The 144179-nt window shown below is 43.4% G+C and overlaps 4 protein-coding genes and 1 long non-coding RNA gene across 18 annotated transcripts; 1 reads left to right on the forward strand and 4 right to left on the reverse strand.

Moving 5' to 3' along the window:
- Window positions 1-1972: 1972 nt before the first annotated feature.
- LOC124009169 (beta-1,3-galactosyltransferase 2-like) lies at window positions 1973-35152 on the forward strand. 8 transcript variants are annotated; one of them, XM_046320717.1, is made up of 4 exons: window positions 1973-2019; window positions 10320-10368; window positions 33317-33373; window positions 33477-35152. In XM_046320717.1, the coding sequence occupies exons 2-4, from the start codon at window positions 10324-10326 to the stop codon at window positions 34794-34796; spliced, it is 1422 nt and encodes a 473-aa protein (XP_046176673.1). In that variant the 5' UTR covers window positions 1973-2019; window positions 10320-10323; the 3' UTR covers window positions 34797-35152. The 8 variants fall into 8 exon arrangements, with proteins under 8 accessions (XP_046176673.1, XP_046176672.1, XP_046176679.1 ...); XM_046320716.1 differs by lacking the exon at window positions 1973-2019 and adding an exon at window positions 2114-2537; XM_046320723.1 differs by lacking the exons at window positions 1973-2019; window positions 10320-10368 and adding an exon at window positions 2120-2537.
- Window positions 2922-66169, reverse strand: LOC124009167 (parafibromin-like). 3 transcript variants are annotated; one of them, XM_046320715.1, is made up of 20 exons: window positions 66040-66167; window positions 65878-65908; window positions 65560-65584; window positions 65146-65321; window positions 64107-64212; window positions 63839-63908; window positions 63613-63675; window positions 62989-63041; window positions 62351-62439; window positions 61586-61799; window positions 60869-60967; window positions 60430-60508; window positions 49016-49080; window positions 23270-23327; window positions 10732-10767; window positions 10540-10627; window positions 6694-6855; window positions 4882-4982; window positions 4478-4619; window positions 2922-4017 (listed from the first exon to the last, which is right to left on the reverse strand). In XM_046320715.1, the coding sequence occupies exons 4-20, from the start codon at window positions 65274-65276 to the stop codon at window positions 3981-3983; spliced, it is 1593 nt and encodes a 530-aa protein (XP_046176671.1). In that variant the 5' UTR covers window positions 65277-65321; window positions 65560-65584; window positions 65878-65908; window positions 66040-66167; the 3' UTR covers window positions 2922-3980. The 3 variants fall into 3 exon arrangements, with proteins under 3 accessions (XP_046176671.1, XP_046176669.1, XP_046176670.1); XM_046320713.1 differs by lacking the exon at window positions 65560-65584 and having other exon boundaries at window positions 66040-66169; XM_046320714.1 differs by lacking the exons at window positions 65560-65584; window positions 66040-66167 and having other exon boundaries at window positions 65878-65997.
- Window positions 66170-71982: 5813 nt separating this feature from the next.
- On the reverse strand, window positions 71983-82166 carry LOC124010205. Of its 5 annotated transcripts, XR_006834386.1 has the most exons (7): window positions 80070-81788; window positions 79390-79604; window positions 79100-79246; window positions 78849-78998; window positions 78327-78429; window positions 77853-77994; window positions 71983-72558 (listed from the first exon to the last, which is right to left on the reverse strand). It is a non-coding gene; the product is annotated as an uncharacterized LOC124010205 (long non-coding RNA). The 5 variants fall into 5 exon arrangements; XR_006834382.1 differs by lacking the exons at window positions 79390-79604; window positions 80070-81788 and adding an exon at window positions 81803-82166; XR_006834384.1 differs by lacking the exons at window positions 79390-79604; window positions 80070-81788 and adding an exon at window positions 81803-82166 and having other exon boundaries at window positions 77834-77994.
- Window positions 82167-123241: 41075 nt separating this feature from the next.
- LOC124009813 (regulator of G-protein signaling 21-like) lies at window positions 123242-125582 on the reverse strand. The gene is made up of 5 exons (XM_046321995.1): window positions 125249-125582; window positions 124967-125026; window positions 124787-124848; window positions 124488-124654; window positions 123242-124331 (listed from the first exon to the last, which is right to left on the reverse strand). The coding sequence occupies exons 1-5, from the start codon at window positions 125329-125331 to the stop codon at window positions 124158-124160; spliced, it is 546 nt and encodes a 181-aa protein (XP_046177951.1). The 5' UTR covers window positions 125332-125582; the 3' UTR covers window positions 123242-124157.
- Window positions 125583-139134: 13552 nt separating this feature from the next.
- On the reverse strand, window positions 139135-141139 carry LOC124010174 (regulator of G-protein signaling 21-like). Its single transcript, XM_046322568.1, has 4 exons — window positions 141096-141139; window positions 140700-140863; window positions 140271-140437; window positions 139135-139922 (listed from the first exon to the last, which is right to left on the reverse strand). Exons 2-4 carry the CDS (start codon window positions 140806-140808, stop codon window positions 139746-139748), a joined length of 453 nt encoding a protein of 150 aa, XP_046178524.1. The 5' UTR covers window positions 140809-140863; window positions 141096-141139; the 3' UTR covers window positions 139135-139745.
- Window positions 141140-144179: the final 3040 nt, after the last annotated feature.

Below are 144179 nucleotides of genomic sequence, written 5' to 3' on the forward strand. Positions count from 1 at the left end.
CCAGGTTACATTTTTGGATGACCACCAGGACCTCAGTTGCAATTCCCTCTTGTGTTGTTTCTCCATTCATTTCAACAAAATCAAGCAGATTTGTTTCCATAGATGCGCTTCCATCATATATCTTACATATCTGACTACTATTGGCAGCAGCTTTAAATGTCCATGATTGGATGCATCAATGGACAGGGACACAAATTCAACCTGGTCTTGGTCCTGTGTTTGCAAAGTAGTTGCCCATGTTGCTAACAAGTTACTCATTATGGCGTCACATTTTGTCCTAGGACATGTAAACTTTGGCTCACAAAGCTTCCGTGTCAATTGTGCTGTGCAGTCCATAGATCTGTAACTATGATTGTGTCACATAGTGTGGTATGCAAAGAAACCCTCCTGCACAGCTAAACCATATTCTTCTTGGGAAGGCTCTACCTTCTTGAAGAATGTGGTGACAGAGGGCATTTCAACACGAGCAATCAGATCTGTTACCATATCTTTACCTTTCCTCCTCTGTCTCCTTCACTCTTCTTCCTCCTCTCCACTACTAATGTTATCCATGAACATTTCTAAATATATTTTCACACTACTTATTATAATGCCAAATAATTAAAATTGTAATCTACAAAAATATTCTCAGAAATAATTGTGCATATTCTCAGAATTAATTGTGCATTCATTTAATATAATCACATCACAAAATAGCCCGTCCACTGCATGTTTACATGTGAACGTTTTTTAACCTAGCTAACATAACAGTAGTTAGCTAACGTTAGCTAGCATAACCTATTTAAAACCTCATAGGGCAGATCTATCTATATAATAAATTGTGATATAACATCACTAGCTAGTATCTCAAACGATTGTAATTTACCTGGCTTGAAAAGACGTTTGTGGTGATGTTGTGGATTCACTTGACACTTGCTAGCTTCTGGACGAGTTTCCCACAGCAGTTTTCTCTAAAACTATCGCGAGCAAATAGTTAGAAGAGTGAATGAAGCTGCTATAGCGAGCAGGCCCCTCTGTTGGCCTAAACAAGCACAACGTGATTGAGACGTCAACCCGTAGGCTCTGCTGCCCGGTCTTTTTTCACTTTTCAGTCTGTTTTTAAAGCAGTTAAAAACGGGGACATTTCCGGGGACAGGCCACCAAAAACGGGGACGGTCCCTGGAAAACGGGGACGTCTGGTCACCCTAACCTACTGGCCTTTCTTGCTATTGCTGGTTGTAAATACAAATACCTGCATACATACTGGATTGATAAGGAATGCTGCTATAACCATTATTATTAGTAGTATAATGATTTAAACATTTTAACAAGTTGGGACAACCCTTCAGTTAACTACTGTACCTATCAACTATCCAGTAGTAGTAATTATGGTTCCTCAAAATACATTTGACATATTACAACGTAGGCTGTGTTACAGCACTACTTTTGGTGTCCCCCTCAGGAATTGCTCTTGAGAAAATGTCATGTAATTGTCCCCTCCAAAGTTGATATCAGATTTTCGCCCGTGAGCATATACCCACATTGGTGATAGAAAGATGAACTGAGGTCCAAACTCGTCAGTAGTGGGTAATGCACCTTAAAATTGTTTGCCAACCGCCAAATAAAGTCCAAGGGAGGAGAGATTACTATAACACGTTTTTACCCTTTTATCTGTGGATTAATTGTCATAGAGGACCTTGAGCATTTCAGTAAAACACCCCAATGTTTATATCCCAGGACAAATTAGCTAGCAACAGCAAGCTAGCTAGATAAATTGCCATAAATGTTTGCTTATCGACCTGTCCCTAAATTCATAGAATTGGTTCAGAGATCGTTTTGATATTTCATCCTGCGTGTCCAGATCGTGTTTGGCGTGGGGGATAAAATCAACATGCGCGCGTTGGCAGAAGCACCCGCGGTCTGGTCAGCATGTCAGTGTGTGGCAAAAGTTAGATATCTAAATCAATGTACAATTGAATTAAAATGACAAAACTCTAAATTAAGGGAGAAGGATAGGCTACAACGACCCCGAGCCAACAGGTAGGCTCCTTTTTAATTTTCCCGAATGGAGTTATTTGTAACTGTAGAATGAGAAAGCGAATGCACTGCAGCCTTAATGAACCCTAGCTAGCTAGCTTGGCTATCTTCGTAAAGGGGGTAGCTGCATCCTAATATGGCGACCGGGTGTGTCGAAATAAGTGGGTGTATGGAAAGCGAATCGGTCCGATTTGTTGGCATTCAAGACCGTTTTGCGTGGCAGATGGACGAGTCAATAACCCGGCGGTCAGTGCTCAATGTTCTAGTTGTGCCTGCCGACTCAGTTCTTCGTACTGTGTATAATTGATGGTCGTGTCGCCGGTGCGGTGGTAACTACGTGGCCATTTTCTCTCACATTACTTTATTTCAAGTAGGTTAGAAGCCTACACAATAAATAACTAATATTTATAACAATCTAGACTGTAATACATAGTCTACTACGGCAACAACCGGAACAGTGCCCTTTACTCCTGCTTGGAAAGTAACGGTAACGGCATGGAAAGTACCTACCCAGAGTGAAAGTAAGTACACGCATACAACGCATGAAGCAACAGTAGCCTAACAGTTACACCTATAATTAACTTTATCAAAAATACGAGAAAATGGTCCTTTTTATAACTGAAAGTGTACAATCATCCTCTGACTTAACGGAAGAAAAAAACAGCTCAATCAAAACCCGTATGCCTTTACAAGTAGTTTTCCTATCTATCTATCTATCTATCTATCTATCTATCTATCTATCTATCTATCTATCTATCTATCTATCTATCTATCTATCTATCTATCTATCTATCTATCTATCTAGATTTTTTTTTTCCTGCTCAGATCATGAGGGCAGGATAAACTTCCAAGTCCAAACAGAAACCCAACTCTGCATGGTAAAGAAAGACAAAGGAGATTTAAACTGCAACACAGACGATACACTTTCCGTCTACCAACTTTTATTAACCATTTGCATTGTGAACACATCAAATAAAGCAATGTCCATCATTCCTTTCATTTGCACAACACCAACTAAAAATCTTTACATCGTCATGTAGTGACCAAAGTAGTGCACAGTTGCAAAAAAAAAAGAAAAGCCGCAAATATTGGAATTTACTGTCGAACATTCAAACCCATCTATCACTGAATCATTAGCTTTGTTATGCATCAAGAATAAGATACCTAGCTTCTTTGATCTTCAAAGTCTGGCATATATCATCATATATACATTTGGATCGCATGGCACGTCACTCAGATGCTCCTTGGCTATAAGACTGCATACCTATGCGCTTTCAAACTAGGATTCTGTCCCAAATTGCACTCTATTCCCTTCATAGAGCACTGTAGTGCACTATTTAGGAAATAGGGTGCCATTTCAGAAGCACTTAGTAAAAAAGTAGAGACAAATGTTCCTATCGTAAGGAAGTAAAAACATCAGAAAATGAAACTGACAGAGGTCTCGTATCCCTTATTGCCAGCAGTGATCCAAAGGGCTTCTTATCCAGCTCATGTTTCACATGGAATTTACAAGATCCATTTCACAAAGGAAATAGTATGGGAAGTTGTTTTCCCCACCTCCATCTATCCATCCCCCTTTCGCTTTCTCTCACTCTTCAATCTGTCTCCACAGTAAAACGCTATACTGTTAGAAAATATAGTTTTGGTATATTGTTTTATATTGTACATAGGAACTTGAAAAACATGGGACGCTCCAACCTCCCCATCCCAATGTCCAGACATACTGTATCTGCTGCTTCTATCTATGGAAACCATGAAGACCAGGTAGAAAGTATTTTCCTGAATGACAATCTGAACACGTGGGTCTATTCTGGATCCCCAAAGTGCTGGTGGGGGGTGTTGTGGGCCCGTGTGTCTCCTTTCTCTTCTAGTGGTAGTCCTGGTGGGGAGGAGGGCTAGGTTTGGGGCGGGAGTTTATAAATGCCTTGACGGGACCTGTGGAGGAAGGAGGCCACGGTCTAGGCTCAGAACCTCAGGTGCGACTTGTGTTTCACCATGTATCTGTAGAGAGAAGCGGAACAGAAGATGGCATGTGGTCAGGAGGAGCTCATGCATTCTACTGTCATCCCATTCAAATATAAATCCCAAATATTTCTATAACCCCAGAGTATATGAAGTTTAAACTTTTACAAAGAATATTATTTAACCCAATGTACAAGAGTGCTAACATTTACATGGAAACATATCTTCCAGGGTTAGGGTCAATTCCATTTCAAATGAGAAAGTAAATCAAATTCCAACACCAGATTTTCCCAATTGAAGAGAATTGGAATTCAGTGCACTTCCATAATTAATTTTAAATAATACATTTTTCAGAAATATTTTAAGTAATTTCATTGAAAGGATAGACCAGTATAGAAAGAGGGAAGGGAGAAGGGTTTTCATAACAAGGTATAGGTGGGTTTGGTATCAACCCCATTGCGTCACGAACATACGTGCACAATGTGCTATCAAAACACACCTGTCGAGGGTCTCCCAGAACTTCAGGAACATGGGCCGGTCGAGATGGCGCTTGTGGTGGCTCAGCTCCAGCACGGTCACGTCCCACTTCTGCACATTGGGGTCCATCTTCTGCTCGTCATACTTCAGATGGAAGGCTCGGACTGCAGGGTGACCACAACCACACACAGTCAATTAGATAGGACCAATACTCATTGAGACATGGGTTGGACAGGTTAGCTCAAATACATTAACTTAAGTCCATCTAAAGGGATCACAGGTTAGTAGCCAAAGAACTGTATGGGTAGCACTTTACAGTTTGAAATAACTGGGTAACCATTTACTTGTAACAAGAAAGACATACATACCTTGTCGAAAGTAATGTGCTACCCCTGTATGTATAAGAGCAAGTGGGAAGAATCTCACTTTTAGCGAAAATGTCCACAGGAGAACCGTCAGGTAGCAGCCAAGGCCAGCCCTTGAACTGCCAGGCAGGGCCTTGCACGAACACTGCCACCACGCGATCCCTGCACAAACACAGTCAACATCAACCTTTAGTGTGAAAACAATTAATACAAAATGAGACCGTTTTGCATGTGTGGCACAAAAAATGGAAGTAAGTTTTGCACAATCTTCACATTGTAAGCCAGATGTAGAGAGGATGTATAGTCATTTGTGGCCATGGGTAAGTTGAGGGGCTGATTGCTCAAGTGGTGTAGCGGTATGTGGATTTGGGACAAGTACTTTCATTTACAGCCGACCATTACCACAATATTGTGAGGTACTGTCGATCCTGTAGTACTGTTGTGTCTACACACACATGTACAAGAAACATATTGCTCTTTAAGAGCATTCCACACCAGGATTGTGCAACATTTGCCCATTACTCATTTCAAAATTCGTCAAATTGGTTGTTGATCATTGCTAGACAAGCATTTTCAGGTCTTGCCATAGATTTTCAAGTAGATTCAAGTCAAAACTAACTTGGCCTCTCGAACATTCGCTGTCTTCTTGTTAAGCAACTCCAATGTATATTTGGCCTTGTGTTTTAGGTTATTGTCCTGCTGAAAGGTGAATTTATCTCCCAGTGTCTGGTGGAAAGGAGACCAGGTTTTTCTTTAGGATCTTACCTGTGCTTAGCTCCATTTCATTTATTTTTCATCCTGAAAAACTCATAACATACACATAACATGATGCAGCCACCACTATGCTTGAACATATGGAGAGTGGTGCTCAGTAGTATGTTTTATTGGGTTTCCCCAAACATAACACTTTGTATTCAGGACAAAAAGTTACTGATTTGCCACATTTTTTACAATATTACTTTAGTGCATTGTTGCAAACAGGATGCATGTTTTTTCAAATTCTGTACAGGTTTCCCTTTCACTGTCAATTAGGTTAGTATTGTGGAGTAACTACAAAGTTGTTTATCCATCCTCGGTTTTCTCCTATCCCAGCCATTTAACTCGTCACAGTTGGCTTCATGGTGAAATCCCTGAGCCGTGTCCTCTACGGCAACAGTTAGCAAGGCTCTGTATCTTTGTAGTGACTGGGTGTATAAACACGCCTTCCAAAGTATAATTAATAATGTTACAACGCTCAAAGAGATATTCAATGTCTGTTTTTTTAATCTACCAATAGGTGCCCTTCTTTGCGAGGCTTTGGAAAACCTCCCTGGTCTTTGTGGTTGAATCTGTGTTTTAAATTCACTGCTCCAATGAGGGACCTTGCAGATAATTGTATGTGTGGGGTACTGAGATGAGGTAGTCATTCAAAAACATGTTAAATACTATTGCACAGAGTCCATGCAATTAGTTAAGCACAATTTAAACTTGCCATAACAGAGGTTTAATACTTATTGACAAGACATTTCAGCTATTAATTCGTAAAACATAATACCCCATAATGACAAAGTGGAATTGAGTGTAGGCCAGTGGGGGAAAAAACCTCAATTTATTCAATTTTAGATTCCAGCTGTAAAAAAAATGTGGAAAAAGTCAAGGGGTGTGAATACTTTCTGAAAATACTATTTATGGAAGATCATGAATGTTCATAATGTGGTCATGTATGGTCCTGGAGACTCACCAGTTCTAAGTGAAGTGTATGTATTGAAGATCATAAATGGTTATGGAGTAGGGTCATGTACGGTCCTGGTGACACAGTGGCCGGTCAATGATACAGAGTGGAATGTATGTATCGAAGATGCCAAATGACCCATGTACGGTGGTGGTGACTCACCAGTCCTGCGGAGCTAGTTTTAGGGGCTGGTCGATGACCCTGTAGGGCACGGTGACGCTGAGCGTGGCCCCCCCGGGCTGGATCTGGTCCTTGCGTCTCTGGAGCAGCACCTCGTTGTCCCGCTGGATGCCCTGCTTCTTCTTCTCCTCCGGCGTCACGAACCTCACGGAGAGGGGAGGGAGAAGAGTAATGGCTAATGCATACGATACAAAACCTCCGTCAAGAAAGCATTATTGTTAGCAAGGCAATGTTTTTTTATATAAGTCCAACACGTGTGAAGCTTGTTTTTTAATGAAACGTTTATTGGTACATGTGGATAAATGTTGCAGTCTTGTGTGTGATAGGACACTTAAGATGAAGTTACTAATTAATGAAGTGTCCTAATTAATGAAGTGTTATTATTCGTTTCCAGCACAGCTATTTTAGCCCAGTCTGAATTGTTCCCACTCCTTCCCTCCATTTCCTTTCTAGCATGCTAGCATACAAAACAAGTCCTACAATCTTCTGCTACCCATCAAACTAACTATAGCCTACATACCAAAACAAATGACATCCCCGTAGTTTGTTGTTGCCCGTTTTAAAACTTGGTTACTGCGAGCATGCTAGCCTCTCCACACACACAATACAAGACCTACTGTACAGTATAGCCGAGTATATGTATAGATAATATAATAATATATGCCATTTAGCAGACGCTTTTATCCAAAGCGACTTACAGTCATGTGTGCATACATTCTACGTATGGGTGGTCCCGGGAATCGAACCCACTACCCTGGCGTTACAAGCACCATGCTCTACCAACTGAGCTACAGAAGGACAGATGACATACCACCACAAAAAAGTGCGCATCCCCCCGTTTTTCACGCTTTATTTGGTCTGTTTACAAATGCAAATCTACACAGAGTCGGGCAGTAGACTGGGTTGGTAGCCAAGAGTCATTCATTTGGCACTAAACCAGAAACTCCGTGAAACAGGGAGGAACTTCCTGGACTTGAGCCAATAATAAACGCTAAGTTTTAAAACACTTCCGGGAATCCCTCACAAAGCATACCAGACTAGGGTTTGGAAAGTCAATGGGAGAAGTGAAAAAGTCTAGTTTTTCCAAATCTAAAAAAGGCACAGTCTACCTAGAGATTTGTGTCATTGTCTTAAAGGCCCAGTGCAGTCAATGTGATTTGGAAAGTATTCAGACCCCTTCCCTTTTCCCAAAATTTGTTACGTTACAGCCTTATTCTAAAATTGATCAAATAAAAATCCTCAATCCACACACAATACCACAATTACAAAGCGAAAACAGGCTTTTTTTTGCAAATGTAAGAATAAAAATGTAAATAAGTATTCAGACCCTTAGCTATGAGACTCAGGTGCATCCTGTTTCCAATGATCATTCTTGATGTTTCTACAACTTGGAGTCCACCTGTGGTAAATTCAATTGATTGGACATGATTTGGAAAAGGCATGCACAGATCTGGGAAAGGGTGCTAACAAATGTCTGCAGCATTGAATGTCCAATAAAACATTCTTAAATGGAAGAAATATCCTAGAGCTGGCCACCCGGCCAAACTGGGTAATCGGGGGGAAAAGAGCCATGGTCACGGAGGTGACTAATAACCCAATGGTCACTGACAGCTCCAGAGTTCCTCTGTGGAGATGGGAGAACCTTCCAGAAGGACAACCATCTCTGCAGCACTTCACCAATCAGACCTTTATGGTAGACTGGCCAGATGGAAGCCATTACATAATATAAAAACAGATGGCAAACTCCAAGCGGGTAGTCAAAAGGCACCTAAAGGACTGACCACGAGAAACAAGATTCTTTGGTCTGATGAATCCAAGATCGAACTCTTTGGCCTGAATGCCAATCGTCACATCTGGAGGAAACCTGGCACCATCCCTATGGTGAAGTATGGTGGTGGCAGCATTGTGCTGTGTGGGTGTTTATCAGCAGCAGGGACTAGGAGACGAGTCAGGATTGAGAGAAAGATGAACGGAGCAAAGTACAAAGAGATCCTTGGTGAAAACCTGCTCAAGAGCGCTCAGGACCTCAGACTGGGGCGACGGTTCACCTTCCAACAGGACAACGACAAAGCACACAGTCGAGACAGAGCATGTGTGGCTTCGGGACAAGTCTCTGAATGTCCTTGAGTGGCCCAGCCAGAGCCCAGACTTGAACCCAATCGAACATCTCTGGAGAGATCTGAAAATAGCTGTGCAGCGACACTCCCCATCCAACATGACAGCTTGAGAGGATCTGCCGAGAAGAATGGGAGAAACTCCCCAAATACAGGTGTGCCAAGCTTGTTGGTCACACCCAAGACAATTTGAGGCTGTAATTGCTGTCAAAGGTGCTTCAACAAAGTACTGATTAAAGGTTCTGAATACTTATGTAAATGTTATGTTAAGTTTTATTTTTAATACATTAGCATACATTTCTAAAAACCTGTTTATGCTTTGTCATTATGGGGTATTTTGTGTAGATTGATAAAAACATACAATATAATCAATTTTAGAATAAGGCTAACAAAATGTGGAAAAAGTCCAGGGGTCTGAATACTTTTAGAACACACTGTATACACAGTAGCAGTCAAAACTTGACACCTACAAGGGTTTCTCTCTTCATTTGTATTATTTTCTACATTGTAGAACAATAGAGAAGACCTCAAAACTATGAAATGACACATATGGAATCATAAAAAAAAGTGTTAAACAAATCAAAATATATTATATGAGATTCAGCCGCCCTTTGCCTTGGATAGCTTTCAACACTCTTGGCATTCTCTAAAACCAGCTTCATGAGGTAGTCACCTAGAATGCATTAACAGGTGTTGCCTTGTTAAAAGTTCATTTGTGGAATTTCTTTCCTTCTTAATGCATTTGAGCCAATCAGTTATGTTGTGACAAGGTAGGGGTGGTATACTGAAGATGGCCCTATTTAGTAAAATTCCGTATTATGGCAAGAACAGCTCAAATAAGCAAAGAGAAACGACAGTCCATCATTACTTTAAGACATGGTCAGTCAATCCTGAAAATGTCAAGTTTCTTCAAGTGCAGTTGCAAAAACCAATCACTATATTAAAACTGGCTCTCATGAGGACCGCCACAGGAAAAGACCCAAAGTTATTCTCTGCAGCAGAGGTAATTTCATTAGTTACCAGACTCATAAATTGCAGCCCAAATAAATGCTTCACAAGATTCAAGTAACAGACATCAAAATTAACTGTTCAGAGGAGACTGTGTGAATCAGGCCTTCATGGTCAAATTGCTGTAAAGAAACGTCCACTAAAGACTAAAGGACATCAATAAGAAGTAGAGACTTGCTTGGGCAAAGAAACTCTACAATTGATTTTAGACCGGTGGAAATCTGTCCTTTTTGAGTCCAAATTTGAGATTCTTGGTTCCAACCGCTGTGCCTTTGTGAGACGCAGAGTAGGTGAACGGATGATCTCTGCATGTGTGGTTCCCACCGTGAAGCATGGAGGTGTGATGGTGCTTTGCTAGTGACACAGTCAGTGATTTATTTAGAATTCAAGGCACACTTAACCAGCATGGCTACCACAGCATTCTGCAGCGATACGCCATCCCATCTGGTTTGCGCTTAGTGGGACTATCATTTGTTTTTCCAACAGGACTATGACCCAACACACCTCCAGGCTGTGCAAAGGCTATTTGACCAAGGTGAGTGATGGAAAACCGCATCGATGACCTGGCCTCCACAATCACCTGCCCTCAACCCAATTAAGATGGTTTGGAATGAGTTGGAATGCAGAGTGAAGGAAAAGCAGCCAACAAATGCTCAGCAACTAAAGGAAATCCTGGCGCATGCACGTGCACACACAGTCTACTTACTTGAGGTCCTGCAGTAGGTCCTTTGCATTGAGCATGGTGATGAGGGATGTGGTGGCCGCTGGGATGATTACGATGGGAGTCCGAGAGCCTTTAATGAAACGAACACAATGTATATGTTTAGTTAATCTATTACCATTTAATCACCATTCATCAATAACACTTGCACATACACACTGTCGTAGCAGTACATACCCTTCTTTTGATTTGGTGGGGGTCTGGCTTGGGAAACTGGAGGAGAAAAATAAATAATAAGTGACAGCAAGAACCGATATCCTATTATGAGCCATGTGCTGCAAAAAGTATCACATTTGACAGATGAGACACACTGAACAGAGGAAATGACAGCTCTGGCTTGTGTCCTGAATTAAGTGAAACGGACAGGCATAAACCAGGTAAAGTTAATGCACTAATTTTCTGATCATTAAAAAAAAAAACCTTCCAAGGAGTTAGTTTACCTCAGACACGCACATCTGTAACGATGTCAGTTTGTCTGGTTCCAAGACCAGCTTTAGCCATTGGATCCAATGAGTAGTGGAGCAGCTACTCTTGGTATGTTTTGTATGTTTCACAGAAGCAAAGCGCCTGTCTTTATTGTAGTTAAAACACGGATATCCACAAAGCATCTCTGTCCCGAAATCAGGTCACCCCATCAATATAATCTTATTCATTAAAATCTAAAAGGCAAATCTGATCCTATATGAGCACTCCTACCCAGAGCTCATCTAACAGAGCAATGTGTTTGATATGAAGAGCCTTGCGAGCTACAGTAGTTGCAGGCCTAGTGAGACTTCCAAAAATAGATTTGCTGTTTTGTTTTTAACGCTCACATCTCTTTTCAACCGTTTTCCCACCAAGGACACAAAACAGAATTGATCCTACTTTGATTATTAAGAGCTTACTTGACACGAGAGATGAGACAGCGTGTTGCATTAATGCAAAAACAAAGAATAAGCAAAAGGGAAAGACATTGAAATTTGGGGTTCACAAATAAAAGAGAAGAAACACTCATTAAATAGACATAACACTCCAAAATCAAAATGTGTCAGATAGATGACCACTTGAGTTATGACTGAGTCCACAAACCAGGCCATTATTAAAGATGCAGCTATATCCCACAATTCAAAATGAATGGAATAATAGGCACCATGTAACTTCCAGATTTGCTGTGCTTATCTTTTCCATTTTTGGGGGGATTGGAGGCAGCTGGGTCACCCTTTTTTAGCCGTTTGCAGTCCTCTCATTGGCAGAATTAACATCTTTCAGTTGCGCGGTCTGATGGAGCTGGTCTGCCCGGCTCTCCCACACAGCTCCCAGGCAGTCACTTGTCAATCTTTTGAACTGATGCGAAGTCAGAACACTTGTCTTGTAACTAACCTAAAAACAATGTTTACGCTCTCCTTTTCACGTAGGCTATTTTTGTTTTGATCACATCAGAAGCTCTAGTTTCCCATATGCACGGTTTCATTCAACTGTGTTGCCGCTCTTGCACCTATTGTGGAAATTGATGTATACCCGAGAGAGACTAATTTCTTCAAACAATCACCTTTATTTAATATTAATTATTACAATAATGCAGTTGGTCGGCCACACACTAAAAGGTGTTTTGCCGAGAGCTTAACCTTTAATGAAAAAAAAAAATCTTATAGGGGACCCAAAAATGCGTAGTCATGGTTGCTTCCACCTCCACATGCAGATCGGGGGCACCATCCTGGGTTCATCCTGTGGTCACCTGCACCCGGTGCCATTTCCCAGATGCAAGAATGATTGGACACAATATGGGATTGTTCTACTCCGCCAGGCTCTGTCTGTCTATCTCGGGTCACACACATCACATCTACGGAATGCCAGCTGTAGGTAAATTGTCAACTCAAGCCCCAGAGGCCCAACTCAGTCCCAGACACAGATGAGTACTCATCATAGATATTCGATGCATAAACAGTTTTAAACAATCTTGCGGTTGCTTATTTCCTAAATGGGAGAGGAAAAAAAAGAACGCTATTTGATGAATATTAGGAGTACAGTAATACTTGACATGTTTTGGAAAGCTCAAATTACCCCCTTGATGGTTATGATGGGGAGAAAATCAGAGCTGTAAATGGTTTAACTTGTAGCCAAGGCTTTATAGCCAATATGGTTAATTATGGCTGACATTGGTTACAATCTGCCACAAAACCAATGTTGCCAGCCAAGGTATACCAGGAGATAATAGGCCTAGTTGGACAAGGCTATCTGAATGTGTACTATGAAAGTTAGAGGTAGCCTAAACATTCATTATTTAATAGAAGAAAAAAAAACTGACTAAAATGGCTGTGACTAAAACTAGACCAGTCCAGAGTTTGTCAACTGATAACTAAAACTAAAAGGATGAAATTACTCAAATGTGACTTAAGACTAAATGGTGTAAAGACTAAAACTAAACAAAAAAAGCTGCAAAAATTAACACTGCTTTATACCCTCCAGTGGCTCAGCGGTCTAAGGCACTGCATCTCAGTGCTATATGCGTCACTACAGACCCTGGTTTGATTCCAGGCTGTATCACAACCGGCTGTGATTGGGAGTCCCATAGGGTGGCGCACAATTGGCCCAGCGTCGTCCGGGTTAGGGTTTGGCTGGGGTAGGCCCATCATTGTAAATAAGAATTGGATCTTAACTGACTAGCCTTAAATTAAAAATACACTGCTCAAAAAAAAGGGGAACACTTAAACAACACAATGTAACTCCAAGTCAATCACACTTCTGTGAAATCAAACTGTCCACTTAGGAAGCAACACTGATTGACAATACATTTCACATGCTGTTGTGCAAATGGAATAGACAATAGGTGGAAAGTATAGGCAATTAGCAAGACACCCCCAATAAAGGAGTGGTTCTGCAGGTGATAACCACAGACCACTTCTCAGTTCCTATGCTTCCTGGCTGATGTTATGGTCACTTTTGAATGCTGGCGGTGCTTTCACTCTAGTGATAGCATGAGACGGAGTCTACAACCCACACAAGTGGCTCAGGTAGTGCAGCTCATCCAGGATGGCACATCAATATGAGATGTGGCAAGAAGGTTTGCTGTGTCTGTCAGCGTAGTGTCCAGAGCATGGAGGCGCTACCAGGAGACAGACCAGTACATCAGGAGACGTGGAGGAGGCCGTAGGAGGGCAACAACCCAGCAGCAGAACAGCTACCTCCGCCTTTGTGCAAGGAGGAGCAGGAGGAGCACTGCCAGAGCCCTGCAAAATTACCTCCAGCAGGCCACATGTGCATGTGTCTGCTCAGACGGTCAGAAACAGACTCCATGAAGGTGGTATGAGGGCCCGACGTCCACAGGTGGGGGTTGTGCTTACAGCCCAACACCATGTAGGACGTTTGGCATTTGCCAGAGAACACCAAGATTGGCAAATTCCGGTGCCCTGTGCTCTTCACAGATGAAAGCAGGTTCACACTGAGCACATGTGACAGACGTGACAGTCTGGAGGCGCCGTGGAGAACATTCTGCTGCCTGCAACATCCTCCAGCATGACCGGTTTGGCGGTGGGTCAGTCATGGTGTGGCATTTCTTTGGGGGGCCCGCACAGCCCTCCATGTGCTCGCCAGAGGTAGCCTAACTGCCATTAGGTACCGAGATGAGATCCTAAGACCCCTTGTGAGACCATATGCTGGTGTGGTTGGCCCTGGGTTCCTCCTAATGCAAGACAATGCTAGACCTCATGTGGCTAGAGTGTGTCAGCAGTTCCTGCAAGAGGAAGGCATTGATGCTATGGACTGGCCCGCCCGTTCCCCAGACTTGAATCCAATTGAGCACTTCTGGGACATCATGTCTCGCTCCATCCACCAACGCCATGTTGCACCACAGACTGTCCAGGAGTTGGCGGATGCTTTAGTCTAGTTCTGGGAGGAGATCCCTCAGGAGACCATCCGCCACCTCATCAGGAGCATGCCCAGGCGTTGTAGGGAGGTCATACAGGCACGTGGAGGCCACACACACTACTGAGCCTCATTTTGACTTGTTTTAAGGACATTACATCAAAGTTGGATCAACCTGTAGTGTGATTTTCCACTTTAATTTTGAGTGCGACTCCAAATCCAGACCTCCATGAGTTGATAAATTTGATAATTTGTGTGATTTTGTTGTCAGCACATTCAACTATGTAAAGAAAAAAGTATTTAATAAGAATATTTCATTCATTCAGATCTAGTATGTTTTATTTTAGTGTTCCCTTTTTTTTGAGCAGTGTACATTTAAAAAAAAAAAGTGTTCATTTCTCCAGGCCAGCATTTGTGATGTCTGCTTTTTTATCAAACCGAGCTCATCTATTAATCTACACAATCAGAGTAGTGGAAATGTGTAACATTCTGCCTGTCAGGCTATCTGTTACGAAATCCCTGCCGGAGACCCTTAGCACACCATCTCGCAGCTTTCTGTCAGGGATACAAACTCTGCAACTTTCTATTTGTATTGCTTTTAATCTTTTTAATGAATTTATCTTATTAACAATTTGTTCTAGCTAGCTATGTGTGTAGGTAGCTATCAAGTAATGCCTTTGTGTAGAGCTATTTAGTAATACCTGTATGTGCAGGTAGCATATCAATATTCAAAATGAGTCCTTCCTTTGTTAATAGCCTTGTTGCTCTACTTGTGCTATCAGTTACTGTATTGTGTACAGTGCATTCATTACCTCGGTTTCTTTTGTTTCAGAAACACTACCTTTCCATGTACATTTAATCCGTGTGTGTGTCAATAAAGTACCCATGCCTGTGTAACTGAGGTTGCCTTATTCACCTCTAACTGGGGGAGGTGCTAGTGGGTCACAGATCAGCCCAAACAGAGATTAGCTCTTTCATGATCGCTCACAACGTGGACGCACACTACATGCACAGGGCATTGTCATGCTGAAACAGGAAAGGTCCTTCCACAAACTGTTGCCACAAAGTTGGAAGCACAGAATTGTTTGGAATGCCATAGTATGCTGTAGCATTCAGATTCCCCTTCACTGGAACTATGGGGCCTAGCCCAAAGCATGAAAAACAGCCCCAGACCATTATTCCTTCTCCGCTAAACTTTACAGTTGGTAGTATGCATTGGGGCAGGTACCGTTCTCCCGGCATCTTCAAAACACAGATTTGTCCGTCGGACTGCCAGATGGTGAAGCGTGATTCATCACTCCAAAAGAACGCGTTTCCACTGCTCCAGGGTCCAATGGTGGTGAGCTTTACACTACTCCAGCCGACGCGTGGCATTGCGCATGGTGATCTTAGGCTTGTGTGTGGCTGCTTGGCCATAGCAACCCATTTCATGAAGCTTCTGACAAACAGTTCTTGTAATGAAGTTGCTTCCAGAGGCAGTTTGGAACTCGGCAGTGAGTGTTGTAACCGAGGACATAATTTTTGCGTACTGCGCGCTTTAGCACTCTCCGGTCCAGCTCTGAGCTTGTGTGGCCTACCACGTTGCGTCTGAGCAGTTATTGTGAAGTGGAAACATCTACAAGCAACAATAGAACTTAGTTGCCCAGGGCAGCGCTAGCAGGGCAGAAATTTGACGAACTGATTTGTGGAAAGGTGGCATCCTATGACGATTGCAGACTGTGTGCTCGATTTTAAACACTTGCCAGCAACGAATCCACAAATTTGAAGGGGTGTCCACATACTTTTGTATATTCAGTGCATGTCACACAAAAACACACACACACAGAGAATGTGACTTCTCTACACAGCCATAGAGATGCCGAATAACAGAAGGGGATAGCAAAACAGACATGCGATTCATTACGCTGCACAAAGACCGGGGAAGGGGTGACCTTCAGCTCTGGACCTCATGTTCTTCTCATTTCCACGATAACTGCCATGTGTGGGAACAATGACAGACGCTTGATGGCAGCTGCTAAACACTTGTCTGACCGCGTAGGATGCCGATCACAGGACGTTTATAACGTTGACGTTTGGCAGCTCTCCTTTCATGAACAATTCCATATACGCATCTAGATCCATAGCCTCCGATACATTTTAGTGTGATTTGATTTGTGGAACGAATTAATGCGATTTGGTTTATTACCATCTGCTGCTGATGGGAGGACTTCTCAAAGTAGAGTGTGTAGGCATTAGGGGTGGGGGCAATTTATACTTTTATTCCCCTCACTTATCTGAAAGTTGTCATTTTTGCAGATCAAATGTTGTTGAGCTACTACTGTCAATATTCGTCTTTAGAAATTAGCATGGCATTTAGCCAATGTATATATTTGAGCTTTGAATTTATTGCAGTCAAAACAGGGTGTGAGAGAATGCACCTCAAGGCTTAAAGAGATTCATAGACAGAACTCTGCAGGGGAGTGAAAGAGATAAGAAACAAGTCAGATTACTGCTGAGCCCTTAGAAAACATTGGAACTATATTTCGCTCCTGCAAGTTTGTATAACTGTATATGCATGGGCTTAGTCTTATGAGTAGGTGTTGATGTAGGCAGTTACATCACTATGGGCAAGCATAATAAAAGCAACTTGGACTTTTCCTATTTTGCAGAACTCGGGAGAGACATCAGTTGTATGTTTGATCTTTGACTTCTGTCTACAGCTGTATTGATTAAAACTGATATGATTTACAAGTGCACATTTTGACTATTCATTATTAAATAGAAGCCCAAGAAAAGAAGCCCAACAGTGGCTAGCTTCACAACACATAACCCGGTCCGGTCGAGCCTCACTAGTCAGATGAAGCTAGCTGGCAACTTATGTTAGCTTTGGGCAACAGGGTTAAGCAGCTGGCTAGCCATTTGTTTTCATGAACCGATGTTCAATTTCAATAGGCGAACAACAAGTGGCAACCTAGTTAATACTTAATCACAAGGATTCCTAAATCATTGCTAAGAATAATGAAAATGACTGCAGTTTCTACTGGTCATTGTTTTCAGGCTGGTTGTATTAGTGCTTGATTGGTACCAAGCTAAAGCTAGCTACTCCAGAAGTTGCAGTCAAACAAACAATGCTTTTATTACTAACACGGTATTGTAAACACATAATTCGTGACGAGTGTTTGCACAGCTTTGACAGTGCTACAGTATCAACTTTGACACGCAATGAGCCAAACGGCGTTCCATAGTATGCATGTCGTGAAGCTAATAGCAGTGACGCTATTACTGTGTAACTCCGGTAGGGCAACATCTGAAAAATAGAGCACTTGGTAGTGTGTACTTGTGCTCGACCAGTCGGCGAAAGCCAACGTCACACACACGACAGAGAACGGTTGATTGTAAGGGCAATGAATTCCATTCGCCTTTGAGTTGTCTTGCTAAAATGTTCTTACTCTTTCAAATGACTGCTTGATCTACACAGCCGACATTGTGGGCTTGGTTAGGAATGCTGTGTTGCATGTGAAGCGAAAAATCTTTCTTGCCATTATTACGTCATGTACCCACGTTATATAGGTATGCACGTTAGCTTTGACATCAGTTTTTAACATCGCCGTTAAACTAGATATCGGCCGATACCAATGTTGGCATTTTTTTTTAGCTAATATTAGCCGATTCCGACATGTTCACCGATATATCGTGCACCTCTAGTTTAGACCAGGAATCCCCAACTATTTGCACCCACAATTTTTTGGCATATACTTTTTTAAATTGTTGGACATAAGACTGAGAATCAAGAAATCAGCACCAAGTGATTAACATTTTGGATACCTTTTCCCAAATATTCCAACAGAATTTTTTTTGTCTATCAGCCACTGTTGCAAGTAGAAATGAAAAATCTACCAGCCACCCAGATTTTTTTCAACAAAAAAATCAAGCGCAACATGCCTGGTCCCAAATTTCACGAGCTGAAATAAGATACCAGAAATGTTCCATGCACAAAAAACCTGTTTCTAAGACTGTGTACAAATTAGTTCACATCCCTGTTAGTGAGCATATCTCCTTTGTCAAGATAACCCATCCATCTGACAGGTGTTGCAAATTAAGAAGCTGCTTAAACAGCATATTCATTACACAGGTGCACCTTGTGCTGGGGACAATAGGAGGCCATTAAAATGCTTAGTTATGCCACAAATGTCAAGTTGAGGGAGCGTGCAATTGGCATGCTGAAGTCCACCAGGCATGTACCAGGCAGATGGTGTTGTGTGAGCGAGCAGTTTTCTGTTATCAACGTGGCGGTGGGGTTATAGTATGGGCAGGCATAAGCTACGGACAACATACACAATTGCATTTTATCGATGGCAATTTGAATGCACAGCGATACCGTGACGAGATCCTGAGGCAAATTGTCATCCAATTCATCCAGCCGCCATTTCCTTATGTTTCAGCATTATAAAGCACGACCCCATGTCGCAAGAAACTGTACACAATTTCTGAAAGCCGAAAATTTGCAAGTTCTTCCATGGCCTGCATACTCAGACATGTCTCCCATTGAGGATATTTGGGACACTCTGGATCGATGTGTTCCAGTTCCCGCCAATATCCAGCAACTCTATGCAAAGGAGATGGGTCACACTGCATGAGGTAAATGTTGGTGAAAGTATTCAGACCCCTCGACTCTTCACATTTTGTTACATTACAGCCTTGTTCTAAAATGGATTTAGTTAACTTCTCTAGGGTAGGGGGCAGCATTGGGAATTTTGGATGAAAAGCGTGCCCAAATTAAACTACTACTCAGCCATAAAAACCAGAATATGCATATAATTAGTAGATTTGGATAGAAAACACTGAAGTTTCTAAAACTGTATGCGAGTATAACAGAACTCATAAGGCAGGCAAAAACCTGATAAAAAAATCCAACCAGGAAGTGAGAAATCTGAGGTGTGTAGTTTTACAACTCATTGCCTATCGAATATACAGTGTCTATGGGGTCATATTGCACTTGCTAAGGCTTCCACTAGATGTCAACCGTCTTTAGAACCTTGTTTGAGGCTTCTACTGTGAAGTTGGGGCGAATGAGAGGGTATAGAGTAAGGTCTCTCCCAGAGTGCCATGAGCTGACCATGAGGGTCCCTGGTTCGCGCCCGGGTATGGGCGAGGGGACGGTTTAAAATTATACTGTTACACGTTCACGTGCGAGTTAGCTTGCGTTCCATTGCAATTCTAAAGATAAAGGAATTCTCCGGTTATAACATTGGAGATATGTTAAAAACATCCTAAAGATTGATTCTATACATAGTTTGACATGTTTCTACAGACTAACGGAACTTTGACTTTGTCTGCCCCTAGTGATCGCGCCTCATGAATTTTGATGACTGGGCTGAACGCGCAAACAAAAAGGGGGTATTTGGACATAAATGGACTTTATCGAACAAATCAAACATTTATTGTGGACCTGGGAGTGCATTATGGTGAAGATCAAAGTGAATATTTAATGCTATTTCTGACTTCTGTTGACTACACAACATGGCGGATATCTGTTTGGGTTGTTTTTGTCTGAGCGCTGTACTCAGATTATTGCATTGTTTGCTTTTTCCGTAAAGTTTTAAAAATCTGACACAGCGGTTGCATCGGAAAATTCCAGGCATAGCAGTTGTATCCTTAAGCAATGTTTATCATGACTATTTCTGTAAATTGATGTGGCTTTCTGCAAAATCACCGGATGTTTTGGAACTACTGAACATAATGTGCCAATGTAAACTCAGATTTTGATATAAATATGAACTTTACCGAACAAAACATACATGTATTGTGTAACATGAAGTCCTATGAGTGTCATCTGATGAAGATCAAAGGTTAGCAATTCATTTTCTCTATTTCTGACTCGTAAAGCCTTTTTGAAATTGGACACTGTGGCTGGATTCACAACAAGTGTATCTTTAAAATGGTGTAAAATAATGGTGTGTTTGAGGAATTTTAATTATGGGATTTCTGTTTTGAATTTGGCGCCCTGCTGTTTCACTGGCTGTTGATGAGGTGGGACACTAACGTCCCACATACCCTAGTGAAGTTAAGTAAATGTGATTAGAGCATTGGACTAGTAACCGGAAGGTTGCAAGTTCAAACCCTCGAGCTGACAAGGTACAAATCTGTCGTTCTGCCCCTGAACAGGCAGTTAACCCACTGTTCCTAGGCCATCATTGAAAGTAAGAATTTGTTCTTAACTGACTTGCCTAGTTAAATAAAGGTTAAAGAAAAAATTGCAAACATTTCTAAAACGTGTTTTTGCATTGTTGTGTGTATTTATTAGGGGGAAACAATTTAATCCATTTTAGAATAAGGCTGTAACAAAAATGTGAAAAAGTCCAGGGGTCTGTATGCACTGTAATATGAATTGTAACTCAGTATAATATTTTAAATTGTTTTAAAATTGTTGTTCAGTGTAAAACAATAAATATATTATTAAGTAGTAATATGGTATAGTGGCTCACTTTGTAGATATTCAAGTAAATAAAAATAATCTATGAATGAACTTCACTTATTGCACACAGCTCCCCTGCCAGGCAGTGTGGGATATAGGATTCATATTTCTTTGTGCAATTAGCTGCTGTGAAACAAAACCACATAAATACTTTGTAAAGAGATACTGCAGCATTTTTCTAACTCACATGTGCTCATATTTTACTTTTGATTATTTTTAATCACAAATGTAATGCTCGCACTGTAGAGCCTTGCAAATTGACCACCCGCCAACGTGGCTGGTGAAATAGGCAGTATTACCCGCCAATACCTAAATTGACCCACATTTGGCAGGTGTTAATTTTATTTCCCATTACTGATGCATGTTTAATATGGATTGCTTTGGGCACCCAGGACAGATGCTTATTGGGACGGATGCTTATCTGTGAATCTTACCATCCCTTACGTTTGGCTTAGGTCACAACCTTGAAGCAAACATCAGTTGTCCTGAGAAAGACTACAAAGTGTTTCAAATGGCAGGAACATGATGTAGTAGTACATGGAAAGCTGTCTACATGTACAGTCATGGCCAAAAGTTGAGAATGACACAAATATTAATTTTCACAAAGTCTGCTGCCTCAGTGTCTTTAGATATTTTTGTCAGATGTTACTATGGAATACTGAAGTATAATTACAAGCATTTCACAAGTGTCAAAGGCTTTTATTGACAATTACATGAAGTTGATGCAAAGAGTCAATATTTGCAGTGTTGACCCTTTTTTTTCCCAAGACCTCTGCAATCTGTCCAGGCATGCTGTCAATTAACTTCTGGGCCACATCCTGGCTGATGGCAGCCCATTCTTGCATAATCAATGCATGGAGTTTCAGAATTTGTGGGTTTTTGTTTGTCCACCCGCTTCTTGAGGATAGACCACAAATTGTCAATGGGATTAAGGTCTGGGGAGTTTCCTGGCCATGGACCCAAAATATCGATGTTTTGTTCCCGAGGACCTTAATGATCACTTTTGCCTTATGGCAAGGTGCTCCATCATGCTGGAAAAGGCATTGTTTGTCACCAAACTGTTGGTTGGGAGAAGTGGCTCTCGGGGGATGTGTTGGTACCATTCTTTATTCATGGCTGTGTTCTTAGGCAGAATTGAGTGAGCCCACTCCCTTGGCTGCGAAGCAACCCCACACATGAATGGTCTCAGGATTCTTTACTGTTGGCATGACACAGGACTGATGGTAGTGCTCACCTTTTCTTCTGGCAAGCTTTTTTCCAGATGCCCCAAACAATCAGAAAGGGGATTCAGAGAACATTACTTTACCCAGTCCTCAGCAGTCCAATCCCTGTACCTTTTTCAGAATATCAGTCTGTCCCTGATGTTTTTCCTGGAGAGAAGTGGCTTCTTTGCTGCCCTTCTTGACAACAGGCAATCCTCCAAAAGTCTTCACCTCACTGTGCATGCAGATGCACTCACACCTGCCTGCTGCCATTCCTGAGCAAGCTCTGTACTGGTGGTGCCTCGATCCCGCAGCTGAATCAACTTTAGGAGACGGTCCTGGCGCTTGCTGGCCTATTTTGGGTGCCCTGAAGCCTTCTTCACAACAATTTAACTACTCTCCTTGAAGTTCTTGATGATCCAATAAATTGTAGATTTAGGTGCAATCTTACTGGCGGCAATATCCTTGCCTGTGAAGCCATTTTTGTGCAAAGCAATGATGATGTGTTTCCTTCCAGGTAACCATGGTTGACAGAGGAAGAATAATGATTCCAAGCACCACCCTCCTTTTGAAGCTTCCAGTCTGTTATTCGAACTCAATCAGCATGACAGAGTGATCTCCAGCCTTGTCCTCGTCAACACTCACACCTGTGTTACCTAGAGAATCACTGACATGTCAGCTGGTCCTTTTGTGGCAGGGCTGAAATTCAGTGGAAATATTTTTGGGGGGATTCAGTTCATTTGCATGGCAAAGAGGGACTTTGCAATTATAATTGCAATTCATCTGATCACTCTTCATAACATTCTGGAGTATATGCAAATTGCCATCCTACAAACTGAGGCAGCAGACTGAAAATTTATATTTGTGTCATTCTCAAAACTTTTGGCCACGACTGTTTGAGTCAACCACTAATTCCAGTCCTTGAGAGTAACAGGCTCTGCAGGCCTGCCCATTAAAAAAACACAAGATTCAACCAATAAAGGTCTTGAATCAGGTGTTTGAGTACTGTGCTGTAATGAAACCATGCACACCGCGGGGGGCTCAATGTGACGTGCAAGGTTTTATTCCAACCCAGTTCTAAAAGTTACTTTTTGGGCCAGGGTTGGTGGTGACTGCTGATACAGGTGCTTTGAAACACTGGGAAAGCTGTGTCTACAAAGGGCCTACATTAACACAATGTTTTCATGTCACCTACTTTGGTGGTGACAGATATACAGACCTGGTCTGGGGACGGGCTGCAGGGCTGGTGTCTGGGCCTTTCTGGCAGACGCTCCCTCCTGAAACACACAAACAAAAACACAACGGTCAACCTACAGCCTGATGAATGAAAAGCCAACCCTACATATTGGCATAGGGTAAGCAAGTTCCATCCAACTCGGACTCGTCTACAACATATTTACAATGTATTTGGAAAGTATTCAGACCTAGACTTTTTCCATATTTTGTCACGTTACAGCCTTATTCTAAATGGATTAAATGTTTAGAAATGTTAGCAGATGTAATATCACATTTACATAAGTATTCAGACCCTTTACTCAGTACTTTGTTGAAACACCTTTAACCTGTTGAGTATAGGGGGCAGTATTTAGATTTTTGGATGAAAAACATACCCAAATTTAACTGCCTATTTCTCAGGCCCAGAATCTAGAAAATGCATATAATTGTCAGATTAGGATAGAAAACTCTAAAGTTTCCAAAACTGTCAAAATATTGTCTGAGTATAACAGAACTGATATTGCAGATGAAAACTTGAGGAAAATTCAACCAGGAAGTGGCCTCTATTTTGAAAGCTCCATGTTCCTTTGAATGCCTTCCCTCCATTTAAAAGGATATCAATCATATTCCTTCTCCTATGGCTTACCCATGTTGTGAACAGTCTTTAGACAGTTTCAGGCTTTTATTTTGAAAACATTAGTGAGAAAGATCACATCGCGTCAGTGTATAGCAGGGTGTCCCCAGAGTTTTTGGCTGTGTATTTGGAATTTGTCTGCGATGTCGTGACCGCTCAAGCCTATGGATTTCTGAACATAACTCGCCAAACAAATGGAGGTATTTTGGATATTAAAATAATCTTTATGGAACAAAAGGAACATTTATTGTGTAACTGGGAGTCTCGTGAGTGAAAACATCTGAAGATCATCAAATTTAATTTATTGCTTTTCTGACTTTCGTGACCAATCTACTTGGCGGCTAGCGGTTTGTAATACACTGCTCTAAAATAACACATCCTAGAACTGAATGTATTACATTTCTTTACATAGTTGAATGTGCTGACAACAAAAATCACGCAAAAATGATCAATGGAAATCAAATTTATCAACCCATGGAAGTCTGGATTTGGAGTGACACTCAAAATTAAAGTGTAAAACCACACTACAGGCTGATCCAACTATGATGTAATGTCCTTAAAACAAGTCAAAATGAGGCTCAGTAGTGTGTGTGGCCTCCATGTGCCTGTATGACCTCCCTACAACGCCTGGACATGCTCCTGAGGTGGCGGCGGATGGTCTCCTGAGGGATCTCCTCCCAGACCTGGACTAAAGCATCCGCCAACTCCTAGACAGTCTGGTGAAATGTGGCGTTGGTGGATGGAGCGAGACATGATGTCCCAGATGTGCTCAATTGGATTCAGGTCTGGGGAACGGCCGGCCCAGTCCATAGCATCAATGCTTTCATCTAGCAGGAACTGCCACATGAGGTCTAGCATTGTCTTGCATTAGGAGGAACCCAGGGCCAACCGCACCAGCATATGGTCTCACAAGGGGTCTGAGGATCTCACCTCGGTACCTAATGGTAGTCAGGCTACCTCTGGCGAGCACATTGAGGGCTGTGCGGCCCCCCAAAGAAATGCCACCCCACACCATGACTGACCCACCGCCAAACCGGTCATGCTGGAGGATGTTACAGGCAGCAGAAAGTTCTCCACGGCGTCTCCAGACTCTCACGTCTGTCACATGTGCTCAGTGTGAACCTGCTTTCATCTGTGAAAAGCACAGGGCGCCAGTGGCGAATTTGCCAATCTTGGTGTTCTCTGGCAAATGCCAAACGTCCTGCACGGTGTTGGGCTGTAAGCACAACTCCCACCTGTGGACATCGGGCCCTCATACCACCCTCATGGAGTCTGCTCAAACGGTCAGAAACAAACACATGCACATTTGTGGCCTGCTGGAGGTCATTTTGCAGGCCTATGGCAATGCTCCTCCTGCTCCTCCTTGCACAAAGGCGGAGGTAGCGGTCCTGCTGCTGCTGGGTTGTTGCCCTCCTACGGCCTCCTCCACGTCTCCTGATGTACTGGCCTGTCTCCTGGTAGCGCCTCCATGCCCTGGACACTACGCTGACAGACACAGCAAACCTTCTTGCCACAGCTCGCATTGATGTTCCATCCTGGATGAGCTGCACTACCTGAGCAACTTGTGTGGGTTGTAGACTCCTTCTCATGCTACCACTAGAGTGAAAGCACCGCCAGCATTCAAAAATGACCATAACATCAGCCAGGAAGCATAGGAACTGAGAAGTGGTCTGTGGTCCCCACCTGCAGAACCACTCCTTTATTGGGGGTGTCTTGCTAAATGCCTATAATTTCCACCTGTTGTCTATTCCATTTGCACAACAGCATGTGAAATCTATTGTCAATCAGTGTTGCTTCCTAAGTGGACAGTTTGATTTCACAGAAGTGTGATTGACTTGGAGTTACATTGTGATGTTTAAGTGTTCCCTTTTTTGTTTTGAGCAGTGTATTTTGTCTAATGAGAGATGTTCTTACATAAACGCTTTTATAGCTTTCGACAAAAAGCTTTATTGAAATCTGACACGCCAGGTGGATTAACAACAAGCTAAACTGTGTTTTGCAATATTGCACTTGTGATTTAATGAAAATTACATTTGAATTTGGCGCGCTGCATTCCAGCTGATGTTGACGTAAATGATCCCGCTAACGGGATGGGTGCATCAATAAATTAATCGCCGCCTGTCTTGGAGCTCTACGGACAATCCCTTTGACCTCACGGCTTGGTTTTTGCTCTGACATGCAATGTCAATTGTTGGGCATTATATAGACAGGTGTGTGTGCCTTTCAAAATCATGTTTAATCAATTTAAATTGACCATAGGTGGACTCCAATCAAGTTGTAGAAACATCCAAATATGATCAGGATGCACCGGAGCTCAATTTCAAGTCTCATAGCAAAGGGCCTGAATACTTAAGTAAATAAGATATCGGTTTATCATTTTTACTAAATTTGCAAACATCTCTAAAACCTATTTTCGCTTTGTCATCATGGGTTAGTGTGTAGACTTAGAATAAGGCTGTAACGCAACAAATTGTTGGAACAAGAGAAGGGATCTGAATACTTTCCGATTGCACTGTATATATTGTCCATATCAAGAGCCTCAGTGTTGTGTATGATGTCTGTTGCTCCCTCCTCCCTCAGGCCAATTCCCCTTGGAAGGGGTGTGCATCTAGTCTGATGAGTGTATCAAGGGTCACACCCTCTAAGGTCTAGTGGTAATTCATCATCTAATGACAGTCCCAGAGCTCGGCTTCAAAGAAGAGCTGTATAAACATTTACAGGGGGGTTGTTAAGTGTTGATACTGTCAGAGCTCTCAAGTGTCGATCCGGCCAGAGCCTGGGACTCAAACCAGTGGTTGTATCACTAACCCAGACCCAATATTCCCTCTAAGCTGCGCGCATTAGAAATAAGCCTGCGAATGAACTTCACTCAGCCCCCCCGCCCCCCTTAGTTAACACTCAATGCTTTTCTTTATGGTGGAAATTGTGATCAAATCAACATTATCAACTTTTAATGCAACATACCAAAACAAACTATGCAAGACTCATTAGTATGCAAAACTATGCAAACTATTTTGTTGTAGGCAGAACGCATCTGATTATATTGCATTGACACGTAGGACTGTTGTATTTTGAGACAAGCTTGACTAATCTACGTAGCCAATACGGCAGAGGGTAGCATTGATCTGATTCTCTGTAATAAACGGTATGGGAATAATAATGCATTTTATTTTTAAAGTGGTTTCTTTCAAACATTTTCAGTCACCTTCTTGTCTGAAGGTCAAGTGGATAAACAAGTTAACGTCAAGTCCTGCACGTTTTTTCCACAAAAGTCTCGTGGAATGTAAGCCTACATTTTACACTGCATGATAGAACAGCCATTTCCATGTTCAAATGTTATGGGATGCATTTTGTTTTTGATGGTAGGCCACTCTGGTAGGTCTACATTATGATCATCCACAGAAGCCTATTTGACCACAGTCTGAAACTCAAAGTGGGTACAGCCTCAGTGTTCACAGTAAACACATGCTGGAAGTTCCACAGAATTTTCAAAGTTCAAGTTTGCACTCAGCAGACCTGAAATTTGCTCAGTACAGGAAAAAAAAGGAACCGTTTTCCAGAACCTCGGTGGGTCAGTTTTCCATTTCCGCCTAATGGTTCAGGTTAGGATTGGGGAAGGGAAGCTGATTCTAGATTAGAATCTAGGAGAAACTCCACCCTGAAGCACTTCCTGAAATACTGGCAATGTTGCTTTGACACATTGGTTCCTGTTGGATTTCTACTAGCAGGTTGACTAATTATTTTGTCTCTTATTTTATTGGAGATGTATGGAACACGGTCCACAGAACTTCATGAAGAGTCACCAGTTGACCCAGTGTTTCCCATAGATTATTTTCCAACACAGTTAGGTGGCAGATTGAATGGTAGGGAAAACTGCTGTGACCAGAGCCATCTGTTCAGAGACGCAGAGTTTGGAGTTATATAGATAAATTATATGAAAACATATCTTACTCAGAACTCCTAATGCATCGGCTTCCTGCAGATTTGTCAGTTAACTCCATGAGCAGCAGCACAGACTTGTGAGTTGTAGATGACAGATATGATTCAATAGTTCAGGGCAGAGTCAAGAGAATGCAATGAAAATCCCGGGCCCATGGGCTGCTTTTTAAATGTATTATTGTGGTACATTAAAGTTCTTATGCAATAAATTATGCAAGCCTGTTTTGTATTGTCAAAATAATGAACTGTGAATATTTTATCAGATTAATTTAGCTGTCCAGATAGCGCACATCGTCCACCAATAAAGGCTTGAGTTAGAATGGCGGTTTAATACACATTTTGTCCATCTAGTCCAAGGGAGAATTTCAATTTCAAATTCCTCGCGCCCTCTCTCTCCAAAATCAATTGGAGGTGGTCAGAGTGGAGGGACGTGTGACTGTCATCCAATGGGGTTTGAGGATGAGGAAGGATGCGAGGAGTATTCAAGTATGATTCTCCAAGTATGTAGAAAATATAAGTAACCATTTCTATGTAGGCCTGTATTTTGGTGCCAATTCTTAATGACATTGGTCACCCTAACTCTCAAAATCAGTCAATACTAGGCCAATAGTCCTCCAGTCCAGTCAAAAAGTTAGTAAACCTGTATGGGGGGCCTCTGCCCCTGCAAAGGTTTTTGGTCCATCCCTCTAGAGCTGTTGTCCCTTAACCTCTTGCTCCTACCTGGCACGCAGGCGTCCCATCTAGAGCTCTGGAAATGCAAATGCGCTACGCTAAATGCTAATAGTATTAGTTAAAACTCAAACGTTCATTAAAATACACATGCAGGGTATTGAATTAAAGCTACACTCGTTGTGAATCCAGGCAACAAGTCAGATTTTTAAAATGCTTTTCGGCGAAAGCATGAGAAGCTATTATCTGATAGCATGTAACACCCAAAAAGTCGACGATAAACTTTCACAAAACACTTCGAAATACTTTTGTAATGCAACTTTAGGTATTAGTACACGTTAATAAGCGATAAAATTCATCAGGAGGCGATGGAAATTCTATAGCTGTCAGTCTCGAAAAGATGTCTGGGGAGAGCTCGACCAAAACATCCGGTTGGAGACCGGAGGGAATCGGTTCCCTTGAGTCGGTTTGACCAAGAATCAAAGCTGAATCAAATGACAAGACTCTAGACATCGTGTGGAAGCTGTAGGCACTGAAACCTCGGCTTCATGTAATTCGGTTCACTTTGAACAATTCCTGGAAGTGGCGCATGGATATCTATTTCCATTTTCAGCGATCAGATTTTCTTGCACTTTTCGATGAAACGCACGTTCTGTTATAGTCACAGCCATGATTTAACCAGTTTTATAAACGTCTGAGTGTTTTCTATCCACACATACTGATCATATGCATATACTATATTCCTGGCCTGAGTAGCAGGGCGCTGAAAAGTTGCGCGATTTTTAACAGAATGTTCAAAAAAGTAGAGGGTCGACTGAAGAGGTTAATCTCCCTCGCATCTAGTTTCTTTCCCACTGTCTTCTCTTTCCTATTCATGATCTACTGGCCTCACAGACAGATTAGTGAATCAGCAGCTTTGCTGGGATAGTCTGGAAGTCAAGCTGCTTAAACTACATCAACACTGGCCTGACTGGAATGCCAGTCATAGGCCTGCACAACAAGCCACAGAAGAGCCATGCTCTCAACGAGAATTGTAAAGGGATACTTTATTTTTCTTCGGTACATTTAAAAAAATTGTAATGATCCGAACCAGGGCCTAAAATTACCTTTTTGGTCCCCCAGCCACTGTGGCAGAAAAAAAAAAAAAAAAAAAAAATCTACCAGCCACTGAGATTATTTTTTACCAGCCAAAATATTTTTCATATTTACATAACATTTGTAATCAAACCAATAAATAGCAACACGGGACTAGTTTAAAATGGCCCGTATATAAAATGAGCGTGAATCCCGATTAAAAAAGGGGAGAAAGGCACATCCAGTAAAAATGGGTCATATTTTTTTTAACAGTTTAGGCTAGAGACAAAAAACATTTCTCTTTGCTGTAAGCATGCCTGTCACAAAGTGGTGCTATATGTTCCCTCGCTGACACTGAAGCTGAGGCTGCATGACAGTGAACTTTCAAAGTCTACTCAGACTAGCCTGTACTCTTGGTTATAACAAGTGATAATGATACAATGTAACAAATGCACAAATCTAACAGAAGACTCATCAGGGACTGCATCCCTGCTCGCCATCACGGCTAAATTATATATTTCTAAAACTGACAGAGGAATAGACGCACGTGAAGAGAGGACGGAGAAAAGCAGGTAAAGGCATGTAGGGGATGCAGCTGGCTGATTACAGCTGCCACACATGATATGCGCATGAAAGTGAAGTGGATATTGGACCAGTGCATACAAGAGACTAGTGGCTGTTGCTTATTAAATTCAACTGAATTGAAACAAAAACAGACTTTATGAACATTTTATAACAGGAGCCAGCAGATTTTTTAGATTGGTAGGACTGAAAAAGTCGGTAGTATATAAGACACGGTACTACGGTATTCTAAAATGTTGGTATTATAAGTAAACCTGGCGTTTTGGTACCGTGACATTACAGTGGTACCGGTATACCGTGCAACACTAAAATCTGGTATCGTGACAACACTAGCATACTGTCACCAAGCCTGCAACTATCCATCAGACCATAGAGAAAACAGCCCTGCCCCCCTCAGTAGCCCCCACCAGCTAGAGCAGATGCGACAGAGCGATAGCACAGCAAGAGAGATAGGGAGCGAGGGAGGTTGATAGAGGGGAAGCGTGTGGGGACAGAAGAGACATAAGTGACACAGAGAGCACCGTGGATGAAGAGAATGTAGCTCGGGTGCTCTACACACACACTGGCACCAAGAGCCAGTGTGCCCGAGTGAATTTGACAATGAGTCATATTTAAAACCAAGGGAGGGATCGCTCTGCGCGTGTGGGTGCGTTCGCAGCAAAAGGCATTGAAAAACATGGCAGAGAAGGAACGACACCGGCCAAAGCGGGATCCATAGAAGCAGTCGCACCGTTATTGGGCCACCACACACAGAGAGAAAAGCAGCGATAAAACGGTAACCGTGAGATGGAGCTGAGAGGTGAGCCACGGTGTGTGGTGGACAGGAAGAAATAGATAAACCATTGAAGCTGGCAGCAGCACTGGGCAGAGTCATGGGCAGGTTGTTGTGCCCTAGTAGATGAGAGATGAGGGGAGCAAGCCCGCCGCACTGCCCTGAAACGACTTGAACTGGGGGAACAGGTATGTCTTCTGGTCCGGCGTGCTCAATTACAGCTCAAAAACACACATGCTCTTACAAGAGCGTTTTGGTAGTAAAAGCTGCCATGTACACACTGATGCACAGGTGCTGGCTGTTAGGAAGGAATATATAGCTTAGAGAGCTCATTTTTGTTTAGAACCTGAGAACACATTGGGGTGTGTGTGTTTAATGTTTCTTTGCATTCCAGAGGATGCCTACATAAAGGATTTGGCTTTTTAGCACCTTTTGTGCGCTCTCACAAACAACCCTTTGTCTGGGGGGGGGTGTATTTTGAGAGAGCGGCATGTAATCCAGTCGAATGTGAGAGAACCCACACCACTCCAGGGGACTAGTTGCCCAAAAATGTGAAAACAGTGCAGTGCTTTCACAGCAATCTAAATTAAACATACTTTTTCAGTTCGCTTGGGTTGCTGTGCCAAATGTGCCCACTTCTTGCTTACACCTTTATCCAAGTATCAATTCCTCCAATTGTCTAAAGGAGCGATTGAGGACATAGATCTTATCTTCATAGTTAACTTATTTAGTCCACCCATATATTAGATAGTAACCGTAATCATGCACAAGGGTGGTTCCTTACAAGGAAAGGCACAAATAGCCCTCAATTTAAGAGAGAAGATTTGCTATGAAGTCACTAACAGGATGTTGGTTTCCTCTTCATAACACATCTAAAAGTGAGGGTTTAAAAAACTGATACACATGTAAATACAAGTATAATAATAGATCCTGTGGCATGTCATTAAGAGTAATTTGATTGATTTTCTCTCAAAAGTAACTGGCTCCAGTTAGACTTGCATGACTCACATGCAAAGCAACATTAGTAGTCCTTTTTTAAATGTAAATTGTAACACACAGTACCAGTCGAAAGTGGGTGTCAATGTTAGGGAGAGAGGCGCTAAAAGAGAAGGGTGCCACTAACTATTGTATAACGGGACGCTGGCCTTCTAGGCAGAGTTCCTCTGTCCAGTGTCTGTTCTTTTGCCCATCTTAATCTTTTCTTCTTATTGGCCAGTCTGAGATCTAGCAGTTTCTTTGCAACTCTGCCTAGAAGGCCAGCATCCCAGAGTCGGCTCTTCATTGTTGACGTTGAGACTGGTGTTTTGTGGGTACTATTTAATGAAGCTGCCAGTTGAGGACTTGTGAGGAGTCTGTTTCTCAAACTAGACACTATTGTACTTGTCCTCTTGCTCAGTTGTGCACCGGGGCCTCCCAGGGTTTTACCAGCCCTCGTAGCAAAATCGATATACTGATAGAATTTAGGGAGTCTTGTTTTCAGATTAGCCTTGTTAAAATCCCCAGCTACAATGAATGCAGCCTCAGGATATGTAGTTTCCAGTTTACATAGTCAAATAAAGTTTGTTTAGGGCCATCGATGTGCCTGCTTGGGGAAGTGGAATATATGCGGCTGTGATTATAATCGAAGAGGATTCTCTTGGTAGATAATGCGGTCGACATTTGATTGTGAGGAATCCTAAATCAGGTTAACAGAAGGACTTGAGTTCCTGTATGTTGTTATGATCACACCATGTCTCGTTAATCATAAGGCATACACCCCCGTCCCTCTTCTTACCAGAAAGATACTACATTCTGTCGGCGAGATGCATGAAGAAACCAGGTGGCTGTACCGACTCCGATAGAGTGTCTCGAGTGAGCCATGTTTCCTTGAAGCAAAGAATGTTAGTCTCTTATGTCTCTCTGGAATACTACCCTTGCTCGGATTTCATCAACCTTGTAGTCAAGGGACTGGACATTGGCGAGTAGTATGCTTGTGAGCGGTGCGCGATGTGCCAGTCTCCAGAGCCTGACCAAGCCAAACTTGCAGCGTCATACCCAAGACGACTCCAGGCTGTAATCGATGCCAAAAGGTGCTTCAACAAAGTACTGAGTAAAGGGTCTGAATGCTATTTTAAAATGTAGTTTTTTTTATATTTACATTCACAAAAAACTGTTTTTGCTTTGTCATTGTGGGGTAGTGTGTAGATTAAATGTTTTTTTCCCTCATCAATCCATTTTAGAACAAGGCTTTAACGTAACAAAATGTGGAAAAAGTCAACATGTCTGAATACTTTCCCAATGCACTGTATGTTATCACACCACTACAATCACTCAGTCACCCTAGACAAAGCGTTTGATGGTTTTAACTTGTGCTAACATTATCACTGTTGTTTTTCTCCTAGATAAAAACGTTGGCCTCTGCTGAAGACCGCATGAACCTGGTTGAAACATATGGGCAGGTTTGTCAACTGACCAACAATTCAAAGTGACTTGAATGTTACGGTTCAATACATGCACCACCTCCCGACTAATTACTTGGTTCATCAACGATATCGCACACAGCATACGCCTGACCTGACCGAGTGTGTTACGGCTGCCCACGTGAGGTGGTACACAGACACCATGCAGTGGAGGCGCCGCCACTGCTACACGCATGTCGCTGGCCTACTGTCTCTCCTCTCGCTCCTGATCATCCTGGGCCATCAAGACTGGCTACCGGGCCTCAGGGGGCCAACATGGCAGAGGGAGCACCTAGTGGCTTACACTGAAAGAGGACTACACTCTACCAAAGAAAAAGGGAATCACAGCTCTTCACAGACTCTATGGAGGGATGCACTGGTTCCCCCTTCGCCTCCGGAAAGAAATGCCAACCTCAGTTCCCCTCAGGACTCCTCCTTTCCACAGGGGATTACGGGACTGGAGAACTCAGTGGCGGCTAATGCTAGCTTGAGTGGGGAAATCGGGCTAAGGGGCCTGCTGACCTCAGAGCCATACCCTTACATCATCAATGAGCCCGACAAGTGCCGAGAGGGCAACCCAGAGCCATTCCTGGTGCTGCTGATAGCCACTGAGGGCAATCAGGTGGAAGCCAGGGAGACCATTCGGCAGACCTGGGGGAACGAGAGCATGGTCCCGGGCCTAAGCTTTGTTAGGCTCTTCCTGTTAGGCGTAAAGGAGGGCAGGGTAGGCCGCCTGCAGCAGAGCAGCCTGGAGGCCGAGAGCCGGAGGCACCATGACATCATCCAGCAGGATTACATGGACACTTACAACAACCTGACTATAAAAACCCTGATGGGCATGCACTGGGTGTCCACGCACTGCCCAGGCACCAACTATGTCATGAAGACAGACAGTGACATGTTTGTCAACACAGAGTATCTCGTGCACAAGCTGCTCCAGCCAGAGATGCACCCTAAACGGGACTATATTACGGGCTACCTGATGAGGGGCTATGCACCCAACAGGAACAAGAATAGCAAGTGGTACATGCCCCCCGAGCTGTACCCCAGCGAGGTGTACCCTACTTTCTGCTCAGGAACGGGTTATGTGTTCTCAGGGGACCTGGCTGGAAAGATCTACAGGGCCTCCCTGGGTATCCGCAGGCTGCATCTGGAGGACGTTTACGTGGGCATCTGCCTGGCCAAGCTGCGGATCGAACCCACGCCGCCGCCTAATGAGTTCCTGTTCAACCACTGGCGGGTGTCCTACTCCAGCTGCAAGTATAGCCACCTCATAACCTCCCACCAGTTTCACCCCAACGAACTGCTCAAGTACTGGCATCACCTGCAGAGCAACAAGCACAACGCCTGCATAAACACATCCAAAGACAAGGTGGGCAGGTTTCACCAGAGGAAACTGCAGGGTGTACAGCCTATTTGGTGACAGAGGGTTGAGTGTGATGTTAGGTCATTGCCTGTGCAGGAGTCACTGGGCAAGAGATGAGAGTCAAGCATGTTTTTGGACAAACTAATGCTTGAAGACAATTTTTTTTAAACTACAGTTTATATATTCGAGTTTAATACATTCATTGATTGAAAGAATATATGCATTGGGGTACAGAGGAAGACATCACTTATGTAAAATGTGGGTGCTGTTTATTATGAGGATATAGCTTAAGACTATTGGTGGACTGTCACTGTCCAGTATCCATTTTGTTCAACTTGAGTTTAAATACTTGTACTTTTAACCCCCTAAGGTTGAATCGAAGAATCATAATAAAAAAAGATCTGTAATTTTCAGCTAGAAATTGTTTTGTTTTTTGCATTGGATCCACACGTCACACTTCCGCATCTGTGGTGAAAGTTGAAAGAGCTAGAGCAGTTTGTTAGACAATGAGACATCCCAAAAATCGGTCTCACAAAATCATCCAAATAGTTTGACTACAAACTTATAACCCCTCTATGGAAAGATGACTCACGCAAACGAGTGTTCTCCATTTTGCTCTACGACCACCACAACTTGGGATTCATCTGAAGTTGGTACAGCTGATCTGCCAACTTCTGTATGCAGCATCCGAACAGTATGAGCTACACACTAATATGACCTGTATCACTCCAAGATTTAGCAAGATTTGTGATTTCTACAGCCAAAAAAAGCATAAACTTTTATGAAACTCTGCTATACATTTCATATCAATTTCATATAAAACAATAAAAGTCATGTGCTCAGTTTGAGGACGACTAAGCAGAATACATAATAGAAAAACAATTAGAACATCTAAAGTGCTCAATTTTGGTTATTTTCCTTTTAACCTTAATCTGTCATAATCCATTCACACCTCTCCATCTGGCTTGCCATCAACACAGGATGCATCTCTTAACATATTCAAAGCTGATCAATCTCTTTCAATTTGAGGATCAGTACTTCTTTCTAATAAGTTATCACAAGCAATAATTTTGAAGACTTTTTCTGAAAGGGTTGTAAGGGAGATTGAGAGAACGTAAAAATAGAGAATTGTGGTTGAAATGTACTATTCCATTTATTTTTAAAAATCCAGAAAGATCGTGCTTTCATGATAAATATTACATTTTAGAGAGTTTAAAACAGCAAAGCTGACAAATTGCACTCAGTGCTTTGAGCAGCACTCTCCATAGACAGACTGGGTAGAGAGCAGACCCTCCCACTAAAACCAGCGGAGTAAAAGTTTGAGTAAAACGCCACTCAACTTGATTCTTTCAGGGCTTGCCACAGTCTTCCCTGCTACCACTTCAGTCATGGTGATCTGCCGCTGCTGTGGGAACTGTTCTGACATTCTCATATGCTCTGCTGATGTGACTTGATCGTCGACATTCTCTAGTTTCCAAAAACATTTGGAAATAGTTTCGCACGGTCGTTAGCTGTTATTTTTGTTGGCAAATGAGATTGATTTCTGTTCATTATACTGCCCGTCAGCCATCAACAATCACCCATCTTGGCACGCGAATATGCTGACAGGCCAGGGAGGAGAGAGGGGAAAAAAAAAAAAAAAAACTGTTGAAGTGTGGTTGATTGGGCCATTTTCCAAGGTAACAGTGCAGTAATTGGTAAAAAATTACAAACCCGCTTTTGATTGGACCCTTATTCGCAAAAAGTGTGGCAATTGGTCAAAATTGCGAACTACTGCATCATATGCGTTGATTTTGCAATGAATCACAGAAACGAAGAATCCTGGAGGGACTGCCCTCTGTGCAAAGATGACCCTCACTGACACGAACATGTCGATTGTTTTGCTCTAAGACGCCCATAGGCCTCAGACTCATCTGAACGTCCCCTGGTACCAGTTGAAAGACATTTATGGAAGTACACTGAACAAAATATTTAAAAAACGGCACGTATTGTTCGTCCCCCCATGTTTCATGAGCTGAAATAAATAAAAATACTAGGAATTTTCCATATGCACAAAAAGCTTATTTCTCTCATTTTGAGTATTTCTGTCTGCAATAAAGCCCTTGTGGGAAAAACTCAGTCTGATTGGCTGGGCCTGGCTCCCATGTGGGGTGGGCCTATGCTCACCCATGGCAGCACCCCTGCCTAGTCCTGTGAAATCCATAGATTATGGCCTAATGAATTAATTTAAATTGACCGATTTCCTTAACTGTAACTGTAAAGTCAAATATTACAAATTGTTGCATGTCACATTTGTATGTTTTGTTCTCATATACATACACTACCATTCAAGTTTGGGTTCACTTAGAAGCACAATTTTTGTTAATTAAAATAACACCAAATTGATCAGAAATACAGTGTAGACATTGATTATCTTGTAAATTACTATTGTAGCTGGAAACGGTAGATCACATAGGCATACAGAGGACCATTATCAGCCACCATCACTCCTGTGTTCCAATGGCACGTTGTGTTAACTAATCCAAGTTTATAATTTTAAAAGGCTAATTGACCATTAGACAATTGCAAAAGGGTTATGTTAGTACAGTTAAAAATCTGTTCTGATTAAAGAAGTAATAAAACTGGCCTTTAGACTAGTTGAATATCTGGTGCATCAGCATTTGTGGGTTCGATTACAGGCTCAAAATGGCCAGAAACAACTCACTTCCGTCTGAAACTTGTCTATTCTTGTTATGAGAAATGAAGGCTATTCCATGCAAGAAATTGCCAAGAAACTGAAGATCTGGCAAAAGAACACAGACATTGGACAGAGGAACTCTGCCTCGAAGGCCAGCATCCCGGAGTCGCCTCTACACTGTTGACGTTGAGACTGGTGTTTTGCGGGTACTATTTAATGTAACTTCCAGTTTCTGGCCATTAGCCTTTTAAAATTATACACAGATTGGCTAACAACGTGCCATTGGCTAACAACGTGCCATTGGAACACAGGAGTGATGGTTGCTGATAACGGGCCTCTGTATACCTATGCAGATATTCCACAAAATAACCTGCCGTTTCCAGCTACAAGTCATTTACAACAAAGTCTAAACTGTATTTCTGATCAATTTGAAGGTGCTTTTCTTTCACACACACGTCAAGATTGGACACCAACTCATTCAAGGGATTTTCTTTATTTGTACTATTTTCTACATTGCATTATAATAGTGAAGACATCAAAACTATGAAATAACACATATGGAATCATGTAGTAACCAAAAAAGTGTAACAAATGAAAATATGAGATTCTTCAAAGTAGCCACCCTTTGCCTTTATGACCGCTTTACACACTTTTGGCATTCTCTCAACAAGCATCAAAAAGCTTGTTAAAAGATCATTTGTGGAATTTTATTCCTTCAAATGCGTTTGAGCCAATCAGTTGTGTTGTGACAAGGTAGGGGTGGTATACAAAAAAATGGCCCTATTTGGTAAAATAGCTCAAAAAAGCAAAGAGAAACAGTCCATCATTACTTTAATCTCTCTGCGCATGGATCGCTACTTAAAGTCATATTAAACGTTCATGAAAATACAAGTGTCTCACATGTATCGAAAGCCTAGAATCTTGCTAATCCAACTGCGTTGTCAGATTTTAAAAAGGATTTACTGCAAAAGAATACGATGGGATTATTTGAGCATAGAGCCCCATAAAATCAAAATAAATTTAACCAGCACAGGCGTAACATAATCACAAAATGCATTAAAATAAATTGTTTACCTTTGACGATCTTAATCTGTTTGCAATTCCAATGCCCATTGTTACACAATTAATGATCTTTTGTTTGATAAAATCTGTTTTTATAGCCTAACACGAAACATTTTGTGAACCGCTTGTGTCGTGAATTCCGTCTCATTCCATTTTCGACGACACATTCCAGGTAAATAACCCACACAGAATGTGACTTTTCCAGTCATGTTTGGTTTCACTGCAATCAACTGGTTTGTTTAACACAATCAATGGGTCATGGGCCATTTCGCGGGACGTATTGACTGAAAGAAACCGATTTGAAGACAACAAGTCATGACATCATTGTACACCAATATATATAATTTGTTTTTTGGGGTGGGGGGGGGGGGGGGGGGGGTGTTAGAATACCATTTTGGTATTTTGTATATAGTTTGGTTTCAAAATGTATACCTTCACCAATTTGGCCACATGTGTGGGACACCTGGGTGACTTCATGATAAATGAAGCACACTCATTTTGGAAGTTATCATTCTGAAACTTTGCACAAGTACTGTTGCCCTCATATTTTTCACTGAAATGGTCCCCATCGTCCTATCTGAATGTTTGTTGTATCTTGTTCATTTTAAAGATAAAACAATTTAAACATACTTTTGTATCTAAGCCAGATCTATTGTGTTATATTCTCCTACATTCAATTCACATGTACACAAACTTCAGTGTTTTCTTTCAAATGGTACCAAGAATATGCATATCCTTGGTTCTGTGCCTGAGCTACAGGCTGTTAGATTTGGGTATGTCTTCAGGCGGAAATTGCACAAAGTAGGGGGGGGGGGGCTGTAAGAGGTTAAGTCATAAAGGTCCGTCAATCCGGAAAATAAAGAACTTAGAAAGTTCCTTCAGGTGCAGTCGCAAAAACCATCAAGCACTACGATGAAACTGGCTCTCATGAGGACCGCCTCAGGAAAGAAAGACCCAGAGTTACCTCTGCTGCAGAGGATAAGTTAATTAGTTAATAGCATATGATTGCAGCCCAAATAAATGCTTCAGAGTTCAAGTAACATGGTCAAATTTCTGCAAAGAATCCTCTACTAAAGGACATCAATAAGAAGAGATGTGCCTGGGCCAAGAAACACAAGCAATGGATATTAGACCAGTGTTAATCTGCCCTATCCAAATTTTTGATTTTTGATTCCAACACTGTCTTTGTCAGACACAGAGTAGGAGAACAAATTCTCTGTATATGTGGTTCCCACAGTGAAGCATGGAGGTTGTGTGATCGTACTTTGCTGGTGACACTGTCAGTGATTTATTTAGAATTCAATGTATTTAGGCTTGCAAACATTTACAGACTACAAAGTGAAGCACAGCCGAGAGCTGCTCAGTGACAAGCCTACCAGTCGAGCTAAATAACTTCTATGCTCGCTTTGAGACATGTAACAATGAAACAAGCATGAGAGCATCAGCTGCTCCAGACTGATCACGCTCTCCGCAGCCGATATGAGTAAAACATTTAAACATGTCAACATTCACAAGGTCGCAGGACCCGATGGATTACCAGGACGTGTACGCACTGACCAACTGGCAAGTGTCTTCACTGACATTTTCAATCTCTTCCTGTTTGAGTCTAATACCAACATGTTGTTTCAAACAGACCACCATAGTGTTCTTGGGCACAGGGACAAAGGCAACCTGACTAAATGACAACCGAACCGTAGCACTCACAGCTGTAGCAATGAAAACATTTGAAAGGCTAGTCATGGCTCGCAACACCATTATCCCAGAAACCATACACTCCCATACACAATTTGCATACAATTTGCATGTTAAATGTGCATCCAGAGGGAAAATAATCTAGATCACTAGTACTCCACACACAGAGAAGCATACAAAGCTCTCCCTCGCCCTCCATTTGTTAAATCCGACCAAAATTCTAAGGTAATGGCTCACATCAACACCATTATCCCAGAAACCCTAGACCCACTCTAATTTGCATACCACCCAAACAGATCCACAGATAATGCGATTATTGCACTCCACACTGCCCTTTCACACCTGGACAAAAAAGGAACACCTGTGTGAGAATGCTATTCATTGACTACAGCTCAGCGTTCAACACCATAGTACCCTCAAAGCTCATCACTAAGCTAAGGACCCTGGGACTAAAACACCTCCCTCTGCAACTGGATCCTGGACTTCCTGACAAGCTGCCCCCAGGTGGTAAGGCATCAACACATACCTCACGCTGTTCCTCAACACAGGGGCGCATGCGCAGTCCTCTCCTGAACCCCATTCACTCATGACTGCACAGCCAGGCAGGACACCAACACCATAATTAAGTCTGCCGATGACACTGTTGTAGGCCTGATGACCGACAACGAAAAGACAGCCTATAGGGAGTTCAGAGAACTGACCGTGTGGCACAAGGACAACCTCTCAACGTGATCAATAAAAAGGAGAGGATTGTGGACTACAGGAAAAGGAGGACAGAGCATACACCCATTTTCAACAACGAGGCTGTAGTGGAGCAGGTTGAGAGCTTCAAGTTCCTTGGCATCCACATCAACAAACTAGCATGGTCCAAGCACACCAAGGCAGTCATGAAGAGAGCACGACCAAACCCCTTCCCCATCAAGAAAAGATTTGCCATGGGTCCTCAGATCCTCAAAAAGGTTTTACAGCAACACCATTGAGAGCATCCTGACGGGTTGCATCACTGCATGGTATGGGAACTGCTCAGCCTACGACCGCAAGGCACTACACAGAGGGTAGTGCGTAAGGCCCAGTAATCACCGGGGCCAAGCTTCCTGCCATCCAGGACCCCTATACCAGGCTGTGTCAGAGGAAGAACCTAAAAATGATCAAACACTCCAGCCACCTGTGTCATACTGTTCTCTCTGCTACCTCACAGGAAGCGGTACCGGAGCGCCAAGTCTAGGTCCAAGGGGCTTCTAAAAAGCATCTACCCTCAAGCAATTAGACTCCTGAACATCTAATCAAATGGCTACCCAGACTATTTGCATTGCCCCCACCCCCCTCTTCTACACTGCTGCTACTCTGTTATCTGTGCGTAGTCACTTTAATAACTATAACTACATATACATATTACCTCGACACCGGTGCCCCCGAACATAGACTCTGTACAGGTAACAACTGTATATAGCCCCGCTATTGTTATTTACAGCTGTTCTTTAATTATTTGTTATTCTTATCTTACTTTTGTGGGAGTCTTTTGTTAAATGCATTGTTCATTAATGGCCTGCAAGTAAGCATTTCACTGTAAGGTCTACACCTGTTGTATTAGGTGCATGTGACAAATCAAATTTGATGTCAGAGGTAAAACCAAGCCATGAGGTCGAAGGAACTGTCCTTAGAGCTCCGAGACAGGATTATGTCGAGGTACAGATCTGGGAAAGGTTACCAAAGCATTTATACAGCATTGAAGGTCTCCAAGAAGATAGTGGCCTCTATTATTCTTACATGGAAGAAGTTTGGAACAACCAAAACTCTTCCAAACTGAGCAAATCGAGGAAGAAGAGCCTTGGTCAGGGGGTTCTTGGTCACCTCCCTGACCAAGGCCCTTCTCTGCCAGAAATCCTGGAATTCCTCTGGAGATGGGAGAAAGTTCCAGAAGGACAACCATCTCTGCAGCACCACTCAACCAAATCAGGCCTGTAAAGTAGAGTGGCCAGATGGAAGCCACATGACAGCCCTCTGGAGTTTGCCAAAATAGAAACAATATCTGGTTTGATGAACCCAAGATTTGACTCTTTAGACTGAATGCCAAGTGACACTTCTGGAGGAAACCTGACACCCATCCTACGGTAAAGCATGGTGGCAGCATCATGCTGTGTGGATGCTTTTCCAGCAGCAGGGACTGGGAGACTAGTCAGGATCAAGGGAAAGATGAACAGAGCAAAGTATATTAAATGGTTTTTGCTTTGTCATTATGGGATATTGTTCAGAAATTGAAAACAATTTAATCCATTTTTAAAACAAAATGTGGAAAAAGTAGAGGTCTGATTACACCGTCTCTCAGATACAGGACAAACTTCTGATTGTTTTAGATGCATTTGTATGGGCTAATAGCAGTAAGGCCAATAAAACATTTTAGTATTTTTTTTATACTTCAAGGGGACATAAAATGTATAATCAAATTGCAAAATTATCCTCCGTATTACCTTAAATTCCAGATAGCTTAGTAGTAAAAAGTGTACAGTATCAAAAGGAACATTGAATCATTTCACAAGTACCAGTTGATCTACATGAATTCTGAAGGGCAGGACAACTGCAAGAGAGAACGTGGGTGAAAGTGGAAAACGATATGGGTGGTACACTACAAACCACAAGTGGTAAAATACATTTAATAAGGTCATACATTTTTCTGCCATTTCCAGAGATTAAAATAATGAAACCTCATTGGTCAGGGTTCAGCCCAATGATTGATAAATCAATACATCTTGTTTATATTGAAAGCACTCCACCCACCCCTGACAATCAGCTAGGCAGAGATCCAAACTAAATACATTGAATAGATCCTTATGAAAAAGGAGTCTACAGTACTATGGTAGTCACTTCAAGGGTTTAACCAACATTTGTGTTAAATGTGTTTCTAGCTTACCATGTACAGTGCCAGTCAAAAGTTCAGACACACCTACTTATTGAAGGGTTCTCATTAATTTTTTACATTGCAGAACAATAGTGAAGACATCAAAACTATGAAACACATGGAATCATGTAGTAACCAAAAATAAAATAGTGTTCGACAAATCAAAATATATTTTATATTCTTCAAAAGCAGCCACCCTTTGCCTTGACAGATTTGCACACTTGGCATTCTCTCAACCAGCTACACCTGGAATGCTTTTCCAACAGTCTTGAAGGAGTTCCCACATATGCGGAGCACTTGTTGGCTGTTTTTCCTTCACTCTGCAATTCCAACTCATCCAACTAATCTAAATTGGGTTGAGGTTGGGTGATTGTGGAGGCCAAGTCATCGGATGCAGCACTCCATCACTCTCCTTGGTAAAATATCCTTTACACAGCCTGGAGGTGTGTTGGGTCATTGTCCTGTTGAAAAACAAATTATCGTCCCACTAAGCGCAAACCAGATGGGATGGCGTATCACTGCATAATGCTGTGGTACCATGCTGGTTAAGAGTGCCTTGAATTCTAAATAACTCTCATCAGCAAAGCACCACCACACACGCAGAGATAATACGTTCACCTACTCTGCGTCTCACAACGACATGGCAGTTGGAACAAACCAACAAAAAAAAAACTCAAATTTGGGCTCATCAGACCAATGGACAGATTTCCACCAGTCTAATGTCCATTGCTCGTGTGTCTTGGTCCATGCAAGTCTCTTATTATTGGTGTCCTTTAGTAGTGGTTTCTTTGCTGTAATTTGACCATGAAGGCCTGATTCACAGTCTCCTCTGAACAGTTTATGTCTGTTACTTTAACTCTGAAGCATTTATTTGGGCTACAATCATAGGCTGGTAACTAATTAACTTATCCTCTGCAGCAGAAGTAACTCTGGGTCTTCCTTTCTTGTGGCAGTCCTCATGAGAACGAGTTTCATCATAGCGCTTGATGTTTTTTGCGACTGCACTTGAAGAAACTTGATTGAGATGGACTTTCAAGATCTTTGCTTATTTGAGCTGTTCTTGGTCTTTTACATAATAGGGTGATCTTCTGTATACCACCCCTACCTTGTTACAACAACCGATTGGCTCAAAATGCATTAAGGAAAGAAAACACAAATGAACTTTTAATTGAAATGCATTCCAGGTGACTACCTCATGAAGCTGGTTGAGAGAATGCGAAGAGTGTGCAAAGCGGTCATAAAGGCAAAGGGTGGCTACTTTGAAGAATATAAAATATATTTTGATTTGTGTAACACATTTTTGGGTTACTGCATGATTCCATTTGTTATTTCACAGTTTTGATGATGTAGAACATAGTACAAATAAAGAAAAACCCTGGAATGAGTAGGTGTCCAAACTTTTGACTGGTACTGTAGAATAGTGAAGAAACAGAACACTAACACACAACAAATCATGTAACTATTAATTGATAAAGCGGCAACTATATTGCGCATACCATAACAAATAACTGAAAACACAATGTAATAGAATGCACTCAAAATAGTGACTATGAAGTTCAGCCTTGATCGAAAAAAAAGTGCAGCATAATTACGTCAAGAAGGAGATATTCATCATGAGTTCTTCCTACGCATAAGACCACACCAAAGAATGCTTCATAGTAAATCAGAGAAATTGTATTGGGCTTTGTGAATTAACAGTCTTCAGAAGCGTTGATGAAAATTAAGCTTGGAGATGAACTAAAACGGCAGCAATGGCAAAGTAGAATCAGCATTAATTTCAGAATGATAGATACACTAAAATGAGACCACTGCAGTGTGTGTGGATGAGGAAGACAAAAGGCAGCTTGACCTTCCCAGGTTTGCCCATTTGCAGAGACGTCGCCGAGTCATGACTCATTCCCTGTACTCGGTGGTTCCCTACAATCAGTACCTGGAGCCCAATCTCATTATAGACTGGGCAGCCTCTGGACACAGATCACAGGCCCCAAAGACCTGGAGGTGCAGCGAGCTAACAGAACATGTCAACGAGCTGGCCAGAGCACAACAATATACCTCAAGCTTTGGGTAATAAATTAGTCACAGAAACCGATCAGAGGAACATGAACTCCCTATTACAACAGTAGAGTAGGAACTGGACTTCCAACTGGTTTGCATCTGTTATTGTCCGAGGTATGTAATAGTTCAAACAAAATATAACGTTGACAATAAGAATACGATCAATGTGAAGATGTGCTTTTTCAGTAGGATTTTCAATACCCCAAATGTTTTATATACTGAACAAAAATATAACAAATATATAACAGTTACAGTTCATAAGAAAAATCAGTCAAACAATTTAATTTAGGCCCTAATCAATGGATTTCACATGACTGGGAATACAGATATGCATCTGTTGGTCACAGATGCCTTAAAAAAGAAAAGCTAGGAGCATGGATCAGAGAACCAGTCAGTATCTGGGGAGACCACCATTTGCCTATTGCATCATGACATCTCCTTTGCATAGAGTTGGAATGTTGTCTCACTCCTCTTCAATGGCTGAGCGAAGTTGCTGGATATTTGCGGGAACGTGTATGGCAACGTGTTCCAGTCTATCCAAAGCATCCCAAATATGCTCAATGGGTGACAGGTGTGGTGAGTATGCAGGCCATGGAAGAACTGACATTTCCAGCTAGTGTAAAGAGCCTTGCGTTATCATACTGAAACATGAGGTGATGGCGTGACAATGGGCCTCAAGATCTCATCACGGCATCTCTGTGTATTCAAATTGTCCTTGATAAAATAGAAATGTGTTCGTTATCTTTAGTTTATGACTGCCCATACAATGGGGCACTCTGTTCACAACGCTGATATCAGCAAACCACTCGCCCACACGACACCATACACGCCGTCTGCCCAGTACATTTGCCCAGTACATTTGCCCAGAGCATTTGCTTACTTAAGTCGGTTATGATGCCGAACTGCAGTCAGGTCAAGACCCTGGTGAGGACGACAAGCATGCAGATGAGCTTCCCTGAGAAGGTTTCTGACAGTTTGTGCAGAAACTCTTTGGTTGTGCAACCCCAGTTTCATCAGTTCTCTGGTTGGCTGGTCTCAGACGATCCCGCAGGTGTAGAAGACAGATGTGGAGGTCCTGGGCTGGCGTGGTTACACGCGGTCTACTGTTGTGAGGCCAGTTGGACATACTGCCAAATTCTCTAAAACAACTTGAGACAAGGTGCCTTATGGTAGATATTAAATTCTCTGGCAACAACTCTGGTGGACATTCCTGCAGTCAGCATGCCAATTGCATGCACCCTGAACTTGAGACATTGTGGCATTGTGTGACAAAACTGCAAATTTCAAGAGGCCTTCTATTGAAGCAAGCACAAGGTGCACCTGTGCAGTGACCATGCTGTTTAATCACCAGCTTAATATGCCACACCTGTCAGGTGGATGATTACCTTGCCAAAGGAGAAATGCTCACTAATAGGGATAAACAGATGCGCACAGAATACAAGAGAAAGCTTTGTGCATATATATGGAACATTTTGGGGATTTTTTTTTATTTCAGCTCATGAAACCAACACTGTTGCATTTATATTCTTGTTCAGTATAAATTAAGCAAATTGCATTCTCTCCAGCTATTAGGGATTTAATGATTCAATTTGAACCTTGGACCGATGCATAAGATACTAGTGCATGGGAGCATTTGAAAACCGATCCAAAACGTTACAAATTGCCGGTTTACTAAATGTTTTTCAAAAATATTCCAAAAATACCTTATCTTTTGTGGCTGAATTGACGAGTCCTCTCCTTCAGATCAGTAGCCTATCAAATGTTTACTCATGTAACTGCGTACAACTATCTGATAAGGGTACAGTTTAAGACAGTTGCTCATGTCAACGAGAGATGGGCCTTATCCCTGTTCTAATAGGCTATTTGTGCATCTGCACAGCACGTTCAACATTCAAATGCTTGTAAAAGTGGCTTTCAACACTGTCAAATCATAGGCTTTATAAGTGACAACCAAAGTAATTTGCTGGGTCATTGTTACCAAATGCACTGTAGAGAATGGCATTTTAACAGAGAGGACAACCCACATCCAACTGCTGGTTGGAGTTTTCAAACATTCAGAATTTACTTCGATTCAGGTTCACCATAATAAATAGTTTGGCTTTAAAACAGCCAGGGTATTGTGATTTTTACATGAACAGGGTAATCAAGAACATAATTTTTTAAAAGTTGCATAGACATGGTCACAATGGTCTAGAGGTGTAACGGTACACGTATTAGCACCGAAACGGTCAGTACAGCAACCTCTGATCCGCCTGCGGAAGAATACATCGAAAATAAAAGAATTGTCCCCAAAAAAATCTCTGGAGTTCTGTACGATGGGGGTGGTCGATAAACCAGAATTGGAGAATCCTCCATGATCGTTAAAATCCCTAGTTTGGGAATATTTTGGCTTCACAGTAGATTACAACAACGATGGACTGAAAGTTGTGGATAAAAGTTAACAGTATGGCGCCACTGCTCAACGAGAATAGCCTACGCAGATTGGCGCATGTAGCTTGTTGTTAATGGCTGATCACAAATCATCAACACGGCACTATAATCATAGAGCCTCCGTTTCGTGACAAAGCAAGTTGAGATGATCCAATCAATGGAAGATATGGAAATAGTGCCTTCGGAAAGTATCCAGACCCACTGACTTTTTACACATTTTGTTACGTTGTAGCCTTATAAAAATGGATTTTAAAATAAATAATCCTCAGCAGTCTACACAATACCCCAGTCACAAAGCAAAAACAGGTTAAATGTTTTGCACATTTATTTGCAAACAAAAATCCCTTATTCACGTAAGTATTCAGACCCTTTGCTATGAGACTTGAAATTGAGCTCAGGTGCATCCTGTTTCCATTGATCATCTTTGAGATGTTTTGTCAGAGCCCTCAAACTCAACTCTGGACCGCGAAGCCAGTTCCACTGCTTGTTTTCAAAATCAGGTAGAACAGAACCCAAGCAGCATCCAGACCTCGTAGAGTAAGAGTTGAATACCCCTGGTGCAGAGAATCATTGTACCATCTAGACCACTGAAATATCAGTTTCAGCTGTTTAAAACTAGTGTACAAAACCAAGACTTTAAAACTGGAAGCATTGAAATGGCGCACTTAGAACAAATATACTGTTTCTGGACTTTCAATGAGAATGACAGATCTATAACTCAAATTTCTATGTGAATTTGGTCAGGTCACCCAAAAAGTTAGTTAGATATTGCATCTTTAATTGAGAAGGATATGACCAAAAGTCAACAGGTAGAGTGCTACTTAATAGTCAATGGAGGTTAGGCTTGGGTGGTATACTTTATACCGGGGTATTTGGAAAAGACCACAAAATGTTTGTTTTTTCAATACTGTCAAAACTAATAATAGTTTTCCATAAAGTATCTACAAATATTCAAATATGCATTAGAGGACAACGCTTACTGTAGTTCCCCAGAACAGTTGAGCCAGTCAAGTTTGTAAATAGCATAACAGGAGAAAGTGGGAGGTGGTGAATCCATAGCGTTCTATATCTATCGGCGAGTCTGTTGTGCAGCGCACTTGAGGTGATGAAGTTACACTTGTATGCAATTCACTACTAAATGTTGGCCATCAGATATCTTACAATGGCGTTCTGCTGTATTTGAGAAGTCCTACTACTAGAGTTTCTCCCACATCCCCTCTGCTCCGTGTACACCTGCTGCTCTTCACTCAGAAAAGCATGCACAACAACTTTGTTCATTTGCACAATTTCTCACCAAAAACGACATTCGGTAGCTACTAGTAATGCTTGTATAGCTTTGAGCTTGATTTGCCATTCGTTGCAATTACATTTCCATTTCGCTAATGGCGTCTATGTGACTTTGCTATTTACTTGTGCCAATTTTGTTAGCATTCTGGTAGACGCCCCAAAAGAAGATGGACTTACCGTTACAGATTTCAGAGTCATGCCGTGGTAGGTGCCCATGGTGTCAATCTTGAATCCCTCCGTTTCTAAAAGGACACAAGTCAATCAATCAGTAATGCACGTTACTTTTCAGGTGGCTTAGGGTAGGGCTGCGGCGGTCATGACATTGTGTCAGCCAGTTGATTGTTAATTAACGGCCGTTATTTTATTGACTAACACATTTAGCATCTCCTGGCTTCCACGCATAGCCTACAAGCCACTGATGCAAACCTTTGGAACATCTACATTCTAAAAGGTCTAATAAATCCATGTAATATAGCCTACACCATCCACAATAAATCAATTATTCATTTTAGACAGGTCTAAAAGAAACATGTTAAGAAAATGTAGTCTATTTCAGAAGAGAATACTTTGAGATGTCCTTATGTTAGGCCTTGATCTGGCTATGCCATATGGCTGTGGGCTACACTAGTTCATTTAGCAGACAAGATTTGCTTAGAATTCCGCAGCATTATTTTCTATTATAATGATTACAATTGAACATAGCTGAATAAAATAAACGACTTGAGGGAGTGTGCACATGCGGCCATTCTGTGTTGAGCGGATAACAAAGAAAAAGGTACTCCTATATGCTTAGTTTAAATTTATTTATCCAACTTTTAGCTGTGATACAAAAGTTGGGGTATACAGTGCATTCGGAAAGTATTCAAAACCCTTCACTTTTACAGCCTTATTCTAAAATTGATTAGATTATTTTTACCCCCCCTCGACAATCTACACACACAAAATATTGACAAAGCGAACACGAAAAAAAACTTATCTATAAAATGTATTTATTTATAAATACTTTAAATTCAACTGATTGGACATGATTTGGAAAGGCACACACCTGTCTATATAAGGTCCCACAGTTGACAATGTATGTCAGAGCACAGGATTGTGTCGAGGCACAGATCTGGGAAAGGGTACCAAAAAATGTCTGCGGCATTGAAGGTCCCCAAGAACACAGTGGCCTCAATCATTCTAAAAAGGGAAAAGTTTGGAACCACCAAGACTCTTCCTAGAGCTGGCCGACCGGCCAAACTGAGCAATCGGGGGAAAAGGGCCTTGGTCAGGGAGGTGACCAAGAACCCAATGGTCACTCTGACAGAGCTCTAGAGGTTCTCTGTGGAGATGGGAGAACCTTCCAAGAGGAAAACCATCTCCGCAGCACTGGAGGAAACCAGGCACCGCTCATCACCTAGCCAATACCAACCCTACGATGAAGCATGGGATTGGCAGCATCCTGCTGTGGGGATGTTTTTTAGCAGCAGGCACTGGGAGACTAGTCAGGAACGAGAGAAAGATGAACAGAGCAAAGTACAGAGAGATGCTGGATGAACACCTTAGTCTGAGGTCCTGAGCAGGTTAAGGTTCAACTTCAACAGGACAACAACCCTAAGCACACAGCCAAGACAACACAGGAGTGGCTTCGGGACAAGTCTCTGAATGTCGTTGAGTGGCCCAACCAGAGTCCGGACTTGAACCCGATCGAACATCTCCGGAGAGACCTGAAAATAGCTGTGCAGGTATGCTCCCCATCCAACCGGACAGAGCTTGAGAGGATCTGCAGAGAGAATGGGAGAAACTCTCCAAATACAGGTGTGCCAAGCTTGTAGCATCATACCCAAGAACACTTGAGGCTGTAATCGCTGCCAACTATGCATCAAAGTACTGAGTAAAGGGTCTGAATAATTATGTAGAAGTGATATTGAAGTTTTTGCAACAAAAAAATCTAAAATCCCGGGGGCGTGAAAGAGTCGCATTAAGTATGTATGACTACCGACAGCGGATCGAACATGGTCAAAGCAATGGACAAGACGAGGTAGGGTGTTTCGGACACAGACTATACATTGCTACTGTTAAGTTTCAACTTCCAAAACAGAGCTAGGTGGAAAGATAACTTACAAAAACAACTTAAAATGCAGAATACCCATTGCATTCCTCATCTCCTCTGTTTAAAGTTATAGCTGACTACACTGCCTGATTCTTCAATACGTTAAGCCGAATATATACATCTATGCAAATCTATAATATTTGTAAATGTGCGCAATATCCAAACATTTACATGGATTACTTTGATTTTATTTTTAATTGATACATTAGCCTATGGTTTCAAAATATGAATCTATCCTCTTTCAATAATAAATAGCCTACTCAATAAATGATCGCGTTTCATAAAGCAACATAGCTCTCTTAATCACAACAGATGTAAGTAAATCTATAGATGGATGACATTTGTAAACATGTCCAGTGTCCATGCTGTAAATCCATCAGATGGAATGTTATTTCTATTGAATAATTCCGATTCATATGTAATTATTTTTCACCTTTTCATTGAGGAGTGTCCAAAACTAACCACAGGGGTGTGCAAGAAAGTGGTCAACCCATTTTCCTATAGTTGGAAGAAGCAGAAGGCCAAAAGTACACAGGATAAACTGAGCCTGCCCCACCCCAAGCTCATCAGGGAACCCGACAAGGTGGGGGATCTCGACTGCAGATGGAAAGAGTCCAGGCAGCAAACTACTATTTGTTTTTTTTATATACACTGCACCTTGCACTCTCCTGGAAAGACACGGAGGTCTTTGAATCCATCACAGCAGCACTTAAACCCCTCCAGGATTTCACAGATTCTCTGTCAGGAGAGACATACATGAGTGTGTCTGAAGCCAGTCCTCCATTAGTTCAAGTCCTCAATTACAAATACACCGACCCAGAAACAGATGAGCTGCTCACCATGGGTACCTTTCTGGACCCAATGTTCAAGAGGACCAGAGTAAGAAGCTGCCACTTCGCCACAATCAGTGTCCGAGAAGGGCTTTGGGAGCTTCTTTAAGAAAACCAGAAGTGTACCTGCCTTAAGATCACAGAGAGAGGTCATCGAGCAAGAGCTGGACAGCTACACTCTGATGATGGCAGCAAACAGTGAGGCTGATCCTTTAGTGGTGGCAAGTTCACACATCCAACTTTCCCAAGTGAGCTGTCTGACAAAGAAATACTTCAGCATCCCTGCCACAAGTTTGCCTTCAGAGAGTATGTTTCACTGGGGGCAATGTGATTACATGCCAAAGGGCAACTGAAGCCAGAAACTGTCAATAGGCTGATGTTCCTGGTACGGAACTTGTGAAGAGGTAGTGAATTGTTACATGTTGATCCGAGAAACATACAGACTGTCTCGTTAATGCTTGAAAAAGTTTTTTTTTTTTAAGTTTACAACTTGAATTCATAACGACAAGTGTTCTGTTAAAAAAAAAGACAACTTATATTTGGCAGGAAAAAGCCCCCCCACCAAAAAATGTAATTCTTTAAATATTTTACTTACATACCCTTGTTTGTTTAATGTTTGCACAGGTTTACCACAGAAATATATATAACCTCTCTGAGATGTGGCTAGCGTCCCACCTGGCCAAAAGCGAGGGAAACTGCAGAGCGCCAGATTCAAATAAATTACTACACTGCTCAAAAAAATAAAGGGAACACTAAAATAACACATCCTAGATCTGAATGAATGAAATATTTTTATTAAATACTTTTTTCTTTAGATAGTTGAATGTGCTGACAATAAAATCACAAAAATGATCAATGGAAATCAAATTTATCAACCCATGGAGGTCTGGATTTGGAGTCACACTCAAAATTAAAATGGAAAACCACACTACAGGCTGATCCAACTATGATGTAATGTCCTTAAAACAAGTCAAAATGAGGATCAGTAGTGTGTGGCCTCCACGTGCCTGTATGACCTCCCTACAACGCCTGGGCATGCTCCTGATGAGGTGGCCGATGGTCTCCTGAGGGATCTCCTCCCAGACCTGGACTAAAGGATCCGCAAACTCCTGGACAGTCTGTGGTGCAACATGGCGTTGGTGGATGGAGCAAGACATGATGTCCCAGATGTGCTCAATTGGATTCAGGTCTGGGGAACGGGCGGGCCAGTCCATAGCATCAATGCAGTCCTCTTACAGGAACAGCTGACACACTCCCGCCACATGAGGTCTAGCATTGTCTTGCATTAGGAGGAACCCAGGGCCAACCGTACCAGCATATGGAACGTTCTCCACGGTGTCTCCAGAATGTCAAATGTGCCTGCTTTCATCTGTGAAGAGCACAGGGCGCCACTGGCGAATTTGCCAATCTTGGTGTTCTCTGGCAAATGACAAACGTCCTGCACGGTGTTGGGCTGTAAGCACAACCCCCAACTGTGGACGTCGGGCCCTCATACCACCCTCATGGAGTCTGCTCAAACGGTCAGAAACAGACACATGCACATTTGTGGCCTGCTGGAGGTCATTTTGCAGGGCTCTGGCAGTGCTCCTCCTGCTCCTCCTTGCACAAAGGCGGAGGTAGCGGTCCTGCTGCTGGGTTGTTGCCCTCCTACACGTCTCCTGATATACTTTTTTAAATTTTACTAGGCAAGTCAGTTAAGAACAAATTATTATTTTCAATGACGGCCTAGGAACAGTGGGTTAACTGCCTGTTCAGGGGCAGAATGACAGATTTTGTACCTTGTCAGCTCAGAGATTTGAACTTGCAACCTTTCGGTTACTAGTCCAATGCTCTAACCACTAGGATACCCTGCCGGTCTGTCTCCTGGTAGCGCCTCCATGCTCTGGACACTATGCTGACAGACACAGCAAACCTTAGCTCGCATTGATGTGCCATCCTGGATGAGCTGCACTACCTGAGCCACTTGTGTGGGTTGTAGACTCCATCGCATGCTACCACTAGAGTGAAAGCACCGCCAGCATTCAAAAGTGACCAAAACATGAGCCAGGAAGCATAGGAACTGAGAAGTGGTCTGTGGTCACCACCTGCACAACCACTCCTTTATTGGGAGCGTCTTGCTAATTGCCTATAATTTCCACCTGTTGTCTATTCCATTTGCACAACAGCATGTGACATTTATTGTCAATCAGTGTTGCTTCCTAAGTGGACAGTTTGATTTCACAGAAGTGTGATTGACTTGGAGTTACATTGTGTTGTTTAAGTGTTCCCTTTATTTTTTTGAGCGGTGTATAAAAATCAAACTTTCATTAAATCACACATGCAAGATAGCAAATTAAAGCTACACTTGTTGTGAATCCAGCCAACATGTCAGATTTCAAAAAGGCTTTTCTGCTAAAGCAAACAATGCTATTATCTGAGGATAGCAGCTCCGTAAACAAAGAGAGAAACCATATTTCAACCATGCAGGCGCGACACAAAACGCAGAAAGAAAAATATAATTCAGTTGACGAGCTTCTCGTTTGCACTCCAATATGTCCCATAAACATCACAAATGGTCCTTTTGTTCGATTAATTCCGTCGATATATATCCAAAATGTCCATTTATTTGGCACGTTTGATCCAGAAAAACACCGGTTCCAACTTGCTCAACGTGACTACAAAATCTCAAACGTTAGTTGTAAACTTTGCCAAAACATTTCAAGCTACTTTTGTAATACAACTTCAGGTATTTAACGTAAATAATTGATAAAATTGAAGACGGGATGATCTGTGTTCAATACAGGAGGAAAACAAACAGTAGCTAGCTTTCTGGTCACGCGTCTCCTCTATCTAACAGTACACTTCAAGTGACCCTCGTTCAAGATGGCCGTACTTCATTACACAAAGGAATAACCTCAACCACTTTCTAAAGACTGTTGACATCCAGTGGAAGCGATAGGAACTGCAAGAAGGTCCCTTGGGAATCCAGATTTCCAATGAAAACCCATTGAAAAGAGAGTGACCTCAAAACAAAGAAATAATATGAATGGTTTGTCCTGCTAAATAAGTTCCATTATACTGAGAGACATGATTCAAACAGTTTTCGAAATTTCAGTGTTTTCTATCCAAATCTACTAATAATATGCATATCTTATCTTCTGGGGATGAGTAGCAGGCAGTTGAATTTGGGCATGCAATTTAATCCGGACGTGAAAATACTGCCCCCAGTCACCAAGAAGTTAACTGCAATGCTCGCTTTCTGTTTCTATAAGGCTAAAAGCAATATTTTGTCATTTATTCATTTTGAAGGGCTCAAAAAAAAAAAAAAAAATCAAATTTAAAAAATGTACAGTATATCGTGATATTATATCGTTATGTCCGGACAGTGGAAAATATCGTGATATGAATATAAGTTCATATCGCCCACCCTTAATTGAACTAAAGGAGAGAAGGGCGCTACCAATACTACTGTCTGAGCTGGTAGGACGGCTAGTATGGTTAGCTGGCTTTGTTAAGTGCAAGCCAAGTTAACTATGCTTCGCAGCCTAGTTGGTTAGCACAATGCCAACCGGAAAAAGCGTGCGCTTTCTTTGTCTCTTGATGAACAAAGCATCTGTGTAGATAAGTCGTCAGTCGTGTCAACACAAAACAAGGGAATGTGGGTTGCCCTCAACGAGCGAGGAGAGCTAGCAATTCTAGCTTACCAAGTCGCAGTAGCTAGCCAAGTCGCAGTAGCTAGCCGTGTGACCCTTAGCAGACATAGAACACAGCTGCAATAACATGTCGATTGCGACAATGTAACTTTCCAGACCAAAAAAAAAAGACAGAATCCTGCTGCAGCATAACATTATTTTTTTCTCCCGCTAAGAACAATAGTCGTCACTGATTGATGTGCTGCTCTGTTTATGGTATGGGAGCTAAATGTCTTGGTAAGTCAAGGTATTTAACAAACTTGAAAGTATTTATTTTTTTTGCCCCCTCCTGTACTCCCTGTTCACCCATGACTGCGTGGCCATGCATGGTTCCAACTCAATCATCAAGTTTGCAGACGACACCACAGCGGTAGGCATGATTACCAACAATGACGAGACTGCCTACAGGGAGGAGCTAAGGGCCCTCGGAGTGTGGTGTCAGGAAAATAACCTCACACTCAATGTCAACAAAACAAAGGAGATGATCGTACACTTCAGGAAACAGCAAAGTGAGCACCCCTCATCCACATCGATGAGACAGCAGTGGAGAAGGTAGAAGGTTAAGTTCCTCTGTGTACATATCACCGACAAACTGAAATGGTCATGCACACAGTGTGATAAAGGCACAATAGCGCCTCTTCAAACTCAGGAGTCTGAAAAAAATGGCTTGTCACCGAAAAAAGTCACTAACTTCTACAGGTGCACAATTGAGAGCATCGTGTTGGGCTGTATCACCGCCTGGTACAGCAACTGCACTGCCCACAACTGCAGGGCTCTCCAGAGGGTGGTGCGGACTACACAACGCATCACCGGGGGCAAACTACTTGCCCTCCAGGACAATAACCAACCGAGACACTGCCTGTTCACCCCACTTCCATCCAGAAGGCGAGGTCAGTACAGGTGAATCAAAGCTGAGACAGAAGCTGTTTTTCACACTGTCAAGGACATCTGATTGTTAAACAGCCACCACTAGCACAGAGAAGCAGCTACCTACCTACAGAGTTGATATCATTGGCCACTTTAATAAATGAAAACTAGTCACTTTAATGTTTCCATATCTCATACGCATATACTGTATCCTTCACTATCTATTCTTTACCATCTATTGAATCTTAGCTGCTCTGTCACTGCTCATCCATATATTTTATACTTATATTCTTATTCCATTCCTTTACTATTATCGTATTACGTGTTGTTGTGGAAATTGTTAGATATTATCGGTTAGATACTGCTGCACTGTTGGATCTAGAAGTATAAGCATTTTGCTACACTCGCTACACTTTGAGAAGCCTCATTCCTTTACAGACAAGTAAAATGCTGGTTCATATATTCAGAGGTTTCGTGTCCACATTAAAATGTTTGCCTACCTGTACAGACAAACCTGTCGTAGCCGAGGCGCACTCAAGGGGACACATTCCATTGTGTGTGAAAAGGTTAAATTAATAAAGGCTACCAGCAGCCTACTGTAATTTCATATGAGACAAAAACAAATAGTTGGGTACCCCGTGCTTGCAAGACTGGCCTGAAGACAACCCTGTAGCCCAGAGACATCGTGCCATGAATAGGCTAGGGTATCCTACACGCAACTGATCAAATGCACACTTGCATCATTAGCAAAGAGACAGAGCAGGCAGACAGCGCAAAGGAGAGAGGGGAGGGGCAGGCAGAAGCGTGTTCATACATTTTGGTAACACCGTACCCAAAGCGACAGAGTATGTGCGCAAATAGATTGTCCCCAAACACGATCACGAAACGCAGGTTGAAATATCAAAACAAACTCAACCAAATATATTAATTTGGGGACAGGTCGAAAAGCATTAAACATTTATGGCAATTTAGCTAGCTAGCGTGCAGTTGCTAGCTAATTTGTCCCATTTAGCTAGCTTGGTGTTGCTAGCTAATTTGTCCTAGGATATAAACTTGAGTTATTTTACCTGAAATGCACAAGGTCCTCTACTCCGACAATTAATCTACACAAAAACGGTCAACCGAATGGTTTCTAGTCATCTCTCCTCCTTCCAGGCTTTTTCTTCTTTGGACGTTATATATGGTGATTGGCATCTAGCTTTCATAGTTACCATGATGACCGACCAAACTCAGTTCATCGATCAGCTTCTATAAACCAATGAGGAGATGGGAGAGGCAGGACCACAACAACAAACTAGATTGGTCCAAACACACCAAGACAGTCGTAAAGAGGGAACGACAAAGCCTATTCCCCCTCAGGAAACTAAAAAGATTTGGCATGGGTCCTGAGATCCTCAAAAGGTTCTACAGCCGCAACATCGAGAGCGTCCTGACCGGTTGCATCACTGCCTGGCACTTCAGAGGGTAGTGCGTACGGCCCAGTACATCACTGGGGCAAAGCTGCCTGCCATCCAGGACATCGACACCAGGCGGTGTCAGAGGAAGGCCCTAAAAATTGTCAAAGACCCCAGCCACCCCAGTCAGACTGTTCTCACTACTACCGCATGGCAAGCGATACCGGAGTGCCAAGTCTAGGACAAAAAGGCTTCAACAGTTTTACCCCTGCCATTAGACTCCTGAACAGGTAATGGCTACCCGGACTATTTGCATTGTGTGCCTCCCCCCCTCTTTTACGCTTCTTCTACTCTCTATTCATCATATATGCGTAGTCACTTTAACGATACCTACATGTACATACTACCTCAATAGGCCTGACTAACAGGTGTCTGTATATAGCCTTGCTACTCTTGTCAAATGCCTTTTTACTGTTGTTTTATTTCTACACATCCCTTTTTTTTCTCACAACATTGGTTTGAGCCTGTAAGTAAGCATTTCACTGTAAGGTCTACACACCTGTTGTATTCGGCGCACATGACAAATAAACTTGGATTTGATTTGACTTACAGATTCACAAATAGAACTGGCTTCTATTTTAGCGCTTGGCAACGCAGACGCTCGTTGGCACGCACGAGCAGTGTGGGTGCAATAATTGAATAACATGTTAACATTTATTTTGCAATGCGAGCGCACGTGACAAGCGGTGTTGTCAGCATGTAATACAAGTTTTTTTGGTTAGGGATTTTCTTAACTTTAAGGATCCCAACTTAATTGAAATATTCACACCCTTAGTGCCAAACATATCAAACGCATAGCAACAGCGTTCCCAAGAAAGCTAAGGTAACTGAGCTAAACGACTACCGCCCCGTAGCACCCACTTCCGTCATCATGAAGTGCTTTGAGAGACTAGTCAAGGACCATATCACCTCCACCTTACCTGACACCCTAGACCCACTCCAATTTGCTTACCGCCCAAATAGGTCCACAGACGATGCAATCTCAACCACACTGCACACTGCCCTAACCCACCTGGACAAGAGGAATACCTATGTGAGAATGCTGTTCATCGACTACAGCTCGGCATTCAACACCATAGTACCCTCCAAGCTCGTCATCAAGCTCGAGACCCTGGGTCTCGACCCCGCCCTGTGCAACTGGGTACTGGACTTCCTGACGGGCCGCCCCCAAGTGGTGAGGGTAGGCAACAACATCTCCTCCCCGCTGATCCTCAACACGGGGGCCCCACAAGGGTGCGTTCTGAGCCCTCTCCTGTACTCCCTGTTCACCCACGACTGGGTGGCCACGCACGCCTCCAACTCAATCATCAAGTTTGCGGACGACACAAGTGGTAGGCTTGATTACCAACAACGACGAGACTGCCTACAGGGAGGTGGTGAGGGCCCTCGGAGTGTGGTGTCAGGAAAATAACCTCACACTCAACGTCAACAAAACTAAGGAGATGATTGTGGACTTCAGGAAACAGCAGAGGGAACACCCCCCTATCCACATCGATGGAACAGTAGTGGAGAGGGTAGCAAGTTTTAAGTTCCTCGGCATACACATCACAGACAAACTGAATTGGTCCACTCACACTGACAGCGTCGTGAAGAAGGCGCAGTAGCGCCTCTTCAACCTCAGGAGGTTGAAGAAATTCGGCTTGTCACCAAAAGCACTCACAAACTTCTACAGATTCACAATCGAGAGCATCCTGGCGGGCTGTATCACCGCCTGGTACGGCAACTGCTCCACCCTCAACCGTAAGGCTCTCCAGAGGGTAGTGAGGACTGCACAACGCATCACCGGGGGCAAACTACCTGCCCTCCAGGACACCTACACCACCCGATGTTACAGGAAGGCCATAAAGATCATCAAGGACATCAACCACCCGAACCACTGCCTGTTCACCCCGCTATCATCCAGAAGGCGAGGTCAGTACAGGTGCATCAAAGCTGGGACCGAGAGATTGAAAAACAGCTTCTATCTCAAGGCCATCAAACTGTTAAACAGCCACCACTAACATTGAGTGGCTGCTGCCAACACACTGTCATTGACACTGACCCAACTCCAGCCACTTTAATAATGGGAATTGATGGGAAATGATGTAAATATATCACTAGCAACTTTAAACAATGCTACCTTAAATAATGTTACTTACCCTACATTATTCATCTCATATGCATATGTATATACTGTACTCTACATCATCGACTGCATCCTTATGTAATACATGTATCACTAGCCACTTTAACTATGCCACTTTGTTTACTTTGTCTACACACTCATCTCATATGTATATACTGTACTCGATACCATCTACTGTATGCTGCTCTGTACCATCACTCATTCATATATCCTTATGTACATATTCCTTATCCCCTTACAGTGTATAAGACAGTAGTTTTGAAATTGTTAGTTAGATTACTTGTTGGTTATCACTGCATTGTCGGAACTAGAAGCACAAGCATTTCGCTACACTCGCATTAACATCTGCTAACCATGTGTATGTGACAAATAAAATTTGATTTGATTTGATTTAACTCCATTCCATTCATTCCATTCCATTACAATGAGCCTGTCCTCCTTTAGCTCCTCCCACCAGCCTCCTTTACACACACACACAAAATACTATTATTCATGGCCACATTTACAAAGAAACAACATCACAATGACAATATGTGTCCTGGTCCCACTCACCCTCTTTTCCTTTGAATCTCTCCTGATCGTATCGGTTATAGGCAGCTGGGACAGGTTGCTTGTTCCTTATGGACTGGTCCTTGAGGGGAGGCAAGAGGTTACACTTAAAAACACAGGTCATTTTCAATTAATGATCCGCATATTGAGACTATTATAATGAAGTGGTAATAGTCCGCTCAACCCTGCTTCGACAGGTTACATACACATTTTTATGGAAGAAGCACCAAGTTCATTTCACGCTCCATTTCGTTTAGAAATGACAACAGGGAGGTGAGGTACTCATAGATGTTATGGAATTCTGCAGCAAGAGCATTTACTGGCCATGGATTTAATTCTCAATAATGCATTGGCTGGATTCTTCGGTTGCAAACGTGCGTATCCAAAATCAAATCTATGGTGGTACGTCTACAGCGTGCATTCAATTAAACATGTTCCTTACCACCAGAGTGGTGTTCTGTGCTGGCCTCTGCTCAGGGGCGCGCCCCTCCTCCCTGGCCTTCACCGATTGCAGGATGGCAAAGATGTTTTTGGAGAAGTTCTGCATGAGCAAAAGACTTATAAGCACAGTGTAAAAAGTAGGCGAGACATCACTCCAAAGAAAAAGCTTTGATGTGTAGATCAAAGCTACAACGGACCCTGTTCTGTGCACATTGTGCAGTGACATGTGCAAAGCAAGCACCATAAACAAATCCATTGAGCTCCCTCTACCCAAAAATGTCCTAAACCAAATGTATATAAATCAAGAGGTATTAATAATTGGGGAGATTAGTCCACAGAAATGTTACACATTTTTTTATATACCTAGATTCTGATACATGGAGGTTTTCTGCTAAATGCATAATCTCAGACATCACTTAATAGATCTCACCACCAAATCAAAACACATTTCCCCTGTGGTGATGCTGCCACCTGCAGGCATAAAAGAACAAGTTTTAAACCAAAGGTTTTTGATCAGCTACGGATAAGGATCATCACCCCCCACCCTTCAAGGCCAATTTTGTGCAATGGTTACCCGAGAGTAACGCCTACATGGAGTGTGTGACTTCCCATGTGGCCGGCTTCCTCCTCATAACGTCATGAAATGACAGCATCCCTAAATGACAGAATGACCCCCCCCCCAGTCATTGCCAGTCTAGTCTAGGGGTTAACCTCTGACCTTTCCAGTGCTCTGTAGGATGGTGGTCCTGGTCCTCCACACCCGCTCCCTGCTGACAATGTCCCTGGTCACGTCCACCTCAGCGTCCACAAAGCTCCTCTGCTTCAGGGTGATGTCCTCATCCAGGTCTGTCTTAATGGTGGAACGCTTCTTTGCCATGATCTTGGCTTTGATGGCGGCGATCTTCTCCACCGACATAGCCTCAGACAGTGACCTGGGGGGGGTAGAGATTATTTCAGCTACCACTTATTTAACTAGGTGAGCTGAAACGAATGTTATCATTTAGGTTTTTAGTAAAATTATGAAAAGCTAAGTTGTCATTGAGTAGAGGTTCATGTCCGAGGTTGATTGAGCAGCAATGCGATTAAATAATGCACCGTTTTGAGAATAAGGTTCCTGGTTTGTGTTCATGTCTGCTAACCGCTCTCATTGGGATTTGTTAGCTAGTATCTTAAAACCTGTGTGCAGCAATGGTGGCTTATTGACAATTGCCCCTTTTAGTAAATAGGGAGCTCAATGAATGTGTCTTCATACCTATCCTAATGCTAGTCATAAGTGAGACTGCTCCGCTAAAGCCAACGGCCCAACATTACCAACTTCTTTCATCCATTGCTAAGGACCTACATCTCTTTTTTATCCATGTACATTTTAATAGCAATTCAGCTTGTTGGTGCCAGTTGTACAATGTTGTTGAAGAACAGTAAAAAAAAAAGTAAACCGTTTCTGCACAAAAAAACTGGATGGACGGGAAAAGCACCGAAATACCTGATCTGGTCAGTTTGCACAATGCCCTCTTTGTGGCCCTCCAGTCGAGCAGCCAAACGCTCCTTGTCCAGACGCACTCGTTCCTCATCCTAGAGAACGACAAAATTTTATAGAATGGTAAAATGCTCCGTTTTCTATGGCAAGACTTGAAAATGGCTGTGTAGCAATGATCAACAACCAACTTGACAGAACTTGAAGAATATTTTTAGAATAATGCGCAAAAACTGTACAACACTGGTGGGCACAGCTCTTAGACTTACTCAGAAAGACTCACAGCTGTTGTCTCTGCCGAAGGTGACTAACGTGTTGACTCAGGGGGTTGAATACTTACCTAATTAAGAATTTTGTGATATAGTATTTTATATATATATATATATATATGTCAAAGTGGAAGTAAAATTAACACACACACACATATACATACATATATAATTATTTTTTACAAATGATAGAATTTTTCTTCCACTTTGACAGAGTATTTTGTGTAGATCGTTGACAAAAATTACAATTAAATCCCCTTTCATAGCCAAATTAGGAAAAAGTCAAGGGGTGTGAATACTTGAGCACTCTTGTTAAACAGGATTTCTATTGAGCTGAGGAGTCAGAACCTTGCAGGTCAAATAAAAAATATTATTCACCTCTATCCTTGGTTTTTTGGCTTCAGATGACACCTCGTCTGCTGCTCGTTTGACTGAGGATGCAAAAAAAATGAATAATTATTGTAAAGTGACTGTTCCACTGGATGTCATAAGGTGAATGCACCAATTTGTAAGTCGCTCTGGATAAGAGCGTCTGCTAAATGACTTAAATGTAAATGTAAACTACGCAATACCTTTACAATATCTCTCAAATGACTTTCTACTTGGCTGTTTCTCACCAAACTGCACACAAATTGCATAAGTGCAACAAGCCAATGGCGTACAAATTGCATATTAGGCACAGCATGGACCTTTTTTTAATGCATTTTTTTTACCTTTATTTAACTAGGCAAGTCATTTAAGAACAAATTCTTATTTTCAATGACGGCCTAGGAACAGTGGGTTAACTGCCTGTTCAGGGGCAAAACGACAGATTTGTACCTTGACAGCTCGGGGATTCGAACTTGCAACCTTTCGGTTACTAGTCCAATGCTCTAACCACTAGGCTATCTTGCCGCCCCGACTGTGGATATATCCGATGCAAGAGAAAATATTTCCTAATATAAATGGATTAAAATCATCCAGTCAATCAATGGAAGAGTATCCAAAATGCTTAAACTGTACCTTGTGTTGGCCTTTGCAAACCAATCTCTATAGGGGCACTTCTGTCGATACTTGTTGAAGTAGCTGTGAAGGGGAAATCAAAAGGGGAATATGTTTTAGTACGATTTCAATGGAATCAACACATGTGTATTCATTTTACTAGTTAGGTTTCCATCTAATTGGAGACATCATGCAAATATTTCAAATATTTTAAAATCTGCATAAATAATTCTCAATTCATACTTACAACTTTCTCCATTGAGATACGAAAGCAAGCCCTTTCGATCAGGTCTTCTGACAACTGGAATGTTTTCGGTCTAGGGTGATCATAAAACCATGTAAATCACGATGAAATAGAACAAGATTGACAAAGGTCACTATAAAGCTTCCGACAACAGCCAATAGGCCAATGGCAACACCAGGTTAGAAGACATGACATTCATTTCAGCATCAGGCAACACATTCTAACTAAGAATATTAAGAAGCTTTTGGAATGAGGATATAAATGTACTTACTGCAGCCCTTCGGACATAGGATGGATGAGGGAGATGCACATTGTTGAGCAGGAACAGGATGGAGTCCAGAGTATAGTACTCCTTCGGCTGACCCTCCTTCCCAGTTCTGAAAATGGGAGGTGAAAATTACCATCAGCTTAGACCAGCAGTTTTGTCCAGTTGTTAAAGAAAAAAATATACATATCGTGGCCCCCTCTTATGGAACTAATCTGGAATTTAGGCACAATGCATATATTAATAGCTATGGCTATTTTAAGTCTAAATCCTGTATTTTGTTAATGACATTACACACAAATTGTGACCAGGGCAACCATATCACAGCTCTTCAATTACACTTCCAACAACTGGTCCAACTTGCTTGGTTCAGGTGCACGAGGTTAATTAAGGGATGGTCCAACTATTACATTTATTATGGCCTGAAAGACTGTTCTGCAAAAAAAAACTGGAAATACTGTAGGTAGCTTGCAAGCAAAAGTAGATTGTTATCTAGCCACAAACTCTACTAGCCAACTTAGTTACCTGACTTGCACATAACATCAAGGTAAATGTCTACCTGGGCAGGCTAGAAATGTCAAACAGTGACATTTATGGTCACGTGCAGAAATCAATAATAGCTAGCCAACTGCAATATAGTAGCTACCTGGCTAGCTAATCGATCGTGGACAGATTCTCAAATACAATTTTACTTCTGGATTACTAGTTAACGTTACCTAACTACTGTTACGACAACGTTGCCTGGCATGGTTCTGTTAGCTAGGAAGCTAACCATAGCTAGCTACACGAACCATAACAGTATACAGTTCAATAAGCAAGTTAGTTAGCTTGAAATTAGACGGTTAACGTAATAGTTTAACCCAAAACAAACAGTAAAAACCAGCTGCATGTGCGATCTTTCAGTGCAATTAGTCGCACCTTACAAACAGCAAGAAAAGTTTTGACAACACAGCAGTGGCTAGCAGCTAACTAACGTTACTCATTAGCTCGCTACAACAGGCCAATTGAATAGTTATTTACCAATTTTTTTTTTTTAATAACATACCCCCAAATGACATAGTTAGTCTTGACATTTTTAGGCCAAGAGAACTCTCCAAAGATAACTTCGTCTCCTTTGGCGACGATTTCTTTTTTCTGGATGTTGTACAGGCGAAGAACACTCAACACGTCCGCCATCTTCACTTGTCTTCATCTAGCTATGATTGCAAGGCCTCCAGTCACCTATCAACAGAATGCAATGTGGTCTCACTGAATGCCTGATCCCAATTTCCAGTTGTATTTATGTTCAATGTCAATTGATAAACCTAGCCTGAAAACAAACTGCATTACACATATTTTGACTGATCCCTCTATGTACACACACACTTTCAAAAAGTGTATTTAATTCATGCCCATTAACGTTATACCTCAAAATTTGAGATGCACTAATCTCTGCAGTAAACAGTGTAATTAACGTTACCCTCATAACATTTTCTTTGTTTTCCCTGTACAAAAAAAAAGTACAATTGATAGTAAACACTACTATTATTAAGGTTAGCATTGACACTATGTCTGCTGTAAATGGCTAACCCATTTATGGATGCTGATTTAGTCCGGCTCACCCTTCTAATATCCTTTTATCAACATTAGCAAGGGGACGTTTTGTAAGAGCCCAACGACACTCGTTCTGAATGTTACAAACTCATAGCTTGCGGTACGGATTTGAAAACATAAGACCTTATCTTTCATATCAGCTAGAAATAATTTTCTAAATACAAAAGGTTCAATTACAACACACCTTTACATGGGGATGAAGTGGAGTTCATCAACTGGAGGCACACACAGCATGTTTTTAAATGTTAAAACAGTGTTGGAATTGTAGTTCACACCCAGCCAACCGTACCCGCTGAAAACCCTTGAAGGGTTTTCGAGAACTAGTAAATGGAGAAAAAATACTTACATTTCATTGACAGTGGAAAGGAATATTACAACCATGTGACACTAAGGCCTACATTTTCAATTTAGTTCAATTTATAGACGATGTCAGATTGACAGGTCTCTATTATATGGACTGTGGCCATTTTAAATCGACAGGTGTCAATGTGCCCCACTGTATTCAATTACTGCAACTGACTCCAATGTATTTTTCCTCAGAATGGGCATAGATTTTAGCCTACAAGTATGTTTAATTACAGGGTCTAGTAGTACCTATTCAAACATGTACTTTCTGGTGGGTTCTTTATTGATTGACACACCTTGTGCTTTTATTGCACAAGATGAAAACACAAATAAAACAAATCTTTAGAAATCAGTTACAACATTATCTTTGCCTAAAACAGTTGATCTAAAATGGTAGATGACCAAAACTCAATGAATCGCAGTTACTAATTTCCACTTGTGCAATTGTATCTTCAGCTGTCCTTCTGAAATGACACATAAAGATGAATCATTTTAGTATTATCCCATTTTATTTATTCAATATTTGAAGAAATCAATCATTACATTTATACTTCTAAAGTGTTACATAATTATGTAAAAAGTTACATTGTTGGATCTATTACATTGGAAAGGTACCTAGTGCGTTTCTACAGGAATATTGGTAAATTAGGTTTAGCATGACTGACATTACATTCGTTTTTATAAATAAAAACCCTACACTGGAATACTTCTAATGTGCTTCTAGCAGCTTCAGTCTTATCGATGGCTACCATTGTTCCTGTACCCAAGAAGGCAAAGATAACTGATCTAAATGACTACCGCCCCGTAGCACTCACTTCTGTCATCATGAAATGCTTTGAGAGGCTAGTCAAGGATCATATCACCGCCACCTTACCGGCCACCCTAGACCCACTTCAGTTTGCATACCGCCCCAACAGGTCCACAGATGGCACAATCACCATCACACTACACACTGCCCTATCCCATCTGGACAAAAATAATACCTATGTAAGAATTCTGTTCATTGACTACAGCTCAGCATTCAACACCATAGTGCCCTCCAAGCTCATCATCAAGCTGGAGGCCCCTGGGTCTCAACCCCTCGCTGTGCAACTGGGTCCTGGACTTTGATGGACCGCCCCCAGGTGGTTAAGGAAGGAAACAACATCTCCACTTCGCTGATCCTCAACACTGGGAACCCACGAAGGTGTGTGCATTTACATTTACATTTAAGTCATTTAGCAGACGCTCTTATCCAGAGCGACTTACAAATTGGTGCATTCACCTTATGACATCCAGTGGAACAACCACTTTACAATAGTGCATCTAAATATTTTAAGGGGGGTGAGAAGGATTACTTTATCCTATCCTAGGTATTCCTTAAAGAGGTGGGGTTTCAGGTGTCTCCGGAAGGTGGTGATTGACTCCGCTGTCCTGGCGTCGTGAGGGAGTTTGTTCCACCATTGGGGAGCCAGAGCAGCGAACAGTTTTGACTGAGCTGAGCGGGAACTGTACTTCCTCAGTGGTAGGGAGGCGAGCAGGCCAGAGGTGGATGAACGCAGTGCCCTTATTTGGGTGTAGGGCCTGATCAGAGCCTGGAGGTACTGAGGTGCCGTTCCCCTCACAGCTCCGTAGGCAAGCACCATGGTCTTGTAGCGGATGCGAGCTTCAACTGGAAGCCAGTGGAGAGAGCGGAGGAGCGGGGTGACGTGAGAGAACTTGGGAAGGTTGAACACTAGACGGGCTGCGGCGTTCTGGATGAGTTGTAGGGGTTTAATGGCACAGGCAGGGAGCCCAGCCAACAGCGAGTTGCAGTAATCCAGACGGGAGATGACAAGTGCCTGGATTAGGACCTGCGCCGCTTCCTGTGTGAGGCAGGGTCGTACTCTGCGGATGTTGTAGAGCATGAACCTACAGGAACGGGCCACCGCCTTGATGTTAGTTGAGAACGACAGTTTGTTGTCCAGGATCACGCCAAGGTTCTTAGCGCTCTGGGAGGAGGACACAATGGAGTTGTCAACCGTGATGGCGAGATCATGGAACGGGCAGTCCTTCCCGGGAGGAAGAGCAGCTCCGTCTTGCCGAAGTTCAGCTTGAGGTGGTGATCCGTCATCCACACTGATATGTCTGCCAGACATGCAGAGATGCGATTCGCCACCTGGTCATCAGAAGGGGGAAAGGAGAAGATTAATTGTGTGTCGTCTGCATAGCAATGATAGGAGAGACCATGTGAGGTTATGACAGAGCCAAGTGACTTGGTGTATAGCGAGAATAGGAGAGGGCCTAGAACAGAGCCCTGGGGGACACCAGTGGTGAGAGCGCGTGGTGAGGAGACAGATTCTCGCCACGCCACCTGGTAGGAGCGACCTGTCAGGTAGGACGCAATCCAAGCGTGGGCCGCGCCGGAGATGCCCAACTCGGAGAGGGTGGAGAGGAGGATCTGATGGTTCACAGTATCGAAGGCAGCCGATAGGTCTAGAAGGATGAGAGCAGAGGAGAGAGAGTTAGCTTTAGCGGTGCGGAGCGCCTCCGTGATACAGAGAAGAGCAGTCTCAGTTGAATGACTAGTCTTGTGTGCTCGGCCCTCTCCGGTACTCCCTGTTCACCCACGCCGGCATGGCCATGCACGCCTCCTACTCTATCATATAGTTTGCAGACGACACAACAGTAGTGGGCTTGACCACCAACAACATGACGAGACAGCCTACAGGGAGGAGGTGAGGGCACTCGGAGTGTGGTGTCAGGAAAACAACCTCTCACTCAACGTCAACAAAACAAAGGAGATGATCGTCAACTTCAGGAAACAGCAGAGGGAGCACCCCCCTATTCACATCAAAGGGACAGCAGTGGAGAAGGTGTAAAGTTTTAATTTCCTGGGCGTACACATCACAGACAAACTGCAATGGTCCACCCACACAGACAGTGTGGTGAAGAAGGCGTAACAGCCTGTCACCCAAAACCCTGACAAACTTTTACAGATGCACAATCGAGAGCATCCTGTCGGGCTGTATCACAGCATGGTACGGCAACTGCACCACCCTCAACCGCAAGGCTCTCCAGAGGGTGGTTTGGTCTGTACAACGCATCACTGGGGGCAAATTACCTGACCTCCATGACACATACAGCACCGGATGTCACAGGAAGGCCAAAAAGATGTGTATAGTCACTGTATATAGACTTTTTCTATTGTGTTATTGACTCTGTTTGTTTATTCCATGTGTAACTCTGTGTTGTTGTTTGTGTCGCACTGCTTTGCTTTATCTTGGCCAGGTCGCAGTTGTAAATGAGAACGTGTTCTCAACTGGCCTACCTGGTTAAATAAAGGTGAAATAAAAAAAATGGAAAAATAAAAAAAGATCCTCAAGGACAACAACCACCCGAGCCACTGCCTGTTCACACCACTATCATCCAGAAGGCGAGGTCAGTACAGGTGCATCAAAGCTGGGACCGAGAGATAGAAGCTGTTTTTCAATCTCAAAGCCATCAGACTTTTAAATAGCCATCACTAACTGTGAGGCTGCTGCCTACACTGAGACTCAATCACTGGTCACTTTAATAAATGGATCACTTTAATAATGTTACATATCTTTCGCATGTATATACTTTATTGAGACCCAATCACTGGAAACTTTAATAAATGGATCACTAGTCACTTTAAACAATGCCACTTTAAATATTGCCACCTTAATAATGTTTACATATCTTACATTACTCATATCACATGTATAAACTGTATTTTATACCATCTATTGCACCTTGCCTTTGCCGCTCGGCCATCGCTCATCCATATACTTATATGTACATATTCTCATTCACACCTTTAGATTTGTGTAAATAAGGTATGTTTTTTATTTGTAATGCACTTGCAAAATTTGCAAAAAACCTGTTTTCGCTTAGTCATTATGGGGAATTGTGTGTAGATTGATAAGTAAAAATAATTTTGCTGTTTCGTAACAAAATGTGGAAAAAGTTTAGGGGTCTGAATACTTTCCGAATGCACTTTTTGCATACCAATGGCTTTTTTCCCCCAAGTGGTATCAGTTGTTGAAGGTCAAAACAAGGTACTATAAATCAAATCAAATTTTTTATTGGTCACATCCACATGGTTAGTAGATGTTAATGCGAGTGTAGCGAAATGCTTGTGCTTCTAGTTCCAACAGTGCAGTAATATCTAACAAGTAATCTAACAATTCCCCAACAACTACCAAATACACATAAGTATTCGGACCCTTTGCGATGAGACTTGAAATGTAGCTCAGGTGCATCCTCTTTCCATTGATCATCGTTGAGATGGTTCTACAACTTGGAGTCCACCTGTGGTAAATTCAATTGATTGGACATGATTTGAAAATGCACGTACCTGTCTATATAAGGTCCCACAGTTGACAGTGCATGTCAGAGCAAAAACCAAGCCATGAGGTCGAAATAATTGTCCGTAGAGCTCTGAGACAGGACTGTGTCGAGGCACAGATCTGGGGAAGGGTACCGAAACATTTATGCAGCATTGAAGGTCCCCAAGAACACAGTGGCCTCCATCATTCAAAAAAGGAAGATGTTTGGAACCACCAAGACTCTTCCTAGAGCTGGCCTTCCGGCCAAACTGAACAATCGGGGGAGAAGGGCCTTTGCACCAAGGATATTCTATCATGAGTTTGATCTCATCAGAAATATCAATTTGTAAAAAATAAAAAACACTTGCTATCAAACAAAACTAGTTGGTTAGTCTGTATAGTATAGTGGTCAGACCATTTGAGTAAGACAGAAACAGTCCAAGGGCTCTGTCATTACACTTCTCGATAAGCTCAGTTGTAGATTTTCACAGAACATCCAATAACTGACTTTCATTGGCTTTCTCAGACGCCCGGTGCCTCACTTCTTATCGAGTTCTCCAGTTTATCTGTACTAATTTACAATGCTACATACAGGGGGACAGACTTCAAAAGACCATTGGTCCTTCTCTCAGCACATATAAAAGCTGCAGGCTAAAATTAAATCTAGACTTGGTTTCGCTCCTCTTTCACCCCAGCTGCCAAACTAACCCTGATTCAGATGACCATCCTACCCATGCTAGATTACGGAGATGTAATTTATAGATCGGCAGGTAAGGGTGCTCTCTAGCGGCTAGATGTTCTTTACCATCAGATTTGCCACCAATGCTCCTTATAGGACACATCACTGCACTCTATACTCCTCCGTAAACTGATCATCTCTGTATACTCATCGCAAGACCCACTGATTGATGCTTATTTATAAAACCCTCTTAGTCCTCACTCCCCCCTATCTGAGATATCTACTGCAGCCCTCATCCTCCACATGCAACGCCAGTCACATCCTGTTAAAGGTCCCCAAAGCTAACACATCCGAGTCGCTCATCTTTTCAGTTCGCTACAAACACTCAAACTGGACAGTTCTATCTCAATCTCTTCATTCAAAGACTCAATCACAGACACTCTTACTGACATTTGTGGCTGCTTTGATTGATGTATTGTTGTCTCTAACTTCTTGCCCTTTGTGCGGTTGTCTGTGCCCAATAATGTTTGTACCATGTTTTGTGCTGCTGTCATGTGTTGCTGCCTTGCTATGTTGTTGTCTTAGGTCTTTCTTTATGTGGTATTGTGTTGTCTTTCTTGTCGTGATGTGTGTTTTGTCCTATATTTTAAATACATTTTTTTTATTTTTACCCCAGCCCCCTTCCCGGCAGGAGGCGTTTGCCTTTTGGTAGGCCGTCGTTGTAAATAAGAATTTGTTCTTACTTGACGTGCGTAGTTACGTACAATTTTTAAATAAGGTACCAAAAAATTAAAAACTTGCTTTAACATATCATAGTAGTAATGTACTGTACAGTGATCTCCTCCAACAGAAACCTACAATGGAACTATTGCCCATGACAAGATACAGGTCTCTTACACCACCGCTCCTCAATTCAAATGAAACATCTTGAATAATCGTGAATGGTCTTTCCATGTAATGTCTACCATTATTTATTCTTGAAAGAAAGCATTGTTATAACGTAAGAGTACTGTACGCATTAAAGGAATGATTCACCCATTTTTAATTGCACAAATACAATATGACATAAAAAAATGGGTGAATCTTTACTTTGATATCCATTCTTGTAGTGTGATATATATGTAGTCGCATATCATGATATCGTTTTAGATCTCCTTTACCAACTTTAAGATAATAACCGAATACACATTTCCACAATTTGATTGAACCTGCTGGACGCATCTTCATTTCACTCATGATCAAAATAAAAAACAGTATTGTAAATATCAATATCTTTTTGAATTCCCGTTCTCCAGGGCACTTTGTGCGTCATTGCGAGCCAAGTCAATTTCATAGTCTTTCCACCAATGTTTTTATTTCTTTGTACGGTCCAGAATTTGTTCGAAGATCAGGATAAGGTTACGGATGACGTCCGCGGTTCCCAAGTCAAAGCCCTAGAGGTCGAGCATGCCCCTGTCCTCAGCAGGGGCGGCGATGGAGTGGCCTTTGAGGTCAGCCCGCACACTATCAGTTTGGAAAAGCTACCTATTTTCTACCAAAAACAAAACACAAGAGGCATGATGAATAACAATGATTTGAATAACGCTGATTATAGTTGTAGATGAGACAAAACATTTGGCAACTACTTTGATAACCAGTGTTGTTCCATGTCATTTCAGTAAGTCATGACACCCACCATCTCAGATTGTTCTGAAATAGTTCCATTAATTAGAAACAGATATTTTATTATTTTGTTGACAGACGTTTTTGAACTCTGAGAAATTCATTTGCACCCAAATGGGCCATTTAAATGTTTTGGATTCAGCTAGTCAAATATCGTACCAAACATCCGATTTGCACAAAAACCTCAACCGTGGTTAAGATGTGAGGAATCCCCAAACCCCACACCAATGGCCAGTATACAGTATCAGATCTCTGTTTGACAAGTTGTGACTTGGGAGTATTGTTTATTCATACTATGTAATGCATTCTCAGTAGGGGTGTAACGGTACACATATTCGTACTGAACGGGGACCTCGGTTCAGTTCACATTCTAAACCAAAATTAATACGTAAAAAAATATACTGTATATATTTACAAAATAAAAACATTATGCCTATAGTTTATGCCTACACTGCAGCCCATCACATTACCCTTGTAGACCTATGCCTCGAGCATATCTGAGCTGAAAAAAAATATTCAGGCCTGTGCACGTTGTAATCAAAATTCAAACCGTAATGGGCACATTTCAAACTGTCCTTTTGTGAGGCGCAGCTGGGCATTTGTTGGCGAGTGGTGGGGTTGATAAACCAGAATTGGAGGATCCCCCATCATCGTTTAAATCTCCAGTTTGGGAACATTTTGGCTTCCCAGTATATTACAACGGCAATGGACAGAGAGTTGTGGATAAAATGTTTACAGTATGTCGCCACGCTCAACGAGAATAGCCTATGAAGTTGCCAACACCTGAAATATGATGACACATTTATGCCGACGTCACCCCAGTATACCGGAGCAAGACGTAAATGCAAAGAAACACATTGTCTCTCCTCTGCTGATTCTTTCAAAAATGTATAACCCCTTTTTCTCCCCAATTTCGTGATTACAATCTTGTCTCATCGCTGCAACTCCCCAACAGGCTCGGGAGAAGCGAAGGTAAAGTCATGCATCCTCCGAAACATGACCCGCCAAATCGCACTTCTTAACACCGCTCGCTTAACCCGGAAGACAGCTCTACCAACGTGCCAGAGGAAACACTGTTCAGCTAACAACCGAAGTCAGCCTGCAGGCACCCTGCCCGCCATAAAGAGTCACTAAAGCGCGATGAGCCAAGTAAAACCCCCCCAGCCAAACCCTCCCAGCCAAACCCTCCCCTAACACAAGCCTGCCTCAGCGCTCTCCAAGACAATTATTTCGACCTCATAGCTTGGTTTTTGCTCAAACACGCACTGTCAACTGTGGGACCTTATATAGACAAGTGTGAGCCTTTCCAAATCATGTCCAATCAATTGAATTTACCACAGGTGGACTCCCAAGTTGTAGAAACATCTCAAGGATGATCAATGGAAACAGGATGCATCTGAGCCTAATTTCAACTCTCATAGCAAAAGGTCTGAATACTTATGTGCATTTGCAAACATTTCTAAAAACCTGTTTTCATTTTGATGTATTGTGTGTAGATTGTTGAGGACATTATTTTATTAATTTTAGAATAAGGATGTAACAAAATGTAGAACAAGTGAAGGAGGTATGAATTACTTTCAGAAGTTACTGTATAAGCAAACCAAAGCCAAAGTTTTTCATGAACCAGTGTTGTGCTTGCTTAACAGTGAGGGGATTCGATTAATCTGGACTGGGTAGGCATGTTTAGCACCAGGTGAAAGTTGATTGCATTAGTTGTGATACCGGGCAGCCTCCCAGGCGTGAGCCAGGTGCCTTGTTCAAAACAAGTGACATAGGAGCACGTGGAATAATGATTATGATTGTGTTTTCACATGCAAAAGTGATTGCCTTTGATTAAAAAAACACCGTACCTTTCTTCCCAATGAAAAATAATTTGAAAATTCAAACATTTATGGGAAAGAGAGGTTTTTGGATGATGTACCATGTTGCCTTGTTGACATTCGATTTGAGAGGTTTGCTCTACCCTCATTGTTTTTGCTCATTCATGTCACGTGCCAACGATCGGTGCCCTGTGGCTCAGCATAATCGAATCTTCCCAGTGGCAGCCCATCACATTACCCTGGAGTGGGAGGACAATGTACCATGCTACAGACATGCCCCCTTTATGAAAGTCACAAGCAGGGCTTGACATTAACATTTTTAGACACTTGTCTTTTGGACATGTAGGACCAAATACTTGATTTTATTTAAACTTTTTTTTTAAAGTATTATTATTATTTATTTTTTACTTGTCCGAAAACTGAAATAATTTGTCCAAACAACAACAATAAAAAATATTCGTAACACCATAGGTCAAAAGGGGTGACTGAAAATCAGTGTACATAGGAGGGATCGATTATTGCTACTCCCTTGTACCCGCTTGATGAATTAAGGTCACTAATTAGTAAGGAACTCCCCTCACCTGGTTGTCTAAGTCTTAATTGAAAGGAAAAAACAGCAGACACTAGACCTTTCATGGAATGAGTTTGACATCCCTGCCATAGACAATGTTATCGCACTAACAGCCATCCCAAATAATGTACCAAAAAGTAACACATTAAATAAAAATACTTCTACGCATTTGGCTGGCATGCTACTAGAGGGATGAGAGGCATCATGACATTGACAAAATATATTTAGTGGAGGCAAATCTTTTCAAATAGCCTATTCCATTCTGGTGGAGTGAGTCAACAGGCCTGGCTGGCTGTGTGTTCTGTGATAGGTTGTAAATCATCATGAACTGGATAATTATAAACTAATTAAAAATGTTTCCCACATCCTCCTCTCGTTATTCCTAGGCTACTATATGCATTGTAGGTGGGTTGCACATTGCTAGAATAATAAAAGGAATAGGCCTAGGCCAACTACTCATTTATTTCATAAGACTTCCTCAGTTGTAGCCTCAACTCTTGACTCCTCATTAGATTTTCCATCTTGGTATTGTATGCTCAATTTCACTTCGTGTGGCCTAAAATATGTAATTCAAAATAAATCTGTGAATGAGAATAGCAGACTCAGACTTCCATAATTATTCCCATTTAAAAGCTGAAACTTTAGGACAAACACTATTAGAACAGTTTGGAAAACACTATTCATAACTTTAATGTCTTAATGTTTTTATCATATTTCAGTTAGTATGATTAATTTCTGTCTATTAATGCTTTGCTTCACTGTTTGTTAAAATTTCTCATTAGATTTGTATATATTGCTATTGTTTTTTTCTCTCATTATTACCTTAGATCCCATGTTTTGGGGTTATTCAAAAACAACTTACCTTTGAGATATCTAACAGAGTTCTAGGATTCATTTGTTTGATAATGAAATTACACAGCTGGAGAAATCTAGCATGCATTAAAATGAAAGAGTGGTTTAATAGGTCAAGTCATATTCGTATCAAATGAAGAGAAAATAGAACATTTGGGCTTCGACAAGACACCTGTGTGTCCGCTATAAAAAATAAATACTTTGGTTGTTGATTCCAGACCGTCAAATATTTGAGAGTTAAAATAAATATCCAAATGGATATTTTGTGCTGCTTTGGTGAGATTCTCTTGCTTTATGAAAATACAACATATTTATTGAAATAGGCTATAATAAATAGCAATATACGCAATTTACTCAGAATCTCAAACATGCACTGCCTTGCTTTGTGCTGCCTGGTCCAATTCTGATCGGAGTAATTGTTTGATAGTGATTAATGCATTACAAATTGTATTTACGACTTCACAACTGGTAAATTCCCACATGGTTCCAAAAACGCAGGATCAGAGTGGAAATTTAAGAGTCCCAGCATAAAGTCCGGTCACAACAGACAATGCCAGGAACATTGTGAATGCTGAACATTGTGAATGGCATTTAATTTTCCCACTGTACCGAAACGCAAACTGTTACAACCCAATTCTTAGTAAATTTGGTGATGGTATGTTGTGTGATTAGTGACACTTTCCATTAAACCTAACCCAATACAAAACCCTTTACTGTGTGTGTTTGGGACTTTTACCATTGAAAACCCTTAGAGACCATAACATTGAAACCAATAGAACTGCTGTAGCCTAGCAGTTTGCTTCTTCACCAAACACACAGGGGTGGTTTTCTGGACACAGATTTAGCCTAAGAGAAGGACAAACTCAACTTTTTTCATGGAGGAATGGCTTGATGTTACGATCTTGATAATGGACGGACCAAGGAGCAGCGTGTGTAGAGTTCTATATCTTTATTACGGTGAAACTTCAAACAAAAAATAAATAAACCAGGAATGGGCGAGGGGACGGTCTAAAGTTATACTATTACACCTAGTCACGCCCTGACCTACAACACCATAGAGAACTAAGGGCTCTCTATGGTCAGGGTGTGACATTTGAATTGTGGATGACCACAATGTCTTTTCACCATGAGCAAAAGCTATTGGTTTTCTACCCAAAGTTCCAAAGAAAATGTTGTGATACATTTGATAAACACAACACCGTTTCTTTTTTATTTTTTTTAATGGCAGTAGCAGGATCTCTCTAAACAGGAAAAAAGAAAATAATGATTTACTCTGACTAGATTACATAGCATGAATAAACAATACTCCAAGTCACAGCTTCATACAACTTTTCAAACAGAGATAACTGATACTATATACTGACCAATTGGGGTAGGTATGTGTCGTTTTATAATTTATTTGGATTCCTCATATTTGTGGAAATCGGATGTTGCGTACTATATTTATTGTATATTATATGAATCCTACATTTGAAATTGCCAATTTGGGTGAAATCAATTAGCTTAATTTCTCAGTGCAAATTATATTTAAACAAAACGATGTTGTAGAAATACTGTCTTGTGTTTCTATCGACAGAAACAATTTCAGAACAATCGGCGTTGGTGTGTCAAAATCCTCTTTCTTGTGCTTTGAGGTGGAACGACCCCAGAATGTACTTGACCAAGCTGCACATAATGACACAGAAAAGGTGCATGACACAAACATGATTGAATTGTGATTAAAGAGTAGTTAGTAGTGTAATCACATGTACTTAAAAAATATATATATATTCCATGTGACATGGTATCTGTGCAAGTGTTTTCCAAAAGTCTATTTTTCAATCAATGCAGCACAGGTTGGCATTAACAGAGCAGTGGGGGTAGGACAGTGGTACACCACAGAATCATTCTCTGAGGATTACCTTGATACATCCAACTTACATGTCTGTACATCCTCGGACACTCCCCCGGGTTGGCCGTGCCAGCAGGCGCTGTTGGTGAATATGATGAACATGTTCACAGTGATCCCTTTCTCCGAAGCCCACAGGTTGGGGAGAGCACAGTCTGTATAGCCACTGGTTATCTGTGAACAGATCAATGACGCAGCGGTAAGCTATGACCCACAGTCATAGCACTTACACAACGTCATGTTTTATCAAAGAAATGGGCCATGTTCAGTAGGGCTCGGCAGCAAAACGTTTGAAAACAAAAATGAGCTTTTCTTATTGGACCAAATCCGATAAGTTCCTCCCTGTTTCAGTCCATTATCTTCAGTTTGGTTCCCTTATGGACATGACCCTGGTTTCAGACAGTGCGACTAGTTGGCAAGCAAGCGTTCAGCAAGCAAGCTTTTGTCTGTAAAACAATGTGCGTTTCGAGATGCACATTTTGTAGTGTGACACTTAATGTCTGTACCTTGACCAGCTTAGCTGTTACTTCACGAAGAGACATGTCGGCTGAAATTGTGCAAGGAACCATAGCTCCCTCAGAGTGTCTCTGCCTCCGTCCGCACAAGAACCTGTAACATAGACACAACCAACTTGGTACATAATGTTAAAATAGTCCCGCTCTAAAATTCCTGGAATGGTCATTACAATTTGACATAACATGTACTCATAACAGAGCATGCCTGGAATGCCTGTGCCCTCTTGAGATGGCGGCATGTGAGGGGGAGATGTGGCAGGAACCCATGGAATCTCTCAACAGACCCTTTCCTTAACCTTAGCTTCCTCCAGAGACCGTCTAGCCTTCCCATGTTTATAGATGCAGCTTAGAAACACAGCTGTGACAACTAGTCATTAAACCGTGCTTCGGAGTGCAGCTGTAGTTCAACAGAGAGCCCACCCCCCATCTTTGCCATTAACGCGTCTGTGTCAAGTGCAGCCTCTATCCATCTCCATGGTGCATCTTGAGTGCAGGATAGTCGTGTCGACTTACCATGACTATCGCTGCAGCCGTGACTGAGGTCCCCTGAACAATGCTGCTCAGAGGCGTGCTAATGTCCACGGCCACCACAAAACGCTTTCCCGCCGGATCCACCATGTCATTTTCTGATGCCGCCAAGATGCTGAAGGGGTGGACTTTTGCCTACAATAACAATACAACTACTAGATAGATCTCTGAGAAAGCAGCAAGTGAATGAATCCCAGTTCATTGAGCGTGAGAGACAGCAGGTAGGTATGTCTCACCTTTTTTAAAGCCACCTAACTCTTGATCGTCTCGCAAACCGCTACCACGTCTGAGCTTCCTGGTTAGAGGACTTGGTCTGGTGTCATCTTACCCATGACTCTTAGCACTGATGCCATGGGCATCTCCTTTAACAATGTTTTCCATACCTACAGAGAAGAAAAGGCATCATACAATCAGAAGACCAAAAAAACAACCCCCAATCTTATCCCCAAAAAAGTAATGAGAATGTCTTGAGACCCTAATATGAAAAACTTCAACATCTGACCAACTTTCATTTGGAGTGAATTACCCCTTTTAAGAGTTGGTTAACTAAGTTGGTTGGTGCACACTGTCCACCTCTTTGGACTTCAGGTGGTCTCTCAGTAGTTGTTCCCGCTCCAGCCTGTGCTCCTCTATCAGATGGGCGAGCTCTATCTCGTCAATAGTGTTATTGACCTTCTAAACCGCTTCCATGTACGAGAGGACTTTGACCACCCCCTCAGAGTTCTCCTTGTCGCCGTATGCCTTTTTACGAGAGTAAAAAAATAATGACAGGCCTAATGGAAACAGAACTCGTTTCCGTAAACTTTCCAAATGTAGACAAAACTAAATGCGCTCGGAAAGGTGGGATCTTTTTGTGTCTGTAAAATGTATTATGCGAGAAATGTCAGTGGAAACGCTTTAATACGCAAGTATTGATATAAATCCATCATATCGAAGTAAACGTCAATGACGTGGTCCTCCCACTATGAGTCAGGAAAGCATGCAGTTTATTAGGCTACAAATAAAATAAATTAGGAACTTCACAGGGTGGTGAAAGTGTAAGGTGATGAGCTTGATGCTCCTTTCCAATAAATATCGAGGGTCTTATTCTGCTGACATGACAACAAAAAAAATTATTGCCCTTTTGTCCATAATAACCGCATCATGGTAGGCTAGACATGCGCTCTAGCCAACAGCGTAAAGATAACGATAGTAAAAGGTACTCACCATGCTTTTTTCTTGTTTTTTTTGTGTGATTTCAGAGAGTTTCTTGCTGTGGTATCATATCACCACACACAGTTGCTTTTTGGTTGTGACATCACTAATTTCATCATTAATCAATGAGTAAGACTCATTCCCAATGTCCTTTAGTTCCTCATGCACCGCAGGCCCTATAACTGCATTGATGAGCGCTGTGCATTTTGTTCTGTGGATACTGTTGAAGATAATGTCTTCAACAACACATCCCAGGTGATCAACAGTTGCAATGCTGGAGTGGCATGCAATGTGTAGCCATCAATAACGCTGTTTAACTGTGTTATTCTCTCTTACAAATGCAGTTCTTGTGTCATATTCTTGCATTAGAAAATGGATCAGCGTTTTTCTTGTGTTTCTCCATTTGTTCATGAGAAATAAGATCGTGGTGGGCTCTCATTTCTGATTTGCAATACCGACAGTAAGCTTTGTCATTTCCTGGGATGCTCTTAATCAATTACACTATAACCCGTTCTCTTTCTCAGCCTTTGCAATATTTTGCCCATTTTACCTGCCATTCTGACAGTAGAATCGTGTCTAGACAGTAAACTAGCGAATCAAATCGGTTCGTTCCTCTGTCTTCAACTTTCTGCCCATACATATCCAGAGAGAAAGCACATTGTTCGATCCTCTCTCTGAAACTGTTTGTGCATTTCTCCGTTTCTCTCCCTTTCTGTGTTGGCTGTCATGATTTGGTAGGACTGGGGGCGGTCAGGACACAAAGAATGAAGCAAAGAAGAAGTATGTAGCTAGCTACCTAGGGCTGCTGTTGTTGAATCTCACGTCACTTGTCATGATGTGCGCTCGTGCTGCTCTTCTCGGACGTGACTCAGCTGAGCTGTCTGGTGCAGCAGAAGCACTCTCTGTCTTTATGGTTGAGATTGAATGAATATAACTACGCACCTTATGAATTTTATTAACACTCATGCATGACGCAATGTTAGTAATGCGTTGGTATGACGACATGTTAGGTACACGCAGACGTTGGTAAGGTTTTGGTATCATGTCATGTTAGTCAGACGTTCAAAGGTAGACGACAGCCACACGGTGGTAGCGTTGCCTAGGCTTAAATCTGGCACTCCGGTCCGTCCCTCCCTTCCAACGACTGTATATGAAGTGCCTTCCCCGCACCACACCCTCACTTAGCAGCAGCAGCCTACCTCACTGCCTGATCTGATAGTCAGCAGCAGCAGGTCACAGTGAAATGAATAGATAACACAAAAAGTGAAATGCTATGGCGTCCGCAATGCAATTTAGAAGTAGCTCAAAAACCTACAACTCGCAACCAATACATTTTCACCCGCGACATTGTTTTCAAAGTAGCCAATTCCCAGGAAAACTGAGAACATGAGCAGCAGCAGGGGTGTATTCATTACTCAGATTCCGTTGCAAATCTTCAACCTATTGTTCTTAAACAGAAGTTAGAGTTAATTTTAATTGTATGGTTTCAACGGGTTGCCATTCCAATCTGAATAGTCTAAGAAGTGTGTGACACAAGCTGCACATCTATAAATGATCGGTTCTTCCATGATCTAAAGTGGAGTGAAATCTTCCAGACACTTTTTTTTAAAGAGAAACATGACTTAACTACAACTTCCGTTTAAGAATAAAACATAACTCAACAGAAGAAACCTTTGTAACGTAAACCGTTTAAGAACCAAACAGAAGCAAATAGAGCAAACAAAATGAAACGGGGAGGGACCTACCTGAATTTGTCCAGTAGAAACTCTCGTTTTCTTTTCAATATGTTTACCGTTTGAAGTAAACGGTTTTTTTTTGCAAACGTTTTGCCATAGAATTTGCGTAATGATTACACCCCAGTTGTACACTTTTTCATCCTTCTGCCTTGTTCAAGACGTCTCGGAACTTGGAAACTCAGAAATGTCCGACTTGGAAACTATGACGTGAGTCCTTGTGCTACTTGTCAGAGGCTGCGTTTACACAGGAAGCCCAATTCTGATATTTTTTTCCTTCACTGATTAGTATTTTGAGCAATCAGATCAGTTTTGATAAAGCCAGTAATGGTTGGGGAAACACCCCCCCCTGACACCTCCCTATGCGTCAATTTTTGATGCCTTTGCCTTCAAGCTAATTTCAGAAACTCGGAACCTCTGAGTTAAAATGTCAGTACGTATTTTGCATAGAACTTCCTATTGGTTGAGTCTGATACTTTCAAAGTGGGAAATTCGAACCTTACCTCTTTTCAACATGACATTTCTATTTGCAACATTGGACAACATTTGACTACTGAATGTGGCCCTTGATTAAAATAATCCTATCCAATCCTTTTCTGATAAACTAGCTTAAAATCAAACATTATTGATCTGATATTGGATTGCAAAATAGGGGATAAAATAATCCACATCATTCCTATCCATATAATTAAAAAAAAATAAAAGTAAAACTGGGCCTTTACTAAGCTCAGATTTTGTCCTGGTACTAGACTGGTCAACCAGGCAAACTGTGCAAGTGGGCTATTTAATGAATAATAAATAATATTCTGCAAGTTGATCGTTTCAGAGAGGCCTTTGTTATAAAGGGTCTTTGCTATGAACTGTAACGTCATTCGCACAATTCGCATCCTAGTCCACTGTAAATTTAAAGTAACTCTACAGTGTTTCCATATTTTTATGAAATATGACCTGTCATTAATAGCAATATGAGTGAAATAGTTTTACTTTGAATTAAGTATGTTAAAAAGCAGCTTTTCTGTGTTAGAATGGTGTGGGCGTTTACCAGTCATTCAAAAAATATCTATCCAATTTATGCCTAGGCTACATACGAGTATAGGATGAGTAAACAACATTATTTGGATATGAGTTAACAGAATATTAACTTTTAAATGTGAGATTTCCACTGGACAGTTACTTTAATGTGAGCTAAACACATCATAAGGTGTTAGGCTTCTTCAATTTCTAGTAGCACCAGAGGACACTGTTGGCTAAAATATAGACACTACTGGTTTTAAGGAAGCAAAAACCTACCAATGTAAAGCTTTGACCACATGCCGGCAAGGGAATGATTGTCGAGGAAGGCTGCCTTAACCGCAGCACCATCCTCAGGCAAATATGTCTTGAATTACATAACCTAGATAATAGTATTATCCCAATGTATTATCCCAATGACCTCTTCTGACTGACTAAAGAGCAACGCTGCATGCTCAAGTAAACTCAGCAAAAGAAAGAACATCCTCTCACAGTCAACTGCGTTTATTTTCATCAAACTTAACATGTGTAAATATCTGTATGAAGAAAACAAGATTCAACAACTGAGACATAAACTGAACAAGTTCCACAGAAATGTGACTAACAGAAATGGAATAATGTGTCCCTGAACAAAGGGTGGGGGGGGGTTAAAATCAAAAGTAACAGTCAGTATCTGGTGTAGCCACCAGCTTCATTAAGTACTGCAGTGCATCTCCTCCTCATGGACTGCACCAGTTCTTGCTGTGAGATGCTACCCCCTTCTTCCACCAAGGCACCTGCAAGTTCCAGGGGGGAACTGGGGGGAATGGCCCTGGCCCTCACCCTCAATGGGATTGAGATCCGGGTTCTTCGCTGGCCATTGCAGAACACTGACATTCCTGTCTTGCAGGAAATCATTCACAGAAAGAGCAGTATGGCTGGTGACATTGTCATGCTGGAGGGTTATGTCAGGATGAGCCTGTAGGAAGGGTACCACACGAGGGAGGAGGATGTCTTCCCTGTAACGCACAGCGCTGAGATTGCCTGCAATGACAACAAGCTCAGTCCGATGATGCTGTGACACATCGACCCAGACCATGACGGACCCTCCACCTCCAAATCGATCCCGCTACGGAGTACAGGCCTCGGTGTCACGCTCATTTCTTCAACGATAAACGCGAATCCGACCATCACCCCTGGTGAGACAAAACCACGACTCATCAGTGAAGAGCACTTTTTGCCAGTCCTGTCTGGTCCAGCGACTGTGGGTTTGTGCCCATAGGCGATGTTGTTGTCGGTGATGTCTGGTGAGGACCTGCCTTACAACAGGCCTACAAGCCTCTGTCCATCCTCTCTCAGCCTATTGCGGAATGTCTGAGCACCGATGGTGCATTCCTGGTGTAACTCGGGCAGTTGTTGTTGCCATCCTGTACCTGTCCCGCAGGTGTATTGTTTGGATGTACCGATCCTGTGCAGGTGTTGTTACACGTGGTCTGCCACTGCGAGGACGATCAGTCTTCCTGTAGAGCTATCTTAGGCGTCCCATTGCAATATATTTCCCTGGCCACATCTGCAGTCCTCAATGCCTCCTTGCAGCATGCCTAAGGGACGTTCACGCAGATGAGCAGGGACCTTGGGTATCTTTCTTTTGGTGTTTTCAGAGTCAGCAGAAAGGCCTCTTTAGTGTCATAAGTTTTCATAACTGTGACCTTAATTGCCTACCGTCTGTAAGCTGTTAGTGTCTTCACAACCGTTCCACAGGTGCATGTTTATTAATTGTTTATGGTTCATGGAACGAGCATGGGAAACAGTATGTAAACCCTTTACAATGAAGATCTGTGAAGTTATTTTGATTTTTACGAATTATCTTTGAAAGACAGTCTCCTGAAAAAGGGACGTTTCCTTTTTTTGCTGAGTTTAGTTACATCGTACTTAGCTTCGTGATCAGATTCTTATCCGCTTCTTGAGTGATAATGTGTGCAATTAAAATGAATTCATACTGCAATGACTATTCTGACGGCATGATGAGAATTTAGGCTCTTATTATGAGAGGATCGGTTGGGAGGGAAACTGGTTCATTTCTATTGGATGATGTAACACCTTCTGGTGGTGCGCGATGTGGCATTGTGTGATTACTGTAGGTGTTCAAATTGTTCTGTCAGTAAAGAATTTGGAAATGTTGTAAGAAATATTTTGTGTGTGCGCCTGTGCGCATGCGCATACAGTACCCGTCAAAAGTTTGCATACGCCTGCCTAATTCATTCATTTTTTACAATTTTCGACATTGTAGAATAACAGTGAAGACATCAACACTATGAAATAACAGATATGGAATCATCTACTAACCAAATAAGAGTTAAACAAAACAAAAAGTATTCTAAGTAGCCCTCCTTTGCCTTGACAGCTTTGCACACTCTTGGCATTCTGGTGCTTACATTGCATTCCAATAAACCGGTGTTCCTTGTTAAAAGTTAATTTGTGGAATTTCTTTCCTTAATGTGTTTGAGCCAATCAGTTGTGTTGTGACAAGGTAGGGATGGTATTGATTATTATTATTTGACCCTGCCGGTCATATTTGAACATCTTGGCCATGTTCTGTTATAATCTCCACCCGGCACAGCCAGAAGAGGACTAGCCACCACTCATAGCCTGGGTCCTCTCTAGGTTTCTTCCTAGGTTCTGGCCTTTCTAGGGAGCTTTTCCTTGCCATCGTGCTTCTACACCTGCATTGCTTGCTGTCTGGGGTTTTAGGCTGGGTTTCTGTACAACACTTTGAGATGTCAGCTGATGTAAGAAGGGCTTTATAAATACATTTGTCTGATTTGATTTGGTATACAGACGATAGCTCTATTTGGTAAAAGATCAAGTCCATATTATGACAAGAACAGCTCAAAAAAGCAAAGAGAGATGACAGTCATGAAGGTCAGTCAATGCGGTAAATTTCAAAAACTTGGAACGTTTCTTCATGTGCAGTCTCAAAAACCATCAAGCACTATGATGAAATGATATGATGACCACCACAGGAAAGGAAACCCAGAAATCAAATCAAGTCAAATTTTATTAGGCACACACGCCAAATTACAACAGGTGAAATGCTTACTTTACGAGCCCTTAACCAACAGTGCAGTTTAAAAAAAAATGGAAAATAATAAAAGTAACAAGTAATTAAAGAGCAGCAGTAAAAAATAGCAACATATACAGGGGGGTGCCAGTACAGAGTCACTGTGCTGGGGCACCGGTTAGTTGAGGTAGTATGTACATGTTGGTAGAGTTAATTAAAGTGACTATTCATAGATGACAACAGAGAGTGACAGTGGTGTGTGTGGGGCTACACAAATAGTCTGGGTAGCCATTTGACTAGACGTTCAGGAGTCTTATGGCTTGGGGGTAGAAGCTGTTTAGAAGCCTCTTGAACCTACATTTGGTGCTTCGGTACTGCTTGCCATGCGGTAGCAGATAGAACAGTCTATGACTAGGGTGGCTGCAGTCTTTGTACCGCCTGGTACAGAGGTCATGGATGGCAGGAAGCTTGGCCCCAGCGATGTACTGGGCCGTTCACACTGCCCTCCGTAGTGCCTTGCGGTCGGATGCTGAGCAGTTGCCAGGCAGTGATGCAACCCGTCAGGATGCTTTCACTGGTGCAGCTGTTGAACCTTTTTGAGGATCTGAGGACCCATGCCAAATCGTTTCAGTCTCCTGAGGGTGAATATCTTTTGTTGTGCCCACTTCATGACTGTCATGGTGTGCTTGGACCATGTTAGTTTGTTGTTGATGTGGACACCAAGGAACTTGAAGCTCTCACCATGCTCCACTGCAGCCTCGTCGATGAAAATGGGGACGTGCTTGGTCCTCTTTTTCCTGTAGTCCACAATCATCTCCTTTGTCTTGATCACGTTGAGCGAGAGGTTGTTGTCCTGGCATCACACGGCCAGGTCTCTGACCTCTCTTTAGGCTGTCTTGTTGTTGTCGGTGATCAGGCCTACCACTGTTATGTCATCGGAAAATGTAATGATGGTGTTGGGGTCGTGCCTGGCCGTGCAGTCATGAGTGAACAGGGAGTACAGGAGGGGGCTGAGCACCCACCCCTGAAGGGCCCCTGTGTTGAGGATCAGCGTGGTGGGTGTGATGTTACCTACCCTTACCACCTGGGGGTGGCCCATCAGGAAGTCAGTGTTTAGTGTTTTATCCCAGGGTGCTTAGCTTCTTGATGATCTTTGAGGGCACTAGTGTCAGGATTTGGCCAGGGTTGTTCCGGTTTTTGGTCACTAGATGCCCCCATTGTGCTTTTTGACCTTTTGTTTTCCCTTGATCCCCATTATTATTTGCACCTGTGCCTCGTTTCCCCTGATTGTATTTAAACCCTTTGTTTTCCTCTGTTCTTTGCTCTGTGTTTGTATGTTAGCACCCAGCCCTAGTACTCTGAGAACTCTTGTTGATCCCGGTGGACTCTCTTGTGGAATTCTGTTTTTTTTGTTCTTGTTTGTTTGTTTTTTTGAGTATCTTTTGAGGCTTTTTGTGCTTTACCTTCCACCTTGTGGATTTACCTTTTTTGTCTTGGAGGATTACCTTTGTTCTTGTAGGATTCCTTTTGAGGTTGTGGAGTTACATGTTTTCCTGAAGAACTTCACTTTTTACTTCATTAAATACACCGTCTCAAGTACTGCTGTGTCTGCCTCATCTTCTGGGTTCTGCCGACTATTCGTGGCTCAGTTGGTTAAGTGACTGTTTCTCACTCCGGAGACCCGGATTTGTAACCGGGTCCTGACAACTAGGGTGTTGAAAGCTGAGCTGTAGTCAATGAATAGCATTCTCACATATATGTTCCTTTCGTCCAGGTGGGAAAGGGCAGTGTGGCGTGCAATAGAGAATGCATCATTTGTGGATCTGTTTGGGCAGTATGCAAATTGGAGTGGGTCTAAGAATGTGCAAAGCAGTCATCAAGGTAAAGGGTGGCTACTTTGAAGAATCTAAAATATATTTTGATTTGTTTAACACTTTATTGGTTACTTCATGATTCCATATGTGTTATTTCATAGTTTATTCTACATGGTAGAAAATAGTAAAAATAAAGAAAAAGTCTTCCTCCACGTAAGCCGACAGCATCTGACGAACTTCAAGGCTGAAGGCACTCTGACTTCTGCCTCCTGGTCCGGGAACAATGGAGGGGCATAGCCAAACTGACACTCGTGCGGGGACATACCAGTGGAGGAGGAGCGCAAGGTGTTGTGCGCATATTCGGCCCAAACAATGAAGGACGACTATGTGGACGGGTTGTTACGAGTCATACATCGGAGGGTGGTTTCCAGCTCTTGATTCATCCTCTCTGTTTGGCCGTTGGACTCCGGATGGTACCCTGAAGATAGACTGGCAGAAGCCCCCATGAGTTGGCAGAAGGCCTTCCAAAACCTAGAGGCGAACTGGGGACCTCTGTCAGAAACCATATCTTAAGGAATGCCGAAGACTCGGAACACATGATTAATTACCAACTCAGCCGTTTCCTTGGCAGAAGGTAACTTAGTCAGAGGGACGAACCTGGCCGCCTTTGAAAACCTGTTGATTATGACTAGGATAGTAGTATTGCCATGGGATGGGGGAAGGCCAGTAATAAAGTCCAACGAGATATGGGACCAGGGTCTGTGGGGAACAGGTAAAGGGTGAAGGAGTCCTTGCGGGCGGAGGTGAGAAGATTTTCCCTGGCAGCACACGGGGCAGGCATTGACGAAAGTGGCAACGTCTTCTCTTATGGTAGGCCAACAGAACTTACGCTGGATGAACTCCAAGGTGCGACCTACGCCCGGGTGACAGGTGAGGCGAGAGGAGTGCCCCCACAGAAGGACCTGAGTCCTCACTGCCTTGGGGACAAACAACCGATTGGCAGGACCTCCTTTCGGGTCCGGTTCAATAGCTTGAGCTCGTCTCACGGTATCCTCAACTTGCCACGAGATCGGAGCCACGATCTTAGCAGCAGGAAGGACAGGCATGTCCGTGTCATCTCGAATGGCAGGAGCGTAGACTCGGGACAGGGCATCCGGTTTGAGATTCTTTGACCCGGGCCGATAGGTGAGGATAAACTGGAATCGATTGAAGAAAAGAGACCATCTAGCTTGTCTAGAGTTCAACCGCTTCGCCTGCTGGATATACTCCAGATTTTTGTGGTCCGTAAGCACTTGAAACGGGTGAGAAGCCCCCACGAGCCAGTGTCTCCATTCCTTCAATGCCATCTTAACCGCTAGGAGTTCGCGATCCCCCACATCGTAGTTCCTCTCAGCCGGGGTAAGCCGGTGTGAGAAGAAAGCACACGGATGAAGCTTCTTGTCTTCACCCCTCTGAGACAGGACAGCTCCAACACCAACCTCTGAGGTGTCTACCTCCACCACAAACGGTTCATCCGTAGTCGGTATTATCAGGATGGGAGCAGAGAGGACGCGCTGCTTGAGTCCTTGGAAGGCCGTCGCAGCTTCTCTTTCCCACAAAAACCTTGCATTGCCACCCTTGGTTAAGGCTGAGAGAGGGGCTGCCACCAAGCTGAAGTTCTTGATGAACTTGCGGTAAACGTTAGTGAAGCCCAGGAAACGCTGAATTTCCTTAACGGATTTGGGGGTGGGCCAATCCGCTACCGCCCCTACCTTCCTGGGGTCCATTTGGACTCGACCGGGTTCCACTACAAATCCCAGGAATTGTATTCGGGATGAATGGAATTCACATTTTCCGGCTTAACGTACAGATGGCTGTCTAGAAGGCGTTTGAGTACTTGTCTGACATGCTTTGTGTGTTCTTGAAGAGAGCTCGAAAAGATGAGGTTGTCATCCAAGTAAACGAACACAAATATGTTAAGCATATCCCTAAGCACATCGTTTATGAGCGCTTGGAACACCGCTGGGGCGTTGGTCAGGCCGAAAGGCATCACCAAGTATTCATAGTGACCAGTAGGCGTGTTGAAAGCGGTCTTCCACTCGTCACCAGGTCTGATCCGCACAAGATGGTATGCGTTCCGCAGGTCAAGCTTATTGAAAACAACTGCTTCCTGGAGCAGCTCGAAGGCTGTGGCCATAAGGGGTAGCGGGTAACGGTTACGGACGGTTATGGCATTGAGTCCTCGGTAGTCGATGCAAGGACGTAATCCACCGTCTTTCTTGGCCACAAAGAAAAACCCTGCTCCCGCCGGGGAGGTGGATGGACGCATGAGGCCTGCTTCCAGAGCGTCCTTGATGTAGGTATCCATAGCAGCTCGTTCGGGTGGAGATAGGGAAAAGATCTGACCCCTTGGGGGGCAAGTGCCCGGAAACAGTTCGATGGGGCAATCATAAGGTCTATGGGGTGGTAGCATGGTGGCCCTCTGTTTGCTAAATACCAGTTTGAGGTCATGGTAACACTCAGGAACTCGGGTCAGGTCGATGGATTCTAAAGACTCGGGAGTAGAACTCGGGGAATTCGGGAAAATACAAGTAGCTTGGCACGTAGGACCCCACTGCTTGATAGTGCCCACAGACCAGTCGATGTGAGGGTTATGGCTGTGAAGCCAGGGGTATCCAAGGACGAGAGGGAACTCCGAACAGGAGATCAAATGAAAGTTCATCAATTCCTGGTGTTGTGAAACTGAAAGTCGCAAGGAGGTAGTGACATGAGTGACAAGTCCAGATCCCAATGGGCTTCCATCCAATGTAGTAACCCTCATGGGGTCACTTAGAGGTTCAGAGGGAACGCCATTCTCCTTCGCCCAGACACCATCCATGAAGTTACCTGCGGCTCCAGAGTCTACCAAGGCTTGAAGGTGAAGCTTGTGGTTATCCCAGGAAAGGGTGACTGGAATGAGCAGACGGGAGTTGGACGGATGGGAGGAGGTTATGTTTCCCATTACAGTTCCCCCCGGTCTGTACGGGACAGAGCGTTTCCCTGGAGCCCGGGACACGTGGAACGGAAATGGCCCGGCTTGCCGCAATATAGACAGCGTCGCTCCCTCATCCGGCGGTCTCTCTCAGCCTGGGAGATGCGTCCAATCTGCATGGGTTCCGGTGGAGCCAGCGAGGATAAAGGTGGGGACTCGGAGCTGGGACTGATACGGGCTAGAGGTCTACGGTTGTGTTCTCTCTCTCTCAGACGCTGGTCAATGCGTGAGGCCAACTTGATCAGGGACTCGAGATTGTCCGGTGGTTCCTGAGTGGCCAGTTCATCTTGGATAGTGTCGGAAAGGCCTTTCAGAAAGCACACCGTAAGCGCCTCGTTGTTCCAGCCACTCGCTGCTGCCACCGTGCGGAACTGGATGGCATAGTCCGTCACGCTGCGCCGACCTTGGCGGAGAGTCAGGAGCTGTTTGGCTGAGTCAGGACCACTGCTTGGGCCTTGAAACACTCGTTTGAATTCCTCAGCAAAGGCAGAGTAGCTGGTACAGCAGGAACTATGGGCATCCCACACAGCAGTAGCCCAGGCCAGGGCTTTTTCCGACAGCAGGGTGATGATATATGCGATCTTAGACCGGTCGGTGGGGAACGACGAGGGTTGCAGCTCGAAGGAGAGAGAACATTGGGTGAGAAACCCTTTACAAGCACTTGGATCACCTGAGAACCGTTGGGGAGGTGGAAGACGAGGTTCAGCCAGAGGGTTAACTGCCATGGGTACGTGAATCTGAGGTACTAGGACGGGAACTGTTGCCGGGGTAAGTCGATCAAATATCTGCTTTATGGAAGTCAGCATCTCCGACAGAAGATGAGAATGTCTAGCCATTAAGGCCTCTTGCTGAACCAGGGCGGCTTCGTGGCGTTGGACAGTCTCCTGGTGGTGGGACAGCATGGCAACAAGGTCCTGGGAACTGGCTGCCTCTGGGTTCATTTTTGGCTCTGTGTTTCTGTCAGGACCCGGTTACGAACCCGGGTCCCCGGAGTGAGAAACAGTCACTTAACCAACTGAGCCACGAATAGTCGGCAGAACCCAGAAGATGAGCAGACACAGCAGTACTTGAGACGGTGTATTTAATGAAGTAAAAAGTGAAGTTCTTCAGGAAAACATGTAACTCCACAACCTCAAAAGGAATTCCACAAGAACAAAGGTAATCCTCCAAGACAAAAAGGTAAATCCACAAGGTGGAAGGTATAGCACAAAAAGCCTCAAAAGATACTCAAAAACAAACAAACAAGAACAAAAAACAGAATTCCACAAGAGAGTCCACCGGGATCAACAAGGGTTCACAGAGTACTAGGGCTGGGTGCTAACATACAAACACTGAGCCAAGAACTGAGGAAAACAAAGGGTTTAAATACAATCAGGGGAAACGAGGCACAGGTGCAAATAATAATGGGGATCAAGGGAAAACAAAAGGTCAAAAGGCACAATGGGGGCATCTAGTGACCAAAAACCGGAACAACCCTGGCCAAATCCTGACAGCATGTTCTGGTTTGTTGTCTGCTCTGCTACGTGCAGATCCACTCGATTGTGACGATAGAGGGAGCAACCAAAATTCAACAGGTAAGAATGTGGTGCAACTCTCTGTAGGCACGTGCCCAGCCTCCAAAGTCCTGTGTGGTCTCCCGGCAGAGGTTTCATCCTTATCATTTCACCCACCTCCAGCTCTGGTAGGTCTCGAGCAGTCCGGTTGTAGAAGCACTTAGCGAGCTGCTTTCTGTGGCGCAGTTGTCCGTGATGCCAACAATGACGCAGGGCTCAAGTAGCTTGTTAGCTATGGGGATGGGAGTCTGGGCTGCTGTCCATGTTTTCGGGGTGTATGTTCCCCCACTGTAAGATTACTTTCAGGGCTCGCTGATGTCACGCAAGGCCTTGCCTAACAGTTCTTTTGCAATCTTGACAACTGACTCTGCCTTGCCATGTGCCTTTGGATGACTTGGAGAGGGGGGCAAGTGGTCAAACTCTCATTCTGAGGCGAAACGCTTGAACTGTGCAGTGAATTGGGGGCCATTGTCTGTGATGACATTGTCAGGCTGGCCTTGCCTTGAAAACTGCGCCTTGCAGCACTTTATGACCGTCTCTGCAGACAAGTCAGGGAGCAGTAATCAATATCCCAAAAGTCAGAGTATTGATCAACAATGAGAAGGCATTCAGCCACAGACAAAAAGACTAAGTCCATGCTGACGATTTGCCAGGCCCTTGTGGGCAGTTTGAGCGACGTCATGGTTTCCTTTTGCTCTTCATGAATGTACTCGTTGCATGTCGTACAGCTGCTGACAAAGTCTTTAATTTCTGCTTGCATGTTTGGCCAGTATAATGTTTCATGTGCCTGGCGTTAGCATGCGTCACCTCCAATGTGACTGGAGTGTATTCGAGTAAGCATCTCTGGGTGTAGTTATTTGGGGATAATGACCTTCTGACCTCTGAACAAGATGCCATTCTGCAAGCTGATCTCATCTCAAAAAGGTCTATTATTCTCTCGCTGTGAACGGTGTCTCCTCTTTTAGGTACGGCCAACCTGTGAGAACCATGGACTTCAGTGACTGTAGGTGTTCGTCCTAGTCAGTGCGTTGCCTAATCTGGGCTAGGCTGTGACGTTTAAGTAGTCTGCCTGATTGATCTGTTGAACATCTTGTTGTTTCGGCTCCAGGCCTTTGGCCGAGAGAATGTGGCCATAGAACTGGACATCTTTCACCTTGACCTGCAGCTTCTTCAGGCCAAGGCACAGCTTAAGTGATTGGTAGTGCTCCATCAGTGCCAGGAGCTTCACATCGTGGTTGCGTTCTGCTTCTTTGACTGTGTCACCACAGCCTACGATCAGGACATCATCAGCAATGGGTTCAGTGCCCTTGAGCCCAGCCAACTTGTGCTGCTTGTGTTGGTATACCTCAGTTGCCACTGAGTCACCAAACGGGAGCATGAACCAGCATTTCTGACCCCAGGGGGTCCAGAAGGTAGTCATGAAGAGCTGCTTTCTTCATCCAGCTTGCATTGCTGGAATGCATCTTGGGTGTCCCCCAAGGTGAAAATCCAGGCCTTGTAGAGGACATCCTCCAGTGTCGCCATAATGTAATGGGTGCGTTTCAGTGCTTGGTTCAGATGCTTTGGGTCGATGCAGACTTGAAAAAGCCAGCTTCTCTGGCTTTTTCACTATGACCATATTGCTGATCCAGTCAGTTGGTTCAGTCACAGATGTCATGTAGCCATCGGCCTCATACTTACTCCAGCTGGGCCTTCGCAGCCACTTTCATTGCAATGGGCACATTGCGAGGAGCACACTGGACTGGAGTGATGCTCTCATTCAATTCAAAGTGTACCTCCCCAGGTACTGATTCAACTGGTCCGTTGAATGCATCGTCATATCTGCTGTGTAGTTGTTCTTTGGACAGGGGTCCATGCTGGACACGATCCACAATGCGCAGGTCATTTGGTATGGTGAACTGCATCAGTCCCAGGCATTCGCATTTAGAGCCCGAGAGGAGAGGATGTTGACTGGTTTTCACGATCTCAAACTCCAGCTTGTGTTTGTGACCCTGAATAACACTTTCCGCCTCAAATATGCCCAGAGAGCTCATTAGCACTCCTGCGTGTCAAGTGTCAGATTGATTTAGTCTTTGTAACGTAGCACCGGAATCCAGTTGACATTGTTGCAGCTTGTTATGTAATTGTAGTGTCACAAACCATTTCTTCCCTCTTAAGTGTACAGCCCCAATGGATTCATGCATGTACATGTGATATCATCAGCACAGTGAATCTTGCCCTCACTCACCCTTGTTTTGCGACACACTTTTGCAAAGTGAATATTAGTTCCACAAGCTCTACATGGTTTTCCATAGTGCTCTTTGCCTCATGCGTGTGCATTTCCACAGTATTTGCTTGCTATGGGGCTGTCTGTGTTCACCATTCGTGGTGAATTACTCTACCTCAATTGGTTTTGTCTGAATGTCTGCCTGGCAACAGCATGATCAGTATCAGCCTCGGTGTGTGGGGTTTCGATTTCTATTGCTCTCATTTCAGTGACTTCGGCAGTGCGGCTCATTTCAATGGCAGTCACTAATGTTAAGCCTCTCTCTCTTGCAATTCCCAGCAATATTTTGTCACGAATCAGTTCATCTTTCAATCCCCTCTATTCACAAGTAGCGGACATTTCAAATGGGTTATAAAGTTGTGTACTGACTCACCCTCTTCCTGTTTGCAGCTTCCAAAAAACGAACCACTCGTAAATTACGTTCCTGGCGGGTTTGAAGTAATTCCCCAATACATCCAGTATGGCGTCATACTTTGCGTCACCCTGTTGTCGTGCTGGGAGGGTAAGATTGTGCCGGTAGATATGTCGGCATTCGCTGCCCATGAAGCTCCTCAGAGTTGCCGCTTGGATCTCGTTGGGTTTTTCATGTAGACCGGTCATGTAGACCGGCTAACAACATGTTGAACAGTGTTGTGACTAATGTTAGCAGTAGGAAACGGCGTGCGTTCGCATATGGAACCTAACTGTGCCTATACAGTAATTAGCTACAAAAATAACAAAGTGTGGTTTTCGAGCCACTTCTGATACCATGTTTCTGTATGATATGTTAGATTAAAGAATAAAGACAGACACAAATGTCAAGATCAACAGCCTTGTTCAAGCATTGTACAAAGTCCCTACATACGGGGTCCGGGGAACAGCCCAGCTAGTCGATTACCTATCAACTAGACTCCGTAACAGCAACCTATATCCCATGGACCAATCAACACTATAGCACCCCCAATGGAGGCTCGCCCTTGGCCAAGCTGGATGACTCCTGTCAGTACTGTGCTTTATTCTTTTGAAAACACTGTTGTTGATCTTTGAATAGGCTCGTTCATTTCCCTCCAAATGAGATATACCCCCACACCCCTTTAACCCATGGAAGCAGGTAAGCACCACATTTGAAATTCAAAGATGAAGAAAAGTGTTTAAAATAATTGAGCAGAGTACTGGCAGGAGTCATCCAGCTTGGCCCAGGGCAAGCCTCCATGGGGGTTACTTTAGTTTCAGGCCCTGCTTAGACTAAATGCAGATGCTATTAACCACTTTCTCCTGCTCTACTGAAATTAATTGTCATCCTTCAAGAAGTGTATTTGTGCGTTTTATTCAAGGAACTAACAGTTGTTTTAGCATAGTGATTTCTTGAGGTGCTGGAAAAACCTTGATAGTGATGCTTGAATTTTATTTCTGAAAAGGTGTAGGAGCCCGGATGTATAAAAGAAACATCCTCTACACATCTATCTGGGGGGTTCTTTTACTTCCGGCGCCGACTGAGATGGCCGCCTCGCTTCGCGTTCCTAGGAAACTATGCAGTTTTTTGTTTTTTTACGTGTTATTTCTTACATTAGTACCCCAGGTCATCTTAGGTTTCATTACATACAGTCGAGAAGAACTACTGAATATAAGATCAGCGTCAACTCACCATCAGTACGACCAAGAATATGTTTTCCGCGACGCGGATCCTGTGTTCTGCCTTACAAACAGGACAACGGAATGGATCGCATGCAGCGACCCAAGGAAACGACTCCGAAAAAGAGGGAAACGCGGCGGTGTTCTGGTCAGACTCCGAAAAAGGGCACATCGCGCACCACTTCCCAGTATTCTTCTTGCCAATGTCCAGTCTCTCGACAACAAGGTTGATGAAATCCGAGCAAGGGTGGCATTCCAGAGGGACATCAGAGACTGCAACGTTCTTTGCTTTACGGAGACATGGCTTACTGGGAAAACGCTATCCAGGGCGGTGCAGCCAACGGGTTTCTCCACGCATCGCGCCGACAGAAACAAACATCTCTCTGGTAAGAAGAGTGGCGGGGGCGTATGCCTCATGACTAACGGGACATGGTGTGATGAAGGAAACATACAGGAACTCAAATCCTTCTGTTCACCTGATTTAGAATTCCTCACAATCAAATGTAGACCGCATTATCTTCCAAGAGAATTCTCTTCGATTATAATCACAGCCGTATATATCCCCCAAGCAGACACATCGATGGCTCTGAACGAACTTTATTTAACTCTTTGCAAACTGGAAAACATTTATCCGGAGGCTGCATTCATTGTAGCTGGGGATTTTAACAAAGCCAATCTGAAAACAAGACTCCCTAAATTTTATCAGCATATCGATTGCGCAACCAGGGGTGGTAAAACCTTGGATCATTGTTACTCTAACTTCCGCGACGCATATAAGGCCCTGCCCCGCCCCCTTTCGGAAAAGCTGACCACGACTCCATTTTGCTGATCCCTGCCTACAGGCAGAAATTAAAACAAGAGGCTCCCACGCTGAGGTCTGTCCAACGCTGGTCAGACCAAGCTGACTCTACACTCCAAGACTGCTTCCATCACGTGGACTGGGACATGTTTCGTATTGCGTCAGATGGGAATATTGACGAATACGCTGATTCGGTGTGCGAGTTCATTAGAACGTGCGTCGAAGATGTCGTTCCCATAGCAACGATAAAAACATTCCATAACCAGAAACCGTGGATTGATGGCAGCATTCGCGTGAAACTGAAAGCGCGAACCACTGCTTTTAATCAGGGCAAGGTGTCTGGCAACATGACTGAATACAAACAGTGCAGCTATTCCCTCCGTAAGGCTATTAAACAAGCGTCAGTACAGAGACAAAGTGGAATCTCAATTCAATGGCTCAGACACAAGAGGCATGTGGCAGGGTCTACAGTCAATCACGGACTACAAGATGAAATCCAGCCCAGTCACGGACCAGGATGTCTTGCTCCCAGGCAGACTAAATAACTTTTTTGCCCGCTTTGAGGACAATACAGTGCCACTGACACGGCCTGCAACGGAAACATGCGGTCTCTCCTTCACTGCAGCCGAGGTGAGTAAGACATTTAAACGTGTTAACCCTCGCAAGGCTGCAGGCCCAGACGGCATCCCCAGCCGCGCCCTCAGAGCATGCGCAGACCAGCTGGCCGGTGTGTTTACGGACATATTCAATCAATCCCTATACCAGTCTGCTGTTCCCACATGCTTCAAGAGGGCCACCATTGTTCCTGTTCCCAAGAAAGCTAAGGTAACTGAGCTAAACGACTACCGCCCCGTAGCACTCACTTCCGTCATCATGAAGTGCTTTGAGAGACTAGTCAAGGACCATATCACCTCCACCCTACCTGACACCCTAGACCCACTCCAATTTGCTTACCGCCCAAATAGGTCCACAGACGATGCAATCTCAACCACACTGCACACTGCCCTAACCCACCTGGACAAGAGGAATACCTATGTGAGAATGCTGTTCATCGACTACAGCTCGGCATTCAACACCATAGTACCCTCCAAGCTCGTCATCAAGCTCGAGACCCTGGGTCTCGACCCCGCCCTGTGCAACTGGGTACTGGACTTCCTGACGGGCCGCCCCCAGGTCGTGAGGGTAGGCAACAACATCTCCTCCCCGCTGATCCACAACACGGGGGCCCCACAAGGGTGCGTTCTGAGCCCTCTCCTGTACTCCCTGTTCACCCACAACTGCGTGGCCACGCACGCCTCCAACTCAATCATCAAGTTTGCGGACGACACAACAGTGGTAGGCTTGATTACCAACAACGACGAGACGGCCTACAGGGAGGAGGTGAGGGCCCTCGGAGTGTGGTGTCAGGAAAATAACCTCACACTCAACGTCAACAAAACTAAGGAGATGATTGTGGACTTCAGGAAACAGCAGAGGGAACACCCCCCTATCCACATCGATGGAACAGTAGTGGAGAGGGTAGCTAGTTTTAAGTTCCTCGGCATACACATCACAGACAAACTGAATTGGTCCACTCACACTGACAGCGTCGTGAAGAAGGCGCAGCAGCGCCTATTCAACCTCAGGAGGCTGAAGAAATTCGGCTTGTCACCAAAAGCACTCACAAACTTCTACAGATGCACAATCGAGAGCATCCTGGCGGGCTGTATCACCGCCTGGTACGGCAACTGCTCCGCCCTCAACCGTAAGGCTCTCCAGAGGGTAGTGAGGACTGCACAACGCATCACCGGGGGCAAACTACCTGCCCTCCAGGACACCTACACCACCCGTTGTTACAGGAAGGCCATAAAGATCATCAAGGACATCAACCACCCGAACCACTGCCTGTTCACCCCGCTATCATCCAGAAGGCGAGGTCAGTACAGGTGCATCAAAGCTGGGACCGAGAGACTGAAAAACAGCTTCTATCTCAAGGCCATCAGACTGTTAAACAGCCACCACTAACACTGAGTGGCTGCTGCCAACACACTGTCATTGACACTGACCCAACTCCAGCCATTTTAATAATGGGAATTGATGGGAAATGATGTAAATATATCACTAGCCACTTTAAACAATGCTACCTTATATAATGTTACTTACCCTACATTATTCATCTCATATGCATATGTATATACTGTACTCTACATCATCGACTGCATCCTTATGTAACACATGTATCACTAGCCACTTTAACTATGCCACTTTGTTTACTTTGTCTACACACTCATCTCATATGTATATACTGTACTCGATACCATCTACTGTATGCTGCTCTGTACCATCACTCATTCATATATCCTTATGTACATGTTCCTTATCCCCTTACACTGTGTATAAGACAGTAGTTTTGGAATTGTTAGTTAGATTACTTGTTGGTTATCACTGCATTGTCGGAACTAGAAGCATTTCGCTACACTCGCATTAACATCTGCTAACCATGTGTATGTGACAAATAAAATTTGATTTGATTTGATTTGATTTAATATTAATACAAATAATTAAAAGTAATTTATTCATTCCTAATTCACTGTAATTCATTCATTGAATAATTAATTGTGTTTTTAATATATCAGTGACAGTCACTAAGGCAAGCTAGCAATGACTAGCATTAGTGCCTCCTAAGGATCAGTAGAAGGCGAGTGAGAAAGCTGCCGTTACCATCAATATTACTCACGTGCAGTCCTTGGACAACAAATTAGACCAGGTACAATCACGAATATCCTACCAAAGGGACATCAAAAACTGTAATATCTTATGTTTCACGGAATCGTGGCTGAATGATGACATGGATATTCAGCTAGCGGGATATACTCTGCACCGGCAAGATAGAACAGCACACTCCGGTAAGACGAGGAGGGCCGGTCTGTGCATATTTGTAAACAACAGCTGGTGCACGAAATCTAAGGAAGTCTCTAGATTTTGCTTGCCTGAATTAGAGTATCTTGTGATGAAATGCAGACCACACTATTTGCCTAGAGATTTTTCAGCTATACCTTTCGTGGCTGTTTATTTACCACCACAGACGGACTAAGACCGCACTCAGTCAGCTGTTTAAGGAAATAAGCAAACAGGAAACCGCTCAACCAGAGGCGGTGCTCCTAGTGGCCGGAGACTTTAATGCAGGGAAACTTAAATCTGTTCTACCTCATTTCTATCAACATGTTAAATGTGCATCCAGAGGGAAAATAATCTAGATCACTAGTACTCCACACACAGAGAAGCATACAAAGCTCTCCCTCGCCCTCCATTTGTTAAATCCGACCAAAATTCTAAGGTAATGGCTCACATCAACACCATTATCCCAGAAACCCTAGACCCACTCCAATTTGCATACCACCCAAACAGATCCACAGATTATGTAATCTCTATTGCACTCCACACTGCCCTTTGCCACCTGGACAAAAGGAACAGTGAGAATGTGAGAATGCTATTCATTGACTACAGCTCAGCTTTCAACACCATAGTACCCTCAAAGCTCATCACTAAGTTAAGGATCCTGGGACTAAACACCTCCCTCTGCAACTGGATCCTGGACTTCCTGACAGGCCGCCCCCAGGTGGTGAGGGTAGGTAGCAACACATCTGCCACGCTGATCCTCAACACTGGAGCCCCTCAAGGGTGCATGTTCAGTCCCCTCCTGTACTCCCTGTTCACCCATGACTGCATTGCCAGGCACGACTCCAACACCATCATTAAGTTTGCTGACGACACAGCAGTGGTAGGCCTGATCACCGACAACGATGAGACAGCCTATAGGCAGGAGGTCAGAGACCTGGCTGGGTGGTGCCAGAATAACAACCTATCCCTCAACGTAACCAAGACTAAGGAGATGATTTTGCACTACAGGAAAAGGAGCACCGAGCACGCCCTCATTCTCACTGACGGGGCTGTAGTGGAGCAGGTTGAGAGCCACAAGTTGCTTGGTGTCAACATCACCAACAAACTTGAATAGTCCAAACACACTAAGACAGTCGTGAAGAGGGCACGACGAAGCCTACTCTCCCTCAGGAAATTAAAAAGATTTGGCATGGGTCGTCAGATCCTCAAAAGGTTCTACAGCTGCAACATCGACTGACTGGTACGGCAATTGCTCGGCCTCCAACCGCAAGGTACTACAGAGGGTAGTGCGTACGGCCCAGTACATCACTGGGGCTAAGCTACCTGCCATCCAGGACCTTTACACCAGGTGGTGTCAGAGGAAGGCCCTAAAAATTGTCAAAGACCCCAGCCACCACAGTCATAGACTGTTCTCTCTACTACCACATGGCAAGCGGTACCAGAGTGCCAAGTCAAGGACAAAAAGGCTTCTCAACCGTTTTTACCCCCAAGCCGTAAGACTCCTGAACAGGTAATCAAATGGCTACCCAGACTATTTGCATTGTGTTCCCCCCCCAAACCCTCTTTAAGTAAGCATTTCACTGTAAGGTCTACACCTGTTGAATTTGGCGCAAGTGACAAATACACTTTGATCTGATTAGCATTCAGTGGTGTGAATAAGCATGCACAACCTTGAGTAAGTTCATAGCCATTTACTGACATTTATGGGAGAGACGGGCGGATGTGGTCGGAGACGTTAAAGGTGAGTGTGGTGGTTTGTGGGGATTTACTGAACAGTTTCTGGACATACTGTGTCCGAGCATAAAAATGGGTTGTTTGGATCCTGGATGCTGATTGGTTTTAACAAGAAGTTATTGCACCACAATCCCCGCATTCCACGGGTAATGCCTGTTAACATTACCTACCCCCCCATTTTTCGCTGCTGCTACTCTCTGTTTATCATCTATGCATAGTCACTTTACCTCTACTTACATGTACATATTACCTCAATTACCTCAACTAACCTGTGCCCCCCGCACATCGACTCTGTACTGGTGCCTCCTGTATTCAGTGCCTTGCAAAAGCATGCCTCTCCCCTGGAATTTTTCCTATTTTGTTGCATTACAACCTGTAATTTCAATTGATGTGGATTTCATGTAGTAGACATACACAAAATAGTCAAAATTGGCGAAATGAAAGAAAAACAACTTGTTTCCAGAAATTATAAAAAATAAAAAACAGAAAAGTGGTGCGTGCATATGTATTCACCCCCTTTGCTATGAAGCCCCAAAATAAGATCTGGTGCAACCAATTACCTTCAGAAGTCGCATAATTAGTTAGATTGTACACAGATGGAATTTTCCTTCTATTTAAGTGTCACATGATCTGTCAACATGATCTCAGTATATATACACCTGTTCTGAAAGGCCCCAGAGTTTGCAACACCACTAAGCAAGGGCCAACATCAAGCAAGCGGCACCATGAAGACCAAGGACCTCTCCAAGGACAAAATTGTGGAGAAGTACAAATTAGGGTTGGGTTATAAAAAAATATCTGAAACTTTGAACATCCCACGGAGCACCACTAAATCCATTACAAAGACATGAAATAATATGGCACCACAACAAAGCTGCCAAGAGAGGGCTGCCCACCAAAACTCACAGACCAGGCAAGGAGAGCATTAATCAGAGAGGCAACAAAGAGACCAAAGATAACCCTGAAGGAGCTGCAAAGCTCCACAGCGGAGATTGGAGTATCTGTCCATAGGACCACTTTAAGCAATACACTTCACAGAGCTGGGCTTTATGGAAGAGCTCAAACATGTGGAAGAAGACACTCTGGTCAGATGACACTAAAATGGAGCTTTTTGGCCATCAAGGTAAACGCTATGTCTGGCACAAACCCAACACCTCTCATCACCCCGAGAACACCAGCATTATGCTGTGGGGATGTTTTTCATTGGCAGGGACTGGGAAACTGGTCAGAATTGAAGAAATTATGGATGGTGCTAAATAAATGGAAATTCTTGAAGGAAACCTGTTTGTCTTCCAGAGATTTGAGACTGGGACAGAGGTTCGCCTTCCAGCTGTCATGTTTTGTCTTATATTGTCTTGTCATTTTGCTTTCCCTTCTGTTCGTTTTCCTCCTGCTGGTCTTTTTAGGTTCGTTCCCTTTTTTCTCTCTCCCTCCCTCTCTCTCTTCTCTCTATCGTTCCGTTCCTGCTCCCAGCTGTTCCTATTCCCCTAATCAATCATTTAGTCTTTCCACACCTGTTCCCTATCTTTTCCTCTGATTAGAGTCCCTATTTCTCCCCTTGTTTTCCGTTTCTGTCCTGTCGGATCCTTGTATATTGTTCGCCGTGCTGTGTCTTGTTTCCCTCAGATGCTGCGTGAGAGCAGGTGTCTGAGTCTGCTACGGTCGGTGCCTTCCCGAGGCAACCTACAGTTTATGGTCGAGTCTCCAGTCTGTCCTCGTCACTACGAGTGGAATTAGTTTTTTATGTTTTGTTTTCTGCTCTGATTTGTCTAGGAGTATTGCCTATTTCCTTTACTGGAATAAAGACTCTGTTTTCGCCAAGTCGCTTTTGGGTCCTCATTCACCTGCATAACAGAAGGATCCGACCTAGAATGGACCCAGCGACTATGGATTCTCTCTACTCTACTCTCGAGTTCCAGGGAGCGATGCTCGGCAGACACGAGCAGGAATTGTCTGCTGCTCGGCATGCCGTTGAGACCCTGGCCGCTCAGGTCTCCGACCTCTCAGGACAGTATCAGAGTCTTCGTCTCGTGCCAGCAGCTACTTCCGGGTCTTCCGAGCCTCCGGAACCTAGGGTTAATAACCCACCATGTTATTCTGGGCAGCCCACTGAGTGCCGCTCCTTTCTCACCCAGTGTGATATAGTGTTCTCTCTCCAACCCAACACATACTCAAGAGAGAGCTCGGATTGCCTACGTCATATCACTCCTTACTGGTCGGACTCGGCAGTGGGGCACAGCTATCTGGGAGGCAAGCGCTGAGTGTACTAACAATTATCTGAACTTTAAAGAGGAGATGATAAGGGTTTTTGATCGTTCAGTTTTTGGGAAAGAAGCTTCCTGGTCCCTGTCTTCCCTATGTCAAGGTAATCGATCCATAACGGATTACTCTATAGAGTTTCGCACTCTTGCTGCCTCCAGTAACTGGAACGAGCAGGCGTTGCTCGCTCGTTTTCTGGAGGGACTCCACGCTAAGGTTAAGGATGAGATTCTCTCTCGGGAGGTTCCATCCAGCGTGGATTCTTTGATTGAACTCGCTATTCGCATTGAACGACGGGTAGATCTTCGTCACCGAGCTCATAGAAGAGAGCTCGCGTTAACTGTGTCTCCCCTCTCTCCGACACTACCATCTTTCCCCACTGACTCAGGTGTTGAGCCCATGCAGCTGGGGGTATTCGCATTTCGACTAAGGAGAGGGAACGGAGAATCACCAACCGCCTCTGTCTCTATTGCGGTTCCGCTGGTCATTTTGTCATTTCATGTCCAGTTAAAGGCCAGAGCTCATCAGTAAGCGGAGGGCGACTGATAAGCGCTACTAGACGGTCCTCTCCGTCAAGTACCTGTACTACCTTACCGGTCCATCTACGCTGGACCGGATCGGCAGCTTCCTGCAGTGCATTAATAGACTCTGGGGCGGAGGGCTGTTTTATGGACGAAGCCTGGGCTCGGGTACACGACATTCCTCTCAGACAGTTAGGGGAGCCCACGGTCATGTTTGCCTTGGATGGTAGTCCTCTCCCCAGTATATTATGTGAAACACTACCTTTAACCCTCACTGTATCTGGTAACCATAGTGAGACCATTTCTTTTTGATTTTTTGTTCACCTTTTACACCTGTTGTTTTGGGTCATCCCTGGCTTGTGTGTCATAATCCTTATTTTGATTGGTCTAGTAATTCTATCCTTTCCTGGAACGTTTCTTGTCATGTGAAGTGTTTAATGTCTGCAATTTCTCCTGTTTGTTCTGCTCCCTCTTCACAGGAGGAACCTGGTGATTTGACAGGAGTGCCGGAGGAATATCATGGTCTGCGCACGGTCTTCAGTCGGTCCAGAACCAACTCCCTTCCTCCTCACCGGTCGTATGATTGTTGTTCTGATCTCCTCAAGAAGCGTTTTGCATCCGCTCCTATCCTTGTTGCACCTGACGTCACTAAACAGTTTATTGTCGAGGTTGACGCGTCGGGGGTGGGCGTGGGAGCCATTCTGTCCCAGCGCTCCGATACTGACGATGGGGTCCACCCTTGCACGTATTTTTCTCATCGCCTGTCACCGTCGGAACGTAACTATGATGTGGCTAACCGTGAACTGCTCGCCATCTGTTTAGCCCTAGGCAAATGGCGACAGTGGTTGGAGGGGGCGACCGTTCCTTTTGTCGTTTGGACTGACCAAAGGAACCTTGAGTACATCCGTTCTGCCAAACGACTGAATGCGCGTCATGCTCGTTGGGCGTTGTTTTTCGCTCGTTTCGAGTTCGTTATTTCTTATTGCCCGGGTACTAAGAACACCAAGCCTCATGCTTTATCCCGTCTCTTTAGTTTTTCTGTGGCTTCTACTGTTCCCGAGGGGATCCTTCCTGTTGGGCGTGTTGTCGGGTTGACTGTCTGGGGAATTGAGAGACAGATTAAGCAAGCACTCACGCACACTGCGTCGCCGCGCGCTTGTCCTAGTAACCTTCTTTTCGTTCCTGTTTCTACTCGTCTGGCTGTTCTTCAGTGGGCTCACTCTGCCAAGTTAGCTGGCCATCCCGGCGTTCGAGGTACTCTTGCTTCTATTCGCCAGCGCTTTTGGTGGCCTACTCAGGAGCGTGACACGCGCCGTTTCGTGGCTGCGTGTTCGGACTGCGCGCAGAATAAGTCTGGTAATTTTTTTTCTGCTTCTGCTCCTGGTCTTGCTGGGTCTCAGTCTGTTCCTTGCCATCGCATCTCTCCTGTTCTTGTTCCTGCCCTTGCTGTGTCTCAGTCTGTCCCTAGTTGTTACTCTCCTGGCCTGTTTGGTCCTGTTTGCTCTAAAGCTTTCAGTTCTCTACCCGTGTCTCATTTTTTTTTTAGAGTAGTACCCTAGTTTCCCTTTTTATCGTTTTCCGTTACGGTCCTGAGGAGAGGAGTTGGGTTCTTTCTCGGGACGTGCTGGACCGTTTGTGATCTATGATTTCCTCCGTTGCCGCCAGTGTTCCTCCTCGAGAGCGCCAGGAGGCACTCGGTGAGTGGAGGGGTACTGTCATGTTTTGTCTTATATTGTCTTGTCATTTTGCTTTCCCTTCTGTTCGTTTTCCTCCTGCTGGTCTTTTTAGGTTCGTTCCCTTTTTTCTCTCTCCCTCCCTCTCTCTCTTCTCTCTATCGTTCCGTTCCTGCTCCCAGCTGTTCCTATTCCCCTAATCAATCATTTAGTCTTTCCACACCTGTTCCCTATCTTTTCCTCTGATTAGAGTCCCTATTTCTCCCCTTGTTTTCCGTTTCTGTCCTGTCGGATCCTTGTATATTGTTCGCCGTGCTGTGTCTTGTTTCCCTCAGATGCTGCGTGAGAGCAGGTGTCTGAGTCTGCTACGGTCGGTGCCTTCCCGAGGCAACCTACAGTTTATGGTCGAGTCTCCAGTCTGTCCTCGTCACTACGAGTGGAATTCGTTTTTTATGTTTTGTTTTCTGCTCTGATTTGTCTAGGAGTATTGCCTATTTCCTTTACTGGAATAAAGACTCTGTTTTCGCCAAGTCGCTTTTGGGTCCTCATTCACCTGCATAACACCAGCAGGGCAATGACCATAAGCATACTGCTAATGCAACACTCAAGTGGTTTAAGGGGAAACATTTAAATGTCTTGGAATGGCCTAGTCAACGCCCAGACCTCAATCCAATTGAGAATTTACCCCAAGAGACTTACAGCTGTAATTGCCACTAAAGGTGGCACTACAAATTATTGACTTTGGGGGGTGAATAGTTATGCACGCTCAAGTTCTGTTTTTTTGTCTTATTTCTTGTTTGTTTCACAAAACAATATATAAATTTAAAGTGGTAGTCATGTTGTTTAAATCAAATGATACAAACCCCCCCAAAAATCTAGACAATATTTCCCCATGCTACTAATATTTGGTTTGGTACAGCGGGGGTTAATATAAGCCTTGCTATGTGCCTATCCTACCTGTGCAACAGCTCACTGGGCAAAAACATTGTTTCCACATCATTTCAACCCCCCAAAAAATCAATGTTATGATGACAGAATGTGGAAAACTGATTTGGATTTGCAAAAAATCATCATCAATGAATTTCGCCATCAATTCATTCATTCATTCAAATTAATTTATTATGATCATTATCGTTATAATTGGCAATAGAAAAAAGAAAAAAGAAACAAAAATGCACGTAGTTTGCTATCATAGTTTGCTACCTCTGGCCTAAGAACAGTTATCACACAATAATCCCTGGGTTCTCATGCCTTATTGCTGAAATAACTTAATTGTCTACTGTCCTCAGATGGAAAATCTTGGCCTCAACATTATTGTGATGCTACAGGGAACTGTGTGACTGCCTGAGGTCTGTGTTTATTGGGTCATGTGGTACAGTAAATGAGTGTCACAGAAAAGATTGTAGTATGTGTACCGATCTATTTTAGCCATCGTCTTGTCCTGTTTGTCTTTGTTTTGTTTAGCCATGCATGATGTAATGTTGCTATGTGGAAAACCAGTCAAGTATCTATGGGCTCTGTGTGTGGATGTCAAACGAGTAAATCCACCAACTCAGCATAGAGGATTCGTTGTTTTGAATTTGAATTTGCTTGGGTAACTACTCTATAAGCTCAGGGAATGGAAAAAGTATATTTGCATAGAGCAGCATATTCATGCAGCGACACAAAGAATAATCATGTGAGACGCCTCAGATATTCAGAGGTCATACTGACCAAATAATTTCCAAAGATTATAGCCAACAGTAAGTGTAGTCAGCCTTAGAATAGTCTAACACCAGGGCCCGTATTCACAACGTGTATCATAGTAGAAGTGCATATCATATAAAGTCTTCTCTCCTATTTATTATGATTTAAAAGCCCAAACTGATCCTAGTTCAGCACTGGTCTGAGACTCTTTGTGGATACAGGCCCAGAAATGTAGCCAAAACATAGACATTCCTTCCTTTGTTCTCATGCTCTGAAGGGCCTGACTTTCCTTTTTCTTCAGTTGTTAAAAATGCAGAACATATAAAGTAGGTTACTGTTCATATACCGTAGGTAGAGAGTTGTGTAGTCAATGGCTATGTAAGAAAACATATCATTTGTCTGATGACCCAGTTGTCTCTGACGCAGAGGAAGTGAGAACCTGCTGATCAAAACATATTACAATCGTTGGAAACGCTCACATTGTTTTCCTTCAATGAAGCAAGCATTTTCACCTTTCTTTGGTTTGACATACTGTACAAGGCTTCCCTTATGCTTTCACATAGTGTTTGTCTATAGATTCCCATATGATTAGCAAAGAGTTTTTCGTCTCATGACTTGGACTGATGCAGTGTATTCTTGATTTGGTCTGAGGTTATGTTTTGAACCAAACAATAGATATAGTGATACATCGAGACTACAGACATCATAGATAGGTCATAAATATGCACAGGTGTCCAATTGAGTTCCATGTGCATATGTACTGACCCAGTGTATTGTGTGTAAGCAATACAAGGGAACTTGCTTTGTCACTTTGGGATGTTCTTCCATGAAAAGGAAAATGTTTTTGGTAACACTTTACATTCAGTTATGCTTTAACGAGTATTAAACAGTAGTTTTTAAAAGGAGTTTTTTGAACTGTTTATTATTAGCCTGTATGTTGTTTATACAAAGCCACTTTAACAGATATGCATCTTGTTCCTCTGACGAGATAGAAACACTGACATGGCTGTCATAAGGCTACTGACTGTCACATAACCTAGTTATCTTCGGAGAATATAGTTATTAATATACAGCGTTGTCTAAACAAGGAAATTATGACAGGTTGTCATGATGTGATGTGGTTTTGTCCCACTGCCTCTAACAACAACCAAACCTACACGAAACAGGATACTGGTTCAGGAGGTGACAAGCAGGCACTTGTTTTTTCTCACCAAAATCCTCTGCTGGTAACACTTAACTTAAAGTATCCAGCTGTAATGCTTTATAGCTTGTTTGTAAGCATGTAGGATCCTTTATAATGTCCTATAACAAGGCTTACAATTTCTTATATCTCTCTTTGCATAATACTTTCAACTGTCAAGACCTCTTAAGGATCGGACCCTTTTTTAAAATTTTCGCCTAAAATGACATACCCAAATCTAACTGCCTTTTAGCTCAGGAACCGAAGCAAGGATGTGCATATTCTTGATACAATTTGAAAGGAAACACTTTGAATTTTGTGGAAATGTGAAATGAATGTAGGAGAATATAACACATTAGATCTGGTAAAAGATAATACAAAGAAAAAAAACATGCGTTTTCACCATCTATTTTTTTCATAATCTTTCAAATGCAAGAGAAAGGCCATAATATAATACTGCAGTTTAGGCGCAATTTAGATTTTGCAAAGCAGTGTGTGCGCAAAGTTTCAGATTGATCCAGTGAAGCATTGCAATAGTGGACAATATTTTGTATCAAGTCTGCCCAAATGTGCCGAATTGGTCAATTGATACATTTAAGTACATAACTATAGGGAACATACAAAAATGATATGGTCATGCAAAATGTAAGTTTACACACTCCCAGAATGTCATACTGTACATGATGGATCATTAGCTTATACACTAACTTTTACACATCTAGATGGCCAGGCGGGGTGGGTGTGGAGCCAAAGACCGCAGGGGTTCATACTGTAGAACCCAGTTCCTACATTCAAATATAAAAATAGATTTTATCAAACAGAACTATGCAACATTTTATCTCTGGGACCCTCAGGATGACAAATCAGAGCAAGATTACTGAATGTAAGTACAATATTTACCTTCAGAGGTGAATGTATCAAACCAGGGTTTGTTGTTGTGCACTCTCCTCAAACAATAACATGGTATTATTTTCACTGTAATAGCTACTGTACATTGGACAGTGCAGTTAGATTAACAAGAATTTAAGCTTTCCGCCCATATAAAACATGTCTATGTCCTGGAAAGTTTGCTGTTATTTACAATGTCATGCTAATCACATTAGCGCACGTTAGCTCAACCATCCCGGTACAGGGACACCGATCCTGTAGAGGTTGAACTGCCTGTTATTTTGTCAACGTTATGTTTGGTGTAAAAGCAACACAGCACATCACCCTGAACACACCATCCCCACTGTCAAACATGGTGGTGGCAGCATCATGGTTTGGGCCTGCTTTTCTTCAGCAGGGACAGGGAAGATGGTTAAAATTGATGGGAAGATGGATGGAGCCAAATACAGGACCATTCTGGAAGAAAACCTGATGGAGTCTGGAAAAGACCTGAGACTGGGACGGAGATTTGTCTTCCAACAAGACAATGATCCAAAACATAAAGCAAAATCTACAATGGAATGGTTCAAAAATAAACATATCCAGGTGTTAGAATGGCCAAGTCAAAGTCCAGACCTGAATCCAATCGAGAATCTGTGGAAAGAACTGAAAACTGCTGTTCACAAAAGCTCTCCATCCAACCTCACTGAGCTCGAGCTGTTTTGCAAGGAGGAATGGGAAAAAAATTCAGTTTTTCGATTTGCAAAACTGATAGAGACATACCCCAAGCGACTTACAGCTGTAATCGCAGCAAAAGGTGACGCTACAAAGTATTAACTTAAAAGGGGGCTGAATAATTTTGCATGCCCAATTTTTCAGTTTTTGATTTGTTAAAAAGTTTGAAATATCCAATAAATGTCGTTCCACTTCATGATTGTGTCCCACTTGTTGTTGATTCTTCACAAAAAAAATACAGTTTTATATCTTTATGTTTGAAGCCTGAAATGTGGCAAAAGGTCGCAAAGTTCAAGGGGGCCGAATACTTTCGCAAGGCACTGTACATCAACAGTTTTTCTCTTGTTTTGTCAGTCACTGACAGTCACTCAATTAGCCCATGTCAGCTAACATTTTTTAAATTGGTAAGCTAGCCTAGCCAGCAGTGTTGTAGTGAATATTCCAGTCTCGAGACCAGGGGCAGACTGGGACAAAAAGTATTATTGCCTGGCATTTGAGCCACACCAGCCCACACAGGCAGTAATGTTACTGACACATAACATAGACAATTATAGTACAGCGTTTTTCAACTTTTACCGTACCAGTAACTGGTGAAACATAGTCCTCCTTTTTTAACCTGATAAAATACAATGTGTAAACGCATCACTGGAGATAATACTCACCACTATAACTGTGCCTCTTGCCTCCCTGTTGTGCCATCTGTCTCTGTATGTCTGTCACTCTGTCTGTCTGTGATTCTCTTTGTTCTCCTCGGGTTGTCGCTGTTTGTCTTTGCTTGTCCTTTGCTCTGACATGCACTAACAACTATGGGACCTTATATGGACATGTGTGCCTTTCCATATCATGTCCAATCAATTGAATTTACCACAGGTAGACTAGTTTGTAAATTAAATTCCTCAAAATGTTCTTAGGAATTTGTAGTTTTCTTAGGAACTTCGTAAATATCTTCTTATGTGCCATTGACATTAGTGGCTTGCTTGAAACCAGTAAATAAGCCTATGTTACAGGGATGATCAGATTTGGTTATTTCATTATTTTTCACACATTATAGCCATCAGACTAGCTATGTCAAAATCCAAAATGGATAACCAAGAAAATAAATTGAAGTGATGGTGGAGGAAATAGCAGCCATGAAAGGTTGCTGTTGAGGAGACTTGATAACTGCGGGGTCACTGAAGAGACCAAAAGGAAAGGACGGGCGAGAGTGGCCGAGTCTGTCTCTGCCGTCGGTGGTATAGAAAGGGACAGTGACGCCGTAAAAAAGAAGTGGTCCGACATCAAGTTGGCTGCTAAGAAGAAGGGAGCTGAGAGACCATTCATGTGGACCAGCTGGGGGAGAAAGTGTCGCCCGTCATAGAGATGGTGGTAGAGGGACTGCGCGACTTGTAAGTTAGTTAGCTACGTTAGCTAGCTAACATGTAAAGACATTATGGCCAACATAGCTAACAATGTTAACGTTAGCCATGTTAGCCAAGTTCTTCTTTGCAAATTGAGATAGTGCTAGCTATTTAACACTTCTAGATTATTGTAATGTATTGTTAATTACTAGCTATCTTGATAATGCGTGTCATAAGGTGAATGCACCAATTTGTAAGTCGCTCTGGATAAGAGCGTCTGCTAAATGACTTAAATGTAAATGTAATGTTTAATTTGTATCCGTGCTGTATTTAAATATCCGGTAGCCAAGAAAACGTTCATGGTTACAAAGTATCCATTAGTCTCAAGACAAGGGTTTAGCTGTCCTAAAGTTAAGTACATTTCCAAGAAGAAATCCTACAGCATTATCTTCAAGAATCCCATTTCTTCTTAACTTTTTTCTGAGTAAGAAACTTAAGAAAAACCTTAAGAAAAGTTCCAATAACTTTATTGAGCAATAGCAAGTCTATAGTTAAGGAAAAAAGGGCAGTTAAGAAGACATCCGGCCCTTGCTCAAGAGTGCTCAGGACCTCAGACTGAGGTGAAGGTTCACTTTCCAACAGGATAATAAACAACCCATATCACACAGCCAAGACAACGCAGGAGTTGCTTCGGGAAATTCTCTGAATGTCCTTGAATGGCTCAGCCAGAGCCTGGGCTTGAACCCGATCGAACATCGCAAAAGCCTTGGTTTCATGCATGTTAACATTAGCCTCCTCCCTAAGTTTGTTTTATTCACTGCCCTAGCACCCTCCACCAATCCGGATGTCCTAGCCATGTCTGAATCCTGGCTTAGGAAGACCACCAAAAACCTTGACATTTCCATTCCTAACTATAACATTTTCCGACAAGATAGAAGGGGGCGGTGTTGCAATTTACTGCAAAGATAACCTGCAGAGTTCTGTCTTACGATCCAGGTCTGTACCCAAACAATTTGAGATTTTACTTCTAAAAATGTACCTTTCCAGAAACAAGTCTCTCACCATTGCCGCTTGCTATAGACCACCCTCTGCCCCCAGCTGTGCCCTCGACACCATATGTGATTTGATTGCCTCCCATCTATTTTCTGAGCTTGTGCTGCTAGGTGACCTAAACTGGGACATGCTTCACACCCCGGCCATCCTACAACCTAAGTTTGATGCCCTCAATCTCACACAATTTATCAATGAACCTACCAGATATAACCCCAAATCCGTAAACACGTGCACCCTCATAGATATCATCCTAACTAACTCACCCTCCAAATACACCTCTGCTGTTTTCAACCAAGATCTCAGCGATCACTGCCTCATTGCCTGCATCCGTAATGGGTCTGCGAGCAAACGACCACCCCTCATCACTATCAAACGCTCCATAAAACACTTCTGCGAGCAGTCCTTTCTAATCGACTTGGCCCGGGGTACCCTGGAATGACATTGACCTCATCCCGACAGTAGAGGATGCCTGGTTATTCTTTAAAAGTGTTTCCTCACCGTCTTAAATAGGCATGCCCCATTCAAAAAATGTAGAACCAGGAATAGATAAAGCCTGTGGTTCACTCCAAACTTGTCTGCCCTTGACCAGCACAAAAACATCCTGTGGCGTTCTGCATTAGCATCGAATAGCCCCCGTGATATGCAACTTTTCAGGGAAGTTAGGAACCAATATACACAGGCAGTTAGGAAAGCTAAGGCTAGTTTTTTAAACAGAAATTTGCATCTTGCAGTACAAACTCAAAAGAAGTTCTGGGACACTGTAAAGTCCATGGAGAATATGAGCACCTCATCCCAGCTACCCACTGCTCTGAGGCTAGGAAACACTGTTACAACCGACAAATCCACTATAATTGAGAATTTCAATAAGCATTTCTCTAAGGCTGGCCACGCTTTCCACCTGGCTACCCCTACCCCGGGCAACTGCCTGGCACCCTCCACAGCAACCCGCCCAAGCCCCCACCATTTCTCCTTCGCCCATATCCAGATAGCTGATGTTCTGAAAGAGCTGCAAAATCTGGACCCCTACAAATCAGCCGGGCTAGACAATCTGGACCCTCTCTTTCTAAAATGATCTCCCGAAATTGTTGCAACCCCTATTACTAGCCTGTTCAACCTCTCTTTCGTATCTTCTGAGACTCTCAAAGATTGGAATGCTGCTGTTGTCCGGACCTCTGGCGGTCTCTATGGGGGTGCCATAGTGTTCAATTCTCGGGCCGACTCTCTTCTCTGTATACATCAATGATGTCGCTCTTGCTGCTGGTGATTCTCTGATCCACCTCTACGCAGACGACACCATTCTGTATACTTCTGGCACTTCTTTGGACACAGTGTTAACTAACCTCCAGACGAGCTTCAATGCCATACAACTCTCCTTCTGTGGCCCCCAACTGCTCTTAAACGCAAATAAAACTAAATGCATGCTATTCAACCGATCATTCCCCGCACCTGCCCGCCCATCCATCATCACTACTCTGGACGGCTCTGACTTAGAATACGTGGATAACTACATATACCTAGGTGTCTGGCTCGACTGTAAACTCTCCTTCCAGACTAACATTAAACTACATATACCTAGGTGTCTGGCTCGACTGTAAACTCTCCTTCCAGACTAACATTAAGCATCTCCAATCAAAAATGTAATCTAGGATCGGCTTCCTATTTCGCAACAAACCTTCCTTCACTCATGCTGCCAAACATACCCTCGTAAAACTGACCATCCGACGGATCCTTGACTTCGGAGATGTCATCTATAAAAAAACACTCTACTCAGCAAATTGGATGGAGTCTATCACAGTGCCATCCGTTTTGTCACCAAAGCCCCATATACTACCCACCACTTCGACCTGTACGCTCTCGTTGGCTAGCCCTCGCTTCATACTCGTCGCCAAACCCACTGGCTAAAGGTTATCACCCTATCTAGCTCGCTGGTCACCATAGCAGCACCCACTCGTAGCACTCGCTCCAGCAGGTATATCTCACTGGTCATCCCCAAAGCCAATTCCTACTTTGGTCGCCTTTCCTTCCAGTTCTCTGCTGCCACTGACTGGAACGAACTGCAAAAATCGCTGAAGCTGGAGATTCCCATCTCCCTCACTAGCTTTAAGAACAAGCTGTCAGAGCAGCTTACAGATTACTGCACCTGTTCATAGCCCATCTGTATACAGCCCATCTATCTACCTCATCCCCATACTGTATTTATTTATTTTTCTTCTTTTGCACCACAGTATCTCTACTTGCACATCTACCATTCCAGTGTTTAATTGCCATATTGTAATTACTTTGCCATCATGGCCTATTTATTGCCTTAACTCCTTTATTTGACCTAATTTGCACTCACTGTATATAGACTTTTAAAAATAGTTTTCCTGCTGTATTAATGAGTGTATGTTTTGTTCATTCCATGTGTAACTCTGTGTTGTATGTGTCGAATTGCTATGCTTTTTCTTGGCCAGGTCGCAGTTGCAAATGAGAACTTGTTCTCAACTAGCTTACCTGGTTAAATAAAGGTGAAATAAAATGAAAATCTCTGGAAAGACTTGAAAATACCTGTGTAGCGGCGCTCCCCATCCAGTCTGACACAGCTTGAGATGATCTGCAGAGAAGAATGGGAGAAACTCCCCAAATACAGGTGTACCAAGCTTGTAGCGTCATACCCAAGAAGACTGAGGCTGTAATCACTGCCAAAGGTGCTTCACAAAGTACTGAGTAAAGTCTGAATACTTCTGTAAATGTAATATTTAAGTTGATTTTTTATACATTTGCAAACATTTCTTAAAACCTGTTTTTGCTTTTTTATTATCGGGTATTGTGTGTAGATTGATGAGGAAATAAACAATGTTATCCATTTTAGAATAAGGCTGTAACGTAACAAAATGAGAGAAAAGTAAAGGGGTCTGAATACTTTCTTATGCACTGTATGTACATCTACTGTAGGCAGGGGTAAAAGTTACTAGTCAATCAGGAAGGATAATAAACAGAGTAGCAGCTGTAATGACTCCCGCCGAAATCAGTCCCTCTCCTTGTTCAGGCGACGTTCGGCAGATCGACGTCACCGGTCTTCTAGCCATCGCTGCTCCACCTTTAATTTTCCATTTGTTTCGTCTTGTTTTCCCACACAACTGGCGTGGGGCGATCCGGGTGGAGGCGGTGGAAATCCCTCAAGAGGGAAGAATCTAAAATGTCCTTCCCCGGTACCCAGCACCTCTCCTCCGGACCGTACCCCTCCCAGTCCACGAGGTATTGCAGGCCCCTCACCCGGCGTCTCGAGTCCATAATAGCTCGTACTGTGTACGCCGGGGACCCCTCGATGTCCAGAGGGGGCGGAGGGACCTCCGGTACCTCACCTTCTTGTAGGGGACCAGCTACCACCGGCCTGAGGAGAAACACATGAAACGAGGGGTAAATGCGATAGTAAGAAGGAAGTTGCAATCTATAACACACCTTGTTTATCCTCCTCAGGACTTTAAATGGCCCTACACACTGTGGCCCCAGCTTCCGGCAAGGCAGGTGGAGGGTCGAGAGCCAGACCCTGTCACCTGGTGCGAACACAGGGGCCTCACTGCGGTGGCGGTCAGCGCTCTTTTTCTGCCGTTCACTGGTCTGCCTGAGAGAATCCTGGACTGCCCGCCAGGTCTCTCTAGAGCGCTGTACCCACTCCTCCACCGCAGGAGCTTCGGTTTGACTCTGATGCCACAGAGCCAGGACCGGCTGGTAGCCCAGTACGCATTCGAATGGCGACATGTTCGTGGATGAGTGACGAAGTGAGTTCTGGGCCAACTCTGCCCACGGGATGTACCTCGCCCATTCTCCTTGCCGGTCCTGGCAATACGACCTCAGAAACCTACCCACTTCCTTGTTTACTCTCTCCACCTGCCCATTACTTTCGGGGTGATAACCAGAGGTAAGGCTGACCGAGACCCCCAGACCTTTCATAAACGCCCTCCAAACCCGGGACGTGAACTGGGGACCTCGATCAGATACGATGTCCTCTGAAACCCCGTAGTGCCGGAAGACGTGGGTAAATAGAGCCTCAGCAGTCTGTAGGACCGTAGGGAGACCAGGCAATGGGAGGAGACGGCAGGACTTAGAGAACCGATCCACAACGACCAGAACGGTAGTGTTCCCCTGAGATGGGGGAAGATCAGTAAGAAAATATACCGAGAGATGAGACTATGGCCGTTGTGGAACTGGGAGGGGTTGTAAATTCCCTCTAGGTAGCTGCCTAGGAGCCTTACTCTGAGCGCATAACAGGAAGAGACATAGAGATTCACATCCTTAACTAAGGTGGGCCACCAGTATTTCCCCCTAAGACCCCGCACTGTCCTATCCATCCCCGGATGACCCGAAGAAGGTAGTGTGTGAGCCCACTGAATCAATTTATCACGGACACCAAGCGGCACATACCTAAGACCCGTCAGACACTGTGAAGGCGCAGGTTCAACCCTCAACGCCCTCAACGCCCTCTCAATGTCCGCGTCCATCTCCCATACCACCGGGGCCACTGCTCCTCGCTGCTCGAATATACTCCAGATTGTGGTGGTCAGTCCAGATGAGGAAAGGGTGTTTAAGCCCCCCTAGACAGTGTCTCCACACCTTTAGGGCTTTTACCATAGCTAGTAACTCCCGGTCCCCCACATCATAGTTCCGCTCCGCCGGACCCAGCTTCTTGGAAAAGAAAGCGCAGGGACGGAGCTTCGGTGGCGTGCCCGAGCGCTGTGACAGCACGGCTCCAACCCCAGCTTCGGACGCATCCACCTCCACTATGAAAGCTAACGAAGGGTCCGGATGCGCCAACACGGGAGCTTCAGTAAACAGCGCCTTCAACTGGTTGAAGGCTCCATCGGCCTCGGCCGACCACTGTAGACACACCGGCCCCCCCTTCAGCAGTGAGGTAATGGGCGCCGCCACTTGGCCAAAACCCTGGATAAACCTCCGGTAGTAATTGGCAAACCCTAAAAACTGCTGCACCTCCTTTACCGTGGTCGGAGTCGGCCAATTACGCATGGCGTTAACGCGGTCACACTCCATCACCACCCCCGAGGTGGAAATTCGATAACCCAGGACGGAGAACACACATTTCTCAGCCTTGACGTATAGGTCATGCTCCAGCAGTCGCCCAAGGACCTTGCACACCAGGGAGACATGCGTGGCGCATGTGGCAGAATAAATCAAGATGTCATCAATATAGACTACCACACCCTGCCCGTGCAAGTCCCTGAGAATGTCATCTACAAAGGATTGGAAGACGGCTGGAGCATTGTTCAACCCATAATGCATGACGAGGTACTCATAGTGGCCTGATGTGGTATCAAACGCTGTTTTCCACTCGTCTCCTCCCTGAATACGCACCAGATTATACGCGCTCCTGAGGTCCAGTTTTGTGAAGAAACGTGCTCCGTGGAATGATTCCACCGCCGTAGCGATGGGAGGTAGAGGATAACTAAATCCCACTGTGATCGAATTGAGACCTCGATAATCAATGCACGGATGCAGTCCTCCCTCCTTTTTCCTCACAAAAAAGAAACTTGAGGAGACGGGTGACATGGAGGGCCGAATGTACCCCTGTCTCAGAGCTTCCGTGACATATGTCTCCATAGCCAAAGTCTCCTCCTGTGACCATGGGTACACGTGACTCCGGGGAAGTGCAGCGATCTCCTCAAGGTTTATCACGCAATCCCACCGTCGATAGGGTGGTAATTTGGTCGCCTTTTTCTTACTAAAAGTGATAGCCAAATCGGCATATTCTAGGGAAATGCACATGGTGGAAACCTGGTCTGGACTCTCCACCGTCGTGGCACCGATGGAAACTTCTATAAACCTACCTGAACACTCGTCTGACCACCCCTGTCTCCAGGAAATGAGGGGATTGTGAATAGCTAGCCAGGGAACCCCCAACACCACTGGAAACCCAGGTGAATCAATAAGGTAGAAACTAATCTGCTCCCTATGATCCCCCTGCGTTACCATGTCCAGCGGAATCGTGGCCTCCTTGACCAGCCCTGACCCTAACGGTCGGCTATCTAAGGAGTGCACGGGGAAAGTTGGGTCTATCTGCACCAACGGAATACCCAACTTACGGGCGAGTCCGCGATCCATAAAACTCCCAGCTGCGCCTGAATCGACTAGCGCCATGCTGGAGAGAGGGGAAAAAACGCATGGAATAAAATAAACAAAAACACGTGACCAACAGGGAGCTTTGGGTGAGTTTTGTGCCTACTCACCTGGGGTGGCCGAGAAGTGTGTCCTCTCCGGCCACAGTAGGCGCAGGAGGAGCCTCCTCCTCCGGTCCATCTAGATGCAGCTCCTCCCAACTCCATCGGAGTTGGAGCGGGAGGGCTGGAAGGTGGAATTGACAGGACCCCTTCTGAACGCCCGCGTGCAGCTACAGTCGAATCGACATGTCTATAAGTTCATCGAGGGAGAGTGTGGTGTCCCGACAAGCTAGCTCCCGGCGGACGTCCTCCCGGAGGCTGCATTGGTAATGGTCCATTAGGGCCCTGTCATTCCACTCTGCACCAGCAGCCAGGGTCCGGAACTCCAACGCGAAGTCCTGCGCACTCCTCTTCTCCTGGCCATCATCTGGTCCATCGCTGAACCGATCCGATGGAGGACAGCTGTATGATGATGAACGCGCTCTTCCATAGTTGGGAGAGGGGTGGTCGCTGCTCCTGCTGACTCCATTCAGTAGGGTGCGGGCTTCTGTTATGACTTCTATGAATGGTGGGTGGAGGAGTCAAGCGCAGAGAGCAGGAAGTTCCGTAGGTGGATCTCTTATTCCAATGACAGCGGAAAATCTGACATTCAAAACACAAGGGCGCATGAAACAACCTGTCCAAAATAAACAGGACTAAAACTGTTCGGAAAAATAGAGATCACAATAATCAACCAACACCATAAAACAGAGAACAAGCCCACACAATAACAAAAGGAAAGTGAATCGATGGCAGCTAGTCGGCCGGCGACTGCAAACGCCTAGCGCCGCCCCAACAGGAAGAGGCACCATCTTCGCGGGATTCGTCACAATCCATACACGCATGCGTACATATACACATATATACATACACATACCTATATAGACATACATACTTAAATTTTTTTTTATATACCTTTATTATTATTCCCTGCAAACCCAACCACCGATCCCCCAATTGGAGTAAACTAATAAACACTTTGGCTTTTACCTTCAATTTATACATCTAAAACACATTTTACAGACACAGTCTATTTCACAATAGTTATTTTTTGGTTGTTTTTAGACCTTCCTCTATTTCTGATGTCACGTTGTTCGTAATAATGATCGGACCAAGGCGCAGCGTACTTTGAGTTCCACATACTTTTAATGAATAAAGTGAAACTTAAGCGAATACAAAACAAATAAAGAATTAACAAACCGTGACAATGCAATGCGAACAGGCAACTAAACATAAACAATATCCCATAACCCACAGGTGGAAAAATGCAAATTAAGTATGATCCCCAATTAGAGACAACGATTACCAGCTGCCTCTAATTGGGAATCATACACAAACAAACATAGAAAATCAAACCTAGAACCCCACATAGAAATGATAGACTAAAACCCCTAGTCACGCCCTGACCTACTCTACTTGCTCACTGAGTCAGCGTATACATTAATGTTATTGTCTGAGGCTATCCGGAACATATCCCAGTCTACGTGATTGAAGCAATCTTGAAGCTTGGAATCCGATTGACCACCGTTGTATTGACCTGAGCACGGGCGCTTCTTGTTTAAGTTTCTGTCTATAGGCTGGGAGCAACAAAATGGAGTCATGGTCAGATTTGCCGAAGGCAGGGCGGGGGAGGGCTTTGTATGCATCACGGAAGTTCGAGTAGCAATGATCCAGAAAGTTACCATTTCTTGTTGCGCATTTGATATGTTGATAGAATTGAGGAAGTATGGTTCTTAAGTTAGCTTTGTTAAAACCCCCAGCTACAATATGTGTGGTTTCCAGTTTACATAGTCCAGTGAAGTTCTTTCAGGGCCGACGAGAGATCTGCTTGGGGGGGTATACACGGCTGTGACTATAATTGAAGAGAATTCTCTTGGAAGATAAAGCGGTTGCCATATGATTGTAAGGAATTCTAGGTAGGGTGAACAAAAGGACTTGAGTTTCTGTATGTTGTTGTGATTACACCATGAGTTGTTAATCATAAGGCCCTGCCCTTCCTCTTTTTATTTTACCTTTATTTAACTAGGCAAGTCAGTTAAGAACAAATTCTTATTTTCAATGACGGCCTAGGAACAGAGGGTTAACTGCCCGTTCAGGGGCAGAACAACAGATTTGTACCTTGTCAGCTCAGGGGTTTGAACTTGCAACCTTCCGGTTACTAGTCCAACACTCTAACCACTAGGCTACCCTGCCGCCCCAGAGAGATGTTTGTTTCTGTCGGTGCGATGCATGAAGAAACCGGATGGCTGTACCGACTCTGACAACATATCCCGAGTGAGCCATGTTTGCTTGAAACAGAGACTGTTACGTTCTCTGATGTCTCTCTGGATTGCAACTCGTGCCCTGATTTCGTCCACCTTGTTATCTAGAAATTGGACATTGGCGAGTAATATGCTCGGAAGTGGTGGATGGTGTGCTCGCCTTCTGAGTCTGACCAGTAGGCCGCTCTATCTGCCTCTCCTGCGGCGACCGCGTTGTTTTCTGTCGGCCTCTGGGATAAGATCGCATGTCCATGGTGGAGGTTCCGAACAAAGTGTCCGCTTCGGGAAAGACGTAGAGATGGTCGTAGAGATGGTAAGTTGACATCGCTTTTATATCCAATAGTTCTTCCTGGTTGTAATAACCCTTGAAAACACTTGAAAATAACACCATCTTTCTTATCAACTGTGTGTGTATTTTCGTGTGAGAGTTCGTAGTTGGTGAAATGTGTAGAACATTTTCTCTACGCCCCGTGGCAACATGTGTAGAATTTAAGGAAACTCCGAAACGTAAATTTTTACTCTCCGCTGTCAAGTGAAAATTGACTACTATGATGACATAATCCTGTGGTATAAATTTCACAAAATAACAGTTTGTTAGAATCCAATGTATTTTCCACGTAGATTCCACATCACATTAAGTTGAGAAATTACATTGAAACAATGTTGATTCAACCAGTTTGTACCCAGTGGGATGGTGTATTCTGGGAGCATGGAGGAAAATGGATTCTTGTGAGTTTGACGAAAACAAGATGGACACCTGCCTCCTGGACTGCCCCACTTCCTGTGCCTTTTGCTTACTTTGATTTGTTTGTTAGTGTCATTTTAAATAGCATGGTTTGTAAATGTTCCTGGGCCATGAGAAAGGCCACGGATGAAAAGGTAAACGTGTAAACCATTACTTATTATGTATTAAATGGTGAAACTAGTCCCTTGCTTCCTGCTTCTGCCTGCTCAACCCAGATCCAAAAGAACCTGTCATATTTCCACCTCGTGACATTACCCTTTCAGTAAAGTTTGGGAAGCGTCTTAACAAACAAATGCAGTCAAATATTTTTTTTTAATCTCCTATCATTGCTATGCAGACGACACACAATTAATCTTCTCCTTTCCCCCTTCTGATGACCAGGTGGCGAATCGCATCTCTGCATGTCTGGCAGACATATCAGTGTGGATGACGGATCACCACCTCAAGCTGAACCTCGGCAAGACGGAGCTGCTCTTCCTCCCGGGGAAGGACTGCCCGTTCCATGATCTCGCCATCACGGTTGACAACTCCATTGTGTCCTCCTCCCAGAGCGCTAAGAACCTTGGTGTGATCCTGGACAACACCCTGTCGTTCTCAACCAACATCAAGGCGGTGGCCCGTTCCTGTAGGTTCATGCTCTACAACATCCGCAGAGTACGACCCTGCCTCACACAGGAAGCGGCGCAGGTCCTAATCCAGGCACTTGTCATCTCCCGTCTGGATTACTGCAACTCGCTGTTGGCTGGGCTCCCTGCCTGTGCCATTAAACCCCTTCAACTCATCCAGAACGCCGCAGCCCGTCTGGTGTTCAACCTTCCCAAGTTCTCTCACGTCACCCCGCTCCTCCGTTCTCTCCACTGGCTTCCAGTTGAAGCTCGCATCCGCTACAAGACCATGGTGCTTGCCTACGGAGCTGTGAGGGGAACGGCACCTCAGTACCTCCAGGCTCTGATCAGGCCCTACACCCAAACAAGGGCACTGCGTTCATCCACCTCTGGCCTGCTCGCCTCCCTACCACTGAGGAAGTACAGCTCCCACTCAGCCCAGTCAAAACTGTTCGCTGCTCTGGCCCCCCAATGGTGGAACAAACTCCCTCACGACGCCAGGACAGCGGAGTCAATCACCACCTTCCGGAGACACCTGAAACCCCACCTCTTTAAGGAATACCTAGGATAGGATAAGTATCCCTCTCACCCCCCCCCCCCTTTAAGATTTAGATGCACTATTGTAAAGTGACTGTTCCACTCGATGTCATAAGGTGAATGCACCAATTTGTAAGTCGCTCTGGATAAGAGCGTCTGTTAAATGACTTAAATGTAAATGTAAATGTTTAAAAGTGCTTTGAAGGTTTGAAGCATTTACATTTTTGTGAATTTGTGTTTTTACTAAATGTATAATTTAGCTGTTCGAATTTGGAAACCATGTGCCATTTTATAAATACACCTATAGAAATCGGAATTTTTTACAAATATCCAGTGTATCAACAGCATTTTTTACATTCAGTAATTTCTTCACAAAATCAATTCTCCATAATGTTATTTTTTAAAGCTTACATCACAAACATTCCTCATTGTGTTAAAGTAAACAAAATTACCCATTCTAAAATTGTGGTTTTAAAAAAAGTCAAATTTAGTAGATTATTTTATCAAATGCCTTATAACTCAACTGATGACCTGCAGATTATGTGCAACTGCAGATACCTTTTCATACAGTTACAGCCCAGACTGTTTAGATTCCACATAGTAAACATCCCCAGAACTTTGACACAGAAAGTCCCTAGCAATAACATGCCATGCAAGGTAATCCCCTGACACCACCATGTCTCTGTCGTAGAAATAGAATCAACATTATATTTCTATGATCTCTTTAGCCCCCTTCTATGTGACGTACGTTCCTCTTTCAAGTGAAAGTACATAGACTAAACACAAATGTCAAGAAGGCTTGCCAGCACAGTCACTTCTGTATGTTCCTCCCAGCATTCCCTTAGGCCTCGTACATTTGTACCCAGTATAATTCACACTCGGAAGCATCTTCTTATGAATCCTGTTTGTAGAAGCTCCCTGGCTGTGAAACATTGCAGTCCATTGTTGGAAGCCTCAGTTCAGTTTCTATCATCGGTATTCATTCACATCTTCATGTAGTCAGTCTGATGCGGAGTCCAATAAGGTCCTGTAGATGTTGGATCTGAGGAACCTGGGGTAGGAGTCTTTCTCCATCAGGCTGTACACAATCCTCTGGGCCTCGTCGAAGCAAACTGTGGAGGGCGTCTTCACATTCTGCCCGATGAGATCTCTGGTCTTGTGGTCAATGTTGATCTGGAGAGATTTAGAGGGAATTGATGAGACTTAGTGGACACAAGGAGTAGATGTGCTCATGCAAAGCAAATGTAGCAATAAAAAGTAGATACATACGTGATCAAAGATGTACATGTTTTTGTGAAGTATTATACTATGTTTGTGAGTACAACATGCCTCTTTTGGAGCCTCAGCTTCAATGTATGTCTTGTAGATCTTCTTGGCCCTGGAGGACAGCCTGAAGGAGGACTTAATCTTCTTGTAGTCTTCACAGATCAGCCAGAATTCAATGTTCTCATCGCTGAACTCTGATTTCAGAAAAGCCTGAAATGTTGCCATGCCATCTAAAAGGGGCATGAGAAGACATACTTAGCTAGGCTTTAAAACCTCCAAACCTACGAAAATGGACATTTCTTCAATGGTTCAACCTCCTTTTGTCTGTTTAAACATTGTTTTGACGAACATGAAATGCTTACATTTTGATGTGAGAAGTCTCTCCAAAGACTGGGACCACAGGATAATTTCCTCAGTACTAAGTCTGTAAAGGAGGAGGACAGTTATTTTCAGATCAATACACTGGATGTTAATGTAGATGGTGGATGGGTCCTGATAGGAAAGGCTCATGGATATGGAGAGTCTATCCTTAGGCTATTTACCGTTCAGTGTTAGGGGCATGGGAAGATCTGCGTTGTAGTCGGGACCTCAAGTCGCATCCCCTGAAACAAAGTAAATAGGTAAATACACAAGCATACACACAAAACATGCACGTGCACAGAAAACCTCAAAGTTCTCTTGCTCCTACGTGCAAAGGCAGCCAGCAACATAATATAGTGTTTTTAAAGAACACTTGTTTTTAAGAATCTGCAATTGTGCCGAATGACTAACAAACCAATAAATCAATGTGGAATGCAAGCAATACTTTATCAGCGAATACTCACTTTGTCTGCTTTCTTCTGTTGTCCTCCATGTCAATGTTGAGTGGATGCAGTTCCCTTGATGGTGATGTAACTAAGATAAGCATGTTTGGGGAAACACAATCATTGGGTTCTTTGTATGTATTACTCAGTGTTGGAGTTCTCTGCTAGCTTGTCAAATTGTGTCTGTTTTGACGTTCCTCCAAACACCCTCCTTTATACAAGCGACGGCTACTGTGATGTTAGTGTGTGTAGCGTCACCCGTTTCGTTGGCCTCTAACCACAGAAATAGAGGAAGTAAGGGATGACGCTAGCTTGTTCACACCAGTGCAATGCAACTGACTGTCTGCGTTCAGAAACCTGCACAGGTCATTCCCTACCGATATTAAGGCCAGGGTATGCAAATGTAACGTGGAAAATTAAACAACCGATAAGCAAATTCTTACCTTCACTCCGTGGGCTCAAGTAAAGAACAAGGTCCTTTGTTTAATTTTTGAAACGCATTTGTCAGGTGGAAGTGATACTTTCATTACGTCTTTTGCTTTCATGTCCCATGATAGTGGAACTGTTGCGTTTTAAAACATTTTTTTTTTACCAATATAAACTTTTGCCTTTTCACAAGTATAACCCTAATAATTTTATCTGGAGTTTTTGGCAGAAGAGAACAATTGAAATAGGTCAAACCATGCAAGCAGAAGAATTTGCCGGATTCGTCAGTGAAAATCCCACTGTCCACCTTTAAGTCTCACTTCTCCTTATGGTGCACTTCACCTTACTGTATGACATCAGTAGTGGCCTCTGACATGTATTTTTCCGTCACAGAGAACCAATCATATATAGTATGTTAGATAGATGGACAGATCGGGGCCAGATCACAATAGATACAAAGAAGATTTTGTCTTGACTAGATGACTAAACATATTGTTAGTTTATTTCCATCAAAATGGCAGAACTTTATCAGATGACAACTAAGCAGACAAAACTAGCAGTCACAGTGTTGCTCACAGTTAATGTCACCATGAAAAACCAGTCAGGATAGACTTAAAACGGTCACATGGGTATGAGAACTCGGTCACATGGGTATGAGAACTCGGTCACATGGGTATGAGATCTCATGCACAGGCTGAACTGCAGCATATAACATCCTACTTACAATACAGTCCTCGGCAATACATTGTTTCCTGCTATACATTATGATATACATGATTTCAAATGAATAGATCGTATTAACATTGTATATCCATATTTAAATCAACATTGTAATTGAATATTGATCAAAGCAATGCATTTTTCAACTGCATGCGTGGGTGGGCATGCGTGTGCGCTTGTGTCACTTTGTGAAACAAACCACATCTAATTCCACTTCCTCTTTCCTTAGCAGCCAACTGAAATGTGTTATATAATGACATGACTAAAAACAAAACAAATACATGAAATATCTCAGAAATGAATTATATGGGAGTCGGTGCATTCGACATGAGGTTGGTAGACAGTGAATTCCACTGACAGGATTGGCATGTTAACACATTGACTATATATATTTTGTAAATCTTTTGGAAAAAATAACACTAACACATTTTCATAGTGTTGTACACCGAACATGCCTCCTAACTGCAGACCATGCAGAGCCTGCAGGGTCGTTGCTGTAATGAGTACGATGGGAGACAGAGTGCTGGTTTCAAGCAACAGGTGTTTATTAGTAAAGGACCACAGGAGAAGGCCGGTAGCTGGGTCCTGGGGCAGGCATAAGGTCATCCAACAAGGTAACAGTACAGTCAGGGAAAAGGCTAATAACATAGTCTGGGAGATCAGGCAAGAGATTGATGACTAATAATGATGACTGATGACTAATAATAAAAGAGCATTATTAGTGAGGAAAAAATGATTAGTGGCCAAAAACTACGATACACGGGAGGACTCATACGGACCTAAACAGCGCTCCGACTAGACTGTGTATCAAAACAAACAATACCTCACAATGATGGGGTGCAAAGAACTGAAGTAAATAGTGTGTGTAAATGACATACAGGTGTGTGAACAGGTGATCAGACTTCAGGTGATTGGGATCTGGAGAGTGAGCTGCGTTCAGGGAATCGATGTGTTTGAGAGTGTGAGCTCACAGACAACACTGCTACTCCTACTGCTACTGCTACTCCTACTGCTCTCTCTTCGTCCGCCCACGTGTTCTCGCACACCCCGAGAGCGTCTGGTCAGCGTCTGGTCAGCGGGGTGGTGGCACCGGGATCCTCATCTCTCCCAAGTGGTCATTCTCTCTTTCTCCCCTTACCCATCTGTCTATCGCCTCCTTTGAATTCCATGCTGTCACAGTTACTAGCCCTTTCAAGCTTTACATCCTTATCATTTATCGCCCTCCAGGTTCCCTCGGAGAGTTCATCAATGAGCTTGATGCCTTGATAAGCTCCTTTCCTGAGGACGGCTCACCTCTCACAGTTCTGGGCGACTTTAACCTCCCCACGTCTACCTTTGACTCTTTCCTCTCTGCCTCCTTCTTTCCAGACCTCACCCTCTCACCTTCCCCCTACTCACAAGGCAGGCAATACGCTCGACCTCATCTTTACTAGATGCTGTTCTTCCACTAACCTCATTGCAACTCCCCTCCAAGTCTCCGACCACTGCCTTGTATCCTTTTCCCTCTCGCTCTCATCCAACACCTCCCACACTGCCCCTACTCGGATGGTATCGCGCCGTCCCAACCTTCGCTCTCTCTCCCCGCTACTCTCTCCTCTTCCATCCTATCATCTCTTCCCTCCGCTCAAACCTTCTCCCACCTATCTCCTGATTCTGCCTCCTCAACCCTCCTCTCCTCCCTCTCTGCATCCCTTGACTCTCTATGTCCCCTATCCTCCAGGCCGGCTCGGTCCTCCCCTCCCGCTCCGTGGCTCGATGACTCATTGCGAGCTCACAGAACAGGGCTCCGGGCAGCCGAGCGGAAATGGAGGAAAACTTCGCCTCCCTGCGGACCTGGCATCCTTTCACTCCCTCCTCTCTACATTTTCCTCCTCTGTCTCTGCTGCTAAAGCCACTTTCTACCACGCTAAATTCCAAGCTTCTGCCTCTAACCCTAGGAAGCTCTTTGCCACCTTCTCCTCCCTCCTGAATCCTCCGCCCCCCTCCTCCCTCTCTGCAGATGACTTCGTCAACCATTTTGAAAAGAAGGTCGACGACATCCGATCCTCGTTTGCTAAGTCAAACGACACCGCTGGTTCTGCTCACACTGCCCTACCCTATGCTCTGACCTCTTTCTCCCTCTCTCTCCAGATGAAATCTCGCGTCTTGTGACGGCCGGCCGCCCAACAACCTGCCCGCTTGACCCTATCCCCTCCTCTCTTCTCCAGACCATTTCCGGAGACCTTCTCCCTTACCTCACCTCGCTCATCAACTCATCCCTGACCGTTGGCCACGTCCCTTCCGTCTTCAAGAGAGCGAGAGTTGCACCCCTTCTGAAAAAACCTACACTATCCCTCCGATGTCAACAATTACAGACCAGTATCCCTTCTTTCTTTTCTCTCCAAAACTCTTGAACGTGCCGTCCTTGGCCAGCTCTCCCGCTATCTCTCTCTGAATGACCTTCTTGATCCAAATCAGTCAGGTTTCAAGACTAGTCATTCAACTGAGACTGCTCTCCTCTGTATCACGGAGGCGCTCCGCACTGCTAAAGCTAACTCTCTCTCCTCTGCTCTCATCCTTCTAGATCTATCGGCTGCCTTCGATACTGTGAACCATCAGATCCTCCTCTCCACCCTCTCCGAGTTGGGCATCTCCGGCGCGGCCCACGCTTGGATTGCGTCCTACCTGACAGGTCGCTCCTACCAGGTGGCGTGGCGAGAATCTGTCTCCTCACCACGCGCTCTCACCACTGGTGTCCCCAGGGCTCTGTTCTTGGCCCTCTCCTATTCTCGCTATACACCAAGTCACTTGGCTCTGTCATAACCTCACATGGTCTCTCTTATCATTGCTATGCAGACGACACACAATTAATCTTCTCCTTTCCCCCTTCTGATGACCAGGTGGCGAATCGCATCTCTGCATGTCTGGCAGACATATCAGTGTGGATGACGGATCACCACCTCAAGCTGAACCTCGGCAAGACGGAGCTGCTCTTCCTCCCGGGAAGGACTGCCCGTTCCATGATCTCGCCATCACGGTTGACAACTCCACTGTGTCCTCCTCCCAGAGCGCCAAGAACCTTGGCGTGATCCTGGACAACACCCTGTCGTTCTCAACTAACATCAAGGCGGTGGCCCGTTCCTGTAGGTTCATGCTCTACAACATCCGCAGAGTACGACCCTGCCTCACACAGGAAGCGGCGCAGGTCCTAATCCAGGCACTTGTCATCTCCCGTCTGGATTACTGCAACTCGCTGTTGGCTGGGCTCCCTGCCTGTGCCATTAAACCCCTTCAACTCATCCAGAACGCCGCAGCCCGTCTGGTGTTCAACCTTCCCAAGTTCTCTCACGTCACCCCGCTCCTCCGTTCTCTCCACTGGCTTCCAGTTGAAGCTCGCATCCGCTACAAGACCATGGTGCTTGCCTACGGAGCTGTGAGGGGAACGGCACCTCAGTACCTCCAGGCTCTGATCAGGCCCTACACCCAAACAAGGGCACTGCGTTCATCCACCTCTGGCCTGCTCGCCTCCCTACCACTGAGGAAGTACAGCTCCCGCTCAGCCCAGTCAAAACTGTTCGCTGCCCTGGCCCCCAATGGTGGAACAAACTCCCTCACGACGCCAGGACAGCGGAGTCAATCACCACCTTCCGGAGACACCTGAAACCCCACCTCTTTAAGGAATACCTAGGATAGGTTAAGTAATCCCTCTCACCCCACCCCCCCTAAGTTTTAGATGCACTATTGTTAAGTGACTGTCCCACTGGATGTCATAAGGTGAATGCACCAATTTGTAAGTCGCTCTGGATAAGAGCGTCTGCTAAATGACTTAAATGTAAATGTAATGTAAATGAGCTGGAAAGTGGGATGGAAAGTGAGCTGTGTTCGGGGGATCTACTGCATGTGTTTGAGAGTGTGAGCTGGAAAGTGGGCTGGAAAGTGAGCTGTGTTCAGGGGATCTACTGCATGTGTTTGAGAGTGTGAGTTGGAAGCAGACGTTACAGTTAGACCACAAAAAAGCACAAGAAAGAGGATTTCGACACCCACCATCTCAGATTGTTCTGGAATTGTTTCTGCTGTTAGGATGAGCATCCCTGTAACATTACTTTGTTGAAACCTAATTTGATCACTGAAAATGTAAGCTGATTGATTGCATCCAAGTTGGCCATTTTCATTTATAGGATTCATATAATATTGAATAAATATAGTACCAAAATCATATTTGAACCAAACTTTTTTTTTATAACAATGAGTTAGACATTAGGAATCCAAACGAATGGACAAAAGACAACCACGGACCCACACCCAATACCAATCCCGCCCCAACAAGTATACACTGAGTATACAAAACATTAAGAACACCAGCGCTCTGGCTGCTGACTCATCTTCACACAGTTGATTGAAGTGCTGATCCCACTACTGACGCTGGGCCTCAAGTGTCTCCAGGTATGAGGCCTCGGTCTCCCTCATGAAGTTCAGGTATTCGCTGGTTGTGCTCGCAGTGTTTCCTCTTCCCTGGGAAAATATATAGGCAAAAGTAATGAAATGTACAGTACAGGAATTATAAGGTACAGACTTCATAGCAAACCTGAGGGCAACCAGTGTGAGCGCAGTCTTGTTCTCCAACCATGTATTATCTCATAAAATGTATTACATCTTATCCAGCAAAGGCCAGTATGCGACAAATCAGATTTACCAAGCAGATACACCAAAGATGCAAATAATAATTGTCTTGGGTCTCCTTGAATAATGTTTAGGATCAAAACCCTGCCTTGACAAAAGCCCTCTGTAGATGAGCTTGCTCTGTTTGAGACAGCTAAATTGTGTGGTAAGGGCTTAACAAGTGAACATGACAATCAATTGATATTGAACTGTTTCCAAACCGAGAATGGAACCTGGGTGTCTGTGCGTGCTGGGCTCTGATGTTGTGGCTTCACCATTATAGCATGCAGCTTTCTCTGGGTCTGTAGGTTCAGGAATGTCCTCTGAAAAGAAATGCTTGCTCATTTATTTAGAATTCAATACAGAAATATATAATATACATAAATATTCACACCCCTGAATCAATACTTTGTAGAAGCACCTGTAAAAGTCTGTAAAAGCTTTACACACCTGGATTTTGCAACATTTTGCCCAATATTCTTTTCAAAATTCTTCAATCTCTGTCAAATTGGTTGTAGATCGTGGTTAGACAACCATTTTCAGGCCTTGCCATAGATTTTCAAGTAGATTAAAGTAAAAACTGTAACTCGGACACTCATTCACGGTCTTCTTTGTAAGCAACTCCAGTGTAGATTTGGCCTTGTATTTTAGGTTATTGTCCTGCTGAAAGGTGAATTCATATCCCAGTGTCTGGTGGAAAGGTTTTCCTCTAGGATTTTTCCTGTGTTTAGCTCCATTACGTTTCTTTTTTTATCTAGAAAACTCCCCAGTCCTTAACAATTACAAGCATACCCATAACATGATGCAGCTACCACTATGCTTGAAAATATGGAGAGTGGTACTCAGTAATGTGTTTTATTGTATTTTCCCCAAATATAACACTTTGTATTCAGGACAAAAAGTTAATTGCTTTGCCACATTTTTTTGCAGTATTACTTTATTGCCTTGTTGCAAACAGAATGCATGTTTTGGAATATTTTTATTCTGTACAAGCTTCCTTTTCACTCTGTAATTTAGGTTAGTATTGTGGAGTAACTACAATGTTGTTGATCCATTCTCAGTTTTCTCCTATCACAGGCATTAACATATGTCTCATGGTGAAATCCCTGAGTGGTTTGCTATTTCTCTGGCAAATGAGTTAGGAAGGACATCTGCATCTTTGTAGTGACTGGGTGTATTGATACACCATCCAAATTGTAATTAATAACTTCAAACCATGCTCAAAGGGATATTCATATTTTTTTTTACCCATCTACCCTTCTACCCTGCCCTTCTTTGCGAGGCATTGAAAAACATTCCTGGTCTTTGTGGTTGAGTCTTTGTTTGAAATGCACTTCTCCACTGAGGGACCTTACAGTATGTGTGGGGTACAGAGCTGAGGTAGTTATTCAAAAAATTATGTTAAACACTATTATTGCACACAGTCCATGCAACTTTACTATGCGACTTGTTATGCACATTTTTACTCCTGAACTTATTTAGGCTTGCCATAAAACAAAGGGGTTGAATATTTATTGACTCAAGACATTTCAGCTTACTTCTTAAATTTTATTTACATAATTCCACTTTGACATTATGGGATAATGTCATTATGGGATATTTTCCCACAAAATGTGGAAAAAGTCTAGGGGTGTGAATATTTTCTGAAAGTACTGTCAGTATGTTTTGTTTGTATCATGTAAGGTCGGCTGCTCCGGCTAACGTCAAACATGTAGCTATGTTCCCGGTATTGGCCTTCCATGGATGTTTATATGACAAGTTATCGACCTTGGTTACGTCTCCCGCAGTGCTCACTCTGACATGCTACAGCTAGCTATGCTGAAGACATTGGTAGCTAGCTAGATAATAATTTAGTGGCCATTCCTTTGGATTTTTCACGAGTTACTCATTGTTAGAAAAACGTTTGTTGGAAATGGGATGTTAGCTACTATATTTATTGAATATTATATGAATCTCATGAATTAAAATAGCCAATTTTGGCGGAATGAATTATCTTCATTTCTCAGAGATCAAATTATGTTTCACCAAAATAATGTTGCAGAAATGCTAATCTTTCCTGTTTCTAACCAGAGAAACGATTTCAGAACCCTCTGAGATGGTGGGTGTCATGGCTTGCTGAAATGACATGGAACGACTCGCCATTTAGATGGGATTATTCTGAATTGTTTACATGATTAGAACCAATTATACAGAACTAGAAAAATACAATTTCTGCGTAATATTTGTGTGCTTGCTCAAGCTCTCCAAAAGTTTAAATAGTTTGAGCCCAGTGTAGAATTCAAGCCGAACAGAAGATAAAGCAGTCGTAAGAAGACATTGGAGACTTTCTATGATACCAGATGTACTATATTTTGGGCAACATGCCCTCTCTGTCTACCTAGGCTTACTTTGCATGCCTTCCCCATGGTTACAGAAGTTATGCAAAGTTTCATCCACCAGGCCAAGGTTCAGTAATGCACCTTTTGGCCCTACGCACAATGAACAAGCATTGTCAGTGCATCTAAACACCGTGGTTTAAAGCTTCCACTGGATGAGTGCGGATCATATGAAATGGGTATTCTCAGTGTATACAATATTGTTCATTACTGCGCTTCTCTTTGCACAGTCCTTCAAAGATGTTGAGCACACCACAAGCTCTCCACGTTCTCCAAAAGTGTTTTTGCTGTTCCTGCTTCTCTGTACTGTTCCATTTCTTCAAACATACATTTGAGGTTAAAGGCTTAAGTTTAGGCACTATATCCGAACAGTTAAGGTAAGGGTTAAGGTTTGGGATAAACATTACATTTGGGTGCTCATTCCAAATTGTAAGGGTCCGTGGCGGTTCTAGCTTGTATGGCTCCCTGGGCAAACCACCCTTTCAGCTCCCTATTCTTCACCAGCTGTCATTTTTATTCAGACATTTGGAACAACACAAATAAATAATCATAACATTTAAAACTATATAAATATAAAAATATATACAAAAATAAGACTCCGAAATATCAAAAAGTAGTATAAAAGAGAAATGGAAAGAAATTTGTGTTGATTTGACACTCGAGCATCAATACATTATCCTTCCACCAACACTGTCAACCAAGAGTCAAGACTAAACCCATTCACCTTGGTGGTGTGCAGACTGCTTTTATATTATTCTTAATGATTTCACACAAACTAGAAAAAAATGCAACAATATGTCTGTGAAACTATATATTCACATGAATTGTGGTTTATTTGGTAATGTGATGTGACTGATTTTACTAATTGTATTAGTACTGTAAAAAGTTATAGGTGCGCTATTTGATAGATTCCCCCACTCCCTCAACCTCGGGCTTCAAGTGGGGGAGACCTGAGGTCCACCTACCCCCGCCATCTCATACTTCTAAGTGGGAGACCTTCCCAGGCAGGAACCTGCCTAGCTCACAAACTAGAATCAGGGCACCCACTCTGACAAGGTTAATTGACCCACATTCCCACACGGTGACATGATATCATTGACCTGACGTGCAAATTAGCGAAAGAAAACCATTCCAAATGTCACCTGTACCTAAATTTGCCACTGGTAAGGGTTAAGGTTTGAGATATGGTTAAAACCAAAACTAAATGTCCATGGCTGAGTGTTACGGTCATCGTTGCATCGTTGCATGAAGAAGCCAAACACACAGAAATAAAAAAAATTAGAACACAAAACATAGAATGCCCACCTCAACTCACGCCCTGACCAAACCAAAATAGACATAAAAAGGATCTCTAAGGTCAGGGCGTGACAGTACCCCCCCCCCCCCCCAAAAGTGCGGACTCCGGCCACAAAATCTAAACCTATAGGGGAGGGTCTAGGTGGGCATCTATCCGCGGTGGCGGCTTTGGTGCGGGACCCCGCTCCACCTTAGGCTTGGCCCACTTACTGGCCCTCACCGCCGACCCCCAGACTGGGGACCCTCGCAGCAGGCCCCGGACAGGAGGGAGACTCTGGCAGCTCCGGACAGGAGGGAGACTCTGGCAGCTCCGGACAGGAGGGAGACTCTGGCAGCTCCGGACAGGAGGGAGACTCTGGCAGCTCCGGACAGGAGGGAGACTCTGGCAGCTCCGGACAGGAGGGAGACTCTGGCAGCTCCGGACAGGAGGGAGACTCTGGCAGCTCCGGACAGGAGGGAGACTCTGGCAGCTCCGGACAGGAGGGAGACTCTGGCAGCTCCGGACAGGAGGGAGACTCTGGCAGCTCCGGACAGGAGGGAGACTCTGGCAGCTCCGGACAGGACACAGGCACAGAACTCACCAGGCTGGGGAGACCTACTGCAGGCCTGGTCCGTGGAGGAGGCACAGGATAGACCGGGCTGTGGGGGAGCACTGGAGATCTGGTGCGTAGCCTTGACACCACTCTTCCAGGCTGAATGCCCACTCTAGCCCAGCACGTGCGGGGAGCTGGAACAGGGCACACTGGGATCTCCTGGCGAACTGGGGAAACCGTGCCTAGAGCTGGCGCGGGATATCCTGGCCCGAGGAGATGCACTGGAGGTCTGGAGAGCAGGGCTGGCACCATCCATCCTTCCTGGCTGGATCCTCACCCGAGCCTGGCAGATGCGGGGACCTGGAATGTAGCGCACCGGGCTAAGAACGCGTACAGGCGTGCCAAGCTGGCACAAGACGTTCAGGGCTGGGGATGCGCACAGGAGGCCTTGTGCGTGGTTCTGGCACAGTCTTCACCAGACGGGTAGCACGCACCCCAGGACGAGTATGGAGAGCTGACTCAGGTGACATCAAATCGAGGACACGCTCCGTCGGGCAGATGTCGTGCCTTATGCACCAACACAGCAACTCTCTCATTAATCTCTCCTCCAATCTCCCCATCAACTCCTTCACTGTCTCTGCTTTGCTTCCTTTGCTCACCTCCAATTTCACCCCGACTGGCTCTGGTTCCATCCTCGGTCTCTGCCGACCGTCCCGTGTGCCTGACCTTCCTGTATTGGGGCTGCCTCTCCTGGCCACGCTGCTTGGTCCTTTGGTGGTGGGTAGTTCTGTTACGGTCATTGTTGCATGAAGAAGTGGACCAAAGCGCAGCGTGGTAAGTGTTCATGATTTATTAATAGAACTGAACACTGACAAAAACAACAAAGAGAACGAACGAACGAACGAACGAACGAACGAACGAACGAACGAACGAACGAACGAACGAACGAACGAACGAACGAAACCCAAACAGTTCTTTCTGGATCAGACACAAAAACAGAAAACAACTACCCACAAAACACAGGTGGGAAAAGGCTACCTAAGTATGGTTCTCAATCAGAGACAACGATAGACAGCTGCCTCTGATTGAGAACCACACCCGGCCAAACACACAGAAATAGAAAACATAGAACACAAAACATAGAATGCCCTACCCAACTCACGCCTCGACCAAACCAAAATAGAGACATAAAAAGGATCTCTAAGGTCAGGGCGTGACAATGGGATTGAACACAAAAACTTCTGATCAAGAGTCATCGGATTACACCAATCAACAACAAAACCCAAACCTACTTGATGGTAATAGTGCAGGTTGTCTGACATTATGTGGTTGTATAGGCTAAGTCATGACTGTCAACATGAAACCTGTGCAGCTTCTGTTTTATCTATTCCATAATTACCCAACTGGGGGACATCGGGTGGTTTTATTTGGCTCCCCAGGTTTTCTGACCAAGAACAAATATATATATATTTGAGTGTGTACTTTTCATTGTTGGACATAAAAGACTGTAAAAACACCAGGAAATCAGCACTAAGTGATTTTAATTTAAGAAATCTGTTTCCAAATATTCCCACACATAATAAAGAGACATGTGATGGTATACAAATGTAAGCAAAGTTTGAAATTATTATGTTTTAATCAAACATTATATCTGTTTGGGCTTCTTGCGGTCAATTTGCAGTCTACAAATTATTAGTCATTTGTTCCGGCCCCCCAACCGCCCCTAATATATACATACAATTTACTGTAGGACATTTGAATAATTTAGCAGGCACTTATCCAGAGTGAGTTACAGGAGAATGTAGGGTTAAGTGCTTTGCTCAAGGGCACATCGACAGATTTTTCACCTAGTCAGCTCAGGGATTCGAATCATTGTGACTTTTCAGCTACTGGCCTAACGCTCTCAACTGCTAGGCTGGCCTAACCACTAGGCTACCTGCCACCCAAGTTCTGGTGCAGGGCCAGTTGGTTTACAAAACAAGAACATAAGTCAATGTGTGAGCTTTGCTGCCACCTGGAGTTGGAGAGCTGTACACACTTCAGGGACCACACCCTATGTTCCAACACCCTTCTAACCCTTCTCCTCAGTGTTCAGAATGGTTTTTTGAAATACTGGATTGATGCCAGCATGGGCTAGAGGGAGTTTCCATCATATTTCTGATTCCATTCATATTTATCCATGGATGGGGGAACATGTGCAACTCTTCGGGGAAACGGGAAGTTAATCGGATCGCAATCATGGTCAATCAAAACAATCGGGATGTTTTGCATCGAATTCAAAATGATAGCACAGAGACACCCTGACTGCACTACGCACAATTTACATGAGAGCAAAATTGCTGCTGATTAAATGTTTTCTTCAAAAGATATATCTGATTTTAAATACATACAGTTGAAGTCGGAAGTTTACATACACTTAGGTTGGAGTCATTAAAACCCATTTTTCAACCACTCCACAAATTTCTTGTTAACAAACTATAGTCTTGGCAAGTCGGTTAGGACATCTACTTTGTGCATATGACACAAGTCATTTTTCCAACAATTGTTTACAAACAGATTATTTCACTGTATCACAATTCCAGTGGGTCAGAAGTTTACTTACACTAAGTTGACTGTGCCTTTAAACAGCTTGGAAAATCTCAGAAAACGATGTCATGGCTTTAGAAGCTTCTGATAGGCTAATTAACATAATTTGAGTCAATTGGAGATGTGCCTTTGGATGTATTTCAAGGCCTACCTTCAAACTCAGTGCCTCTTGGCTGTACATCATGGGAAAATCAAAATAAATCAGACCTCAGAAAAATAATTGTAGACCTCCACAAGTCTGGTTCATCCTTGGGAGCAATTTCCAAACACCTGAAGGTACCACGTTCATCTGTACAAACAATAGTACGCACGTATAAACAACATGGGACCATGCAGCCTTCATACCCCTCAGGAAGGTGACGCATTCTGTCTCCTAGAGATTAACGTACTTTGGTGCGAAAAGTGTAAATCAATCGCAGAACAACAGCAAAGGATCTTGTGAAGATGCTGGAGGAAACAGGTACAAAAGTAGCTCTATCCACAGTAAAACGTGTCCTATATCGACATTACCTGAAGGGCCACTCAGCAAGGAAGAAGCCATTGCTCCAAAACTGCCATAAAAAAGCCAGACTACGGTTTGCAACTGCACATGGGGACACAGATCGTACTTTTTGGAGAAATGTCCTCTGGTCTGATGAAACAAAAATAGAACTGTTTGGGAGGGGGGGGGGACTGGCGCACTTCCTATTGTGGGAAGCTTGTGGAAGGTTGCCTGAAATGTTTGACCCACGTTAAACAATTTAAAGGCAATGCTACCAAATACTAATTGAGTGTATGTAAACTTCTGACCCACTGGGAATGGGATGAAATTATAGCTGAAATAAATCATTCTCTCTACTATTATTCTGACATTTCACATTCTTAAAATAAAGTGGTGATCCTAACTGACCTAGGACAGGGAATGTTTACTAGGATTGAATGTCAGGAGTTGTGAAAAACTGAGTTGAAATCTATTTGGCTAAGGTCTATGTAATCTTCCGACTTCAACTTGCACATATGAACAGACCAAATAAACAAATGATTTCAGATCAGATCATTCTCATTCATCACCCGACTCACAGTTTTCCACCACATGTTATCCACCATTCACAAAAAAATGCCCTCTCTTTGTCTCCCTGAATATCTGGGAACTTACAAGGTTAGAATGCATACAACTTTGAATTGCAGTAGCCAGTGCACCTATAAAAAGCAGACACATAATGGTTGCATCTGGATTTCCCAAAAATATCCACGCAGAAGAAGGACAGGAGCTTGGCAACTCATTTGTATAGTTTTTTATTTCAAATTTGATGCTTTGATTCATTCAGATCATTTTAATTTCAATTTGAGACGGTATCTGATTACATACAGAAGTGATAATACTATTGATACAAATGAAGAACTTATTCATCATCTAATTTATAGTCAAATGGGCAACATTTTGGCATTTTAGTCTCTACAAATAACTTAGTTAAATACAACAACATTGCACACATTATACTCTATACATTCATTGAGAATGGAATCAACCCATTAAATGTAGTCACCGGTTAAAGAAAATATATATCTGATGATGTTTGGACATGGATTGCAAGAGTTGAAAGAATGTGTTTCTCAATTTCTGGGTTGTTCTTGACCACTTCCTGGTTAAATGGTTCTTGACCACTTCCTGGTTAAATGGTGAGCTGGCAGCCATTTAGTCAGTTCTCAGGTGCTAGTTTTAAGGAACGACACAATCCATTTCCACATGCATTGCTACATTTACAAAACAGTCTAGCCAGGAGATTCTGGATATTGCTAAACTAAACCCTAGGTAACAACACCCTAGGTAAGTCGAAAATAAGGTAGAAAATAAATAAAACCATCCCTTTAATCAAAGTGGTCCTCCATGGATGGAGGGACTGTAGCTTGTGTGTGGTACATAAAACGTTGAGAAACACTTAGAGCGTTTGTCATTTAAGAGAGTCACCTTGCATCTGCTCTCCTAAGCAAATCCTGGTAGATGTCTGACTTGAGGAATCGTGGGTAACAATCCCTGGCCATCAGACTGTAGATCAGCTTCTGTGCCGCGTCAAAGGACGTCAGGCTCGGCTGGGAGATGTTCTTGGTGATATTTTCTCTGGTCCCACAATCAATGTTGATCTTCAACCAAGATATAAGTCCAGTAAATACATGTTTTTTTTTTCCCAGACACATTTCTACATCTTATGTCCACTGAATGTATAAAGGCAGACAAAAGTATAAACAGGTCTAGATCCAACCAGGTCCTTATTAATTCATTTGTTTGTTCTGAGTTGTTATGAAATCCAGCAGATTGTCATCGGGGGTTGTATGTGTCGAGTGTATCAGAGTACGGATGCTGATCTAGGATCAGGCATCTCTTGTCCATTTAATCGTATCCATTATGATCTTAAAGGCGAAACTGATCAGCCTAGATCAGCACTCCTACTCTGAGATGCTTGATACATACGGCCTCAGGTAGCTACTTACCTGTCTGGGTGCTTCACATTCCACAAACTCAGAGTAGATCCTGTTAGCAGAGGAGATCATCTCTGGAAGAGACTTGATCTTCTTGTAGTCCTCACAGGCCAGCCAAAACAGGATATTCTCCTCACTATACTCTGACTTCAGGAATTGTCGGAAAGCTGCCTGCCCAGCTGGACACATGGAAAAATAGGAAAAGAAGAGAAATGAGATGTCTCTATGTTTGTTATTGTAAGAAAGCATATGAGTGTGAGTTCTGTCGCGAGACAAAGGCAGTAATCCTAACTTGATACATTTTAGTTACTTGTAGCAGACAATCGTAATTTGCCTGTGATTTTCTAAATCACATCCTGAGGATGGCATAATCAGCTTGGCACCGTCGGTGATGCCTTCTAGACAGGCAGTATAGTAAAAGGATAACAACGTTGTCCTTACGTTTACTACACAGGAGTTTGTCCACAGACTCTCCCCAAGTCTCAGCCTCTTCAAGTGGGTCCTTGAGAAAGCAACAAAATCTACCCTTGAAAAGAGCGTTGAGATCCATCACTAGCCCAGTAAATCAATGATTTTCAAAACACAATATCAAATCTGCCTCACACCTGGAAAGAAAATAGATGAATACGGTCCATCAATGTTTTTGCATTTCAAAAATATGTTTTCTAGTCCAGTGAAAAGATCTTTAAAAAAAATTCAAATAACCTGTTATCCACTACATTATATTAACTTAGATACAAAATGCACATAGTAGACTCCTCATTCTTGTAATAAGTCGTAACTTGAAACATAGCGGCATTCATCTACAGAATCAGTGATCGTGATAAAGAAACTCACTTTATTGCCATGGCAGCGTTGTCCGTCTGGGAGAGAGAAAATTGTTCCTGCCCAATGTGAGGCTAAGACTTTGATTGTTCCGAGGTGAGGGAGTTAAGTTGCAGGCAATGATCTAGACCAGACTCCCTCCGTGAATGGAACACATGAAAATCAGTATGCAAAGTGATGTTTGATGAGAGAGGGTATCCTTCCTTCCGAGGCCTCTCTGACCCCTGAGAGAGTATACACCTTGGGTTTCAAGGAGTGGCCCTCATGTCTTCTATGATATCCTGTCCACCTCAGTTTCAATCATAGATATGAAGATGAAAGACAGAGTATATAGTCCTAATATAACCCTAAGGGGGAAAAAAAGAGTGTCTGGTACATTTGCCATGGTAAAGGGCGTTACCATCGATGAATGGCACTTTTGAAGAAATCGAAACAACTAGTACTACTTGGTAACAAATGGTGCCCAGTGGAGCTTGTTTCAAGTTATTATTAGAATGTTATAGAGATGTGGCTTTTTACATGTTATTTTACATGTTATTACTCTGAATTACCATTTCACCAGATCAGTGGATAAATACTCTACAGTAAAACCAAAATCTCTTTCAGATAGTCGTTCATAGTCCGTAACAGAAACATAAGATAAACACGCATGGCCATGGGCTATAGTATCACAACAAAATAGTCACCTAAAATACACACTACACATGTCGACGTACACATTTTTATACTTTTCAAGTACAGGTATGTGTATTTATGTTTTTCGAACAGCCTAAAAAGCTACACATGGAATATATCATCAGCTGTTGTATTGTAACAAAATAGCCAACTACAGCATCAAAACATATTGAAGGATTTGTGAAGGATTTTGGAATGCAGGTATCTGTATTTATGCTTTTGAACAGCCGAAGAAGCTACAGATGGAAAATGAAATGAGGTCAAATGAGTGAGGTGAAATGCAAAATAGAAAATGAAAGGTTAACAGATGATGAAGTGCTGATGAAGCACCTAGATGACCATAAACAAATAGAGCATGAAGGGAATCCCGCATCCTGGTACTACGCTGGATTTGCATCTCTGTTGTGGAACATCTTCCACATTTAATTATAATGACACAGCAACAATACTATTCTATGCTATGCTCTGTGCATACCTTCAGTCATTCTTTCTTATGTCTGTCAAATCTAACCCTGCACTAAAGCACATCATATGTTTCGACCGTGTAAACTCTATTTTGACTTGTGTGAAAGTTTGAGTGATATCCGAGTGTTAGGAATACTGGCCTTTGTGAATAAAGTACTAAAAGTACAATATGGTCCATGTTTGCTTGAAAAGGGCTACATATATAAAATATTGTACTGGTTATATTTCCCTTCTCTGATCCTTTTATGGTGTTGAATATCTACCACCTTGATGGGAGGGTCAAAGGTTAACCACAGATGCAGTCAGTGCAAGGTATACCCTTTCTGCATATTGGAAACCCATCCTCATTGGTCAGCCAAGTGATGCATTGTGGGACAGGGGTAATGGAATATTCCCAATGTATCCAGTAACTGCAAATGTGTAGTCATTAATGTACTAATGAAGATTAATGATGGCGGGTCATGGTATATGAGGACAGTCTTCATGGTGTACGAGGACAGTCCTCCCTGTGGTGCTCACATATCCTAATCCCATCATCCTCCAGCCCAGGATATTATGTGCTTCCCAAACAAAACCAAGAATGGAAATCTCACTCAAGTGATGGAAAACACCACTGCGATCCCGATTTGCATGCTCGTGGATGAAATTTGATTTTCAAAAGAGGTGCTTGTCTCGCATGTGCACAGTGCTGAGAAGTGTTGCAATTGGTGCACTGCAGACTCTAAAACACTGTCTATTGCTGGTGTGGTTGCTATACATCCCAAAACTACAAAGTTGGTGGATTCTTATTCAAGTTAACCCAGAGGAGTTTATTATGAAAGCATTCCTACCCACACACAAAACATAAATAAAACACTTTTTCCCCCTATTAGTTGTTTCCCTTATTCCCTTAGCTGCCATGTAGACATTGTATTGTGGCATGTTTATTAATATGTACAGGTTTCATACACACATTAATTAATTCCTCTTCCAACACCATGTCATCTAGCTGTCATGGCTAGGGCCAGGAGTTTTCCATAGTAACATAGTAACAAGGCCCAATCATTTTTTTCTGGCTACTTGATTTGACCAGGAAGTACTCTTGGCCCACACTGGGTTAGGGTGCTTCCTCTGGTAACCCACAGTGAGGCGCTGTGTATCCTCGATCAGCACCTTCAGCAGCCTACAAAAAAACAAGTATATTTTCCCCATGTGCTGCAACAATGCCTGCCCACCTGTGTGAAATAAATATAAATATTTTATTTTTAAAAAGGCAAGGCAAGGATTTGAATCCCACAGTGTACATAGTCCTCCACTACTAACACTTTTTGTCTCCACTGTAAGTAAGTTCATTTCTAGGGCATCGGTTTGAATCAATGAGGGGTAAGGAAACATCAGCCCACGTTAGCATTCCTGAATTAAATGAATGTAAATTGAAGCTAAATGCTAAATGCTTTATCGCGTTTGTTTTTGTTGCCTGCCTGGCATATGTATTTATGAGGGTTGTTTCGTCGCGAAGTCTTAAGGCAAGTCAAGTGTGGCGCCTCGTGATTTCTCTATCCGAAAGATTTGGCATTGCTGTGAACTGTCTTGGAATTTCAACTACTACTAATACGTGATTTTTTTTATGTCCAGGCAATGTGTAGTTAACAAAAAAATATATATTTTTATATATATCCCACCATACTCCCATGGTGAAGATGCCATGAAGCCAATACTGTCCGTCATTTAACTCTTAGTGGGTAGGAAACAATCTAATCACTTTGCTGTAATGAATTCGACACCGCCAAGATAAATTCAGTGGGATCGTTGGCAGCTTGGAATGATTACATATTTTTCTTTGTAAGGAATACCGTGTGCATACTAATGACGTGAATATTTCTAATCGTAGAGTGGTTACTCACTTGCTCAGTGAGGTCTATACATTTTGTTTTGTGATTCGGCAGCGGGTTCCTTCCAAATACTTCTAGCGCACCT

Source organism: Oncorhynchus gorbuscha, linkage group LG22 (assembly GCF_021184085.1).
Source record: "Oncorhynchus gorbuscha isolate QuinsamMale2020 ecotype Even-year linkage group LG22, OgorEven_v1.0, whole genome shotgun sequence".
Classification (NCBI taxonomy): domain Eukaryota; kingdom Metazoa; phylum Chordata; class Actinopteri; order Salmoniformes; family Salmonidae; genus Oncorhynchus; species Oncorhynchus gorbuscha.

What these genes read in the sequence shown, in the direction of transcription:
- LOC124009169 (XM_046320717.1), top strand. Translation starts at nt 10,324, where the DNA reads ATGACCCAACACACCTCCAGGCTGTGCAAAGGCTATTTGACCAAG. An exon ending in GCAAAGGCTATTTGACCAAG is followed by an intron (nt 10,369 to 33,316) that starts GTGAGTGATGGA and finishes TTTTTCTCCTAG; the next exon opens with ATAAAAACGTTGGCCTCTGC. An exon ending in TGGTTGAAACATATGGGCAG is followed by an intron (nt 33,374 to 33,476) that starts GTTTGTCAACTG and finishes TATCGCACACAG; the next exon opens with CATACGCCTGACCTGACCGA.
- LOC124009167 (XM_046320713.1), bottom strand. Translation starts at nt 65,276, where the DNA reads ATGGCGGACGTGTTGAGTGTTCTTCGCCTGTACAACATCCAGAAAAAA. An exon ending in GAGATTCAAAGGAAAAGAGG is followed by an intron (nt 49,081 to 60,429) that starts GTGAGTGGGACC and finishes GTGTCCTTTTAG; the next exon opens with AAACGGAGGGATTCAAGATT. An exon ending in TTCTGGGAGACCCTCGACAG is followed by an intron (nt 4,018 to 4,477) that starts GTGTGTTTTGAT and finishes TTCTCTCTACAG; the next exon opens with ATACATGGTGAAACACAAGT.
- LOC124009813 (XM_046321995.1), bottom strand. Translation starts at nt 125,331, where the DNA reads ATGCTTATCTTAGTTACATCACCATCAAGGGAACTGCATCCACTCAAC. An exon ending in AACAGAAGAAAGCAGACAAA is followed by an intron (nt 125,027 to 125,248) that starts GTGAGTATTCGC and finishes ACTTTGTTTCAG; the next exon opens with GGGATGCGACTTGAGGTCCC. An exon ending in CATGCCCCTAACACTGAACG is followed by an intron (nt 124,849 to 124,966) that starts GTAAATAGCCTA and finishes CCTCCTTTACAG; the next exon opens with ACTTAGTACTGAGGAAATTA.
- LOC124010174 (XM_046322568.1), bottom strand. Translation starts at nt 140,808, where the DNA reads ATGGATCTCAACGCTCTTTTCAAGGGTAGATTTTGTTGCTTTCTCAAG. An exon ending in CAAACTCCTGTGTAGTAAAC is followed by an intron (nt 140,438 to 140,699) that starts GTAAGGACAACG and finishes CCATGTGTCCAG; the next exon opens with CTGGGCAGGCAGCTTTCCGA. An exon ending in AATGTGAAGCACCCAGACAG is followed by an intron (nt 139,923 to 140,270) that starts GTAAGTAGCTAC and finishes TCTTGGTTGAAG; the next exon opens with ATCAACATTGATTGTGGGAC.